General features: G+C 32.5%; 8 protein-coding genes and 1 pseudogene across 16 annotated transcripts in view; 2 read left to right on the plus strand and 7 right to left on the minus strand.

Annotated features, from left to right (window-relative positions):
• Positions 1 to 4,769: 4,769 nt before the first annotated feature.
• AZG2 (Xanthine/uracil permease family protein) lies at positions 4,770 to 6,918 on the plus strand. The gene is made up of 2 exons (XM_068626892.2): positions 4,770 to 5,916; positions 6,063 to 6,918. The coding sequence occupies exons 1-2, from the start codon at positions 4,937 to 4,939 to the stop codon at positions 6,691 to 6,693; spliced, it is 1,611 nt and encodes a 536-aa protein (XP_068482993.1). The 5' UTR covers positions 4,770 to 4,936; the 3' UTR covers positions 6,694 to 6,918.
• A 3,679-nt stretch (positions 6,919 to 10,597) lies between these two features.
• LOC137822018 (B3 domain-containing protein Os01g0905400) lies at positions 10,598 to 14,517 on the minus strand. Its single transcript, XM_068626893.2, has 6 exons — positions 14,268 to 14,517; positions 12,433 to 13,213; positions 12,006 to 12,077; positions 11,777 to 11,836; positions 11,557 to 11,672; positions 10,598 to 11,091 (listed from the first exon to the last, which is right to left on the minus strand). The coding sequence occupies exons 1-6, from the start codon at positions 14,400 to 14,402 to the stop codon at positions 10,825 to 10,827; spliced, it is 1,431 nt and encodes a 476-aa protein (XP_068482994.1). The 5' UTR covers positions 14,403 to 14,517; the 3' UTR covers positions 10,598 to 10,824.
• Positions 14,518 to 30,913: 16,396 nt separating this feature from the next.
• GSL8 (glucan synthase-like 8) lies at positions 30,914 to 90,390 on the plus strand. Of its 2 annotated transcripts, XM_068623927.2 has the most exons (51): positions 30,914 to 31,472; positions 33,255 to 33,352; positions 33,488 to 33,651; positions 34,375 to 34,498; positions 34,822 to 34,932; positions 35,141 to 35,266; positions 38,080 to 38,169; positions 44,344 to 44,441; positions 44,527 to 44,644; positions 45,369 to 45,497; positions 48,183 to 48,259; positions 48,331 to 48,418; positions 48,545 to 48,637; positions 49,799 to 49,901; positions 49,987 to 50,110; positions 52,112 to 52,301; positions 52,401 to 52,453; positions 52,945 to 53,005; positions 53,930 to 54,011; positions 54,523 to 54,572; positions 56,389 to 56,475; positions 57,220 to 57,305; positions 58,044 to 58,071; positions 62,335 to 62,432; positions 62,775 to 62,856; positions 62,961 to 63,127; positions 64,375 to 64,495; positions 65,116 to 65,210; positions 65,752 to 65,842; positions 65,917 to 66,077; positions 66,177 to 66,286; positions 66,689 to 66,823; positions 66,907 to 66,975; positions 67,076 to 67,247; positions 68,876 to 68,990; positions 69,112 to 69,231; positions 69,664 to 69,779; positions 69,881 to 69,964; positions 70,902 to 71,014; positions 71,792 to 71,844; positions 71,936 to 72,112; positions 72,206 to 72,253; positions 73,424 to 73,582; positions 87,506 to 87,619; positions 87,714 to 87,802; positions 87,896 to 88,054; positions 88,498 to 88,600; positions 88,864 to 88,983; positions 89,165 to 89,215; positions 89,353 to 89,535; positions 90,012 to 90,390. In XM_068623927.2, the coding sequence occupies exons 1-51, from the start codon at positions 31,265 to 31,267 to the stop codon at positions 90,246 to 90,248; spliced, it is 5,730 nt and encodes a 1,909-aa protein (XP_068480028.2). In that variant the 5' UTR covers positions 30,914 to 31,264; the 3' UTR covers positions 90,249 to 90,390. The 2 variants fall into 2 exon arrangements, with proteins under 2 accessions (XP_068480028.2, XP_090152041.1); XM_090295915.1 differs by lacking the exons at positions 30,914 to 31,472; positions 33,255 to 33,352; positions 33,488 to 33,651; ... (10 more) ...; positions 49,799 to 49,901; positions 49,987 to 50,110 and adding an exon at positions 51,816 to 52,021.
• Positions 75,523 to 76,200, minus strand: LOC150025232 (secreted RxLR effector protein 161 pseudogene; annotated as a pseudogene).
• Positions 90,391 to 98,352: 7,962 nt separating the features above from the next.
• LOC137820106 (zinc finger CCCH domain-containing protein 67) lies at positions 98,353 to 103,106 on the minus strand. Of its 2 annotated transcripts, XM_068623929.2 has the most exons (7): positions 102,292 to 103,080; positions 101,909 to 101,974; positions 100,307 to 100,429; positions 100,041 to 100,182; positions 99,910 to 99,956; positions 99,093 to 99,362; positions 98,353 to 98,710 (listed from the first exon to the last, which is right to left on the minus strand). In XM_068623929.2, exons 1-7 carry the CDS (start codon positions 102,850 to 102,852, stop codon positions 98,525 to 98,527), a joined length of 1,395 nt encoding a protein of 464 aa, XP_068480030.1. In that variant the 5' UTR covers positions 102,853 to 103,080; the 3' UTR covers positions 98,353 to 98,524. The 2 variants fall into 2 exon arrangements, with proteins under 2 accessions (XP_068480030.1, XP_068480029.1); XM_068623928.2 differs by having other exon boundaries at positions 99,910 to 100,182; positions 102,292 to 103,106.
• A 2,731-nt stretch (positions 103,107 to 105,837) lies between these two features.
• LOC137820107 (lysine-specific demethylase REF6) lies at positions 105,838 to 115,591 on the minus strand. Of its 3 annotated transcripts, none has more exons than XM_090295292.1 (8): positions 114,552 to 115,591; positions 112,975 to 113,053; positions 112,129 to 112,196; positions 111,839 to 111,989; positions 110,675 to 111,348; positions 109,526 to 110,155; positions 109,096 to 109,158; positions 105,838 to 108,429 (listed from the first exon to the last, which is right to left on the minus strand). In XM_090295292.1, exons 1-7 carry the CDS (start codon positions 115,411 to 115,413, stop codon positions 109,130 to 109,132), a joined length of 2,493 nt encoding a protein of 830 aa, XP_090151418.1. In that variant the 5' UTR covers positions 115,414 to 115,591; the 3' UTR covers positions 105,838 to 108,429; positions 109,096 to 109,129. The 3 variants fall into 3 exon arrangements, with proteins under 3 accessions (XP_090151418.1, XP_090151417.1, XP_068480031.1); XM_090295291.1 differs by lacking the exon at positions 109,096 to 109,158 and having other exon boundaries at positions 110,675 to 111,057; positions 111,123 to 111,348; positions 114,552 to 115,579; XM_068623930.1 differs by lacking the exon at positions 109,096 to 109,158 and having other exon boundaries at positions 114,552 to 115,587.
• A 12,158-nt stretch (positions 115,592 to 127,749) lies between these two features.
• On the minus strand, positions 127,750 to 134,454 carry LOC137822546 (DNAse I-like superfamily protein). Its single transcript, XM_068627445.2, has 9 exons — positions 133,961 to 134,454; positions 133,661 to 133,753; positions 131,605 to 131,749; positions 130,909 to 131,110; positions 130,354 to 130,432; positions 129,667 to 129,728; positions 129,169 to 129,255; positions 128,776 to 128,879; positions 127,750 to 128,561 (listed from the first exon to the last, which is right to left on the minus strand). Exons 1-9 carry the CDS (start codon positions 134,177 to 134,179, stop codon positions 128,488 to 128,490), a joined length of 1,065 nt encoding a protein of 354 aa, XP_068483546.1. The 5' UTR covers positions 134,180 to 134,454; the 3' UTR covers positions 127,750 to 128,487.
• A 1,986-nt stretch (positions 134,455 to 136,440) lies between these two features.
• LOC137820108 (Haloacid dehalogenase-like hydrolase (HAD) superfamily protein) lies at positions 136,441 to 141,728 on the minus strand. Of its 2 annotated transcripts, none has more exons than XM_068623932.1 (9): positions 141,298 to 141,728; positions 140,825 to 140,895; positions 140,320 to 140,478; positions 139,798 to 139,864; positions 139,376 to 139,471; positions 138,998 to 139,044; positions 138,712 to 138,792; positions 137,430 to 137,549; positions 136,441 to 136,704 (listed from the first exon to the last, which is right to left on the minus strand). In XM_068623932.1, exons 1-9 carry the CDS (start codon positions 141,640 to 141,642, stop codon positions 136,665 to 136,667), a joined length of 1,026 nt encoding a protein of 341 aa, XP_068480033.1. In that variant the 5' UTR covers positions 141,643 to 141,728; the 3' UTR covers positions 136,441 to 136,664. The 2 variants fall into 2 exon arrangements, with proteins under 2 accessions (XP_068480033.1, XP_068480034.1); XM_068623933.1 differs by having other exon boundaries at positions 136,441 to 136,712; positions 141,298 to 141,725.
• Positions 141,729 to 143,722: 1,994 nt separating this feature from the next.
• LOC137820813 (tetratricopeptide repeat (TPR)-containing protein) overlaps positions 143,723 to 144,179 on the minus strand; it is a 7,084-nt gene continuing 6,627 nt past the window's right edge. For all 4 annotated transcript variants that reach the window (XR_016515535.1, XR_016515536.1, XM_068625071.2 and 1 more), the window contains exon 11: positions 143,723 to 144,179. This exon is cut by the window's right edge and continues 64 nt beyond it. Coding sequence is in view for 2 of the 4 variants with exons in the window: in XM_068625071.2 (XP_068481172.1) it covers positions 143,870 to 144,179 (310 nt within the window). In the remaining 2 variants the exon portion in view is untranslated.

Genomic DNA, 144,179 nt, shown 5'->3' on the forward strand with positions numbered 1-144,179 from the left:
TTTACATCTCAGTGGAATAGTCTACCAATAAGTTTTACAATATTACAAAAACAACAATTTTTTAATATATATTGACATTATTAAATTCAGTTTAATTGATTTTCTTGTTCTAAACAATATCTTTGAACTATTATCAAATATTTATATTTATTAATTAATAATCAAATTTATTAACAAGTATTATAGTAAAATATTCGTAAATTATCAAAAAAAAATTAAGTTAAAAATATTAAATATATTCATTACACTAAACAAAGTACATTACTTGAAAATTAAACAATATAGATTAATAAAACTTAGATTTCAGAAATTTTATAAAATATTTTTCAGTCAAGATTTTATATGTTAATTATAATAATATACTTATTAACTGCTTTTTGGATTAATTATGGAATACTGTTAAATAGTTACTTACAATATTAAGTTCTGTTTAAGTACTTTTTATGTTATAATATTATCATAAAAATAATGTATAAATTTTAAAATACTTATCTTTTATAATTAATTCTTAAATTCATTTTTGTTAATACTAAATATGAAAAAACATTTGTAATTTCAAGATTTATATATATAGACACTATTGTCTTTTTATCATCAAAATAAATATACAATAATGAATAAATTTGACATAATTTAACCGCAGATTAATTTTAATTAATTTATTTTAAAAATATTTTAACAATTTTAGCTTTAAAGGGTTGAAAAGTAAAATTATTAAAAAATGTACTTTCTGTTTAAAGCTCTTATTTTAATTTTTTTTATGCAGGCGAAGTATCTTATCACATGACCATGATAATAATCGTGTGTATCATTATTAAAAGCCTTAGAATATAATAATTAAAAATTTCATCACGAGGCCGTACCTGTAATCTTTGAAAATTTATATATAGTTGCATTAAGAAATATTTGTTTTAAATATTTTAGTTTGAAATTGTAAATAACTTAACCAAGTTTCAATTATCTATTCAAAAAACTTATTTTATTAAATGTTTAAAATAACTTTTATTTTTTATTTTTAATTCATTAATTAATTTATATTTTTTAATCTCTTCTATTTCCCCGGTCAATCCGTTCTTAAAAATGGAATAAACTAGTTGAAGGAAATTTAATATAAAAAAAAGTAAACAAATTGATTAATGAGTTAGAGAAAAAAAAGAAAAAATAATTATCATATTATTTTATTAAGAACAAAAATCAAACAACAAGATATTTAAAGAAAAATAAAAATCATTTAAAACATTTAATAGAAAAATCAATAGAAATCTAATGAAAAATAAAAGTTTAAAATATACATTAGTGGTATTTTATTAGAATTGGTGGTTTTGACGTATCTTTTATTTAATGTTAGATTGATTCTAAATATATTTGAGGTTGATGAGATTTGTCCCACATGTGTGTTGCCAAAATAGTACTTCATTTCTCAAACATTTTTATTCTCCATTTTTAAATCTATCTTCTTGTCTTGCATCTTAATAATTGCAAACAAAATCAAAGTAGAATCAAGTACCCTATTATAACTTCTTTTTCTAATTTCGTGGGACTTCGTGATTTTAAACTCACACTATTTTATATGAGTTAAATATATTTATATGGGTTAAATATATTTTCTATAGAAAATGTGAAAATGATTTTGACTGTATGTTTATAATAGTAAAATTATTAGAATAGGTTGTTTTTTTTCTACTTAAAAAATATAAATTTTTAAACATGCCCTCTATTATAATATTTATAGTAATAAGTGAATATTTAAAATGTTTAAAACTTCGATTAAAAATAAAAAATTAATTTGATATAAAAGTATAAAAGACAAAAAACATATTTAATTTTATATTAGATTCATCGAGATTATATGATCTAAACTTTTGACCTTAAACGACCTACTCTATCATTAGTTCGTCGTCAAAATCCATTTTTTTTATAACACGTACGTTAAATCAATGGCATATCTGCAGTATTTTGCCAAATTGCAATGACCCCAAAATTGTAAAGAAAAAAAATATTTATAGGAGATTTTAATTAATTAAAGTCTTAATTGTAAAACTTTTTGTTGAAATCTTATGATTTGTAAAAATACGATTTATAATAAAAGATTCTATTGAAGATACCTACCCACCCACACTCACAAAGTCAAACGATAAGTTTTAAAAAAAAAGCCAAACTAATTAATGAGAGTCATAAAAATAGTAATCAAATTTATTTAATGCATTTATTAAATCTAGACGTTATCTGTACCCATATATATAAAAGGAAACTTTTCCTTTTACTGTCATTTTCTTTATTCTAATTTTGTTCTTATATTTATATTTTATTTTATTATTTGAAAAATATTTTATTTATTCTAATTTTATCTTTATATTTATATTTTATTTTATGAGAGAAGATATTTGTCATTTTGTTAGCAATTTTAATTTTATATCTCAAAAGGATAATAGAAGATAACACTATTTTTAAATTAAAAAAAAAATCAAAAAATTTAAATTCAAAATTAAACATTGCAAAGTGATGTTTGTTGAGGATCATTTCTCGATTGTATCTTTTTTTTTCTCTCGCTTATCTTCACTTTTATCCTATTAAACACCTTTTTTGTTTTTTATTTTCATATTTAAAATTCAAAATATGAGAAGTCGTAGTTTCCTTTCAGAACTACGAAACCAAGTGTACCAACGAGTAAGTGTTGTGTTTCAATTATAGAGTAGAAGATGGAAATGCAATGTCAAAATTTACTTTTCTTTTTTATTCATTTATGTATGTCTTTGACATTGTATGATGACAATAATGTTATTATTTGTTAAATAACGTCATAAAATTCACAAATACTACAATTTAATCAAATTTATAACAAAACTATTAAAGAAAACAACAACAACAAAAAATAGTAAAATTTTGTTCATTAAATAAAAAATTGAAAAAAAATACCAGATAAAAGTGCACCGGTTGTAAATGATAGGAACAATTTGACGAAGTCTCTCTGCACGTCCAAGGCAAATAAAAGATAAGCATATTTCATTATATTTTCTTCTTTTGTATATAATATATTTTCATGATTAATGTTGATTGAACAATTAAGAATGAATTTTTGGTTTATTTTTTAATGATGTCACATGTATTGTAATGATAAAAATCCCCCTACTATTTATAAAGTAATTGCTTTTTTAAAATTTTCTATTTTTATTTAACTAATATTCTCATACATTGGCTGTATTCCTTTAGAAAAATAAGTGTCCAGTAAAAATAACTTTTAATTAAGTTTTAATTTCTTAATAAAATTAATATTTTCATTTAAGTATCTATTAAAAAAATTTGAGTAATTAAAATTTGTATTTTAAATTGAGTTTATGATCGTTAATTTTGCTATAAATTGTAATAATTAACTCATACTTTACGTTATTATATTTCATTATATTTGATGTGTCTCTCCATGGAAAATAAAAAATATTTAATTAAATTTTAATGTTTTATAAATTTAAATTTAAGTGATTTTAATTGAGAACCTATAAAAATATTTGTTCTAACAAGTGTCCATAATTATTATACACTTTTTAATTGAGTTTCTGCTCTACTGACTATTTAATTATATTACCAAAAAACATCATGTCATATTTTTACATGGTTTATTTGATTTTTATTTTTAATTTATAAAATAAAATAATGTCGTTTGGTAAATATAGTTATGGTTTCAACTTTATTTTTCTTATCATTAAAGTATGTCATATTTTGTTTGAAACTACAATATCAAACTGTCACATTATCCTAATTGATAGTATTGTCTGAATGGAAAAATAATTTTTTTTTGCAACACTCGATAAAACAATTTTTTCATTAAAAATATTTAAATTTATGAGAAATTTAAAATTTATTTATGCTTTTTTTTTTGTTTTTCATATGAAAACACATAAATGATGATGATGTCCGAGTGAGAATTACTTGATTAAAAACATACATCTTAAATGTTTTTTTAATAAAAACTCAATTAAAAATAGTTAAATTTATCCTAAACTTAAAATTTAATTACACATAAATATAATCATTATTAAAATAAGTATACAATAATTAATCACATGTAACAATAAATAACATAGTAAATAAGATGGTAAAATTATCTACCAGATGTCAAACAAAATTATCATTATCAAATATACTTTCAATAACTTCATATCATAGTGGTATTTTCACATACCCAATTCATGTTTCTATTTTGCATTTAATTATAAAGTGATTCTCTCATTTAAAATAATTCATCTTTTTAATATCTCGAATCTCAAAAGTATCACTATATTACTTATATAACAATAAAAGAAAAAGGAAGAATAATAAAAATAATGTTAACTATACAGTGGTATTTTAGGAGATTTTAATAAACATATAATTTATATTATTTCTTCTCAGCCCATTAAATATATATCCTAATAAATATTTATTAAACAACATGTTAATCAATAGTCTTATTTTACTTAAAAACAAATATTAATAACACTTTATATACACCTTATCTTAATTCATTTTTAAAGATAGAATCGTGAGAAAGGAGTGAATAACAAAATAAAAAAATACTTCCGTTTTAACTAGGATACAATTATTCATTTACTCTTTGCCAGTTACAGAACAAAATGATGACATCTCTGCATGTAAGTTAGAGGCTTGTTAAACGTTTCTGTTTTGTTAATTGATAAGAAGAATAGAAAAAAAAAGAAAAAAAAAAAGAGTTGTTATGGTGCACAAATATTTTAAAGCAAAAGAAGGAAGCATATAAATAAGAAGAAGCCAGGTAAGCTAGGCATGATGAAACCAACAACCCTCAAACAAAGCTCCACAATTTCTTCTTCTTCTTCTTCTTCTTTTTCTCCATTTCATTTCCCTATTTCCACACGTTAACATCACTATAATACCCAAACTTCACTCACATTCCTCACCACACTCCAAAACACAAAACCTTCAAATGGGAAGAGATCTCTGTGGAACTGCAAAACTTAGAGGCTTCACAAAATCCTTCTCCCGGATGGAGAAAGCCTTAAACGATGCCGTTTCCAAGAGCTTTCTGGGGAGGTACTTCAAGTTGGAACAGAGGAAAAGTTGCTTCACAAGGGAGCTTCGTGCTGGCATGGCAACTTTTATCACCATGGCTTACATCATCACCGTCAACGCCACCATCATGACTGCCTCCGGCGGCACATGCACCGTTGCCGACTGCTCCTCTCCGGCGGGCCCAGACTGCAAGGTGAAGCCCAACGTCGGGTATGAGAGTTGTCTTGCCAAGACCAAGAGTGACTTGGTGGTGGCCACTGCTGTTTCTGGTCTTGTTGGGTCTGTTGCCATGGGCCTGCTTGCTAACCTTCCTTTGGGTCTGGCTCCGGCCATGGGGCCCAATGCTTACTTCACTTTTAATTTAGTTGGTTATCATGGAAGCGGGCCAATCTCGTATGAAACTGCATTGGCTGTGATTTTGGTTGAGGCCAGTATTTTTCTTTTCATCTCTGCTATTGGGTTGAGGGGGAAGCTTGCCAAGCTCATTCCTCATTCAGTGAGACTTGGATGCGCCGCTGGGATTGGGCTTTTCATCGCCTTTACGGGCCTGCAGTCCGGCCTGGGTATTGGGCTTATTGGGCCTGACCCTTCCAGTCTGGTTACCATCACGGCCTGCAAGATTGTGGACCCAGAAACTGGGGCCTGCTTGGGTGGAAAACTGCAAAGCCCAAAGTTCTGGCTGGGCTTTGTTGGCTTCCTCATTACAAGTTATGGACTGATGAAGAACATCAAAGGGAGCATGATCTATGGCATTCTTTTTGTGACTTTTGTGTCTTGGTTCAGGCACACTGAAGTTACTTATTTTCCTGACACCCCACTTGGAAATGCAAGCTATGACTATTTCAAGCAAGTTGCTGGTTTTCACAAGATTCAATCCACTGCTGGAATGATCAGGTTCATTACTTTCTACACTCTCTTTTTCTTTTACAACCTTATTAATGTACTTAAAAGTTTTAAATTAAGTTCACAATTGCAATTTCAAAGGTAGCATTACTCTTTCTTAAAACCTTTGCATATTCTCTCTCTTTTTTCCTTCTCAGGTTTAGCGAATTTAACCAAAAGGCAGTTTGGGTGGCGTTGGCTACTTTGTTCTATGTTGATGTGCTTGCCATCACTGGCACTATGTACACCATGGCAGAGATTGGTGGGTTTTTGGATGAAAAAGGACATTTTGAAGGTGAGTACGTGGCTTACTTGGTTGATGCAGGTAGCACCATTGTGGGTTCTGCATTGGGTGTGTCAAGCACAGCAACATTTGTGGAATCATCAGCTGGTTTGAGAGAAGGGGGTCGCACTGGACTAACTGCAGTTTTTGTTGGGTTCTTTTTCTTCTTGTCACTGTTTTTCACTCCTCTATTGTCTAGTGTTCCTCCTTGGGCTATAGGACCCTCACTTGTGATGGTTGGAGTGATGATGATGAAGGTGGTGAAGGACATAGATTGGAGCAACACAAAGGATGCAGTGCCTGCTTTTGCCACAATGATCCTCATGCCTCTCACATATTCCATAGCAAATGGGATCATTGGTGGGATTGGACTTTACATTGCTCTCAGCCTCTATGACTATGCCACAACCACCCTAAATTGGCTCAGGAAGATGAGGACAATGGTGGTCAAGGAACAAAACCAAGTTTCTGCTACTGCTGTTGAGTCAACAGTGGAAATAATATGAGATGCTTATTGTTTTGGTTATAGACTTATGCTTAGTTTTAGAGGTTCTTGTTTATAGATTTTAGATAGCATATAGGTTAAGTCACAACAAGAATTGTATTGAGTCTCATCCTACATATATTTTAGGGTAGTAGTAGCCTCATCACTGGGAACTTCTGCCTCAGGTTCTTTATTTTGTGTTTATTTAAGTTCAAGACTAAAATTTAGTTCATCGCCTTTTCACATCCATATTTTTTTCAACAACTATATTATAATTATATAAAATAATATTCTATTTTAATACTTTATTTTTATTATTTAATATATAATAATTTATTATTAAAAATAGTTGTAAAGTAAATATATTTGAAAAAGTGGTTATCAAATCATATTTATCCTAAAATTTATAGATTCCTATTTTTAATTAGAGTATATTTAATTCTTCATTTCTCTTTATATATATATATATATATATTATTTTAAAGTAGATTTCGCCCTTATAATTATTTATTTAAAATCATAGTTCTTTTGTTGGAGGGTTTTTTGCTCATTATTTCTCTGCGTTATATATATGACAATTAGAGTAATTAACTAAACCACCTTTCATATAAGTAAATTTTGCTAGTGAAATTTAAAATTCTTTATATACTAAGTGGTTTTAATTTCTTCAACTAACAACATTTAGATATGAAAACTTGCATTGTTTAGATCTGATGATCGACATAGGATGTGTGAGTTAATGACTTAAATGTTTGGATCAACTGATGTAAAGGAGAGTGTGCGGACGAATGAGCGAATGCGCTTTTTTTTTCTTTCTTCCCTCATATGCTGAGAGTGTGTCTACATATACATTCATTCAAAGTTACTATATACCCTTATTTTTCACATGTGTGTGCATGTTGGAGGTTCTTAGATTTGTTGAAGGTTATGAGGTTGAGGAAGAGGAAGAAGAAAGCATAAGAAAAACATTGTAGGTGAGTGAAATAAATTTGATTTGTCGTTGAACAAAATCGATTATGTAAGCATAACCGTGAAGAGAGAATCAATTTTCATAGTTGTTATAATGAAAGAGATTTGATTCATATTATTGTCAAATGGGAAATCGATTTTCATCATTGTTATAACTAAGGAAGAATCGATTTTCATAGGTGTTATAACGAATAGAGAATCGATTTTGTTATGTGTAAATTGATTTTCAAGGAAATGTTAGTGTGAAGACGATCGATTCTCCACTTGTGGTGGAATCAATTTTCATACGCTCTACGTAGAAGCAAAAATCGATTCTTAATTAATTTTAATTAATGATGATAATTAATTTTAATTAATAATAATAATTATTTTTATTATTATTATTATTATATATACACAACATATTCCATTATATTATATAATAAAAATAAAATAGTTTTCAAAAATATTAAAATAATATAAATAAAATTATTAAATATTACATAATAATAAAATAAAATTATAATATAAAAAACTATATATAATAGAAATGTATAAAATAATTATTATTATTTTCATAAATTATTATAAAATTATTACTATTATTTAAATTTAATGCAAAATTATTTTATATTTTATTTTTTAAAATTAAGAATATTTCAATAATTTATTTCTATGTAACAATTGTTACATATTTTCATTATTTTCCATCTAAAAATTATTACAATTATGAATATTATCATCTTATTTTTTAATTGAAACTGAAATCTAAAAAAAAATACCTCATATTTCATTATTCAAATATCTTAAAACATAAGGATAAATTTGTAAATTTACATTTTTACATCCTTAAATGAAATTAAAATTCTCTCTCAACCATCACATAACTCACAAATTTCAATAAATCATCCTCACAAATTTACTTTAACATACGTGAATTCAAACAACCTCACATATTCTCTCACTCAAATTCCCACAAATCCTCACCTCAATCCAAACACACTCTTAATCTTCTTACATTATTTTTTAATTTGAACATTTTAATATAGATATTACATTATTGTGATTGGCCAGAAAACAAAAAAAAAACATAATAATTTTGAATAACTAATCGCCTTCTTTAATTTTAACCATATTAATACACTATTAATTATTTTAAAATGATAAATTATGTGTGTGAGTGAGTGTATATATATTTGAATAATACTAAATATAAATATTGAAAGGATAATTTAAATAAACTCGTATGACCACTAATTTTAAAAACTAGTTTTATTTATAATTTATTTATTGATGAATATATTTAAATAATTTATGGATATATTTAAACAATGTTGATACAAAATGTAAATATTAAAAATATAATTTAAACAAACTCTTGCAAACCTGAAATTTAAGAAAAATGTTTTATTTGTAAGATTTATTTAAAATTTGTATGATACTGACTCATTTAGAAAATAAATAAATAAATCATAATTAAAATATGTGTGTTTTATATGATAGAAAAAGAGAGTATATTATAAGTGTGGTCTAATGCCAAATAAATTTTACACATTGTAATCATCTTATGCTATCATATACATAGACTATTCTTCCTTAGCTATCATCTTAAATATCTTTTAATTCTTCATATTTTATTCTCATATATTTATAAAATTCAAAAGTAATTTTAAAAAATGATATATATTATGGATTATATAATTTGAAAGCTAATTTTACATTCAGAAATAACTTACAAATTATATAATTTATAACATATTTTAAAAAAATGGTATTCCATATTACATAATCTGAAAATAGTTTTTGGATTACATAATCTGAAAATAGTTTCTCGATTATGTAATCCAGAATATCTTTTTAGAGAAATTGTATTCCAGATTATAAGAAAAGACTTGAGAGTAGCTTCTGCATTATGCAATCCATAATATCTCGCACCCGGTCATTTTAAGAAAAAAAAAGAAGGAGAATGTTTATTTGTGCACCCCATCAAAGTTCTTCCTGCACTCCATCAAAGTTCTTTGTATCAAGTTCTTCCTACACCTCATTAAAGTTCTTCCTGCACCCCATTAAACTTTTTCCTGCACTCTACCAATATTTTAAAAGATGATTTTACCTTTTTTTTAAAAATTATTTATGAATTAACTTTTCTGGAATCTTTCCGGACACCCCTTTCTGAAATTTATAAGTGTATGATAGAGAACGCTTTCCAGAATTTATAAGTGTGTTCTGGAAAACATTTTCTGAAAAATATTTTTAATTTTTTTTTTCCGAAATAAGATTTCCAAAACATATATAATATGTTTCGGAATGTATTTCAGAAAGAATTTTTCAGAATAAGACTGAATTGGATGGAGTTTTTTTGGTCATTTCACTTATTTGATGAGGTGCAAACGGGAAGCGGGAAGAAGCACCAAAAAATCAAAATTACTCTTTAAGGTTTTAAAATTAAAAAATAGGTTTCGGCTTTCCTTCTTCTCCATTAACTCTATTTGCATGCACTATTCTAGTGGTTTAAGTTCTCGTTTTTTTCTTCCCACCTATATTTGTGTTTTCTGGTAGTTTTTGCTATCTATTTTAGAAACATTTTGTCGTTGCATTAAGGTAAGATCAGTATTTTTTTTAACTTAATCAGATTTAGGATTTTGAATTGTGTTACCGAATTATAGTTTCCAGAGTAAACATCAAATTATTTCAGAAAGATCATTGATTTATTTCAGAATTTATAGGTGCGTTTTTTTAATTGTGCAATTTAGAAGTTGAACAATCCAAGATAGTAATTTGAGTTCTAGTCTTGTTAAGATTTATACATTTTAGAAGACCAAATGTAGTCTTCTAAGCAATAAGTTCCACAATGCACAAATGTGAAAGGAAAAATAGATTGGTGTTAAGTTCATCTAAAGTGATTTCAAACACATTTAAGCCCCTAATTGTTGGCACAAGGAAGAGATCAGGAGACAGAATGAGCGAGTAGCGTTTCAAGAAAAACTGAGAGTGAAACAAATACCTCTAATTCGCATCATGATTTGATAGGAACTGCCACTAGTTGGATCATAAACCAGAAAATGTTACTGATTGATTCCATTACATCAAAAACAAAAATTGCAAAATAGATGGCAAGATTTTCATTGAAAGAAGAAGTCATTGTGGCACAGGAGTCTAGGATGTACCCAAAAAACACTGACACAATCTGTAGTACCAGCTAACATCACTTGTTGTGGACTATATGAACTGATAATATATGTTTAGACTTGCACTCAGGATCAACCTCAGCCTCAAAAATACACTCATCTTTCGCTTGAATGTTATTAGCTCTGCAAAAATCTAACCATCCATGTGCCAGTAATTGTAAATGCGGTTTTTCATGGTAAAAGACCGGCCACAATCTCCTCAGTGGATCCCGAAGAAATACTACCATCTTCCTTAGCTGATCTACTTTTACCCTGCGAATCATAGGCAGGCATTTGGGCAGTTTCTGCAGCAAATAATAAGTACAAGTGCTCAAACAAAGATACGAGAATGAGCAAGCACGCATAAAAACAGCGTGCCATAAAAAGTTATAAGCTAAATGAATATAGTCAATTTGGCATTCAAAATTCAAAATACAAAATGGAATGGCTCTAGGCAAGTGTGTAGTGTAGCTATCATGTCATTAAGGAACTGTAACCATAATGATAGAACTTAGAGTTAGTATCATAGGCTTTCAGTGTTGATCTCCAATCAAAATTAGAATTTCATCTGGTTAGTCCACACAATAAAAGTTGGCATAAAAGGTTAGCACAGGCTATCAAGATGAAACTCTAATTTTGATTGAAGAAAGTATAGTTAAGTTTTGTGGTAAATAAACATAATCCCAGTTTGTAACGCAAAATCAATTTACAACATAAACTGTATAACAATAAATGGAGACAGGGTCTATCAGGGACAGTTAATACTGTACAAGGCAAACATTATCATGAGGAACCACACAGGAGAGGTGTGTAGTTTTAGAGTGTCTCGCATTATCTTCATTAAATATGTCAGAGTCCAACAGTCCCTTAATTTCAGTGGGCAACCCTACAATTACACAGAAAAATTGTCCATGAGTCAAATCTGGTACTGCACGTAAGTACAGAGAAGAACATTCACACAAAAAAGTGATTTAGGGGTGGATTCAACACCTGTTGCTTCCAATTCAACGAGAGTTACAAGCTCTTTCTTCAACTGTTTAGACACTTCACCTGTAATCATAATAGAATCGATTAATTCAGGTAAATAAAGGGGTTCTTAGGAGGAAATACATATAAACTTAGAACCTGTCCATGTACATCAATGCAGACAAGTACATGTAAGCATGTGACAAGATTTGAAGTGATGACAAATTTCAACAGCGGTAACAAAAGAAAACACCTGTTAAATTCAATTCATCCATGGAACTGTCCAAGTTGGGAGTCATGTCCTCAGGCAATTTCTTCATTTCACCTGTAATCATAATAACTGATTAATAACCTCGGTAAATTATAGGGCTTGTTTGAGAAAACATTTATAAACTCTGATGCACCATTTTGAATATAAGCATCTATGAGATTTGAGATCCCATTGAACTTCTGTTTTTATGTTCCTTTATAGATATTGCAGAATGATCAGCTCTCCGAAAATAAGGCAATGCAAAGTACACGAATGTAGGAAATCATGGCATGCATTACAAGAGAAAACCTAGAAGCCTGAAGCACTAAAAGTGTGTAAGACAAATAAATTTTAATAGGACAGTATGTATCTGATCCTATAACAAAAGTCTCTAGAAATGAAAATGAAGCTACTCTGTTAACTTTAGTACCTAAGCCCTTGGAAAATTGGCACTCTTGAGCTTCCATGTTGGACAAGATGGCTTTGTTCTCTTCAAATTTCAAATTAGAAGTCTTGCCATATGTACTTGTCTCTGCCTCACCTAGAGAAACACTTCTTCCAGATTTTTCGAGTTCAGATATATCCAAGGCAACTTCCGTACTGAATTTCCCTTCAAACATAGTATCTTTACTGCATGTCATTGCATCCTTTTCAAATATATTGGATTCATAATCAACATTAGAAACATTTAAATCTCCGTTCTCAATTTTCATGGTCCCATCATCACCATGGCTCTGGTCAAATTCTTGTCTTTTTGAATAACATGGGTCTTCACAGTGATCTGATATGTGCATAAGTTGGCCACTCTCTTTAGAGTTTTGTGGTAAATCTAAGTCAACCTCGCTGCACTGCCTTTTCATTTTTGGCGCATTGGGTTCTTGTCTGACCAAGATACCATCTCTAACTGGTGAGACAATTTTGCCCCTACTTCTTTTCTTCTGATCTCTTTTTTTAGAAAAACCAAGCTTTTCACAGGCAGAAGTATCATAGATCTTGACATCAAAGTGCAAATCTTTAATGTAATTGAATACCAAAAGATATCCAACTTTAAGCCCAAGACCCAATGAGAAACTACTCCATCCCTCCCCAAAAACAAAAGAACCATTAACTTCTGATACTTTAACCTTCCACTGCTGCCCACTTGAATCATTGAGATTGATTTTCTTGTTAACCATGTTGGCCACAATACTACTAAAAGCAGGAGGAATACACTGCAGTTTAATAAGATGTTGAGCAATAATATACAAGATCAGAACTCATGGTCAATACAAAGATAAATACACCAAAAAAGAGTAGTATGAAAATAGTTGGATGGACCAAAGATAAATGCAGGCTGTGTTGTGATATCTGCTTCAGGTAACAATATAATATGAATGAATGTTTGTTGTACTAAGCGCCATTAAAGAAAACAATCACTTGTATATTGTTACAGAAGCAGAAAAGATAAGCGCAATAGAAATCAAGATCGGGTATATATTGGGAAGAGTTCAAACCAAAATCTTAGTTGGTCAGAAGGGATCAATATTTTTGTCTAAACTTATTTCCTAAGCTATGATAAGAATGCTCCGGGTCAGAAATTTTGGAACATTTTGAAGAGTCAGTATAAATATAATAGATCAGAAGCAACACTTTATCAAGTAATATATATGTGTGTGTATGCATGTGCTACATGCAATACTTTATTAGGTTAAATATATAGGCGTATGTGTTATAAGTCTAAGGTTGAGTTGAATAAGAAGCTTAATGGTAGCATAAATCATGGGGCTCTCCCACCCAGTGAATAGATTTCTTTGGGTTCAACTCCTCCTCTAGTACTAATGTCATAATAATGCAAGCACCCTAGTGTTTGTCTCAACTCTCAAGTTTTAAAGTTTCAATCAAATCATGTGACACTGAAAAGCCAAATATAAATGAAACTGCACTTTGCACTTTGGTTGCAACGTGCCTCATCCCTGAAAAAAGAAACAGTTTTGAGATTTCAATATATGAAGAGAATCCCCAACTTAGAGAGGGAATCAAGCGAACAAACAATTTATTGGAACTCAAAGCACAATGCAATTTAGAAATATAGCATATAAGAAACAGCAATGAGATCAAAGGCGATTTACCCAAAAAGCAAATATTTTTCCTTTAAATAAGAGAAGGCTGATTAGATTAAACAAGAAAGAAAGCAGCTTGGTGGAGAATGCAAAGATGAGAATAATGATGAATAAGAGATGGTGTGGATGTTTGAAAAGGGAAAGTAAAATGTAGAAGAATACCAACCAAAGTTGTTAAATAATCTTGTCTAGTGATGAACTTGAAGAAAGAGGTTGGTGAAGTTGGTTTGGTTGGGTGGAACAATAGACAGTTGTGGAAGCAGGCAGCACAAACAGAAACTCCTTGTTCCTCGCCACCCATTTTTCTTCTCTTCTAAATCTACTCAATGGTTCAAATTTCTCTCCTTCACAACGCACAAAAACAAAAACCCCAAGTTAAAACTTTTGGTTTTTCCTTTCATTCGCAGGGGAAGCACAAGTGATGCTAGGAGAGTATTATAAGCCATTGAAGTGAGAGAGAGAGCGTGCATGCACTGCAAGCCAATCAGCAGTTGACGTCAGGGATTGCTTTTTGCACCCATGATTTTCTCCTCCACCCCATAAATTTCTAAATTTTCACTTTGCCTTTCTTCTATTAAATGGTAATGAAAGTTCATGTAAACAGAGATGTTGGTGGTTTGTGTTCTTGTCTAGAGATTTCATAGAAGGTTTAAAGAGCTACATCTTGACACAACGTACAGTTCAAGTGAAAATCATTGTATTGTGAAGTTTGAAGTAAATGTTTCACTTCTACATTTTTGTTGTTTTTGGTTTCAAGCAATTCTACTTGTTTAGTGTAGAGTGTTTATGTTCATCATATCTTGTGATTTATAAGTTAAAAGTAACTTCATAAAAAAAATGATAAATTTTGGTGTTCAAAATTATATCTCGAATTTTATAATCGAAATATAATTTTGACTTCCAAAATGTGTATTTTAGAAGTATATATTGAGGTTATATGTGGTATAATGTTGATTGTTCTTTTAAAAAGTAGAATTCAAATTTTAGAGTAAAAAATATCATATATAGTTCATATGTTATCTCACATGGATGAAATGCACCATATTGTGAAATTTGAAACAACAAAAGATGAATTGGTGGAAGAAAAGAGTGTAGGAACTTTGACAAAGAAAGAGGTAAGTAAAATATATTATTATTTATATAACAAATGTGACAAAAGGCATGTATTTTGGTATAATGTATTTGTGTAAGTATTTAGGACACAAGGGTGACTTACTTGAATGAGTTTGTTGGGTAATATTAAAAACTTGGATTTGTAATTGTGATTTGAGATTTGTTAAACTTTTGAAGGAGAATAATGAGAATGATGTAACCATTATAAAACAAATGTAAAATGTCAGTATGCACATAAGAGATTACAAAATAAGAGATTACAAAGAGGATCGAGAATTGAAATGCAACAATTAATGATGTTGTTGGAGCATGACATGTATATCCACTAAAGTAAGTTTAATGAGTCATCACTTATTGTGATCTTGAGGCTAAGTTTTGGTCATCATTATACATTAGTTGGATGCAAGTATTTTCATAGCTATTAGGAGTTAAATGTATATTGTTAGTCTTGAAAATAATTAACATGTATATTGTATATTAGTTAGATTGTGTTAGTGGTTTCACTTTGATGCCATACAATTATACTCAATTGTTAATTTAGTGTACTAACTATGAACAATTGCATTAAGTAATAGAATGATTCTCACATTACTTAAAATAAGTACATAACAAGTTGGGTGAAATGAATACATAATACGTAAAATTGATACACAATAAAGATATGCTAAACGTAACTAAAAAAATATAATGAAATAGTTACTCGACCCATGTCACCTCCCTCGTACAATGTGTGGTTGTCTAATATACATTCCCCTTCTTTCATCGCTTTACGAGCTTGCTAAAGTGCATTATGAGTTTCTTCCCATGCAAGGTTCCATTAAATATATGCACACAATCAATCATCCTTTAACGTGTTTGAGCAATCCATATAAATATATCATATACTCATTCAAAGAAAATCTGGTAATGCATATATTAAAAACAACATTTAAACATACAATAATAACTTAGTGAACAAGCATGCTCCTGTTGTGATGTTCCTTTTGTGTCTCTATGATATGGATTATGACGATAATGATGTGGTACCACATTGGTCAATCTTTCTCCACCATATGAAGTATGTAAGGGTCTAATATAAAACAATATCATTCCATGTAAGTTTCCACACTTTCATATGCATGTGCAAAGGGGAAACAACCCTGTGTCACCTTTAGATGGAGGTAGAGGACAACCATTTGTCAATGTATCATAAACGAGGCTACAAAGGGGAAATAACCCAAAATTTTAAGCAAGGTCTCAATCCTCTTATATGGGATCCCAAATTCAACTTATGATCATGAAATACCAACTCCAAATTCTAATGTTCCTACAAAAGTATAAGTATCTTTTGAAACAAGAAAAAATAATTTCTTACAACAAAATCAATATCACAATTAACAAAACTTTGTTTCTTACCATGCCATAGTCTCTTCACAACATGATCACCATAGCTCGCCATGAGTGATGTATCCCCTGGTCCACATGGAAACTCTTCCCCATAAAACCTGCTTCTTCAAATCCCTTCATTAAATTAGCACCACCAACATTAGAAACTAGAAATGAGTTTCTCCAACAAATAGTATGTCTTTGTCTACCACCACCTTTTGTCCTAAACATATCTATCCAAATTAAACAACATAATAATCCTCATATTTAATTAATTCCTTATTAAGGAAATAATAATTATCAAATTATATGCAATTATTGTATGCAATATTGTATGATATTGTACGATATTGTATCCAATTATATGCAATTAATTTAATAATTATTGAATCTCATGATTAGTATCCCTACCTAATTAGATTGTAATTTGGAGAGAGAAACCCCTATATATTTCCTATACATGAAGTGATGTAACCATACACATAAGAGAATAAGAAACATTTCTTCTTCTTACCATTTTTTATCATTTTCTTATATGGTATCAGAGCACCAATCTTGGTGCCCTGACAGTCTCTCCATTTTTATCCCCTAAATAAAAGAAATCATGTCTAGCAAAGAAGACATCAGTAACGAGTCCGATAGAAACCTCGTACAAGGCTTCAGTGCCGAGCAAATTCAGCAATTGGCAAAGGCTATTTACTCGCTCAACAATAACGGTAAAACTGACACGTTTGTTAGCTTTGCAAGTCTGCTTGCTCATAAATCCTCTTCTAATTCTGCTTTTACGAAACCATGAATTTTGGATAGTGGAGCAACCGATCACATTTCATCTGATTCACAATTTTTCACACACACTTCATCATCATTTATTTCAAATGTTAATCTGCCCACATGCTCAATTGCGCCCGTCTCATCTACAGGCACAATTAAATTCAATGACAAAATCACTCTTAAAGATGTTCTTTGTGTTCCTTCTTTTAATTTAAATCTCATGTCCATTAGTAAGATAACCAGTTCACTAAATTGTTGTGTCGTTTTTACTCCACATGGTTGCATTTTAACAGGACTTGCCTACGGGGAGGATAATTGGCTCGGGTAAACAACACGCAAACTTATACTACATGTCCCCTCTTCCAAACCAAGCCCACGCATCTCAAATATCGACCGACCCTGATTTTTTGCACAAACGCCTTGGACATCCTTCTCAGGCGTGTCTACAACTTGTATCTTCCTTACTACCTATCCCAATCAGTAAAAATCTCATTCTCATTCATAATAATTGTAGTATTTGTCCCAAAGCTACCCTTTCCTTTAAGCACAATAAAATCTCATTCTCCATTTAATCTATTGCATTGTGACATTTGGGGTCCTCATAAAACACCAACTCATTTTGGAAAACGTTCTTTTCTCACTATAGTCGATGACTATACTAGATGTACTTGGCTATTTCTTATGAATCACAAATCTGAAACCCAACATCTCTTAGAGTCATTCATTACATTCGCACAAAATCAATTTCAGACATCTATTAAAACCATCAGCGTTGACAACGGATTGGAATTTATTTCAATGTATGATTTTTTTTCTCAAAAAAGGTATTGAATGTCAACGCACTTGCGTCTACACTCCTCCTCAACAAAATGGAGTAGTAGAACGCAAACATATACACGTTTTAAACACAACACGAGTCCTCCTATTTCAGTCCAATTTACCATTAGAATTTTGGGGAGAATGCGTTTTAACCGCCACATATATCATTAATCGCTTGCTATCACCTTTACTGAAAAATAAATCACCTTTTGAGCTACTATATAATCAACCACCTTCACTTTCTCACCTAAAAACAAACTTTTGGTTGCCTTTGTTACGCAACTGTTGTTTCACCTATGCAAAAATTTGATCCGCGCGCCTGACAATGCATCTTCATTGGTTATCCTCACAGTAAAAAAAAATACAAATTACAAGGTATTTTCCAAGTCGGGATGTCATCTTCCATGAAAGTGTTTTCCCATTTTTCCAACAGTCACAGACACAATCCTCACCTCCATTACAAGGTATTTTTCCCACTATTGACATTGACTTACCCACTTCTGTCCAACATTCACTTGATCAACCTTCTTCTCTTACTCATCACAATGCACCTGAACCTCCATCAAACTAACCTTCTTCTCCTACTCGTCACAATACACCTGAACCTCCATCAAACCAACTCTTTTCTCCTATTCGTCACAATGCACCTGAACCTCCAGTAGACCAACCTTCTTCTCCCATGCCAAGATGTCTAACACCCATTACCAAACCTTCTCCAACCGACCTTCCTGTTCGACGATCCAGTCGCACATCAACCCCACCTTCCTAGCTTCAAGACTACGTAACGGGATCCCAAGCCAATCATTCGACCACTACCCAAGATCGACCGAATGGAACCCGGTATCCTATGCATCATTTTCTTTCTAATTCACGATTTTCTTCTACACATAGTGCATATCTTGCTAACATCACAACCACCAAAGAACCTCACACTTATGCTCAAGCTATCCTTGATCCAAATTGGCAAAAAGCAATGGACGAAGAGTTTTCCGCCTTGCAGCTAAATCAAACGTGGACCTTGACAGATGCAAATGAGTCTATAAAATAAAGTACAATTCAGATGGTAGCGTCGACAGATATAAGACGCGCCTTATCGCAAAGGGGTACACTCAGATTGAAGGTGTCGACTATTCTGAAACTTTTTCACCAACAGCAAAATTAACAACTTTGAGATGTCTCCTCACCATTGCAGCAGCCATAAATTGGTTTACTCACCAGCTAGATGTGCAAAATGCCTTCTTACATGGCACATTGCATGAAATTATTTATATGGACTTGCCACCCGAGCATCATCGACAGGGGAACATTGTATGTCGACTCAACAAATCCCTTTATGGTCTCAAACAAGCATCTCGAACATGGTTTTCAACATTTTCTCATGTGATTAAATTTATAGGATTTCAACAGTCCAAGACAGATTACTCTCTATTCACAAGACAAAATAACTCATCATTTACTGTCCTTTCGATTTATGTGGATGATATTCTTTTGACAGGAAATGATTTGACAGAAATTAAGCGTGTTAAAGATTGTCTATTACAACAATTTCGCATTAAAGATCTTGGAGACCTAAAATATTTTCTAGGGATTGAATTTTCCCGTTCCAAAACTGGTATTTACATGTCCCAAAGAAAATATGCGCTTGATATTTTGCAGGATACGGGACTCACAAGTGCTCGTCCAGACAAATTTCCAATGGAACAATACCTAAAACTCACACCAGACGATGGAGAGTTATTAAAGGATCCAGTCAAATACAGGCGACTCGTGGGACGACTGATATACCTCACGGTTACTCGACCTGACATAGCATTTTCGGTTCGGACCCTAAGTCAATATATACAGGATCCACGGAAACTTGGGATGCCGCAATTCGAGTCATAAAGTACATCAAAGGATCACTAGGACAAGGATTGTTATTGCCATCTGAAAACAATCTAACATTGACAGCTTATTGTGACTCAGAGTGGGAGGTTGTCAGACAACTCGGAGATCAGTATCTGGGTATTGCATTTTTCTTGGTTCTTCTATTATCTCATGGAAGTAAAAAAAACAGACAAACGTATCAAGATCATCAGCGGAAGCAGAATACCGCGCTATGACCAATACTTGTTTGGAGATAGTTTGGTTGCGATATCTGTTGCAGGATTTAAAGGTGCCATGTAACTTGCCAGCTCAACTTTTCTGTGACAATCAAACGGCATTACATATAACAGCAAACTCAGTATTTCATGAACGCACAAAACACATTGAGATAGACTGTCACATTGTGCGAGAAAAATTACAAGCTGGGATAATCAATCCTTCATATGTACCGACACAGTATTAGCTCCTAGATATTTTTACAAAGGCATTAGGCAATGAACGATTTTTGACGCTACGACACAAGTTGGGGGTTCATGATCTTCACCTACCAACTTGAGGGGAGTATTAAGGAAATAATAATTATCAAATTATATGCAATTATTGTATGCAATATTGTATGATATTGTACGATATTGTACCCAATTATATGCAATTAATTTAATAATTATAGAATCTCATGATTAGTATCCCTACCTAATTAGATTGTAATTTAGATTGTAACCATACACATAAGAGAATAAGAAACATTTCTTCTTCTTACCATTTTTTATCATTTTCTTATATTCCTCATATATAACACATTTAACAAGTGTCTTTATAGACTATGCAATTTGAAAGTCATTTCTATGCATAAAAAAAAATACCTTTTTGGATTGCAAGAGTCATAATTACTTCATGCATTCCACAATCCAAGAAATTATTGGAACAATCAATCTAGAGTATATGCATAATAGAGAAAAACAAAACCAAACAACATAAATATCACATCTTCACCATTCACAATAACAACAACGATAATGGTGGTGGTTGCAATCAATGGTGACAACAATGAGGTGACAATGACAAACTAAACCAATAAAAAAGAGATTGTAGGAAAGATAAGAGAACGCGAAGGGGAGAATGTATGGAATTTAAAATATAATTATGTTTTTAATTTTACTTAGGGTCATTTTTATCTTTTACACACGGTGCAAGAGGAAACCATGTCATAAAGAATTGAAGTGACATAGGTTTTTAAGTTTCTTTTATTAGTAGGTAACTTTCAATTAATAACTTTGTTAAGTTTTATCAATATTTTCTTTTAAGTGATAGAGTAATATCTTTTTCCAATTTTTTTTGGCATGTCATTTAAATTAAAAAAAAGTCATTTTTTTATTAAAGTTGGTATTATTTTTTTAAAAGTATTAGTACAAGCATTTAGGTGTTTAAGAAGAAAATACATTGTTATTTAATGTAATAATATTGTCTTACAACACAAAATCAGATAACATATATATGATAAATGTGTATCAAATCCAATTTTAACAAAAAAAAAAAACAAAACTAGAAAGGTAATTGTACAAAACTAACTTAAAGCTTCTACAAATATCTAGCTAATACATTTTAAATTATAGGAGAACTAGTTGAACATCAACCAACTCATATAATTTCCAAATATGCACCAATCTTTGAAGCACTTAAAGGACAAGATATCAATCTATGTTTGTCTATAATGTAAGTCATGCCAATTTCAGGACTAAATCATATGTAATGTGTGACGTCCTTTTTTTTTTTTATCATTATACGCTCTAGGAACAATATCATTAAATGCCTTCCTTTTTCAATTCAAAACTTAAATTTGTTCTTCTTTATAAAATCAAAGATTTTGAACATGTTTTACTACACAAGTATTGTATCGTCTAATCAACTCTTCAGATTTTAATTAGATTTAAATCAAATGACTATACCATTCTAAATAAGGGTTTATAAGTATAATTTATTGTACATACATCTTTATATCATGAGTCCTTTATATTACACTAGGTATATATATATATATATATATTTACAAATTTTGTTTGGATTGGAGAAATAAACTAATTAAAGTATTCATGTGTATTGAAGGCGGTAGGTAAAATAACACCACAATTGAACCTTCCAGTACTAGTGGAACATCCAAATTTTAGGCAAAGGTAATCGTGGAATGTCTCATGCCTTTGAAAGTGACAAAGCTTTTAGGTACATTAGTGGTTCAACTATTTCTTGAGAAATAGGCCAAACTATCTATTGTAAATGAGTGTGGAACTTCCATCTTAATCTATTTTATTTTGAGATTTGTTTTATTCCAAAAGAGAAGATAGAGACGAGTGATATATATCACTACAAGAAAATCATTAAATAGAAACTAATTTTAGAGATAAAAAATAACTAGTTACTATATTGACATAATTAGATACCATTTTAGAGACTAAAAAAATATTGGTATCAAAAGTAGTTTCTATTATTAATAAAATTTATAAACCAATCTCTAAATTGGAATCTAGTTAACTAATTTTCTTATGGTGTATGTTAAGATAAAATGACATCAACACAGTAAATAGTAAGTGAAACAAATTCATCAGACGATTTGAAGTAATCATTTAAAGAGAATTTAGAAGAAAAGATTGAGAATATATCATCAGAAGTAACATAGGAAACAACATTTGAAGTGATCAAAACAATATACATATAAATCCGAATTTTGGTTTTTAGAAAGATTTGGAGAAAACACTCAAGAACAACATTAGGAATAACATCGGGAATTGAAATTGTAGTGTATAGTCAGGATAAATGAGTAATCAAAACATCATCACTCTCTGACCAACAAAATAATAACTTCTACTTAGTTAATCCCCAAGGATTCATTCCTTCATTGACAAGCATTAAAACAAGGTGACTAATGATCATGTGACCTACATATATATATAATAGATTTATTATGACATAAATTAGTTTAAGAAGGTTTTGTATACAATAAATTCAACAAAATCCATCCTAAAAACTAGCAAAATTTGTAGAGAAAACAACAAGAGAAACTAGCCAAAATTTACACTAAAAATAGTAAAATTAGTAAAATATTTAATAAGGGATGATACTTAAGGGTATCTCATTGGAAAAATAAAAATAGATAGTGTATATATATATATATACATATATATATATATATATTTATATCCTCTCCCTTACCTCTATTTACATATATTTGAAACCTACTTTTATTCTTTATTTTCCTCATCTTCTTTTTCTCTCCTTTCTCTTTCTATTTTGGCTCTCTTTCTCCTTTCTTTTTTCAATGTTTTCTTTGTGTCGAGATTGTGACCCATGCCCCATTTTATTGTGAATTTTGTAATCATTACTTATAGTTCTACTTGAATTGTATAATTTGAATATAAATATATTTTGATTGTTAGTTTTTATTATCCAATTCATAAAAGATAATGTCATGTGAGTAAGAAATAAAGTGATGTGATAAAGAACATATATGAATATAATGTGTTGACTCAAGTCAATTTGATCTAATTTGTTAAAAGCAAATGGCAGAATATTCTTACCATGCTGACTCAAGTCTTTCCAAGTCAATTTTGTCTTATCTGCAGTACTAAAAGCTTGTAGATTTTTAGTCTTACCTGACTTATCTCTTCTTTGATGAGACAAACTCTCACTATTTTAACTATGGCATATGTATATGTGTCTAGACGGTCAAAGAGCATTAGACAATCAAGGAGTCTAATATGTTCTTCACATAATTTGAATGTGTATCAATATTGACTTAAGTGATTTAAATAGAAAAACAACAACAATGAATGCTTTTAGGAAGTAAAATATTTTTTAATATATTTTCCAGTTGGTTTAAACCAATTATAACTTAATGTGATATGTTGTAAATATTCTTGAAATAATCACACTGAAATAAAATGCAATTCCAACATACTATATTAGCCCCTATTTATGTGTAGTTATGAAATCTATCTTTCTTTAGCGAATTTGTTCAAATTAAGTTTTGTAAATGACTTTCTAACTTATTGTGAATATCTCTAATTGTTTTTAAACATCTATATTTGAAGAATCTGAAGATCTCATATACATTGTTTTAAATCAGGTTTTAGTAGGAAGAAGGTACTCTGAGCGTTTAGTACTAAAAAGATGAAAGTTTTTTGAAATATTATATATGACAAAAATTAATAGTTTCGAAAAGTATAAAGACCTTATTGTTGGATGATCTTATAAAGACATTAGTGTTAGATGCTTTATTATAGTACATGTGAATATCACAAATTTTAGGACATTACATAAACTCCAAAATATGTTTCATCTTTTCTTAATATGCATGAAACTTATTGTTTTATCTTAATAATTTTGTTTATAACTTGGTATGATTGTATTTACTAACTTTATTTTAGTTGTAAGTTATGAAGGATCAATTGGCTCCAGAAAGGGAGGTTGAATGGAGCCTAGATTAAGACTGATTGTGTGAAGAGGTAAAAATTACTTGGTAACCTGAAGAGGTGTAAGAATACTTATGGACCTGAAGACACTAGTGCAGAAAATACATACTACAACGATATATTAAGTCGGTTAATTGATAACTGGTGTAAATAAAAATACGATGAAATTTTTTGTAAATATTTGGGATATATTACAGTGGTTGTTGTTGAAGCTGGAGGAAGCTTCTTCCCTACCAAGGCTTGATGTGTGTTTGATGAAGAAAATGGCATGAGTGCTTTGAAGATTGTAATAGGTTTTTAGATTCATTTGTAATTAGGCTTGTAAGTGTGTATGATTGCCTTTTGCTGTGTAACCTATCCTAGATGCCTAACCAAGTCTAGATCAAGCACATGATGTGGTTAAATGGTTTTTGAAAAGCCTTTTGAAATGTTTTTAACAGTTTTAAAACAGTACACAAATAAATCTGTTTTATGGAGAAAGAATCTGTTTATTTCTTCTCTGTTAAAAAGGCTTTCGTTTAATGGTTTTTGAAAAGCTTTTTAAAATGGTTTTAACAGTTTTAAAACAGTACACAAATAAATCTGTTTTATGGAGAAAGAATCTGTTTATTTCTTCTCTGTTAAAAGGCTTTTCTAAATTTCTGTTAAGGCACCAAGGGAAAGCTCAGTTTGTTATTTCAGTTAAGCTGAGCTGGCCTGTGTGTGATACTTCAATCTGTTTTACTGTGAAAGAACAGGTTTATTCCTTGGTGAGTTGAAAGGTTTTTCACAAGTTAGTTAGGGCTCCAAAGGTACCACTCAGACAGTTATTTCTGTTAAGCTGAGTTGGCAGTTTTCACAAAATAAATCTGTTATGTTCAAAACTGAATCTATTGTTTTCTTAACTGCTTTTCAACTGTTTTTTGAAAAGAAGTTAGAAACTGTTTTCTATATAAAGAAAAGTCTCTTTCACATGAATAAGTGCTGAGGAATTACGCTTTTGACAGAGATCAAACAAGTTCCATGTGAGAAGAAGGAGTGAAAAGAGTTTTTGAAAGGTTTCCAAAGAGATTTTCAAGTGTGCTTGTTCTAGGAAACCTTGAATCTTGGTGAAGGTGCTGGTGCAGTTTCTGCAGCAAATTGAACTACTGGTTTTGAGTTCTTGTATCTTCTTTTCAGGTGTAATCTTTCCTTTATTCTGTTTTGTAAAGGTGTATGTGTTAGTCACTCCTTGATAGGGTTTCTTGGAGTGCAAGGTGTGCTGAAATAGGGTTTTTCAGCATTGTGTGTGGTGTTCTTGTAGTGTTCAAGAACTGCTGGTTTTGTAAGTGATTGGCACTGTTTTTTAGTGAATTCCACCTTGGGGTAAGGTGAGACTGGATGTAGCTCTGTATGAGTGAACCAGTATAAAAACGTGTGTATCTTGCATTCTCATCTCTGCACTCTTTTCTGTTTTTGCTTAATTCTGTCAAGAACTAAATCTGTTCTTTTTAAATTGAATCTGTTAATTCTGGGTTAAGTGAAAACTGTTCTTCCTGTCTTGTTAAAGTTTTCTGATCATAAACAAGGTTGCTGCATATAATGGCTTAAGTGAATTGTGAACAAACTGACCATTCATTAAAACCTGTGAAAGGATCATTTTTCTTGAAATCTTGTGTTGTGTAATTTTGGTTGATCTCTAAGCATAGCTATATCCTTTATCCTCACAATATTAAGCTGATCTGGTTCTATTCTGATTCTCTGTTGATCACAATTTTACAGTGAACAAAATTCAAATTGTGCCAATACTGCTCTGAAAAAACAATCTGTTTCATATAAAAACAATCTGTTCTTTTTGCCTCTGGAATACTGAAAAATTGTGTGTTCTTGCGAAAATTTTATAAGCTCAATTCACCCCTCCCCTCTTGAACTTAGACACTAATAGACCCAACAGTTGTAAGGACCAACCGGTGTAATATGCTTTTTTCAAAGTTAAAAATAAAGTTTTTAAAAAACTTATTTTGGCGCTAGACTTATTACACCGGTTGGTTAATCCAACCTGTGTAATATGTTTATTTACCCTACTTTTTGCCTCGCTAAGCCTTTTTTTTCTTAGATTTGTGATTTTAGATTTATGTTTGATGGTAACTGCATTTCTTATTTTTTGTTTTCATGTCTAGACTTGTGGTTATTGCGGTGTTTGTCTATGTATCACTAATGGTATGTATGAGGAGCGATAAATGTTGTGTTGTATTTTAATAAATTTATAAAAAAAAACTCTAACATATTACTCTGGTTGTGCCCTTAACCAATGTAATATTCCACATATTACAACGGTTGTTTGTCCCAACCGGTGTAATATGTCCCTTCTGGAGCACATATTTTTGAATGTTTTATTCAGATTTTGGTACATATTACACCGGTTTTACAACCGGTGTTATATGTGATTGACGTTTTACATCGCTTACATCTACATCAGTGAGGGAACCGGTGTTATATGTCTCACAAAATCAGTGTTATATGTCTCACAAAACCGGTGTTATATGTGTTTTCTGCACTAGTGAGGTGTAAGAATACTTTTGTACCCGGAGAGGTGGATAATACTTTTGGACTTGAAGAGGTGTAAGAATGCTTTTGTAGCTTGAAAGGTGAAAAATACTTAGTGAAAGGATCTTGAGCTGGTTGCTTGAGAGGATTGGACGTAGTCCTTATTGTTTGGTGAACTAATACAAATCTTTCTCTACTTCTCTCACTCTACGCTTGTTTAGATGTTACTTTAATTGGATGATACTTCATGAATTGAGTTTAGGCTTAAATGTGTAAAGTGTGCCCCCTTTTAGATCCATAATAAGTGGTGCCTTTTTAGGGAGTTAAGTAGGCTTAATTTGAATTTCAAATCTCCCTCCCTTTCCTAATCACACGACATCTATCACTATAAATAGGTGATCACCCCCTCTTGTATTTCATCTTGGATTTTAGTAAAGTTACTTTACTTGAGTGAGAACCTGAGTGTTCATATTTTCTCTAAGTCTTATTTTGGAATGCTTTCAAATGGCGACTCCTCCATCACTTATCTTGGAACCTTCCTCCAAGTGGCGTGAATCCCTACTTTCTCATCTTCACTGAATCATCTTCATCCATCTAAGTCTTTTCTTCTCTTCTAATTATAGTTTTGTTGATAACAATTGTTATTTGTCTTTATTTATGTCTTCCTTTTGAATTTCGTATCATGTCTTGTTCTAGTGTGTGTTTCTCCTTCCTCTTTGAAGAGAACCTTCACACTTAACCACTTGGTTAAGTTCATGTCTAGTGTGCTGAACTAGATGCTTTGATGTCTCCAAAATCCGTGAGGAAAGCTTGAAGACCGTGTTGTTGGTTGTGTGTGTTGTCTAGTAGTTTTTGACTTGTTAATTCACTCCTTAAGATGATCCAAGTTCATTTGAATTTTTACCTTTTTGAAAAAATGAGTTTTCTAAAAGGGTGTGAAATTTCAACATGTTGAAATGTCGAATCAACCTGTTGTTTGACACTTAGTAGTTTTTAAAATGGTTTGGAAAAGCTTAGTTTTGCTTTGTCTTTGCTGTCAAACAAAATCAACCGGTTGTTTCGATAAATCAACTGGTTGTTTTTATGAAAACCATAATAGAAAATTTATTTCAATCGATTGTTTTGGAAAACAACTGATTGTTTTCATAATAGAATTCTGTTATATGTTTTAAACTATTTTAAATGATTCAAACTACTTTTGGTTTTTGATTTAACTGCTTTGACCACTTGATTGTGGTTATATAAAGGTTGTTTTACGCTCCTTTGTATTAACTAAGAAAGAGAGTTTATCAAAAATGCTTTTCAAGATTTCAAAAGCTTTGGATCTTCTCAAGTGTGTGGAATACGATTGTGGAATACAAGTGGAGAGGGAGAGAAGATCAACAAAGGTGTCTAACCTAAAGAGAGGCAAGACAAATAGAGCTATAAGTTTGCAATTGGGCTGCATAACTCTAATATTATTGATTTGAATTTTGATGAGCCAAACACCTTCTTTTATAGGTAAAGAGGTCGGCCAATGGTTGCAAGAGAAATGATGGGAAATTCAAAAATAAAACATTCAGAGTTGACGCCTAGCTTATGTCACACAACAAGCATGTTGGTGTGTGCACCTTGTGGCCTAATTAGGTTTAATGACCGACTTAGGGTTTAATGTTGACTGTAATAAGCCCAATTATACCCTATGTATGTTATATAAACCTAACCATAACCCTAATATAATCAAGGCCAAAATACAAACCAAAATTCTATTATACTTTTAAGCAAGAAATATAAATCATACTCTAGGTTATGGCTTATTCAAATATGTATAAAAGAATGTCTCTGCTTGGAGTAGCAAAGTCCCATTCCTCTTGGATTCTTCTAGCCATTGCCCTAGTGGTTGGTCCTTTACTGAAGGTTCGCTTATTATCCCCTCCCTCTTGAAGAGGCTTCACCCTCAAATCAAAAGTTTTTGCCTCATCATCTGTGCTACCTGCAAAAGGTGTTAGATCTATAACATTAAAAGTAACATGTACTCCATATTCTTCAGGCAAGTCTAACTGATATGAATTATTATTGTTTCTCTTGAGGGTTTGAAAAGGACCATCTTCTCAAGGACTAAGTTTAAACTTCCTCTTAATAAGGAAACTATCTTTTCTAAGGGGAAGTCAAACCCAGTCTCCCTCATTAAAAACTATCTTTCTTTTCCTCTTATTGTTATTGTTATGTCTAATGTATTTATCAGTTAATAGATTTTTATATAGACTTTTAAATATCACAAATAAATAAAATATTGTATATAAAAGATAAAAAAGAGAGTTATAAATATATAATAATTACCATCTTAATATAAATGGAGGATTAAATGGCAAAGATATATCAATTAACTTTTACTTGATTACTTATCTATACAATTTCTCGAAATACTTGAGAATAGATAGTTAAACATTATTCTAATTTATTATAATGGTAAATATTTACTTTTATTAAATATATCATTTCTTTTTATATTTCCACCCAACTAAACAAATGGATAAAATATATCTTCATCCTTTTTTTTTTTTTTTTTTTTTATTTCATCAATTAAAACAATCCATAACACATGTTTTCACTTTTAAATTCACTTTTATTTATTTATTTTTCTCTATTTTTTTATTTATTTCTCTCTTATTCATTCTTTTTCCAAATGGACTCTAAGACTCTGTTTGCTTCCATGAATGTACTATTCACAAGGAAAGAAGTGAGATGATATCAATGGTTTGGATCCAGGGTTTTGCAGAGAAAAAGAGGAGAAGATATACCTGTGAATAGTAAATATCCTCTCCCCTCAAAATGAAGAGATGTAGAGGGAAAACCACATCAGCATGTGCTATTTCCGAATTTACCCTCATTTATCTGCAAGGGTTTTTAATATTAAAAAAAAGTATATATTTAATATTTTAAAAAATTATTTGAAGTTCTCTTTTTATTTATTTTGTTGTTGCATTTATATTAATATATATATATATATATTTTTTTATAATTATTATGTTTATGAGTTTGTAATTTATTTGATAATAGTTTTTATGAAATTATTTTCTATTGTTTATTGCGTTATATTTTTTTTAATATTTTTTTTATTACTATAGGATTTTTAATAATAACAAATATTATCTTTTATTTATATAAGATCTGATTTATTTTCTGATTTATTTTTAAATTTTATAATGCATGTTTAATATTTTAAGAAATTATTTGAAGTTTTATTTTTATTTAATTTGTTGAATACGTTTTTTTTCTAATTATAAAATTTAAATTATACCTACTTATATTTAATATATATTTATTTTTTAATTTTAATTTTTAAATCTACGAAATATGTGAAAGTTGTTTATTTTTAAACAAAAATAACTTATTTTATTATTAAAAAATTTTAATAGGCAAGGATAAATTTGTAACGTAACATTTAACAATTTAAAAATAAAAATAAAACTCTCTCACAACCATTTTATCACTCACAAACTCCCATAAACTTTTTCTCACATATCCACTCTAACATACCTCAATCCAAACAATTTCACTTTCTTCATACTTTCTTCTCACATCCTCACACATCCACTCCTTCAAATCTTCACACATCCAATCCTCAATCCAAAGACACACTAAAGAAGCAATTTCAGAGTTTAGACTTCAACCAAAGATTACACACATACTAACTAACTACTCAATACCAAAAAAGTTATTTTATTTTACTTTAAAGAGAACTAATTTTCAATTAATTCTTTGAATAAACCTTTAAGACAAATTATTATTTCTCTTACATTAACCATGATCAAATATGTTATTAAATTAATTGTAACAAAAAAACTACTGAAATTTAAATGCGGGATTAAGATATTTGTAAAGAAATCCGTTATGGTTAGAAAAGGAAAAGAATGAATCGTTTTTGGACAGAAGAGACCCCGTTAGAAAAAGGGCAGTATAAAAAATATTCCGCGTTTGAGTATATGCGTGTCCAATCCATCCTCAAAATTTCAAAACAAGAAAACGACAAGCGAAGGGCGAGAGGAAAAAGGAAAAGAAAAAGGAACGGAAAAGCCAACTGCGCACTTGCTACGTTGCCATTGCCCTCGATCCGCGTCTATTCTCAAGCGAACCTTACTAGTTAAGTACTCGTGACAACAAAACCTTGAGCAATAGAATTTCTAAACCCTCGGTTTGTTATCGGAAACGCGCTTGCACACAACACAGTGATATTGGAGTTCGTAGAGTGCAGGCGACGAGAGCGAGCGAAGCCACCGCCATGGTTAGGGCTCGCGAGAACTGGGAGAAGCTGGTTCGAGCGACACTGAAGAGGGAGCATCACAGGAATGCAGGCCAAGGACACGCCAGAGTCCCCAGCGGAATCGCTGGCGCGGTTCCTCCATCCCTAGCGCAGACCACCAACATTGATTTGATCTTGCAGGCCGCCGATGAGATTCAGTCAGAGGATCCTAACGTTGCTAGGATCTGTGAGTGTTTCAACTTGCTCAATCGGATTCTTTTTGCGTGTTTCAATTTCGATACGTGCGTAACGTTGTCTGTGAATATGAGATCTGCTTGTGCATTATAGTGTTTCTTGAAGTTAGTTTGATGTGTAAGGGGAGTGAATGTCTTCTAGAAGTTAAGCTTGTTTAATTAATTAATTTATTTTTAATTTGCGGAACTGGTATTATTAAGGAATGGGTGAAACTTGTTTCTAGCGGGAATTTGAATTTAGTGGTGGCTGAAATGAAATATTTGGTGAAGATAGGATCATTTTCAGACGAGGGTGGGCAATTAGAGGTGGTGATAGTCATGTTTAGTGCGGAGAGGTGAACAGGGTATGATATCGTGTGTGAGATGACTTAAGTGGATATGAAAATGGAAGGGGGCATTTTATGAGCTAAAAGGATGCAAAGAGGAGATAATACTGAGTGCCTGATACGCACGCATGTAGTCAGTGTAGTGGGAATTTGCTGTACTAGAAATGGGAAAGTTGTAGTTGACAGAGTGAGGTGACTGGATCTTAGTTTCGCTACATTTGAGCTTTTTTGATTGGTTAGTGGATATTCAACATCAATTAGGAGCTAGATTGACATCATTGATTAGGCTAGGCTCATTAGGAAAATACAAGGGGTAGGGGTTTGTTTGTCTAATTTATAAACACATTGCAAGATTTTACGTCTTCTTTTATGTTTGTTCTTTGGAGTTGCCTTCATTTTTTCTCTTTATATTAGATGGTGTACCTGTTTATTATGGGCTCATCTTAGCTTGTGTTTCTTTTCTTGTCTTTCACTATTGTCTGATTTGCAAGATGAAGAAAACCTTGAGTTTTATGTATTTGAAATCAGTGAGTATGGTGAATTGTGTGTCTTAGTGGAACCACACTATATTATATTTTTGCCAGTTACTTGTTACGTAGTTGGTACACTTGTGATTACAAGAGTAGTTGCCTGATGTTAATCACCTTAAGAAGACATATTTTTATGTCTAGGTGATGAAGAAGCCATCATTAAGTATTGGCCACGGGGAGAAAAAAACAATTGACACAGTAGTAGCAGCCTGAGAGAAAGTATGATTGGTTTCAAGGCCTAAGATTTGCATTCTTTCAGCCCAGGGAAGAAATATAATTTCACTAGCTCGCACTAAATATAAATATGGTTAATTGCCACAATATAAACCTCTGTGTAGTGTATGTGGCTTAGTTATTCTATTACATTATCTTAGCTCAAGCAATTTTTTTCTTTCAAGTTTCAACTTAAATTGCTGATATTTCTCACATGTATTGGGTAAAAATTTACGTATACCAAATTACTTTTTGAGCTTATCTCCATGTTCATATTGGGAAAAAGCCACATACGATATTGCGTAGTGAATTATGCCTAAATTCACATTCTAAGATAGCATCAATGTCCATCTTAGATCCATTAAATAGGTTACCTACCATATTTTCCACATACCAAACTCAATAGTGCTGGACATGAAAGGGTGGATTGGGAAAACTCAAGTCTCACATTGGTTACAGATAGAGCTTGAAAAGAAAAGAGATATCAGTGGAGACCATCCTCAACTTACAAGTTGGTTTTGCAGGGTTGAGTTATGCCTAAATTCACATTTTAGGAGTTCATGTGTCTATCATGTGAAATACCAAGAAATATATAACAATTTGTTGCATGATAAATATCCAATCTAATATCTGTTCAGCTTGAATCAGCTGATAGTGTTCCTTTTGTGATATGCATCATTATGACCTCTTACTTTTTGATCTTCAGTGTGCGAGCAGGCATACAGTATGGCTCAAAATCTGGATCCCAATAGTGATGGTAGGGGAGTTTTACAATTCAAGACCGGTTTAATGTCTGTAATCAAGGTATAGGTTATGATTGGTGTATTTTTAGTGATACGTTACCTTTTCCTTCAATTGATTTTTTCCTCTTTATTTGCGTGACTTTAAAGGGATTATCAACTCACTTGTTTATGATTTTTATTTTGCTATCTTCTATAGCAAAAACTTGCTAAGAAGGATGGGCTTCGGATTGATCGCAATCGTGACATGGAAAACCTTTGGAAGTTTTATCTGCACTACAAGCAATATCATAGAGTGGATGACATCCAACGAGAAGAACAGAGATTGCAAGAATCTGGAACTTTTAGCTCCTCGTTGGGAGAGTATGTCAAACCCATAACTTTTTTAAATTAAACTTACAAATATTAGTTTATTTCTTCAGTAAAATAGGGTCATTTCCTGTTTATGCTGTGCTGCTAAAGCTTGATACTTATTTGCTATTATGGCAAATTATTTTTCTCGATGGATAAAATTACCAACTTGTTCTTGTTCTGTAGAGTTGCTTGTATCTGTCAATCAGAATTCAAGGCTTGGTTTATTCATTTTGGTTCAAAATTATTTTAAAAGGAAACTAAATATGAAAACCTATGCTTTTTGGTGCTCTTTAATGACTTTTTTTGAAACACTTTTTCCTTGTTGGTTGCTAGCATTGCTTATTTTTCTTTTCTCAGATAGGTAATTAAAAAGCAATAGAAGGTTTTTGTGGCTAAGAAGTCATTGTGTTGAAGGTGGTGAAAAATAATATAATATGTTAATATGCAAGATTAGAAACTAATAGTGATGTTGAACTGCTAAAACAGTAGATAGACTGTAGTTTTCTTTCCTTAAGTCTTATATGTGAGTGATTGTACTTATACATAATTTGTGAGGTACTGAAATTGTTATTGGATGGCTTCTCTCCTCTCCTAACTAAACAATGTATTAAAATATGCGGAAAGGCTTTTTTATTTACTTTTTAGATTTTGTTGATTAAAAACCTAAATATATTTATCTAGATTATGTTTTTGCCTGGTATAATATTTGTGTGAACTGTTTTAATGCTGTAGGTTGAAGCTTAGATCAACAGAAATGAGAAAGATAATTGCTACACTACGGGCTTTAGTAGAGGTCCTTGAGGCGCTTAGCAAGGATGCTGATCCCAGTGGAGTTGGAGGACTCATAATGGAGGAGGTACTCCTTTTGTGATAAGATGTCTATCATAAAGCAAATTAACTTCACTGATTATGCATTGAATGCTTCAATTATTTGAGACTATTCATTTTATTTTGATGATTAATTTGGCAGTTTTCAAATTTATCAGCCACTATTTTTCATTCTTTTTGTATTGCTAGTTGACATCTAATAAAGGAATATAGAAATCTTTTGACTGCCTGTTGTCATTTGTTTCTTTTAAAATTCTATTTGAACATGGCAAAACTTCTTAAATAACTTATTATACTAACTCATTATGATTTGTAATTAACTCATCATATTTGTCTCTCATGTTTTCTTAGTTGAGAAAATTAAAGAAGTCAAGTGTGACATTATCTGGAGAGCTGACACCATACAATATTATTCCTCTGGAAGCACCGTCATTAACCAATCCTATCAGAATTTTCCCTGAAGTAAGTTGAATGCTTTAGAAGACTTCTGGTCCTCTCTCTCTTTCATTCCAAGTGGCTTGTACCTGATCTGTTTACTGTATTGACAATAACTAGGAGTTACTGACATTGACACATCCGTTTATGGTTGCTGCATGATTTCTGTAATACTCTTGAATTCATGTACTCTTTGTGGTAGCTTCTAAAGCTGAGGTTTGGTTCTCAATATCAGGTTAAGGCAGCAATATCTGCTATTAGATATACTGATCAGTTCCCTAGACTTCCTGCTGGATTTAAAGTATCTGGACAAAGGGATGCAGACATGTTTGATCTTCTAGAATTCGTGTTCGGTTTCCAGGTATGTAATGATTGGTGGAAAATTTTAATTTTGTATGTCATTGCTGTGTATCATGTCTAATTGCATGGTAACTAACTGAACTCTTTCAAGGTTCCTGCTGGATTGATCATCTTGTTTTAAATTTTTTATTGCTGATACAAAATAGTGGTTCCCATTCCCAATATTTACCTCAACCAATAACAAAATATGAACATTTACTACCATCAAATAACAAAGGATGGGATTTTGTTACACTAAACCTATGACTTCCACCTGTTCCATTTCCAAATAGTCCTCTTATTGACATTGTTCATCTCTATTGGGTTTTATATTTCTCTTCTCACACTTAAGCTCTGTTTTACTTGCTAATATTATTTTGCATGGTCTACTGGCTGCTTTGTACTTGGAGCATGTTTGTAAAAGCTTTTCCCATCAATTTCAGCTCTTTTGATTGAAAATAAGCTGTTTTTAAAGTAAGCTAGATTTTTTGAGGCACAAATTGAAATTTTTGTAAACTGCTTTTTTTTTTTCCTTCCTGAAAAAAATTGTTTTTTTGAATCTTAAAATTTATTGCTTATAATTATTATTTAACAGTTTTTTCCCGTCCTCAGCTTCACACATACTATTTTTCATGTAAAATCTGGTTTTTTGTTGCATCCAAAACAAAGTTAATTATTTAGAAACAATTCTTAGCGAAACTTATCCATATCAAAAACTGATTCTGATTATAGTTTATTACTAGAAATAAGTTAGTTTGCAGTTATTGCTAACAATAGCTCTTAATGTAAGCGGTGTTTGGTGGCGCCAATAATTACAATTCTCTACTTCTATTATCATGTGTGATGTGATAATAAAACATTTAGTTGATTCTTTAGTTTAGTTTCTGTTGGAGATCCCATGTCGACTAGAGATTGAGAGATTTCATTCTTTATAAGTGGGTGCAAACTCTTATAAGCCAATTTTATGAGGTTCAGTTAGGCTTAAATCCACTTCTTAATATGGTATCAGAGTCATTTCGAGACAATCCTAGCGAGTGTTTGTTGGGCTTACAAAACTATAAATTTCCTTCACTACTCCAGTTCTTGTTTGTGACAATCATAGTGTTGTGTCTATTGCTTACAATCATAATCACACTAAACATATGAAGATTGATGTTTTCTTTGTGCGAGAGAAGGTTATGGCCAAGCTACTTTGCATCTATCATATTCTTACTCTTGATCAATGGGCATATGTGCTTATCAAGCCTCTATCTTTAGCTCGTTTTATGTTTCTTAGAAGGAAACTCAATGTGAATAATTTATTTTCTGAAAAATCTTGTCCGCGAGTTTGAAGGGGGGATGTCAGTAGAAATAAGTTAGTTAGTATGTACAATTGTCAGTATTTTAAAGCTGTCGGGCATTGCCAACAATTGCTCTTGATGTAAATGGTGCCTAGTGGTGCCTATAAATACAATTTTGTACTTCGACTATCACGTGTGATGTGATAATAAAGAATAGAGTTTATTCTTAGGTCAGTTTCTCTAATATACTTGATTATAACAATAGTCTCTTACGCATTTAATCAATTACTGAAATAATCTAATTTCGTAGCTTCCCAAATAGACATTGAATTTTTAGATTTAGTAAAATGAAAAATAATATACTCACACACACACACTTGTGTTGTGTCTATTATAGTATTATTGCAAAGAATAATATTGTCATGTCTTGCATTTGTTCTTCCAAGAGGCGCGTCTGCCCCTGTCTCCTAGTAAATGAGAGAAGGAAAGTACAAAATACTTCCTTGGTATTGAGGTGGCTCAGTCAAATGTCGACATTCTTATCTAACATGGAAAGTATGTTTAGACATTTTGAAGGAAACATGCACCACAAAATATGGGCCTAATTGTAGTTTTATGAACCCAAATCAAAAGTTAATGACAAATCAAGGTGCACCATTTTTAGATCCAAAGAAAAATAGGAGATTAGTTGGGAAACTTATTTATTTTACTCACAATTACAAGGCTTGACATCTCTTTTGTTGTTGAAGTAGTTAGTAATTTGTGCAGTCTCATCATGTTGATCATTGGAGTGCAGTTATTGACGTTCTCATGTATAATAAGGACATTAGGAGAAGGATTGTTGTGTGAAGATAAAGGTGATTCCCAAATATTTGGGTATTGTGATACTAATTGTCCAGGATCTCTTATAGACAAGAACTCTGCTACTGGATACTGTGTATCCATTGCTGGGAATATTATCACAAAAGAGCAAGAAGCAGTGTGTAGTGGCCAGGTCTAGGTAGAAGCTGAATACAAGCAATGGCCTAGGCCACATGTAAGCTTGTAAAGATCAGACAACTACTTCAAGAGTTGAAGTTCTGTGAGTTCCAAGCTATTGAACTGTATTGCAATAATCAAACAACTCTTTGCATTGGCTCTAATCCGGTATTTCATGAGGGAACTAAACATATAGAGATATATTATCATTTTGAATGTGGGAAGTTGTTGTCCAAGGAAATTACTGAATTTGCCAGCTCAAAAGATCAAATTGCATACATATTGACAAAGTATTTAAAGAGGGCCTTCGTTTCAGTTAGGATGGCCTATGTTTGTGAGTATAGCCAATATGCTAGAGCTTAAAGGAAACTGTTTTTGGTGTATCTACCAACCCTATATAGATTAATTGAGATCTACTGAGTGAATTTCTGCAATCAAGGGGGATTCCTGTTCTCAGCTGTAATCTGTGTTATGATTAAGCTACTTCTTATATCATGAATTTTCTCTGATTAGATGTTTTTGCTTTCCTGCAAGTGTTAAGTGCTCTTGGTTATAATCATAATTTTTGCATATGCAGAAAGACAATATAAGGAACCAGCGTGAAAATGTTATTTTGATGATAGCAAATAAGCAGTCTGGACTTGGAATACCTGCTGAAACTGATCCAGTGAGTTCTTTTATGAACCCATTTTGCTGTAGTTTTACTATCTGGAGTATGATTTGATTTTCAGTTTGTAGATATTCTGTTTTTATTTTATTATCTGTCTTAAAAGAAATATAATTGTTTGTAATCAGACATGTTGGATGGAAAATACTTTAGCTTGAAGTTGGTAGTGACAAATAGATGCAAATTAGTTCTTACTTGTTCTGGCAGTGATGTAGTAACAACTTTTTGAAGTTTAGAATTTTGTTCTTTGCTGTTGTACATCTCAAATTAATCTGTAATCGTTATCCATCTTTAAAAACATGCATTTCTTTGACTGTATTGGTATATGGATTTTACTTTGGATGAACAGGTAAGGCTTTGTCTGGTGTTCTTATAGCTCATTTTTTGCTTTAGATAAGGGTAAATTAAGTGAGAGATGACTGTCATAAATTTAAGTGTTTAGGTTTACTGTTTTGATGCTTAATGCATGGCTGTGAGTAGGTTCCTAATAGCAGTGATTTAGCAGAATCCCATCACATAATGTTGGTAGTTTAGTGTAGTGGTTGCAATAGAGAGAATCATGAAAGTAGTGGCTGGCGCAGATGCTGTTGGAGTAGGTTCAAAAATATCTATTTGAACCATGAACATAGTCTAGGTCTGTTGCGGAGAGGGTCAATTTGGGATTTTGTTGCCTTCTCTCTCTGAAATGGATTTGGAACTTTACTTTCTCAGTCATCTCAGCAACATTTTTGAAATCTTCCAGCATTTTATGGCAGGTCGTTACAGTTGGATTTGCTCTCCACAGTTTCCAATTGCCCTTGAGATCTCTGCAGCTATATTTGGAAAATCTGTCACTATTCGCAGCCAACTTTGACTGTTGGCCTTGCTTTTTTGTGGCCCTGTGATATACTGTTCTAATCTCACTAAAACAGTTCTTTCATCTCAATGTCTTATGTTGTTGTCTAAGTTTTTTCCGTTATTAATTTTTTCAAAATTCTAATTATCCTCGAGACTATTGCTGCCATTTTTTGACAAATCTGTTACTGTTCTCAGCTAACTGTGACTGTTTCTGCTTTGCTTTGTTCTTACCCTGTATTTTATATTTTTTAATTTTAATTGGTTAGAATAGTGACAATCCTGGTATCTGCTATAACATTTACAGAGTCTGCCACATTGTGCTGCTATTTGGGATCATTAGATTTGAGTGGGTATTTTTGAGGGTGAACTTTGTATTTCTAATAAAATGCAATAAAAAGTACAAATATACAATATAGCTTCTGCTTACAATGTTATTTATACTGTAGAAGCTTCAGAACCTAATGCGTGGCAGATGTGACTGTTATAATTGACATTAAGTGAATTATGACTGTCCAATAGGTTAACCAAATATTGATAAGATACAGCTGGCAGATACAAAAATTAACTACTCTAAAGTAACGCTGTTTGAGAGGTATTCCCTCACCTCCACAAGCTGAAGGAGACGATTAGCTAAGAGAGGTTCATAAACTAAGCAGAGGACAAAGACTTAGTCATCATATCAGCCCACTGCACTTGGGCTGGGATGTGGTAAACGGTGACTTGTTTTGGAAGTACATCTTTTCATGAACAGAAAAAATCAACAAGACCCCATATGTGTTGTCTTAGATGTAATACCAGATTGCGGGCAAGTTAAAAAAGGAATAGGCGAGTGATTGAGACAGCTAACTCATTGAAGAAAATTTGTACCCAAAACATTTTTGAACTGACTTAGGCTAGACTATGGTATTCTGCTTCAGTGTTGCTTCTAGCCACTGTTTGTTTTGTGGGGCCAAAGAGGAAATCAAGTTGCAATCAAGATGAACAACAACACTAGATGCAGACTGCTTGTCATCTGGGTCAGAGGTCAAGTCAAATTCGCAAAATACTTAATCGGAGGGAGCAGGTTGAAATAAGAGCCACAGTGGCTATCAATTATCTTAATATTTGTTTTAACAACAATCCAGTGAATGCCTGAAGTATAGGGCATGAATTGACAAACTTCAGTAGTTGCATAGCAGATTCTGGCCCTGTAATAATAATAACATAAAAATACAAAGAGGGATCTTGCATGAAGTTAGAGTCTTGTTTGGACAGTTTTTTTGCTGCTAATCATAGGGGTGGTTATATTTTAAGCTTGTCTTAAGAAATGAAATTTAAGCCTAAGTCAACCTTCCAAATCCTGACTTGGAAGATGAGGTTTGCACCCACTTATATAATATGAATTGACCTTATCTCTAGTCGATGTAATATTTCTAATAACTTCCTATCATTTGTAGACGTCTTTGCTTGGAGATCACAAATATATTTACTATGAGTGAGTAAAACAGAATCCTTGGACTGATATTTCACTTGAATTTCCAAAGAATAGTCAAGTGAAGCTGCTTGAGAGCAAAGGTGGAGTTCACCTTTGAGATTAGAAGCTAAACAAAGTGAGTTGAATTCCCATTAATAACAATGTTGTCAAAGTAGACAACATGCCTGTGTCTTTTCTTTTAAATAAATATATACTTAAAAGGGAGGTCATATAAAGCATAATGCAGACCATCACAATTCATTCTTAGCTAGAACAAAATATATTAGAAGCCAATTGAGATAATATAGGTGGCCATGGTATCCCTCATCCTACTCATATAAGCATATGAAGGCGCGATGAGAGTGGGCAGCGACAACATGCAGTTCCATTAACAAGTGTGCGGTTGCAACAAAAAACTTAAGCTAGTGTGCGGTAACGACAATGATGTTCTGTGAGTGAGGAACGCTAACATTTTGAACTAAGCTGACCTAAAATGAGTCGGGCCACATAACCCGACCCAATTGCAAACAATAAGCCATACAACAAGCCACATGACTTACATGGTTTGTGATTCTTAATGTGGTTTGGTTTATGTAAAAGGGTTGGAATACCCCTTTTATATCCCTCTTAATTTAATTTCATTCTTTGCTGATAAAAAAAAACATGGTTTGCGAAAAAAAAAATCTGCAAAAAAAAAGAAGAAAAAAATCTAAGAAGAATTGGGTCATACCATACCTGACTCATATAAAATGCTATAGTGCTAACCTAATAACAACATCCGATTGCTTTGACTAAACCCTAGTAATTGCAGAAAATCCTAAATTAAATTGGGACATGTCATACTTGACTCAATTAAAATATTATAAGTTAGCTTAGTAATATTCTATACACAACACATCAACCTAGTAATATTCTAGACATAATATTATTATTATTTATAATTATCTCATTATTTTTGCATTACAATTATATTTTTGTATTTTTTTTAAATTATCTATTGTATATATTAAATTTCTTTTGACCGCAATGCTTCTACCCTAACCCGTTATGGTTTTCGTTATATCTTTATAAAAGATTTTTAGGGTCCCCGATATTGTCCGTTATCCGATATTAATAACACTGGTTACAAATGTAATAATTCTAGGTCCTCGTAAAGATTTAGTGAAAAGATTTGCTAATTAATCATTTGAATTAACCAATTCGTTCTTGATGTCTCCTGATACAATATTGTTTGAAATCAATCTCAATATGTTTGGTTCTTCCATGAAAAACGGGATTTGAGCTAATATGAAGAGCAACCTGATTATCACATATGAATGTCATTTGAGTGACTTCTCCAAATTGCAATTCTTTAAGTAACTGTTTAAGCCAAATAAGCTCACAAGTAGCGAAGACCATAACTCTATATTCTGCTTCAACACTAGATCTTGCCATAACATTTTGTTTCTTGCTCTATCAAGAAATGAAATTATCACCAATAGAAACACAATATTCAGAAGTGGATCTTCTATCAAACAAAGATCTTGCTCATACAACTCTAGTATGATTATTGTGATCATATAACGCATGACAAGGACCACCTTTTAATGATCAACATAGGTGGAATTAAAGAATTGACTCACACTTTGAAATGAAATATCATGTCAAGTATAAGATAGTTCAATTTTCCAACTAATCTTCTGTACTTCTCAAGATCTGAGAGAGGCTCCCCCTAACCATGTAGGAGTTTGACATTAGGATACATAGGTGTGTCAACAATTTTTGAATTCATTAATCCTGTTTCTTCCAAAATATCCAATGCATACTTCCTTTGAGTGATAATAATACCATTGTTGGATTGTGCTACCTTAGTCTCCAAGAAATATATGAGTTTGCCAAGATCTTTGGTCTGAAAGTGGTGACAAATATGTTGTTTTATTTGAGAGATGCCATGGTCATCACTACTTGTGAGAACAATGTCATCAACATATACTACTAGATCGATACACCTAACACTTGAGTGACGGTAAAACACTGAATGATCTGCCCACTCCGAGTCATACTAAATTGCTCAACAACACTACTAAACTTTCCAAACTGGTCCTAGGAGATTGCTTGTGGCTATATATTTATAAGTGGTAATGAATTTTTAACTTTATTCTAATATAATTCTCACATGTATCTCTATGATAAATTCAAACCCCAACATACTAATTCCTTCAAATAGTTATAAGGCAACAACAATTTACATGAATAAATAAATTTGCATATCGTTTATTAATTGGTGTCAAGATTTTATTGTGTCTACAATGCTTTAAACTTTAAATCTTGTGATATATCAATTATCAAATAGAATCCCAAAATCTATTAAGGGTTCTAACTTAGTTGGCTGAACATTAATTGAATCAAATAAATATAAATTTTTATTACCAATAAACCCACATATCACATATTAAACTTAAATTTAAAAATACTACACTTGAACCCCAAAACCCTAAAGAACATAACTTATAAGAATTTGAGTCTTATATGGTGATCACAATTTAGATCAGTTTAAATCTTAAGAGCAAAGCAATCATAAGCCTGCAATCATATACACCAAAATATTATTGAGGCTTATAGGTTGTTTCTCTAGTCATAATTCTTATAAGCATCCATACATGAGACATTCATCACTTCCCCCTTATCTTGAATGATGATACCACTATAGGATTCCAATCATTGGCGTATGACTGACTCTCTAGACTCCTCATGTGTTGTCTCCCCTAAATTTATCTATAGCGTAAAAAAGTAAAAAGTGTAAAATAAGAAGGGAGAATTCTTAATCCATATTTACATTCTAACAAGTGACTTAGGGTTGAGTTTTTGAACTAAGTCCAATTCACTCCTAACTTTTTCATCGCTTTATGTGCCCACTTCTATTTTGTTCTCTAAATCCAAATATATAATTTTAAAGAATTGTCTTAGAAAACAAGTTTCAAGCCTAGCTCAACCTAACAAAGTTGACTTATAAGTTTAGGTTTACATCCACTTATATACTGTAATTTGATTATATCTCTAGTTTATGTGAGATCTTTGATATAAGTACCCAAACACTTAGTGAACTAAGTCTTATAAAGCTAGCTATTATCGAGGCAAAACCAAACACTTGATGTGGGACTTGGGTACCACGTAATACTCAAGTTCCTACCATAGCACTGCCCTTAATGGCCGATGACTCAATGACTTTCACTTTACTACACTTCCTTGGTCACACTTCAATCAACTCCTTTGTTGGTGAAAACCCTTGACCATATAGAACCTCGCTAGAAGAAGCTTTTTAGAAAATGAATTTTTAGGCTAACTCAATATCTCAAAACTAGCTTGTAAGGTATGATTTGTACTCATTTATATATTATAGTATGATCCTACCTCTCTAAGTGAGATATGCAACTAAAAGCAAAAATGAAATAACATGTAGTTGATGAGCCTTAGCTCTTAAAGGAGATTGTATTAAGTTGTTTCGAAATTCATTTTCGAACTCAACTCTTTCATACCCTTGTTTGTATGTTTTCCTTATTGTTCTTATCCTAACTGATCATATGTAGTGACATGATGGTCCATTATTCATCATTTCTTTATTATGACTTGTGATGGCTTTGTACCTTATGATTGAATATTATAATAGCATTATCAATATATTTTTGATAAGCTCTTACAAGTTTGTAAGTCGAGTCTACTGGTCATGTTTATGGAAGCTTGATGAGGTTACTTAAACTTGTAAGTTTGACATTACAATGTAAATCCTGCATAGTAGGTGTTTAACAACTTCCACGTTGTAGTTATACTTAGTATGGTCCTCTGGTAAATGTACATTTCATTGCTTGTTATAATGCATTTTTTTTGTTGAATTTTGGAATGTGTAGAAACTAGATGAGAAAACAATCAATGAAGTGTTCTTGAAGGTGCTAGATAACTATATCAAGTGGTGCAAATACTTGAGAATACGTCTTGCATGGAATAGGTTATTACTTCAACTTACTCATTATTTGAATGTCTTCCCTCTTCCATATTTTATTTGATTGCATTTCATTTAATGCGTCATGCAGTTTAGAGGCAATTAACCGGGATAGAAAGCTTTTCTTGGTTTCCCTGTATTTTCTTATTTGGGGTGAAGCTGCAAACGTTCGTTTTCTTCCTGAGTGTATTTGCTATATATTCCACCACGTAAGTCTCTAATTGTACTCTTTATATATTCCACTAAGTATTTATGCTAATTGGTAGAATAAATGAGAAAGAAGCTCCACTGTCCTATAGTTTTCCTATGTTGAACAATATTTTTTTTTTCATTAAATTAGTAATACTTTCTCATGAGTTTTAAGGATATTCCTATTGTTCCCTCTTTTTTGTTTAATTATCTCTAGAATGTGGTTTTAAGCCTAACTCTATTGGGCTTGGTGTGTGGATAATATGGTAGGTGTTGGAGATCTCACACCAACTGGGGATATGATTAAATTATGGTATATAAGTGGATACAAATTTCGTAGGAGAAAAAGAAAGTCTACTTTCTATGAGTAGGTGGCCCTAGTTTAATGGATCTAAGGTGGATTTTGATACTGTTTTACAATGTGAACTCTTCAAAATTGATTAATATGGTCAGAGTTGTCTTTCACTTATTCGGGACTTGAATTTTTTTCCTTTATTCGGGAGTTAAACAAGTATAAACACATTTTTGTTATTTTATATTTAGCAATTAGTGTTAAACTTAGAAAAATATAAACCACTGATTGGTAAGTTTATTTGTACCATCTTGAAAGAGAAGGGTTTTTAGGTTTTTACTGAAGTTATACCCATTTTCATAGAATTAAATGTTTTATGTAGACGAAGTTTAATGATAGACATTTCAAATCACTTTTAATGCTAAATATATTAGCCATGTTGTGTTATATAGATGGCCAAAGAGTTGGATGCTGTTTTGGATCATGGAGAAGCTAGACCTGCACACAGCTGCCTAACTGAAGATGGTTCTACAAAATTCCTTGAGAAAATAATTTGTCCTATCTATGACACCCTATCTAAAGTGAGTTGCTTTATTCACTTTCTGACTATAAGGCAATTTTATGTTTCAAATCTTACTATGTGCAATTGTTCAAAATTATACCATATTTATTTGTTAAATTGGTAGCAAATTGCCATTGGGCTGTTGAAAAAACCATCCATGCCGGTATTTACTTTTTGGCCATTCAAAGTAATGTCTGGTAAAATGTCTCACGTCAAGGAATTTTGTTCTAATTGAGGAAGTATTGGAATGTTTGATAAATGGATATAATTGCTGCTAAAATAATAGGTTTAGTAGTCTTGTTATTGTTTGTTTGATCAATTTTGCTTCAAATAGTTGTTTTGTACTAGTACTTGACCCATATTAGTAGTTTAAGTTAGTGTTAGTGCATTGTGTTATAACCCTTTGTATTTTATATCTAGTAAAATTGACTTAAGTTTTAGGCAATAATAACTTCAATAAGTATAATTAATAATTAACGAATCTATAAAATATTAATCTATAGATATGTAGATGAAGATAAGTTGAGTTTAAGAGATATGTATTTACCTATTGAATAAGACAAAATTGAAGGGGTACAAGATTATGTTAGGGTTCTTAGCTTGTTAACCATTGTGGCTATTTCATAATAAGTCGAGGTCATAGAAGGAAAGCTAGTAAAAGAAATTAATATTCTCCTTATTAAAGAATTTGACAATATAGTCAATGATAGGATAAACTAGGTTTATTGAAAAGACACTTAGTTACTCATTCGTGAAACGTGTAATTTTCAAAACTTGTATAGTACAAAATCTGTATTATACACTTAGTTTTGACTTCCTAAATTCAATGTTGACTAAATGCATTTTAAATTTGATGCATGAAATATAGAGTTATTCTAACAGTCCCTCCTCTTAGGCTAGAACATTCATATGTGCCACGCTTACAATTAGATCCAACCTAGGTTCCTTTTAAGGATTTAGTGAAATATATTAGTTGAAAGGAATAGAAAGAAATAGATGGAATGTATTTCTGATGTCTATTACAAATGTGATTACAGTCTCTATTTATAGACTGTTTTACAATCTAATTAAGGAAGGAAATAATAGGTAATAAAAGACAATTATAATGGTTGTCTAAAGCTGTACAAATCAAATAAAATCAAATCACTAACAAATCTATCCTAATAAATATAAAATGGAATCTGCACTTAATTAGAGCATAATTCTCCTGATTATGCAACAATATTATTTAGTAATAATGCTTGAGTGTATTAAGCTTCTTTGCAAATTTTTATATGTAGGTGTCTCTTTATCATAGTAGTAAGTATTGTGTGACATATGATATGAACCATATAATATGATACATATTGATGAAACACTTGTTTTTGCTTTTGATCGCTCTTGTATTGTGCTAATCACTCTCGGAATCACATGAATCGTGATTCTTGTTTGAATCTCGCTGTAGAATATGGTGATATTGCATTCAGGTTTTACCTCACATGACTCAGTTTGATAAAAACCCTAAATTTGCTTTCCTTTTTGGCATGAACTAAGCAAAAAGAGATGTGTAATGGTTCGTCCATGCTTTTCCTGTAAGTCCACATGCAACATGCTACTAAAACGGAGGTCAAGCAACTGATGAATTTGGTATTGAGTGATGGCAAATTGTGGAGATCAATCACATATTGCCTAAAATATGTTTTTCCACTTGTAATGTTTTGTTGCTTCTATCCAACTATGCCATGTATGTATGAAGCAATCAATAGAGCTTAGCAGCTGAATGCTATAAATTTCCAAAAGGAAGAAAGAAGGTATAAAGAAGTGTGGAAAATTTGACGCTAGGTAGAATTTACAACTACGTAAACCTCTCCATGCAAAACCTTTTATCTCATTCCTAGGTAAGCTAATTACATCGTAATTGTCCTACTAAGTAGCACTGTCTTCTTTGTTTTGTTTTGATCCATTCATTTTGTATCGTGTTAGGTAGTAGTATGACAATAATTTCAATCTGTATAGTGAGGTGTTGGTTTTTAAGAAACATTTCAAAGAATTGTTTTGGATGGAAGAACAAGAGTTGCAATTGATCAACAACATGAAAATTTCATGGGAGCTAAGGGGCTTTTTGTAAAGGACATAACAATGAACACAAGTAAAAAAGGAAAGCAACAAGTCTAGGTATGACACAAGAGCCCTAAATCTGGACACTAAACGAGACGATCCATGTGTCGGTTGGTTTGGGATTTTCTTTGAAACTCGTTCACTCGGCCCGTAACTCGCGAGTATGTACCAATTCTACCGAGTTTGACTGAATCTGCTAAAAACTGAGTCTACACACGAGTTAACTCATGACCAATTAGTAGACTATTGAACTTGGATGGCTTTATGGTTAGCCCAAGAGTTTGTTAACCATGTTTATGAAGTTCCCAATTCACAATTCAACTAACATGGTCTATATATACATGGAGATAGGGAGTGAGAGAGGAGAAAGACGCATGATGTTATAGCAGAATTCTTTGCTATTTGATAACACTCTTCTTTTAGTTAATATTATTTTTCATAAAGATTGTTTATTATTTTTTCTCATTTCCTTAGTAGTAAATTCAATATCTATATGTTATATGTATATTATACATGATTCGTTTGTCTTATATACATTTATTATTGCTTTTTGTTTCTTTTTATGTATCCATCACTTCGCACCAACTCCCTGTAAAATCTTATGCAGGAAGCTGATAGAAACAACAATGGCAAAGCTGCACATTCAGCATGGAGGAATTATGATGACTTCAATGAATACTTTTGGTTAGGAGCTTTGATACCACATAATATTTTTCCTTTCAGGTGGACTTATTCTAATTTGCAATAATATGTAGGTCGCCTGCTTGTTTTGAATTAAATTGGCCAATGAGAGAGAATTCTCCGTTCTTGCTGAAACCTACACCTTCAAAAAGGTCAAAAAGGGTTAGTTTTGATGCTTTCTTTAGGAATTTTATAAGTTTTTTTCAACTGTTATTTTTATTGATTTTTCTTCGTAAATATGATGTTAATATTATTTCTTTTCTGGTATGCTCAATGTGTCATTTGCAGACTGGTAAAAGCAGTTTTGTGGAGCATAGGACATTTCTTCACTTGTATCGAAGTTTTCATCGTCTTTGGATCTTCTTGGCATTAATGTTTCAGGTTCCGATTTTGTCATCCATAGTTATTACTCTGAAGTCTGAATTCTGATTATGGATTCAGGAACACCAACACCTTTTTGGATGTGTCTTTATGTCTAAATCTTTTTGGATGTGTCTTTATGTCTAAATCTTTTTGGACGTGTCTCCATGTCTAAATCTTTTCGGATGTGTCTCCATGTCTAAATCTTTTTGGATGTGTCTCCATGTCTAAATCTTTTTGGATGTGTTTTAACACTTTTGGGATGAAATACTTGTTGGATACAGTTATGGCACATGTCCACCACTTCGCAACCATGTTGCAATTAATTTTTTTTTTTGACTTAGACACTTCTTTGTCACATTTTGGACATCTCATGACCCGGCTTGAACAGACTTAATTGACTGAGTCAACAGCTATTCTTGACTAAGGGCTGCTATCGTAAAGAAATTAAATAAAAAAATGATAGAATCAACTTGTATTGTGACTTTTGCATGACACAACATTATTTTTGAGGTTCGTTTGCTATTGGTCTAAAATAAAAGATGGTAGTGCCATCACAATGCTAATTGTTGTGCCAAAGATTTGACACCATTTTTAGCAACAATCAGCATCCCAAATCCATAAAAGAAAGGGAAAACAATACAAAGAGTGGGGGAACTTGGCCAAACTCCACTAAGAAAACCTATAACGTGGAAAATTGAAGCTGCTAGAGACCAGGAAATAAATAAGAGAATTATAGAGTAGTGCAGAAGGAATGGATCCTGCTCCAGAAATATCTCCTACTGAAAGGCTGCAGCACCCATTATACAATGTACAGTATCAGATAATAATTCACTCTCTTCCAATCATTCCCTATATATCTCCCACTCTCCGTTCACCCGAAAAATCATTCTGTTATATTTGTTGCTCCCTCACCATCACTCTTCTTACCTCTTCCTCCTGACATACATCCTTCAAACCTTGGGCGTGCCATCTTTGTCATGGCCCACATTCCCATTTCTATGTTCCAATGCCATAATTTGCATGTTTGTCTGCACAAGAATGGAATTTCTGCAATGCCAAATAAAAGCAATGATACTGTAAATTGCTGCTTGGAAGACTGTTTTAGCTGGAACACTCCAGCCTTTATTTAGCAAACAAAACAGGTTTACTTGGGTCATGTGTAATTCCTGTTCCATGCAGGCTTTGACAATCATTGCTTTCAATCATGGACATATCAATTTGGATACTTTTAAATCAATTCTTAGCATTGGGCCATCATTTGTAATCATGAATTTTGCCAAAAGTAAGTAAGACGTTTCTGTTTCTAAATTTATTACTTTTTCAAATGGCAAGTGTTTCTAAAAATATTATTATATTATGATGAATAGGTTTTTTAGATGTGTTACTTACATTTGGGGCATACACAACTGCAAGGGGGATGGCTGTTTCAAGACTAGTCATAAGATTTTTTTGGGGCGGCTTGACTTCTGTGGCTGTAACATATCTTTACCTGTGAGTTTAGAATTCTCCCTTTACTATTTTGTCATTTAATTAACAGTGTTATCTTGTGGCAACGAATGGGTTGAGAGGCAGTGATTGCATGAATGTATTGATGCTGATATTTAAAGAATCACTATACTTTTTTATACTTTTTGTAGTGTCAAACTACAACCAAAATATAATTTAAATGCAAACTAAGCAGAATACTTCAGTTGTTAAGACTAAAAACTGATTAACATGCTGGAGTTTGCTAAAGAATACTCAGCACAATTGACATATGTATACACACACATAACACAATTTGAGTGTACCAAGCTTGGAACAAATAATCTAATGCTTGGTCCTCTCAATGGCTTTGTCAAGATGTCTTCTAGTAGGTCGTTTGAGCTGATGGATTCAATCATGAAAATACTGGATTAGTACTACCTGAGATACTGGATTAGAGGATATGAATGGCAATTTGCTGGTCATTATATAATATGTTGAATTTCACGAAACTTCAATTCTTTAAGAAGTTGTTTAATCTAAACAAGTTCACCTGAGGAGGCCATGGCTTAATATTTTGCTTTAGTACTGCACAATATTTTATTTTTTGTTTTTCATAGAAACATTTCTTCCAAGGATATATCCTATAGTAGAATGCCTACCAACAAGAGATCTTCTCAATATGCATCACACTACCCTTTAATTTGGGTATTTCCTTTATCAATGAACAACAATGCATGACCAAAGCCTTCTTCTTGGTGCATCAAAGAATGCTAATAACTAGATTCCAATGATCAATATGCGGAGCTTGCATAAACTGACTAACTATTCCCGATTGACAACGAAATGTTAGACCTAGTAATAGTGTGATAAATAAGTTTCCTAACCAATCTTTTATATCTCTCTGGATCTGAGTAAGGCTCACCCAGGTGTAGGAGAGACACAAGGGAAGGGATACATTTCTGTAGTAGACGAGCTGTGATCTTGTGTTCTTGGTGGAGTAATGTACCTCTTTGCTTCAGTTTTAGACAGAGAGAATGTGGTATGATGCATTTGTTGTGGCTGCAAGAGGCCCATGTTGTAATAGGGCCTGTCCTGGTCGTGACTATGCAAGGCTGTGGTTGTGGTGGAGTTGGAGATAGGAAGAGGGAGAATAGAGAAGAGTGACCAAGCAGAGGTGTAGTTCTGATGCACGAGCATGGTGGCATGAGCAAGGACTGGGAGGGCAAGAGAGTGTCTAAGCAATGAACAAAGAAAAAAATAATTGTGGTGGTTAAAACCACCATAAAGTCTACATTTACCAAATTGTGAATATAATTTTTGGGGGTCCTTATACTGATAACTGTATTTTAAATTGTCAAATCATATCTGTTTATTGGACCTAATTATAAAGGTTTATTGGATACATTTTATAAAATAGTCCAAAAAGTTGGCATTTTGAGATGAGCGACTGAAGACAAACTTTGCATTGTTTTAGAGTGGTAGAGATGTTTAACCTTTAATTCTTTATTCATGGAAAGAATACTTCAAAAATGTAATTTAATCCAAATTGGAAATGTGAGTAGCATAATAATGTAGCGTGTAAGTGCTCATCCAATTGATTGCAACTATAATGGCCAAGCTAGACACACATTGGGAGTATTACAGAACAAAGGGAACTTCAGGTTTTGGACTGCAGGTAATGCATGGCAGATGCATTCAGGGCTTAGATTGGGGTATTGTTCTTCATTGCTAGGGTTTTTTAAGTTTTATATCTTTATAGTAGATTGAAATATCACTTTAGATAATTACATATTGACTTCAAAACATTTTAAGTGATGGTAAACTAGTTCACCGAAAATGCATGAACCACATCACCCTGATGTGGCTGCCTTACCAAATTCACGCTCAGACCATCTGGAGCATTGAGGCTGTTTTGTGTCCTGCCTCAGTGCCTAGGTGTGTATATCAGCCGCTGTTAACGAACCTGGTAATTTGAAGTACATCTCAAACTGTGTTAATTTTCTTCGTAATTTTTCTTAATTGCAGGAAGGTTTTGCAGGAGAGGAATAGTCGTAACTCTGATAATTCATTCTATTTCCGGATATACCTTCTTGTTCTTGGTGTTTATGCCGCCATACGACTATTCTTTGCACTGTTGCTAAAATTTCCAGCATGTCACACCCTTTCAGAAATGTCAGATCAGTCGTTCTTTCAGTTTTTTAAGTGGATTTATCAAGTAAGTTATTTTGCTATTTAATTTTGACCTGTTTATTTCAAGTTATTTATGTGTTATGTTATGACTTGGTATTGACACCTTTTTGATGACATAATCCAGGAACGGTATTATGTTGGACGTGGTCTTTATGAGGGAATAAGTGATTACTGTAGGTGTGTTTTCTTGCTGAAAAAGAGATCTTGTTGTGATAAAGAATTACTAATACAATACGAGACACCTATTTAATTGTTTGTTGCTGGGTTTGCAACTTCAATTATGCATGTTCACCATTAGCAGAGTGTTGATGACTTATATTGGTTGTCATTAACATTTTTTTAACATTTCTTAATGCTTGTATTATTGAATATAGTTTTACTCTTTGTAGCTTTTTTGCTTTATGTACATCAGTAGTTCAGTTAGCCATTCCTTTCAGGCATTGTTTGCCACTAGTTGAGTTAGGTTTATTTAGATCTTCACTGCTCTGTCTCTTTACCTATAAATGCCGTGTAGAAGCTACTTGTACAAGCTGAGATCATTTTACAGAATACAAAGTTTTTATTCAGAAATTCTCTCGCAATTCTGATAAGTGTATCATCTTTTATGTTGTCAAAAGTGCTGCTTTGTGATATTGATATTTCAACAAGTCTGTTTTTATGTTCCGCAGGTATGTGGGCTTTTGGTTGGTGGTACTTGCCTGCAAATTCACTTTTGCTTACTTTCTCCAGGTAAGTCATACGTTTCTACTGTTATAATTCAAATTTATTTCCTTCCTACGAATGTACACATGAAAAGTAGTGGACAACTTTAATAATCTTTCCAGTAAGTAAATATTCTATTTAATCACTATATAGGGCAAAAGTACATTTTTTATTTATGAAGATATTGATGTAATTTTGGTAATAAAATAACATTATCAGGAGGAGAGAAAACTGGAAAGGAAATTAGTTCATTTATTTTCTTTTTACTTCACATGATTTTGACTTTCATTTATATTATTAAAATAAATTCAAAAACTTAAAATAAATAAATAAATTACAAAGTACAACTGACAAGAAGGTTAAACCTCTTCTAAAAATAACTTAGTGAAGTGTGTTATTGTGAGTGTAACCATACAAGTTGAGCAGTTGAAATGATAATAAAGTGTTTTTTTTTTCATTTAATTTATTTAAGTGTATAAAATTGATTTTTTTATTATGTATTGTACTGCTTTATTTTATTTTTAAAGTTAAATTTAATATTTTCTATAAATAAACATTTATTTTTCTGAATTTTAATTTTCTGAATTTTAATTTTCTGTAATACATTTTTCATTTAGTGGGGGTATGCTTTTAATTTTTTTATAAATAAAGGAAATGTAATCTTCTACTTTTATTATTTTTCTAAAATGATTTGGACTCTATTTTAAAAAGAGCCTCTGAGATGAGGATATAATTGAAAAATTGAATAAAAGGGAATAGTGTAACTAGGCATTTTGGAGAGCAATGGCCCCATCTGATGTTTCTAGTGAAATGCCCATTTTTTATTTGAGAAAGGGTCAATCTCATTAATATACGTATGCAAATAAAATGTCATTTCTATAGTAAATAGTGTGTGTAAAAGAAAAAATGTCATTACTAATTCTCGTGTATTTCTAATTCCTAATATTACAGATTAGACCTCTTGTTGAACCTACCAATATTATTGTTGATCTTCAATCTTTGACTTACTCATGGCATGATTTGATCTCAAAGAGTAAGTATATGCTGTTATTATTTGATTTTTGGTTTAGTTGTCAATTTTTAAGGCATTGGTGTTTTCTGTACAGCATGTTTTTTTCTTAAATTAAAGATCATATGTTAGACATCACTATGAACCTTGACATCCTAGTGTGTTAAATATTTTGAAATTTATTTTTAGTCGTAATAAACCTGTACATTTTGGTTTGATTCTTTTAGATTATAGATTATTTAGAAGGTTGGTGGGACTGGAATCTTTTTAGGTGTTAAGGTGATAGAGCAATTTTCTGCTATTATAGATGATAACATAGCTGGAATATGAAGATAGTTTTTGTATGTATGGTCCTCTTCTCTCTAAAAGAAGACATCCTTCGTAATGTATGTTGAAGGTGTTTTCTTGCTATTAAGTATTCTTTCATAGTGTCTTTGATGTTAATTTTATCTCGGTTAATTTATTTGCTTGTATTTTAAGTACTGTAAAATTAAGAAATATGTTTGTCACTGATTTGTGACTGCAAAATTTACAGACAATTACAATGCCTTCACGATTCTTAGCTTGTGGGCTCCTGTTGTGGCTGTGAGTATTCTTCAATTTTTTTTCATTTGCATCAATTTGAGCAAACTGTTACTTGATGATGCTATAATTGATTTTCAGATTGTTTATGTTTGTATAAGAAACAAATGTGTCCATTTTTTTGTTCTAATCAAGGTAGTCAAAATCAAGATCTTACTCAAGATCGGGTAGAGAAATATGAATCGTAAATCGGGAGATCGTAATATGGATCGGAAGATCCTACAAATTTTTATATACACATAAAATCATTATATCTAGTTCAAAAATTCACAAATGAACCTCATAATATATAAAAGAGTACATAGCTAGTTTTAAACACTACATCCTAACTGAGTCATATGGTTTGAAAAAAAGTCATATGACTTAAAAAAAGTGAGTCATATTGTTTCAAAAAAATAATAAGTGAGCCATTTAGTTTCAAAAAAATAAACGAGTCATGGTTTAATAAAAAAGTGCTAATGCGTCTTTCCCAAAGAGTCATACTGCCTCCATCCAAACCCAATTAGGCAATTTAATTTTTAGCATTTGACCTATTTCTAATTGGGCCATGCGTTGCCTCCATCGTAGCAACATGAAAGTGATAGAAGAGCGACACTGTGATGCGCTACGGCGCAATACCATCAAAAGCGTCACTCGTCAGACTACTTTCACGAAGCGTGCAAGGACCGCCACTGTGAGGAATGCTGGTGAGCTAAGTCGAGAGAGGTGCCACCGCGAGAAACCGAGACATAAGTCATAAACACGTACGATGCAAATCGCGATGTTGACTACCTTGGTCCTAATTATAATAAGAATGTCTTTGAGATGTAGTAGTTGTTAATTGTCTTTTATACCTATAGTTTATTGTGAACTCCATAAATGAGGCGTATACTCATTCTATATACACGTAGATGTATTTATTAGCTTATAAACAACATAAATCACATTCAATGGTCTAAAGAAAATAATCTCTTTAATTATGTTCAGTGTTATCAAATTTTACCTCTACTTAAATCATTTAATTGATCATGTACCTTTGTAATAAAATTTACATTTCTGACATTATGAATTAAAATGAATTAATTTACTATGTTTATAGAATGAGTTAGTTATTTGTTTCTTTTATAAAGTTCCGGAGGGAGTAGAATTTTAAGAGTACTTACAAATAAAAGCTAGAAAGGGGTTGACACCATTTGTATTCAGTTCAAAGTAAATATATTAATACGTATGTATCAGAGGAGAGGGGAGAAACATTTGGAAAGCTGTTAGGAACCAAGAATTGAAAAAGAAAAGAAATGAAGGAAGGATTTTTGTTGAATAGGATGAAAAGAACAGGAAATAAGACAAATCTCTCCTCCTTGGGTGTCCCCTTCACAAAGGATTTCTCCTTTCTCAATAAAAACAAATCTGCATTTCACATATACTTCTTCCCCATTTTATATCTGACTAAGCTCTCTAACGAACTCACCAACTCATTAATACTCTAACTATATCAATAAACTTCTCCTTATTTCTTAACAGATGTTGACCAAGACAATAGTGTGCTATAAATTCATTTTAGATTTTCTTATGAAGCCCTTGTTATATGGATTCTTATAGTTTGGTGTCCTTTTATCTCACAATGACATGTTGGAAATTGGAATATTTGAGAAGAGAATAGTTTCTTGAATGTTTATTTTTCCAAGTAGCCTATATACCTGGTGCCATGTTGTCTTAATTATCTCCTCACAAGATCATGATCTTAGGATGTAACAGCTGCAGTTTTCCTGTAATTGTTTAGTTTCTGTTTTCATGAATACTTGGCTATGCTTTACTTTGCTAATGCATTCTCATTCTGCAGATTTATCTCATGGATATTCTCATTTTTTACACTGTCATGTCAGCAATTGTTGGTGGTGTGATTGGTGCACGGGCTCGGCTAGGCGAGGTATTTGCATTCCAAATTGGCATCATTTTGACGATTTAGCTTGTTTCTTTCCATTCTTTCAATTTGTGGTTAAGTCTAATAAAAGGTGTTTGGAACAAGAATAAAAAGAATTTGTAGGTTATGCAACAAGAATCTCTTATTGTATAAATACTAACCTTGTACACTTAAATCTTTTGATGTATTGAAATCTGAATTCTTCGTACAAAATCTCTTAAACTAGAGTGTCGTTTTCAATGATGATGATCAAGAAAGGGATGAAATGATTTTATCCTCTTTTCACTTTTTGGATTTTCAATAGATGAATTGGATTCTTTTTTGTTATATTTGATTAACACCTTGTTCGCATAAATCTTATTGTCAATTTCTATAATTCACAATGATATAATATATAAATCCGTGTCCTATATTTTTGGAAATTACACACGTCGAAGTGTCCGTGTTCGTGTAGTGTCTAGAGTTCATGCTAGTATCCGTGCTACATAGATGTATGCTTACTTTTTTTTCTGCTAGAAATACTGAGGAATTGAGACATGTACTCAGTGAAGGGCTGAAAATTTGACACGGAGGTTACCAGTCTTTTCATATTCCTTTTTGAGGATTTGTTACCATCTACATCTTTTTTAAGGAGCTATTTTCTATTCTTTTTATTTTAAGTAGTCAAAATTCGTATTAATATGGAAGTCAGTTTTATTCATGGTTTGTCTCCTCTTGCTGTAAACATTTCTTATAAATGACTTATTGCAGATTCGTTCAATTGAAATGGTGCATAAGCGTTTTGAAAGTTTCCCAGAGGCATTTGTAAAAAATTTGGTCTCACCAAAAATAAAAAGGTGGGTTTTCGAGCAAGTTAGTAGTTACAAATATCTTAGTTCTCTATTTGTTCTTATTTACATACTAATTGGCATGGTGATATAAATCTGGTGGTTGGTATAATTTGGGGTTTAAAGAATTTGATTTCTCTTATTTTAACATTGTTCATGTGCTAAGTATGTTTAGAAGAGCTTGTTTGGGGCTATAGAGTTTTTGTTCAAGGACAATTTGTCATCTCTTTTTGGTGGTCTCCTGCATGGAGAGATTTGAAAGCATAAATAATGGAAAGTGGCACTACTGTGCTAAGTATGTTTAGTACGAGCTTGTTTGGGGCTATAGATTTTTTCTTCAAGGACAACTTGTCACCTCTTTTTGTTGGTCTCCTGCATGGAGAGATTTGAAAGCATAAAGAATAGAAAGTAGCACTGCTATAAATTAGGGCATGTAGCATGCCTGACATGTATATAAATTAAAGAATAAATATGTTTTAGTTTTATAAGAGTATAAAAGAAATTAAACTATTTTCTGTGTATTGTGTAATCAACATAATTCCCAATAACTTTAATTATTACCACTATTTTTGACACAGGATGCCTCATTCCTTGCTTGTGTGCTGTGCTTTTTTCTCTTTTATTATGCAAGTTTTTTTATCTATGCTATTGAATCGTGATCTTATATAATGATTTTTTTTTTTGGTTTAGTTGAAATATACACATGTTTGTTGTGGGTAAATTTGATTTTGTTTGTTCTTTTTTCAGGATTCCCTTGAGTGGACAGTCAACCGAGGTATTTTTGTTTTGTTAGAATTGGCCTTAAATAGTCTTTATTTAAAAGTTGTGTTGTACCTTTCTTTGTTAATATGAATATGAATAAATAAAAGAGGAAAATTACGCTATTTAAATAACGTCTTTTTATTTATTTATCTCAAGTTGGTATCATCAGTGTTGTCAAAAGCGCGAGTAAAATTGCAAACTCGCATGAGTCAACTACTCTGGAACTAGTGAATCAGGATTGGAGCTGATCCTGCCGCACAACTCGGTGCATCGGAAGCGGTCTTCGATCCTGGATCGTGACCTAGTGTGACCATTTTTGGCCAAAAATATTGAACCTGTATATGGCCATTTTTAAGGCCCAGTGTTATAGTTTACTTCCCAAAAGCATATCTGTGTGTAAAGAGTGAAAGAGAGCGTAAACAAGCCCAGATTGAAAAACCCACTGTCGTTGAACTTTTCACCATCGCCGGTGTTGCGCTCACATTCTCCATCGTTGCTATTGCACTCGTGTTCTTTACCACCACTGCCACAATCACATTCTCCACCACTGCCATAAAAAATTTGTTGCACAATAAGGAGAGATGGATGGACTAATGGGAGGAGAAAAACCATACTTAATTTTCTTTTAAATAGTCCAAAGGGGACTGAATTTTTGAAGTCGATTGATGCTTCTGACATATCCAAGACAGCTGACAAATTTTCAAGATGATGGATGATGTTGTTGAGGTTGGGAAAGATAATGTCATTCATATACTAATTGATAATGCAGCAAATTACAAAGCAATGAGAAAAAAAAATTGTATTGGACACCATGCGCGGCATATTGCATTGATTTAATGTTGGAACACTACATTGCATATTCTCTTTGTCTTTTATTACTATACATAAAACTATGAATGCAACACTTGATCATCGTGGGTGACGACAAGCTATATTTGCAAAAATGCAGTCTTTTGATCATAATAGTACGTGAGAGTTTGTTCGCCTTCAATCAACGAGGAGGACGATAGGATGTTGATTTGTTTATGCCATTAAGGTTGATTTTAATGGTGAAATTGGTTGCTAAAGGATACACTCAGATCAATGGTCTTAATCACAGTGGCTAAAATTAGTACTATACGTCTTTTCTTTCCTATTTGTCATTGACTGCTTCATCAATTGGATATTAAAAATGCTTTTCTTTATGAAAATCTATTAAAGGAAGTCTACATGGAGCAACCTCCTCGGTTTGTTGCTAAGTGGTAGTTTGGTTTGGTCTGTAAATTGTGCCGCTTTCTCTATGGTCTTAAGCAATCTCCACGTGCTTGGTTTCCAAAATTTAGCTACGTTGTCCAAACCCTTGGTTTGAAATGCAATGTGTGAGATCATTCGGTTTTTTCTGTTGTAATATCTCTTCTTAAAAATGTGTTTACTTAGTAGTTTATGATATTGCTAGAATATCTCAACTAAATGAACACTTGTGTAATCATTTTCAACACTTGTGCAATGATATTCAGATCAAGGATCTGGGTAGTATAAAAAAATTCTTAGGTATTGAAGTAGCCCAATCAGATATATATCCTAAAATAGATGGGTATGATTCACTAGGTAGCGGATAGTCCTACTGACCTAAATAAGAAATTAATGGCAGAACATGGAATCTATCTCTAACTTGAAAGCTATAGAAGACTAGTTAAAAAACATATTTATCTTAGCAATGTGAGTTGATTTTAAAATTGCACATTTTCTGAATTGCACTTTGTTTATGAGTTTTTGTTTTAAGCAGAATATGGTGAGAAACCCAAAAAAGATTTCCACTGGACACGAAAGTGTGAAGGTTTTCTTTTAGAGGGCAAAGAGAAAACACAGTTATATGGTGAAGATGATGATGAGGTGCGGAATTAAGACAAGGAACAAGATAAAGAAAAGCAATGTAAATGCCAAAATTAAAGAGTAGAGTAAGACATAAAAAATGATGAAGGTTGAGGAAAGCTTATCGAGAAAGGCAATGACTCACACCACTTGGAATGGTGGAAGACTCCAAGATGAGTGGTGAAGAGCTGCCACTTGAAGTGTACAAACATTCAAAATAAGACCAAAAAGGAGAGCACTCAAGTCTCACTAAACGCTCCTACAAAGTTTCTTTTCTATTTCAAAATTTAATGTGAAAAGACATAGGGTAAGGCATACTTTATATTGGAAGGAGTGACTTGGAGAGCAAGATGAGAGAGGAGTAGAAAAGGAATGGGTGAGGGGTGGCCCTAGGGTTGACTATGGTCAATGCCACCCCCTAAAACTAGTTTTTAAAAGCTAGGGTTGCAAGTCCTAAACCTAGCTGCTTAAGAAGAGAAAATGCATATGGCACAAGCCCAAGTTGCTAAGTACACTCCCATTTATGCTTTGTGAAACCTAATCTATTGAAATTAAAAGCAAAGAGATTAGCTGGTGCTCAGCCCCATCATGTTGGCTATGCTCCTGATGATCCTTTGAGGAATGATAGGTTCTGAGGCACTAGTTAATGGATACTCCTGACCTAGCCTTGGGTCTTGTGTCATGCTCTGGGTGATCCTTTTGGAAGGTTGGGCTAGTTCAAGGGATGCTTTATCTCTCAAGGCTTCTTCACTTACTTTTACTAAACCTCATCTATTTTGTGTAGTTGGTGTTGTTAGTCGGTTCAGGCAGGTTCCTTGTATTAATCATTGGAATGACATCATCCGTATCTTAAGATACCTGAAAAAGGATCTTGGACATGGTTTCTTATATGAAGATAAAGGAAGTACCCAAATCTCTAGGTATTGTGATGCTGATTGGACGAGATCTCATATGGACATTGTGCTTCTGTTGGAGGAAAAGGAAGTTGTTCTTGTTGCCTGATTATTTGTTGAAGTTTAATGTAGACAATGATGTCTCACCTATGAACATGTGTGGGTAAAACAATTTCTTAATAGATTCGAGAAATGATGATGTATTGTGATAGCCAAGTTGTTCTCCACATTGCTTCCAATCTAGTGTCCTATGAGTGGACCAAACGCGTAGAAATCGACTGTCATTTTATTGAGAAAAGTTGTTGTCCACGGAAATTGGTATTGGGTTTGTCATATTCAATGATGAACTTGGAGATGTGTTAGCAAAATCCTTGCGAGACCTTGGATTGAGTTTATTTGTTCCAATCTAGGTGCATACAATTTGTATGCTTCAACTTGTGGAGAAGTGTTAGAGTAAGTCTTAAATAGGCTTTATTAAAATTCTGTTTCGTGTTGTACCTTGTACTCTAGATATGACTTTACTTGTTTTTTAATCTTCTCTCTTGTCATTGTTTTTGAGAACAACTATTGTTAATATAAAGATGAGAACTTAAGAGAGAAAGATTGAGCTCTCTAAGTAATATTGTCTCAATGAGAACAACTCGTTTTTAATTTTGTATGGTAAGATTATGCTAGAGTACATTAAAACTTGTATGGATTTATGGCTAGTTATTTTAGTTGGTTCAGATTTGGGATGGCAAAAAAATCTGAATTCACGGATATCCTCTAGTGAAATCCGTAACAAATTTTTAATGGATACATGCGAGCAACTATTTCGGGTATTTTAAACCTTAAACCCTAAACCCTAAATGGGATGGATGCGAGTATCATGGTATCGAACCTGCTGATGTCAGCTACCTGCTATCAGTTGTTAGTGAATTTTTTTTTGGATATTTTAAAAGAAAATCAAGTGATCAAAATAAAGTTATTGGTGAGAGAAATATTATACATTGAAGAATTGTTTAGAATTTTGTTTTATATATTTAAGTTTCTTATTTAGACTTGTGAAATTACAGTTGTTTGTAAAAAGTTAAGTTTTTAAAACTTATACTTTGCTTAGCAACTTATTTAAATTTGTTTTCTGTGACAAACATTTGCACTAATATTTTATTACACAATTTTATTTCGATTATACTTTAAAATCAATATTTTATCTGAGTTTATATTTTAAATAATTATATTTTGGTTTTAATTTTTGTTGTTGATCTAGTTGATAAACATAGATAAAATAACATGTTTTTTATTCTTTCTTGACATTTGATTTAAACTGTTTGTAGAAGCCTTTTGTAATTGTTTGTATATGAATATAGTTTTGCTTTTTAGTTGAAGGAAACTTAACAGCTTTATTAAAAAGGTTCCATTCAGTTGGTGGCAAATTCCTTATATACTTGTTTAAATATTTTACTTAATTTTGTTTTTATTTTCAATGTATATCTATCTCTTGGAATTTTTGACATTCAGTTTGGCTAATGAATGTGATTGATTTGGTGCAGGATTCTCAAGATATGAACAAAGCATATGCTGCTATGTTTGCTCCATTTTGGAATGAGATAATTAAAAGTCTGCGTGAGGAAGATTTTATTAGTAATAGGTCAGTTGAAGGAAACTTGATGCTTGACAATGTGTAATGAAGATAAACTGCATATTAAAGTTAATACAATTAGTTAGTTAGATAAGTAACGATTAATTTTTGTGGAAGGATTTGATTCCTTTGCTCTTCATTCTCTTTTTTTCATGCAATGGAGTAAAAAAGATCATTGTTTTTCTCAATGGCTTTCTGGGCTCGTATCAAATTGTTTCTTTCTATCTCTGATAAAATGCCTTTCATCTGTAAAAAATTGTGATATAAGCATGCTTGCTCTGTCTCTTTGTGTTTCAAAATCTTGTCTAAACAGTTATAGATGGCTTATTTATTTATTTTTTACTATTACAGGGAAATGGACCTGCTTTCCATACCTAGTAATGCAGGAAGTCTGAGATTAGTTCAATGGCCTTTATTTCTTCTTAGCAGTAAGGTGAAACTTCTTATGCAATATAAATTACTTGGAATGGATGTATGAAGACTTATTTAGTTTAGCAGGATCCATATGTTAATCTGAATTAATATCTTAATGTTTAGATCTTGTTGGCGATTGACTTGGCTCTAGACTGCAAAGATACTCAGACAGATTTGTGGAACAGGATAAGTAAGGATGAATATATGGCCTATGCAGTTAAGGAATGCTATTACAGTGTTGAAAAAATATTATATTCAATAGTTGGCAACGACAATGAAGGAAGGCTTTGGTATGAATTCGATTACTAATTCTCAGAAACTTTCACCATTCTAATTGAAATTTTTAAAGCGTTTTGATCGTCAAATGGGGAGGCTTATTCCAACAGGAATATTTGTGTCAATATTTTTGTTGATGAAACATACTGAAATTAGGGTTTAAGTTTCATACTTACAATATTTGGGAGCTTTGTCCTGTTGTGAAAGAGGAGTATTAGATGCAGTCTATGCAACTTTGAGCAGTATCCACTTGAGGAGTATGTTTTGAAATGCTAGGACGGAAAAAGACAGATGGGAAATATACTTGAATTTTCTCATTCCAAAATAATTTAATTTGGATTCTCTTATTGTTTTGGTTCTGCAAAACTTATAATCAAAGTTTTGCTGGGTGAGCTTTTGATTGAAAAGCTATTTGTGAAATTAGGCAAATCAAACATTAGTTAAGTGTGTTCTGAATTTTTAAAGACTACAAGACTTTTGACCATCTTATCTTTCCTGGCAAGCCTTTCTTAAATGTTAATTTCTTGGATTTTTTTGACAAATCTTGTTATATTAGAAAATAATTGTTTTGAAATGACCCTATAATTATTATTAGTGCTCTTTTAGTGTATTTATGTATCTGAAATGTTGAGGGATTACTTTGCTCCAATGTTTTCTATTCATTGTTTTTTGTGCTTTGCTCATCGTTTAGGAGGACTTTTTATCCTCCAAACTGTTGTTATTTCTTCTGTTTAATGAATTTTCCTTTTTTGTCTGTAAAAAGACAAAAGTAAAATATTATTGGATGTTCTATTTTCTTAAAGCAAGTATGCAATATCATCACTATGCTATCTGCAATCCCAAGTAAACTATTAATTATCTGCAGCATACTTAGATATTTTTAAAAGAAAAAATAAACATATACATGATAGTGGGCCGAATCAAACCCATCAACAAAAACTAAACAAACCTATAAAAAGATTGAACTACATATTGAAGTCGGTAACAAAGAGTCTACTAAGATTTAATTACTTTTTCCAACATTTTGTGGCAACAACTGCCAAGTGAACTGTGCAATTCTGACGAAGAACATTAACTTCTTAGACATAAATTCCAGGGTGTTATGGATTTACCTTATTAATATAATTTATCTATCTGATCTAGCACCGTGTTAGATTACCTTAATCTGAGATAGAAGATGGGATCTAATAAAACATTATAGATTTTTTTACTATAGCTACATATATATGTTTGATGAAAGATTACCCCAAACTTTTGACAGGGTGGAAAGAATTTTTCGTGAGATCAATAACAGTATTGTAGAGGGTTCACTTGTTATAACCTTGTCTCTAAAGAAGCTTCCAGTTGTTTTATCAAGACTTACAGCATTGACTGGACTCCTGGTAATTTGCCTGTCTACTGTTTTTATTACTCTTGAATTTGATTTTTTTTGTGTCTGGAATATATTGAATTAGGTTTCTAACTCTCAAGCTTCCCTGAATTTGAATTTGTCAACCATTTTTTCGTTGTTATGTTTGTGTGAGTTTGACTAAATCTCTAATTATTTGTTGTGAAGATTTTAACTGGTTCTAGGCCTAGAAATGTAACTTGAGAGTTTGAAGACAATTTCAACAACCTCATTCATATTGTGTGGAGGCAGAATTAGGCACCTTGTGCTAGTGTGTATTGAATGAAAAAACTAATAGTCAACTGAATATTTACAAACTGAAAAGGAGTTGTAATTCTCTGTTACAGAAACCTACCTATGTATTGATCAGATAATTACAACTGTGAAGAAACAGAAAAGTCAGTTTTATAACTGTCAGTAAACAGAAAAGAGAAATATCTCTAAAAGTGTGAGAAAATCAAATTTAGTGGTATGCGGACTGTTTGTATGCTCTTGAATAAATTATGTTGTATGTTTTTATCATGGTAAAATATTTTATCAACGAAATCATAGAAAACATACTGACTATCCTTTCATGTATTTGATGCGGGTGCATTTTTCATTTATTTATTTCAGATTCGAAATGATCCTGAACTTGCTAAAGGTGCTGCAAAAGCTATACATGACCTGTATGAAGTTGTAACTCATGAACTGGTATCTTCAGATTTAAGGTATATGGTTGCATAAGTATGATTTACAACCTATGCTTAGAGTCATATCTTTTTGGAGTAAAATTAGCAATTTTTGTCTTTAAATGTTTTTTGTTTTGATTTTGCCCTACACTTGCGATTGAATTCAGTGTTCTACCCTATACTTTGTTACGGCATTTATCCTTCTACTATAATAATGTTAGATCTTACTGTTAAGTAGTCAGAAACTTGGTTATCAGAGCAGAAATTTGATTATTCAGCCACCATTGTCCTCTTCTTTTTCTCACTGAAAACTAGGTTAGAGTTAAAGTTTTACCTTACAGTTTTGTGGCTTACTCTTCGAAAATCAGATGTGTCAATATGACCCTGTTTGCTGTTATCAATAACCCAGTTTCCAAGGAGGTTCTTGGGAACTAATGTGAGATTTATCACAAAAATAGAAGGACAAATATAATATGTTAATGTTAGCAGATGAAATTGAAATCAAGCTTTAACTTAGATCATGACAATACTAATTCTGTCTTTTATTTCTGTATTTCTTGTAAACTTCTTAATTTTCCAGGGAGAATCTTGATACATGGAACCTTTTAGCTAGAGCTAGGGACGAGGGACGACTTTTTTCTAGGATAATTTGGCCTAATGATCCTGAAATTGTAAGGTCCTTCAGTTTGTATTCAATTCATCCTTTTTTAATTTAAATACATTAAAGTAATTTTTCTGGTTGTAGAAAGAGCTTGTGAAGCGGTTGCATCTTCTTCTTACTGTAAAGGATTCAGCTGCTAATGTTCCAAAAAATCTTGAAGCCAGGAGAAGATTAGAGTTTTTCACAAATTCATTATTTATGGATATGCCTTCAGCAAAGCCTGTTAGTGAAATGTTGCCATTCAGGTATATACATGTATATCCATATGGTTTGCAGTGAGTTTTCTTTTGCTTCTTTCTTGCCCTCTATATTCACCTTTTCCTTTTGTTTTTTATTTGGTATAGTGTTTTCACTCCATACTATAGTGAAACTGTGCTTTATGGTACTTCTGAATTGCAAAAGGAGAACGAAGATGGAATATCTACTCTTTTCTATCTCCAAAAGATATTTCCAGGTAATGTGTCTTGTCCGTATATACTCCCCTCTCACATGTCAAAGTTTTGAACACTTTTTATGCTCCAGTTATCATTATTAAGGATTCATTATTTCTGCACATGTCAATAGCTCTTAAAAGTTTAATTTGTTGAAAAGATTTTTTTTTTCTTGAATGTTCATTCCTAGTTGGTTTCCATGCAAATTACATCACTTCCATGATTATTTCATTCTGTTTCCTAATTATAGTCATTTCTATAGGGTGAAGAAACTAAAGGAAAGTGAATTTATCTTCTTAATATCTGTCAAGATGCAGTTATACTAAAAGTAGAATCTGTTTAGAGATTGGTGAAGGACTAGAGTTGTTTTTGCTATCTTGAACAATGTCATTTTGGGATTGAGCTTGAACAATTTTGTATTTCAGATGAATGGGAAAACTTTCTTGAAAGAATTGGTCGAGGAGCATCCACTGGGGACGCAGAACTTCAAGAAAGTTCCAGTGATGCCTTGGAACTTCGTTTTTGGGCTTCTTATCGAGGGCAGACTCTTGCTAGGACAGGTCAGAAATCTTTAGGATATCTTATTTGTCTTCCTTTCTGTTTTTGTAAGACAGAAGTTGAGGCATAACTACTGTATTTCCAGTGCGCGGTATGATGTACTATAGGAGAGCTTTAATGCTGCAGAGTTTTCTGGAGAGCAGATCACTAGGAGGTATTTGAATATGAACGTTCTGCTCTGCAGTTTGTTATTCTGATTTTGGTTCTAATAAAGTTTAACATAGATATTTGCTGGCAATCTACTCTCTTAACAGTGGACAATTATTCCCAAAACAACTTCATTACAAGTCAAGATTTTGAATTTTCTCCTGAATCCCGGGCACAGGCAGATTTGAAGTTTACTTATGTTGTATCATGCCAAATTTATGGTCAACAAAAGCAGCGGAAGGCAGCAGAGGCTACAGATATTGCTTTATTGTTACAGAGGTATCAATTTGTGTGCTCATTTTTTCCAAGTGCTATTCAACTAAATACTCTAAGAATATGAATGTATATTATATTCGGGATTCCATATTGTGTACCTCTGCATGTGTTTTGAGGAAGCATTTGGCCACTGAACTTTTTAATTTGTTTGCTTGAGAATTTTATTTTTCATACTGGAAGTTGTTCTAATTAGGAAGGATGTTACTGAAAGGTCATCTTATAGGGTTCATTTTAGATCCAGGTGATATGAACTTTATGCGGAATCACTATAACTGAAACATTGATAGTTTTAGTCTCTGACTCTATAAACATCCCAATGCAGTCTTTGATATGAACATGATTTGGTCACAGAACAATAGGCAATGACTCCTATACATTTTCTTCATCTTGTAAGTATTATAACATTGCGTACTTTAACTGCTCTATAGTAGTCAATAGCCCTTGTAGAGGCCTATATCATGGCAGAGCATTGCAGAGCAAAATTGTAGCGCGACAACAAGTGGATAGTGTTTCATTTTAAAGTCATGTGTGGCGGAGTGGAGTGACACAGCATGATCATGTTTTGTGGAGCATTTGGTCTCGAGATCTAAAACTTGTAGGAAAAATTCAAAAATGTTATTAGTTCTTACTGAGGGTAGTTTTGGGCTTTTATATGTTTTTTGGGTTTTATTATACCTTCTTAAACAGAAGCACTTCCGTGCAAGCCCTAAAGCCACACACAAGAGGAAAAGGGATGAACCTTTTTCGCATAACCTCTCAATGCATTCCTTTTTTATTTCTTCTCAGGCAATTTTTGTTTTTTCGGGGTCCAGCCCACTCCAGCAACCCTTCTTTAGGTTTTTTTTATTTATTTATTCATTTCCTTTCTTATGAATATAAAGTCTAAATCTTTACAGTTTATTTTCCCCTTTCTATTTCCTTTCTTTGTTCTATTTCTCTGGACCACCTCCCTCCAGTGCACCACAATTTATGCTTATCAGTGCTTATAAATATGGTCCCTCAGCTTGGTACCCAGACTTACATGCAACTCATCATGTTACAAATGTCTCAGAACATTCAACAAGTTCCCTTTGGACAACTTGAGCAAGTTGTATTAGGGTGACATGGCCTGAATATCATCACTGCACTTGTGTAACCAAATTCTCATCTCCAATATCTCTCTTATTGTAACTAACCCACTCTACGTTCTATCTATAACAAATGATATCACTGGTGCTACTCATAAACCGCTAGTCAGCATAGCCTCTACTCCTTTCCATGTCTGCCAAAGTTTGAGCCTCAAACAGCCATTTTTTCTTACTTGTGTTGTAACTTGTCCCAGTGTTCTTACAACTTCTGTTACTTTTGCAACTTGGCATGTTCAACTATGGCATCCAAGTGCTGGTCTACAAAAATCTATTCTTAAATAATGTAATCTACCCTCACTTTCACTTTCTGTTTCTAATATAAATAACCTTTGCAAGATTAGGGTCTAAACTGAAAATTTTGTAAAGTGAGGGCAACTGGACCAGTTCTTATTTTATTTGTGTAAAGAATAGAGGGTTTCTTGATTACTATTTCGGTGTTTCATTTTTTAAAAACTTTTTGCTGCTATCTATTATGAAACATTAAGATTTTTTCTTTATTATCAGGAATGAGGCACTTCGAGTTGCTTTTATTCATGCTGATGAAAGTATTTCTGACGCAAACAGTTCGAAAGTGTTCTATTCAAAGCTTGTAAAAGCAGATATAAATGGAAAAGATCAGGTGAATACCATATTCTTGCTTTGTCCATCTATACTAGTTTCATTTTATATATTTTATTTTTTACTGTTTTATCTTGTTTTTCATTTCTCTGACATGTTCTTTATTTTCACCTTGTACATAGGAAATATATTCTATTAAACTTCCTGGAGATCCAAAGCTTGGAGAAGGAAAACCCGAAAACCAAAACCATGCCATAATTTTCACTCGTGGTGAAGCTGTTCAAACTATTGACATGAATCAGGTGAAGACAGGTCTCATGATAATTTTTTTTTCTTGTCCTCGTTGCCATCTTTTATACATTTTTTTTTATTACAACATGTTTTAAATTGTGGTATAAGGACAAATAAAAAGGAATTTAGTTTTATGCTTTGTCATCTGAATTTTCATATTTTGTTGTGCATTTTTAGATAATTGGGTCTCCCACTATAAATTCAAAAGGCTTAATTAGCTACATAAAATATGGTTAAAATTTGCTTGTTTGGTTGCACTGTTGAATTACTGAATATTTAAATCACTTGTATTTTTATTTTAAATTAGTATTTCTGTCACTTAATTCCATGTAAATATATGTTTCTCTTAAAGACTTGAACATATTATGAAGTATGGTACATTCTATGTATTTCCTTATGACTTGGAAAAATTTGTAATTTAGTGTGAAAATTTGTTTTTGAAGGACAATTATCTTGAGGAAGCAATGAAAATGAGGAATCTTCTGGAGGAGTTCCATGCGAGTCATGGCCGTCGCGCTCCAAGCATTCTTGGAGTAAGGGAACATGTTTTTACAGGAAGGTTTGGCATTGACATTTATTAATTTGATAAAGAAGGTGGCACTATATAGCTTTCACTGTATCTATCTTGCTTTTATATTGCTTCCTTGATACCTGCTGCAGTGTTTCATCGTTGGCTTGGTTCATGTCAAATCAAGAAACTAGTTTTGTAACCTTGGCACAGCGAGTTTTAGCGAATCCTCTCAAGTAAGTTTTGTTTGGTGTTGATTGTCAATGCAATTGCTAAGCAAAATTTTCTCATTATTTAAAACTGGCCAATTGATAGCATAATATATCTAGATATTTATAGCCAACAATGCATATGGAATTGTACAGGTTTAATATTTTAATTGTGCCATTTATTCCTGAATTGATTTGGCGAATTTGCAATCCAGTTAGCTAAACTGTATTTATCTTGCATTAAACTGTATTTATATCAGCATTCTCCATGGTAGATGTCAGCTTTTTACCCTACACTTTTCTGAGTTTAGCTTTGATAGTTTGTACTGGACAAGATTAGTGAAAGTAATTGATGAACCAATAAAGTTAATATTTTTGTTTTGTTTAACTTGATCCATTAAAATTTATACTTCTAAGATTTTCTTCTTTCTTACATCTTGTGAATATTCATTCAGTTTATATGGATTTCATTGCCCATGAGACTACTAGCTATTGATATGGTTTTTTATTTTACTTCTGAAGTGAAATTACCATTGAAAGCTATCTCCGTGGTAGGACTTTATTTCTGCTGGCCTCAATTTCTTTTGTTATTTTTGGCTTTTATTCCAGAGTATTAAATTTATGTCTTACTCTAATTTATTAAGAATCTAATGCTGTAGAAATATTATATGCTAATGACTCTCAAATTCCATCTACTCTAACATATCTTAAATTGCAGTTGTCAATCAAAACATTTAGATCTTTAGTTCAGTGATTTCAAAAGGACTTTTATAGCTTTCTAGAAACTGTAACTACCGTCATTTATGGACATATGAACTACATGTGATATGTAATGATTGAAATATTTATAGATGAACAACTAGCCAATATCTTCATTTTCAATTTTATATTCTATAAAACAATGCATTTTTATAGATCTTTTGAATCAATTCATCCTTTATTTGGTTGAATAAAAATCTTGCAGAGTTCGAATGCACTATGGACACCCAGATGTATTTGACAGAATATTTCACATAACTCGAGGAGGGATTAGTAAGGCATCACGTGTTATTAATATTAGTGAAGATATATATGCTGGTAAGAATTATATTAGTGATCTATTTTCATTTTAGGTCACGCTGGATTTTCTATCTTAAGACATGCTATGTTCTTTTAAATCTGATATAATATTAGAATACAATCTTTTGCATAAACAACAGGATATTATGGGGTTATTTAAGTTCATATCTAATTGAGAACTAACCTATTATGCTGATACCTGCCATATTTTCGAAGATCACGTGTTTTCAAAAGAAGACTGTATTTCCCTGTGATCAAGCTATTGTGAAACATAAAGTGCACCTAGTAAGGAAAAGATGAAATAATCTACTTAAGATGGTTTGGTCATGTGAGGAAAAGACCAATAGTGCCCCCAAAGGTAAGTTGATCAAAAGGATGCCAATCCATTAAACAAAAGGTACAGGAAGAACGTGAAAACTCTTGGGAAACCATTATCTACTTAAGATGGTTTGGTCATGTGAGGAAAAGACCAATAGAGTCCCCAAAAGTAAGTTGATCAAAAGGATGCCAATCCATTAGACAAAAGCTACAGGAAGAACATGAAAACTCTTGGGAAACCATTACATAAAAAAACTAGCTTAATGGTGAGATTTGATCTGTGTAGTGGACCTCACATGGTGCAGAATAATAACATAAACTATGGGCTGAGCCCGTTACATACAACAACCTTCTATTAGGCACAACGGTCATGATATTCTACTTTGAACTCTTTTCTCTTCCTAGTGCTTTTTTAGTTTTATGTTGTTCTATTTCTGTGGAATTAATTTGATGGATTCGTATCATGGTATACTGCAGGTTTCAACTCCACATTGCGGCTTGGAAATATCACACACCATGAATACATTCAGGTTGAAAATATACGTAGCAATTGGATGCTTTCTACATTAAGTTTAGTGCAATTCTTCTTTCTCTTATTTTTACTCTTATCTTCTTCTGTAGGTTGGAAAAGGAAGGGATGTTGGGTTAAACCAGATTGCACTCTTTGAGGGAAAAGTGGCAGGTGGTAATGGAGAGCAAGTGCTTAGTAGGGATATTTACAGGCTTGGACAACTTTTTGATTTCTTCAGAATGCTTTCTTTCTTCTTCACAACTGTTGGTTATTATGTCTGCACCATGGTATAGTTCTTAGGCTCCAAAATTTTTGGTTAAAATGAGTAACTTTGACTTAACTTGATTGTCTAATAAATTTTATTCTTTATTCTCTTGCAGATGACTGTCCTTACCGTATATGTATTCTTATATGGAAGAGCGTACCTGGTAATTCAATAAAAAAATTTCAGTTATCTGTCTGTCTTTCACCACCTTTTGGACTCCTTTTGCTATGCATACTTGTATTACCTTACTGTAGAAGGATTTAAATAATATCCTCCTGGCTATTTGATATTTATCTTTCTTTCTATCAAGTTTTCTTTTCTGCACTAAATATTTTTTGTTGGCTTGTTTTTTTGTTCCTGACATGGTTTTTGTTAGATTAAGTAAATGTTTTTTGAACATTAAATATTATCTCCAAAAGGGGTGTATTGTTTAGACGCATTTTTATATATGATGTCAGTTGCATACTATGTTAATTTTTCTGCTCAACTAATAGAACCGTTCCTGTAATTATTCTTTCGTGAAATTATTCACTGCCATTCAGTATAGCTGTTGAGTTATTGGGTTTCAGAACATGGGTGATCATTTGACTAGTGTAATACAATAAGTTAATACAATAACCTTCTTTGATGATGATCAACTAACATATCCTTCATATATGGAGCTACAATTGCGGTAAAAGTCGTTGTGGATTTGCATTGATCAAGACAAATGTCATGAACTTGATCAAGTTAAATTGGAATTTATTTGGATGGAGGCTTTGATAAAATTTGATGCTAGGTTACCAGTTTGTTTGGCTCTCCCTTTATTCTGTAGTACTAAAATCACTCTTGCACTGACTTGTATATAGGCATTTTTGTTGCAGATATTATGACTTTTATCTTTTTTTAATTGAAAGTGGTTGTGCTAATGCATCACAATTCTAATAATTAACACTGTAGCACCCTAATAGCACCTGGAAACCATCAATATGTAGCACCTGGAAACCATCAAAGAAAGGAAAAAAAAATATTAAGAGAGGGGGGACTATGCCAAAACCCACTAAGAAAACCTATAGCATTATCACTGGAAAAGTCAGGGATTACAAAAGGGGTGGTATTTATCTTGCCATGTGTAACAAAGTCCTTATGCGACAATTTCCTAGTTTGATAATTTAATCACCTTTTAATGGTTAGGTAAAGATTTCATTTTCATTTGGTTTGGCATGTTATATCCTCAACTTTGATGCAAATAATTTGCTGAAATTTATCTAAACACTACAATTTGGCTATAAATCTCTATTTTTTGCTTTTCCTTAAAAACTGATTTTCTTCTTGATGGTGCTTCCTCTTTCAGGCATTTTCTGGTCTTGACGAAGCTGTCTCCGATAAGGCAAAATTGGCGGGTAACACAGCACTTGATGCAGCTTTGAATGCTCAATTTTTGGTTCAGATTGGCGTTTTTACTGCAGTACCAATGATAATGGGTTTTATACTTGAATTGGGATTGCTGAAGGTTAGTTTACTTGTTAAGAATGTCAAAACCGACCTGATTATTCCTGATGCATATTAGGAAGTTTTATATGCCTTGCTTTGTATCGTTACAGTATCTTGCTATTAATACTAGGATTGTATATGTAGAAACAATCCCATAATTACAGGGATTTGTCCCTAAGAATAAGTTTTCCCTCTTTCCTAAAATTTTCAGCAAGTTCATTTCAGTGTTAGCAATAAACGGGCGGAAAGCGGTGGTGGATTTTCTGGTCACCGCCACACAATGACCGTGGTGATGCGGGTTTTTCATGGCAGCCGCTTTTTGCATCACGGGATGCTAACGGAGAAAGCGAGAAAGGAGGAAAGAATGAGGCTTGCTGCAGCGATGCAAGGTCCCATGAGAGTTGACAGCGGTGGCGTGTGAGTGAGGAACCCTAACAACAAAGCTGACCTAAAATGAATTGGACCACATAATATCTGGCCCAATTAAAATATTATTAGTTGGCTAATTCTCCCTGAACCAGACCAATTATGACTTACACCCAACACTGCAAAGAAAATGTCTGTTTTACCCTTATTTTTCTAGATATTTATATCCGCAACACAAATAGAACAGTTTCGGATATACAAATTCAGAACTGAAATGTGCCTTCCGGATATGAAAATCCGCAGCATAATAATTTGGGGTTTAAAAATAAATGATGGGTGCAAATCAAAATTGATCTGGTAAAGGGAGAAGTAGCCTTATTAGCTAACCTAATAAAAGCAAGCAATTGTTGTCCTAATAAGTGAAAAAAAACCAAAATTAAATTGGGCCATGTCATACCTGACCCAATTAAAATATTATAAGTTAACCTAATAATATTTTGGTAGTTTCTTCCTACACCCCACAAATATTGTGCAAAGACAAAATTGTTCATATATAATAATTTTACATTTATTTTTTTGCATTATGGATTACAAAATCTGGTAAATTTTCGGATGGTTAAATTTCGGATTGGCATGTCCGATAACCTCCCAGATTGGTGCTTCCGGTAATTAAAAAAACCATTCCAGATTCGTCAATCCATAATTGAAAAAAATCATTCCGGATCCACCAATCCGTAATAGAAATTCCAGATTCAGCAATTGGAAAATCAACAATTTATGCAAACTTTGCTTTTGGAACACTCCTTCATCCGGAAAACAACATGATTCACTTTCGGATTGATGAATCCGTAGCACACTCCTAGATCCCGATTTCAAATAAAAGGTGAAGGTCAGTTTTGGGATTTATAAAATTGTGGGGGTGCAGGAAGAGAAATGTAAAGGTGCAGGAAGAAACTGCCTAATATTTTGTACAAAACACGTGAACCTAATAACTGCAGAAAATTCTAAATTGAATTGGGTCATGTCATAGTTGGCCCAATTAAAATATTAGAAGTTAACCTAATAATATTTTGTACATAACACAATAACCTATTAATATTCTAAACATAATATTATTATTAGAATGCCACCGCCATAACCTGTTATAATTTCCGTTATAACTTTAAAAAGCATTTTTCGGGTCATTTTTAGGGTCTTTGTTATGTTCCGTTATCTGATATTGATAAGACTGGTTCATTTAAATATAAATGTGATGTATCTCATCACATATCTATCACAGATTATTCCTAAACTTGAGATGGTATCTGAGCTCTTGATCTTTTGGAGCCTCTAACCGTGCAACCCAACCCAACCTTATTAACAACCTTCATTGCTGCATGACAACCTAACCCTAAGGTATTGCATCTATTAAAGGAAAAGAAAGAATAGGGTAAATCCCTTGTGTATATTGAACACATAGGGTTATGTTTATATAGGAAAAAGAAACATATGGGCTAAGCCCATTACATAAATATGAGATATCTAACAATATCTATAATATCTCATAATATCAAATAATATCTAATTATATCTAATAATATCTAACACTCCCCCTCAAGCTGGTGCATATAGATCATATGTACCCAGCTTGTTACAAATGTAATCAATCCTAGGTCCTCGTAAGGGTTTAGTAAAAATATCTGCTAATTGATTATTTGAATTAACAAACTCAATATGTTTTGTCCTTTCATGAAAAACTGGATTTGAGCTAATATGAAGAGCAGCCTGATTATCACATATCAGTGTCATTTGAGTAACCTCTACAAATTGCAATTCTTTAAGTAACTGTTTAAGCCAAATAAGCTCACAAGTAGCCGAGGCCATAGCTCTATATTCTGCTTTTGCACTAGATCTTGCCGCAACACTTTGTTTCTTGCTCTTCCAAGAGATCAAGTTATCACCAATGGAGACACAATAACCAGAAGTTGACCTTCTATTAGATTGAGATCCTGCCCAATCAGCATTTGAATAACAAACGACTTTAGTATGGTTATTATGACCATATAACAAACCTTTTCCAGGAGAGCCTTTAATGTACTTCACTATACGAATGACTGCATTCCAATGATCTTCACATGGAGAATTAAGAAATTGACTCACCACACTGACTGCAAAGGAAATATCAGGACGAGTAACAGTGAGATAGTTCAATCTTCCAACTAATCTCCTGTACTTCTCAGGATCTGAAAGAGGCTCCCCCTGATTGGGTAGAAGCTTGACGTTGGGATCCATGGGAGTATCATCAGATTTCAAATTCATCAACCCAATTTCCTCCAAAATATCTAATGCGTATTTTCTTTGAGAGATAACAATACCAGTATTGGATTGTGCTACCTCAATCCCCAAGAAATATCTGAGTTTGCCAAGATCTTTTGGTTTGAAAGTGTTGACAAAGGTGTTGTTTTACTTGTGAGATGCCATGGTGATCACTGCCTGTAAGAACAATGTCATCAACATATACTACAAGATAGATACACCCAGCACTCGAGTGACGATAAAAAACTGAATGATCGCCTTCACTGCGAGTCATACCAAATTGTTGAACAATATTGCTAAATTTTCCAAACCAAGCCCTAGGAGACTGCTTGAGGCCATATAAGGATTTGCGAAGACGACATACCAATCCAGAAGACTCCCCCTGAGCAACAAAACCGGGAGGTTGCTCCATATAAATTTCTTCCTGCAAATCCCCATTAAGAAAAGCATTTTTAACATCCAGTTGATAAAGAGGCCATTGTTGAAGAGCAGCCATAGCTATGAATAAGCGAACAGAGGCCATCTTTGCTACTGGAGAAAAAGTATCACCATAGTCTAAACCAAAAATTTGAGTATAACCCTTAGCCACAAGACGAGCTTTGAGACGATCAATAGTACCATCAGGACCAACTTTGATAGCAAAAATCCACCTGCAACCAACAACAGATATCCTAGATGGTAAAGGAACAAGTTCCCAGGTTCCATTATTCTGAAGCGCATTCATTTCATCAAGCATGGCCTGACGCCAACCAGGATGGGCTAAGGCATCACCTACAGATTTTGGAATGGATACAGAAGAAATAGACGAAAGGAAGGTATAAAAGGGTTGAGATAGTCTATGGTAACTCAAAGCAGTATAATGTGGAGAGGGATTACGAGTAGAACGTATACCTTTACGGATAGTAGTAGGAAGTTCAGGTTCAACAGTCGGAGGTTCAACTATAGGAGCCGGAGGGGGATGAGGTGTTGGCACCAGAATAGAGTCTGCTGATGGACGATGAGACGGTTGACGACGACTATACACCTGAAGAGTTGGCGGCGGTGGTGAATTGTTAGGTGCACTAGGCACAACAAGAGGAATATTAACTTGATTAGATGAAGAAATTGAAGGAGAAGGACAAGACTTAAAGTAAAGGGAAGATTCACTGAAGGTGACATCTGCTGAAATAAAATAACGGTTTAAAGACGGTGAGAAACATTTATATCCTTTTTGTGATCTAGTGAACCCTAAAAAGACACATTTGTGTGACTTAGGAGATAATTTATCAAGACCAGGACTAAAATTATGAACAAAACATGTGGACCCAAAAACTTTGGGAGGTAAAGAGTGGAGAGGGTCATGTGGAAATAAAATAGAATGAGGAATTTTGTTATCTAAAACTGAAGATGGCATGCGATTAATGAGATAACATGCACTAAGAACAGCATCACCCCAAAAACGCTGAGGAACATCACCATGGATTAAAATAGTACGAGTTGTTTCAACAAGATGTCTATTCTTGCGCTCAGCTACCCCATTTTGTTGAGGTGTATAAGCACATGAAGTTTGATGAAGAATACCATGATAAGCCATAAAATTTTTAAAAGAATGAGAAAGATACTCACGTCCATTATCACTGCGCAAAATTCGGATGGAAATTCCAAATTGATTTTTAATTTCATTGTAAAATATTTGAAATATAGAAAACAACTCAGAACGGTTTTTCATTAAAAATACCTAAGTACATCTTGAATAATCATCAATAAAAGTAACAAAATATTGAAATCCTAAATTAGACTTAATACGACTTGGTTCCCAAATGTCAGAGTGAACTAAGACAAAAGGAGATGAAGCACGTTGTGAGACACTACGAGTGAGACGACTAATGGATAATAAGTTAAATGGAGACCCAGGGACATAAAGAACATTATCAATAGATAAAGATGAAAAAAGATTAATAGTACCAACACCATGTGATGGTACCCTATATCCATTGGCCATGGTAACTGAAGGTAAATAACCCGTAGTAGATAGGGAAGAGAAAAAAGATTTATTACCAGTAATGTGATCAGTGGCACCTGAATCTAGAACCCAAGGGCCATGGGAAGTGGAGTGAGTGAGGCCAACAAAAGATGTACCTGAATGTGCAACAGAAGCCGTGGAACTAGGGTTCTGACGATCCTCATACCATTTAAGAAATTCATTGAAAATAGCTGGCTGGCTTGGGGTATCAATTGAAGTATGGTCCATGGTAGAAGGTTGCACAGGGGCAATTTGAGCAACCGCAACAGATCTAGGAGGACGACCATGTAAGGCTTAACATCTGTCAATTTTGTGGCCAAGTTTGCCACAATGGTCACACTTGTGACGCCCTTTGCCCGGCTTGTGAGGGCGAGTACGATCATTATGCTGAGATACTAAAGCAGAAGAGTCATCAACATGAGACGTTATATCAGCGGTGTGTTTACCTAGATATTCTGCCATTGTACCATCAAGACGTTTGGGAGCAACAATTGTGAGAAGATTTTGACACACACCATAAAGACGTTGAGTATCATTGGTGTATAATAATTTTGCTTGTTCCCAAACTTCTGAACATGTTTCATAGGTACGAAAAATTTGTTTTAAAGATGAGTGAATGGTCGATTTGATAACAATGCATAATTGAGCATCAATTTTCGACCAACGAACAACCTCATTTTCAGCAAGAGTAGGATGAGTAAGATGATCAACATAACCTTGACTCTTAAGCCATAATTTAATATCTGATGCCCAAGTGTCATAATTGGTTCCATCCAATTTGTCAATGGAAAGATGAACATTGACGTAATTAGTATAAATAGATGAATCCGGCATAATGACTGAAGAAGAAGTCATAGTGGCAGCGAAAGCAGAAGAAGCCATAAAAGATAAGGACAAATCCAGTCACCGGTTAATTGGCGGGAGCAACAAAGATGAAGGCTCCGACAGCGATTCCGGCGAGATTCCGACGGTGGCTCCGGCGAAGTTCCGGTGAAGGTCCGGAGGCGGGTACGGCGAGACAGTGGGGGTGGTGGCTGGAAAATTCCAGTGAATAGTGGATTCACCAATAAAAATTGAACCCTAAACCCTAAACTCTAACCTTATGCTCTAGATACCATATTAAAGGAAAAGAAAGAATAGGGTAAATCCCTTGTGTATATTGAACACATAGGGTTATGTTTATATAGGAAAAAGAAACATATGGGCTAAGCCCATTACATAAATATGAGATATCTAACAATATCTATAATATCTCATAATATCAAATAATATCTAATTATATCTAATAATATCTAACAGCATCCATTGATTCACCCTACTTTGGAAATTGAGACAAGTTCCAGAATACTGGAAGATTGCAGAATGTTCATTTTACTTATTGGTTGAATGGAAAGAATGGATCTCAAATGCTCTCAATTCATAAGAGCATCCTGAAAGGAAAAGGTAAGGTTAATCACTTAACTGATGATGATCCTTATGAAAACCTCATGATCATGGTGTGGCTATGGAGTTCAATGGTTCTAGAGATCAATTGGGATTTGGGAAGTTGAAAAACTAACCTAAGGTCAAGGATGCTGCTCAAATCTATGATATCAAGGTGAAAATTGTGGCTGCCAAACAAGGAAATAAATCAAAGGTGTGATTTATGCTGTCATAAGCATGATGGTGGGCTAGGTGTGATCAATCTCAGAGAAGAAATCGATATATACATACTCTAGTTGGCTTGGAGTTTTACTTGTGTTAATTTGAATTGTTGTTGGGTTATGAGAGCACGTTTTCTAAATAAGTAGAATCATGGATTACTTTTTATAAATCTTCATCTATTTGACCTGGCATTAATGATTGGCATAATTTTGCTCTCCAAAATTCTAAAGGAATCATTGGTGATGGCCAATTTGTCAATTTTTGGAATGATGCTTTCGTTTTGAATACTTCCATGTCTCAACATAGCATTCCTAAAACCCTCATGTGTGAGCTTGGGTGTAAGATTTGTGATGCCTAGAATGGCATTGGTTGGCACATACCAAGTTCTCTAAGCAATATAGAGGATAGTTGTAACATTAATTTCATAGTTATTACTGATAAGATTGATGAACCTATTTCGATGATGGATGAGTTTGGTTTACTTATTATGAACACTGCTCGTGCCTTTGTTCATACCTGTTTTGTTTCTCATTCTTGGGTGAAGATCATTCCACTAGCTAAATCTTTAGTTCTTTGGAAGTTGTTTCATAATCGTATACCATGTAATAAACATTTTCAGATACGAGGCATTTGCTTATGTTCGAATTGTAGTTTATGCAACTTTCATGAGGAAAGTTTGACTCATCTTTGAAAGTGACTTCTCTTTTGTTTGCAATGCTTTCCTGTAGAGGTTGAAAGCTCATTGCCAAAAGGCTCTTAACATCTGCAAAGATATGTATTTTAAAGTCTCCCACATTTTTTGTGAGGGTAATAAATGTAGTGATGGTTTTGCTAACATTGGTGTAGTGATGGTTTTGCTAACATTGGTGTTGTTAATAGACTACTTTTTCTCGGGTTTAATTCTTTACCTTCCAGTATTCGTTTTGATTTTATTAATGTTTGCAGGCTATTTTTTCTTTGCATGAGTTTCGGTTTGATCCTCTCATGCTCTTTGTTTTCCTTGTTTTTGGAGTTTTCATATTGTGACACGTGATTGATGACATGTGCTAACTAGGTTCTCAAAGTTTCACAATGATGTCTAGCATGATCTTATAAAAAACATGGAAACAAATTGGTTACAGATATGAGAATAAACTTGCCCCAGTGGATGTAGTTGGATCATTACAGGGATATAAAAGCTAAGTTTCCATTAGACTCAATAATTCTTAAGGAGTATACTGAGCTTGATAGGGTATATGATTACATGGTTGGTCTAAATTTTTTAATATGATTAGTTCTAAATCCAAATCCTGGGAAAGGAGAAAATTGCCATAGTTAATGAAGTGGTAGCTATTTTTTTTAGTGAAGAAAGCAAGAGAGAGTTGATGTTGGACACCAAGTTCAACATTTGTGGTTGAAAGAGGAATTTTTCATGTCTGCCGGTTCTCCACCAATTTAGTTTCTTTACAAAAACTCAATCTCTCATGTAATGCTTGAGAATGAATTGGCCTTTACTACATTAAGTATCACAGTTTTGCTACTGAGAGACAACCCCTTTATTTGAGTATCGTGTGAAGGGTGTCACAAAGGAAAAGCTCAATAATTCAATTGTTACTTGAGCCCACTTTGTTTTCTAGAAAAAACTTGATTTTGAGGTGTGAGCTTGCTAAACACAAGTCTCCACTTTTCCTTATTAGCAATAGAATGAGCTCTTATCCATTTTACCTTGTTTATACTAATGAGTGGGCTCTCTTATAAGCCGGTTTTATATTGTGAGGTTTTCACCCACTTATATACTATGAAATGTCTTTATCTCTAGTCGATGTGTGATTTCCAACATTCCTAATATCTTAATTGTTAAACGGAGCAATATTTCATGTGTATGACTAGATGTTATAGCAATATTCTCCACGGTTGCCTTTTGCGGCAGGCCTTCCTTAAAAGAGTAAAGAGAGAGCGAAAGGTTTAGGAAGAAGAAAGAGAGAGATTGAGAGAACTTTAGTATATGATGTCCTCTTTTACATGTAGAGCAGCCTGGGTATTAATAGTACGCAGTGCAGTATGTAATACAAGTAAACAGTTAGGATTGTTATAAACAGTTATTACTGTTATACCTAATATTCCCCCCTAAATTGATGGTTTACGATACACCATTAATTTATGTGAGAAGGCTGAAAAAGGGCCAACACTTAAAGGTTTTGCGATCTGTAAAGTAGCAGGGACATGTAGAAGGTGCACTTGCTTTTGTTGAATAGCATCACGAACAAAATGAAGATCAAACTCAAAGTGCTTGGTCTTGGAGTGCATAATAGGATTGGATGCAAGAAGAACACCGCCAAGGTTATTCGAGCGAATGGTGGGTAGAGTAGGAGGAAGACGAAGTTCAGTGAGCAGATTCTGGATCCATTTGAGTTCAGCAAGCGTAGCAGCAATGCTGCATTATTCTGCTTCAGTAGAGCTGCGAGAAACAACCTTTTGTTTCTTTGAAAGCCAAGCAATAGGATTTTAGCCGAGATAGACAACAAGGGCGGAGGTAGATTTCCTGTCATCAGGGTCAGAACCCCAATCAGCATCAGCAAAGGCATTGAGAGTGAGTTTAGAAGGGCGCCGAAGATGAAGACCATGAGTGGTAGTGCCAGCTAGGTAACGGAGAATACGTTTAACAACATTCCAGTGGTGATGTTGAGGGTTGTTCATGAACTAGCATGCTTTGTTGACGCTATAGGCGAGTTCAGGACGAGTAATGAGTATATATTGAAGCAAGCCTACCACTGAGAGATAGAATGAAGGATCGTCTACAGCAGTGGTAGCGTCTATTGTTAGACGAGTAATGGAGAGCATGGGTGTTGGTTGAGGCTTGGAAGAGAGCATGTTGGTTTGATGAAGGAAATCCTGAATGTATTTAGTTTGAGATAGATGTAAGCCTCCATCCAACATCCAAGTGGCTTCAATCCCGAGAAAGTAATGAAGAGTCCCAAGGTCCTTTAGGGCAAAGTGCTGACTGAGAGAGTGAATTAGATGTTGAATGGCACTGTTAGAGTTCCCTGTGATTAGTATATCATCAACATAGATTAGGACAAAGAGAGTAATGTTGTTGTGGAAGTGAAGGAAAAGAGAGGTGTCACTTTTAGTAAGATGAAAACCAAGAGAAATCAAAGTGGTACTTAGCTTGTGAAACCAGGATTTGGGTGCTTGCTTCAACCCATAGAGAGCTTTGGTAAGTTTGCAAACAGTGTTGGAGTCACCAGTTTCAAAACCAGGAGGTTGACTCATGTAGACAGATTCCTCAAGGTCACCATACAAAAAGGTGTTATTAATATCATTTTGATTGACAAACCAGTTTAATTGAAGAGCTAGAGTAAGGATAATACGGATGGTGACAGGCTTTATCACAGGACTGAATGTTTCAAAATAGTCAAAACCATATTGCTGATGAAAACCTTTGGCGACGAGGCGAGCTTTATTGTGCTGAAAGGAGCCATCAACATTGTATTTTATTTTGAAAATTCATTTGCAGCCAATGGGTTGAACTCCAGGAGGAAGAGTGGAGAGAATCCAGGTGTTGTTTGTGTTTAGAGCAGCAAGTTCTTCTTGCATGGCAGCGAGCCATTGGGGAAGATGTAAGGCCTCTTTGGTGGATTTTGGAAGAGGCAACACATGGGCAGCAGTGAAAGCACTTGGACCAAGTAAGGCAGCCTTCGCACGTGAAAGCATAGGGTGAGTGTTGTGAGGAGCAGAATGTCGTGGAGGTGAAACCGTGGAAGACAAATCAGAGTGAGATGATATGGATGCAGAGGAAGCAGGTTGGTCATGTGAAGAAGCAGGGGCGGTGGGTTGTGAGGCAAGAGGTGCTGGTTGTGAAACAAAGATAGTTGGTTTCTGGAAAACAGTTAAAATAGGTGAAGAATCGGAGGGGCTATTTGTGGGTGGAGAGACAGAAGAAAAAGGGTTAGCAGAAACAGCATAGGGAAAAACAGATTCATTAAAAGTAACATGACGAGTAATATACATACGCCCAGTGGGAGAGAGACACATGTAACCTTTGTGATTGGAGGCATAGCCAAGAAACACACACTAAGATGAACAAAAACTCATTTTATGTTTATTATATGGGCGAAGCAAAGGATAACAAGCACATCCAAAGGTTTTGTAAAAAACATAATCAGGGTGTGTGATGGGCTTTGATTATTTAAAACAGGTGTGGGTAAAACATTGATAATGGATACAGCAGTAGTGAAAACATAGCCCCAAAAATGCATGGGTAATTTAGAACAAGCAAGTAAAGTCAAACCAATATCAACAATATGCCTATGCTTGCGTTCCACATAACCATTCTATTCATGAGTGTGAGGGCAATTTAGACGATGAGATATGCCATTGGATAGCAAGAAAGATTTAAAACAGATAAATTTTTTTGCATTATCAGTCTGAATGCTTAATAAAGGAAAACCAGTCTGTTTTTCAACATATATTTTGAAGGATTTGAAAACAGCGAGAGCTTGTGATTTAGCATGAATTAAATAGAACCAAACATATCTAGTGTAAGCATCCATAAAAGAGATATAATAAGGAGCACCATTAGTGGAAGGGGTAGCAGATGGCCCCCAAATGTCAATGAAAACAAGCTGTAAAGGTTTAGAGTATATAGTTTGAGAAGCTTTAAAAGGAAGCTAATGGGACATGCCAACAACACAGGATTCACAAAATTCATGTTTAGCAGTTAAGGGTATATTACACATCTTCATTATTTGATGAATCACTCTTGGTTGGGCATGACCAAATCGGGAGTGCCACAAATGATAAGCAGAAGAGCCAGTAGTGAGTGCAGTATTGTAAGCAGAATATGGTGCAGTTTGAACTAGATTGGGAAACATATAAAGACCATCTTTAAGCTTGCCTTGGAGTAGGATTTTGTTGGTTCCCTGACGTTTAACAAGACAAACATAAGCATGAAACTCAAAGAAAACTTGATTATCACGGGCGAACCTGGAAACACTTAATAGATTTTTAGAAATAGTAGGAACATGCAGAAGGTGGTGTAAAGAGAAGGTATTATGAGTATTAAGATCTGTAAAGGTTGCAGAACCAATAGAAGTAATAGGAAGCTGGAAACCATTACCTACAGCCACCTTTTCCGAACCTGTGTAAGGAGTTGTTGTGGAAAGATTGGTGCCATGAGCAGTGAGATGATGGGAAGCACCGCTATCAGGGTACCAAAGGGGATCATGAAGATTGTTGGGGGTACCGAGGATCGAAGGTTCATCATCACCAAGAGATGAAGGAAAATGAGCAGTATTAGTAGTAACTTGAGATGGAGTGGAAGAATCAAACCTATGCCAATAGTGAAGGGCAATGTGCCCATATTTTGCACAAATTTGACATTGAACCCGAGAAGAGGAAGCAGTAGAAGATATCTTGGGGAAGTTTTTGGATGATTGAAAGCGGGGTTTAGAGTAGAACCGTTGTTTGACGTGACTAGAGGGGTGGAAAAAGGAGGAAGAATGTGTAGAACTGGAGGAGAGAAGGAGTATGGGACAGATGCAACATTTGCCTGCAGAATGTGATCAACGGATTGTTTGTTTCGTTCAATACGGTTTTCTTGAGCAAGAAGCAATGCTTCAATGTCTGCAACCGTGTAAGGGTCAAGACGGGATGTGACAGAAGTTATAAAGGAGTCGTATTCGTCAGACAGCCCATCAAGAACAGCTTCAATGTGATCTTCGGTAGAGATGGGACAACCCACAGCAGCCAATTGATCTACGATTTTCTTGATATCAAGAAGGTAGGCAGAGATGGAGCGGTCCTTCTTGGGTGTACACAGCTGCTGTTTGTGCTTGTTGATTTGAGCACGGGTTTGGGACACATAATGGGTATGGAGCTTTTCCCAGACTTGGGTTGACGTGTCCATGCCAACCATCTGGGTGAGAACACCTGCAGTCATTGATGCCAGTAACCAGGCCAAGATTGCTTGATCTTGACGATCATACTGCATGTATTTTGAATTCACAATTGGAGAAGCGTCTTCCTCGATAGAAATGAGACGTGGAGGAATGCAAGACCCATCCAGAAAGTAAAGAAGATCTAAACTTCGAAGAGTGGCATTAACTTGCTGCCGCCAGACAAGGAAGTTTTATGAATCTAGTTTCAGAGGAATTGGCGTATGAAAGATATGAGGGGGAAGGGCTTCGGGCTTGGCAGAAAAAGTTTCAGAATTGGGTTCAGTGGTAGATGATGAGGCCATTTTTGGCTCTGATACCATAAAGGAGTAAAGAGAGAGCGAAAGGTTTAGGAAGAAGAAAGAGAGAGATTGAGAGAATTTTAGTATATGATGTCCTCTTTTACATGTAGAGCAGCCTGGGTATTAATAGTACCCAGTGCGGTATGTAATACAAGTAAACAGTTAGGACTGTTATAAACAGTTATTACTGTTATACCTAATACCCTATTCTTTTTTTTTCCTTTAATAATCTTCATGATATTTTGATATAAGAGAGAATCCAGTTTGGTATTAAACACGCCCTGCTTTCAAAGTCATAATAGGCAACAAAATCCTTCTTCAAAGTAAAGGTGTTATTTATGTCATTCCAAATTTCTCTAGCAGAGGAATGCCACATCCAGGTCATGATCAGTGAATTTTCGCTATCCCAAATCTCAAAATTAGGTTCATTTGACCCATGTCCTTCACCATCGATGTATTGACTCCACTGCAAATAATTTTTTGGCCATCAAACCGTTAGGGACCCACCACATCTGGGATATCATTAGGATCCATAGGAGCCAATTTCAAGCCAGAGAGGAAAAAATGGAAACTGTGTAAAAATGAACAGCTTGTCAGGAGAGCAAAGAACTCATATCTACTCAAAACAGAGCAGAACAGGATTGGGATGGACTCAGGGGGTCTTTGCGAGCCCATCTTTGGCGGTGGTTGTGGGTTGGTGTCACTGAATCAGGGCATGTGGGCTATACCCACTCACTCTGTCAGTGGCGAACTGTTTTTGATGTTTACATAACTACTGCCATTGTGATTGTCGGTGTGGGCTGCGCCTTTATGTCCTAATTGGAATGTATAGATTCTGGGATACTTATCCCAATTACTCTCAAGATATTAGGATAATGAGACAAACTAAAGAAGTATATTATTAATTACATTCTCAACTCTCCTGTTTTTAACAATCACATTCTCTTAAAAATAGGAAATAAAATCTGTTGGAATGAATGTATAGATTCTAGGGATACTTTTCCTTCTTACTATCAAGATATTTGGATAATTTTATCCTAATAACTCCCTATTTACATCAAAAGTGGTCCAAACCAAATATGGCTGGTAATGCCCAGTTATGAATTGGTTATTTCTAAAACTTGTCCTGAGGGTTGTAATTGAAATGGTTTGTAATGGTTATTTGTAATGCCAGTTTTGGTTATAGGTTCCTGGTAGAATTTATTGTTTTGGTATGGTTTTGACAACTATGCTTTCTGTTGTTACATTTATCAAATATATTTCAGTTTTATTAATAGAACTCGCTCTTCTCATTTCCTTCTTCCCTAATCTTGAACCTATAATCCTACATGTTTGTTAATGTCTTTATAAAAATGTGATTCTATATATTGTATTTTTATGTGGTCTAAATATGGTTTTTCTTTTGAAAATGTCTGCAGGCTATTTTCAGTTTCATCACAATGCAACTACAGTTGTGTTCTGTCTTCTTCACGTTCTCATTGGGAACTAGAACTCATTATTTTGGACGTACCATTCTCCATGGGGGTGCAAAAGTATGTTTATTTTTATTTCTTGACTCTTTTGGAAAGCTCAAATATTTAGTTATTCTGAGTGACTTAGATTTGTGTTGGATTTTTCTTACCGTAGTATCGGGCTACTGGTAGAGGCTTTGTTGTTCGTCACATAAAGTTTGCTGAAAACTACAGACTATATTCTAGGAGCCACTTTGTCAAAGCGTGAGTAAATTTTTCTTGATTTATAATTTCTTTTTTGGTTGAGGTTGAACGAAAAAATATTGCATTGATTATTAATTGTGTGCAATGCAACAGGCTTGAAGTGGCACTGCTTCTTATAGTGTATATTGCATATGGGTATGCAGAGGGAGGTGCTGTTACGTATATTTTGGTAACTCTTAGCAGTTGGTTCCTTGTCATTTCTTGGCTTTTTGCACCTTACATTTTCAATCCCTCTGGTTTCGAGTGGCAAAAGTAAGTCGCCTGCTATTTAATTACTTCATTGGTTTTAATGCTATACTTTCTTGATAGTAAAGACCTAATTTGGCCCTTCAAAAGAGTATAAGTCCTATTCTGATCTTCTGATTATTAATATATTAAAATGTTCCTTCAATTTTAGTTTTGGATGTCAAACCATTTCTTCTGGTGGACCAATTAGATGTCAAAAGTGGCATTTAATGACTAATCTCATATAAAAGTATTTGACATATGGAAGGTCACTTTTTCATTATGAAAGGAGCAAACTACGGAAATTACGTATTTTTGAGAGGACCAAACTGGATGTTCTTGATTTTTTAATTGAATGCAGCTAGATTTTTAAATGGGTCCTTTCTTTTATGTTTTTGGAAGGTGCTGAAATTATACTATTATTGTGTGAACAATTGTTTATCATTCTAATCTGATTTGCTGGTAAACAGGACTGTGGAAGATTTTGATGATTGGACAAGTTGGCTTCTTTACAAAGGAGGCGTAGGGGTAAAAGGAGAAAATAGTTGGGAGTCCTGGTGGGACGAAGAACAGGTTAACATTTACTTTTTCACTTGATTGTAATAAGTTTGGGGTCTAAATGGAGCAATACTCAAGTTGATTGAGGGGTTAGTTATTATAAATGGAGCAATACTTTTTCACTCGAGCTATATTATTATAAAGGATTTAGTTAAATTTTCAACCATATACACGCATATATAATCTCAGTTATTTTTCATGTACAACATGCTAGAATAACCTTCATGCAGATGCCGGATCTAGTAATTTAATATTCAATGGTGCTTACTTTTATGCAGATGCATATCCAAACTTTGAGGGGTCGCATTTTAGAGACAATTTTGAGTGCAAGGTTCTTCTTGTTTCAATATGGTATTGTGTATAAGCTGCATCTTACTGGAAACGATACATCACTTGCGGTAAAAAAATATCTTCATCTGTGGAATAGATATTTGTCATGTATTTAGTCCTTGTAGAAAACATACTTCTTTGATCGAGTACTAGTTATATATGTTCTACTCATATTTGTGAAAAGGCTTATTATTGCTTCTTGTATTTCATTAGTAAGAGCTTATATATTGTCTATGTTATTTTTTGTAGGTATATGGATTTTCATGGGCTGTCTTGGTTGGAATTGTCTTGATATTTAAGGTTTGGACTTTTCTTAATAATATGATCTTTTTCACAATTTCTGTTTTTTGTGGGCAGCATTTTTATCTTTCTCTTTCTCCTTTATGTATTTTTAAACACATCTTAGTTTAGTATTCTAATATTTCTTTGCTTTGCAGATCTTTACTTATAGCCCGAAAAAGTCTGCCGATTTTCATCTAGTGTTGAGATTTTCACAGGGAGTTGCATCTATAGGCCTTGTTACAGCTGTGTGTCTTGTTGTTGCCTTTACTTCACTGTCAATAGCTGATCTTTTTGCAAGCATCCTTGCATTTATCCCTACTGGATGGGGAATATTGTCAGTAAGTTCTGATTTATTTCTATATGAATTTTCTTTTGATAATGGATGTCTGTATTGGAAAGCTACCTTAATTGCAGCCTATCAGAATTAGTTATTAGTATCTAGAGAAGGCACTTGTTTTGGTGCCCCTGCATCATTATTGTATTCTGCATTAAGATTTGTATTATCGCAAGGGTTTTCCATAAAAATTCTCACCAGGAATACATTATTATATGATCTTGTCGTGGTCTTACTGCCTCAACAATTCGCCGAAGTAGTACTGTAAAACTTGTCGATCACTCTTATTTGGTGCTTGAGATTGTCACTGTCATTCTAAAAATCCTTTTTTTACGAATCACACTACGTTGTCACACATGTTTAAATCATCTAGGAAGAGGCAACGGACCCAGATGACTAGTATTTTTATTTTGGCATCATTTCTTGCATCTGAAGCAAGTTACAGCTACTAACATTTGTAAAATTTTCTACACTTTTCAGTTGGCAATTGCGTGGAGGAAGATAATTTGGAGTCTCGGCTTGTGGGATTCTGTCCGTGAGTTCGCTAGAATGTATGATGCTGGAATGGGTATGATCATCTTTGCACCAATAGCATTTTTATCATGGTTTCCTTTCATTTCCACTTTCCAATCTCGCCTTCTGTTCAATCAAGCCTTCAGCCGTGGTCTTGAAATCTCCATCATCCTTGCTGGTAATAAAGCCAATGTTGAAGCTTAGAACTTTTCATCTTACATTGTATCCATGCGGAGCATGTATATTATAGATGTATATTATTTTGTAGTTCAGTGTTGAGTTGTACATTTAGTCTAAAAAAAAGGAAAAATGTTTTTTAATGGATCTGTTAGATTTGTCTTGTTCATCAGTTTAGTTTCCAATATTATTTATTTTCTTCGGTTGGCTTAGATGCACACCAACGCAACGGGGGAAAACAGATCAAGTATTCACTTAGGATTAAAAATAGTAAAGAATATAGTTTGACTCTCAAATTTATTTATTTTAAATTCTTTATTAGTTTTTTCAAGATTATCATCCTTCAAGTCTCATACAGGTGTCAAATGTTCAATTAAATCTAATAAAATCTTATTAAGTATCTATGTATTCTAATAAAATCTTATTCTATGTATTCAGTATTTTATTGGTTCTAAACATCTACTCGTAAGATGTTTATCTTTTACATCTTCAATTAAGTTAGCAAAGATATTGATTAGAACTAATCAAGAAATCTCATTAGAGAAAAAATTGAATTCTCAAAAGGTGTTCAAAACAATTTGAGCATAAACTCATTTAAAAAAGGCAAAAAAAAATAAAGCATAATTTGCTACAAAAATTTATCGAACAGAACATCATAATTTAATTGAAAATCACAAAAAAATCAACCTAAAAGGTTTCAACATTTCATGCGAAAGTAGAAACAAGAAAAAACAAGAAGGAAATAAAACTAGCTCTAAAGTGTTTTGTGCTATGCGAAAACACAACATTGTTCTTCTTCAAAAGTCACCTTTATAATCTTCTTTTTTTTTTTGCACAAAATCAAAATCAGAATCTATCTCGGAATATTGTTTTACAATTATTGAATGTTTGAATTATCAAATAGATATCTTCTTTCCGATCAATTCCAAATCCCGTTCTCATTTCACTAGCAAACATTTTGTGTTTTAAACTTGATTCTAATTAAACACATTGTTATTGTGAGAGATATTTAAATAAAATTTACTTGAACAAAGAATTGCTCTATTTCTTGTGCGTTTAATAAAAAAAATTTAATTTTAGAAATTTGAGAGATTATTCTTGTAGAAGATTTGTTTCCAATTTTGTTTCTGGGGTATTGCAGATTTAATTATCTAATTCTTTAACTTAGATTTGTTTCTTGTTTTAATTCAACGAAAAAAGTTGGACTTTCGCATGATTAGACTCACTTGCAGTGGTAGACGCTTCATTCAGTCTGTCTAATCAAATGTTTATATCAGACTGTCTAGTTAGATCGATTGTTATGAGAGATTAGACTACCTACTACGACTAAAACTTGAGATTAGAAAAAATAACAGTTACAGCATGTTTGCTTTAGCTGACAAGATTGAAGTACGAATTGGCAAGCGGGTTAGTTAGTTGTTTGGTTCCACTGGTTTGAGGGTGACTGTGAGGATGGGTCAGCGGGTGGGATGCATATTCGTTTCTCTTCTCATATAGAAGGATTATCAGTGATTACACGTAGGACTAATGTTACTTTACATCCATACCCTCCTTAACATTGCCCACTGCATGAGGAGGAGCAAGCTGAAAGACACAAGGTAAAATCGATTTTGCACATAGTGTATAGATCATGAAAATCAATTTTATGTGACTTTTTTTCTCAAGAAAAACGATTTTGATATGCTTTGTACGACAAGGGAATCGACTCTATCTATATGTTTGGTATGGAAATCAATTTTGAGACTTGTGATAAAGATGGCAAAATCGATTTTGACACATAATTGTGCCTAGTAGAACCCAAAATCGATTTTGATTTGTACATGGTTGCAAAAATTGATTTTAAAATTAGTTTGGCTTCTATTACAAAATTTGAATGTGTGTGTTACTAAACTATAGAAGGTGAATCTGTTTATTGATATTTATTTAATAAAATATTTAATTATATTATTAATAATAATATATAATTATAAATAATGAAAATAATAAAAAATTGATAATATGAATAAAACATATATAATTATATAATATATAATAATAAATATTATTTTCATAAATTTTAATATATTTATTTCAATTTAACACAAGATTATTTTTTATTATATTTTTTAAATTTTTATTACAAAATTAAAGTGATTATGAATATTATATATTAGAAAAAATAATTTACTCAAACCTACATAAAAAAAATATACCATTATACCTTTAAAATAATTTCTAAATTCTATCATAACTATCACATCACTCGCAAATTTCAATAAATCATCTTCACAAATTCATTCTATCATCCATTAATCTAAATAATCTCACACATCCTCTCTAATCTTCACAAATTCACTCTCTCCCCTCCCCACAAATCTCCACCTCAATCCAAACACAACATTAAGGACAAAGTAAATCTCATTAGATGAATCTCAATTAAAATAGTAGATCTATTCATAATTATAGTCAAAAAAATCTATGATTAAAATTTTAAAGTGTAAATGAAATTATTTTCATGAACTATATCCACATCATATTTATAGTTCAAAAATTTATGATTCATTTTTCCTTTTTTTTATCGTTTTCAGTACTAAGGAAGTAAACTATGGAAATAAGGTACATCCTCACACTTCTTTAAAAATTTATTCCCAAAACAATTTCAAAATTCCTTTATCTTCTAAGGTAGGGAGAAACATGATTTTTATGTTTTAAGCTTATAATGAAAAAATTAGGAAACTAAAATTTCCAAGAATTATGAAACATATCATTAATTAAATGATCCTAGGAAATTGATTTATTATTTATTTATTTTAACATAAGCAAATAAAAATTTAAACAAAATTAAATAAAAGACACAAAACAAATCAACAAAAGATAAATAATACATTATAACTCACCTCCTGCACTTAAATCACACATTATCCTCAATATAAGAACAATCAACTAAAATGATAATATAAATAATAAAAAAGTGAGAAAGACTTCATCAGAAGCTACAACAAATCAACCATTCCTTTTGCAATAAAGACCAATGTCCTTTTTTCACATAATGTCAGCAAGAATGTTTATCCAAGGCATATAGAACCTTGATGGACTATGAAGAACATCTACTATGATGGAACCTTTAATCATAAGGTGGAGCTAAGGTGGTTCAGCGAGGTGTATGAAGTGGCCAAGTTGATAAAAGGTTAAATTGATAGTGATTAGACGATCTAATGGTATCATTTATTGAGTGTAGTAGGTGACCGCCTATTGGTGGTGATGGTTGCATATATGACATAATGAGGTTGGAGTGAGATGGTTATGCTTAGGTGAAGGTGGAGGTGATGTATGTTGAGTGAAAGGTTTAGGTAATGTGCAGGTAGACGCTCCAACTATGATAATCGATATAACTGGTGTAGATGATGGAATGAGAGTATGGGTGTACCTCAGGAAATGGTGGAGGTTGTGGAGGTCATCTACAAAAATAGTGTCATCCTTTTCTTCACTGCCATAGTCTACATGAATGATTGGCAGTTTCCTCCACTGGCATTAGCTTTTTAATAGAAACCAAATCAGTGTCATAAAGGATTAATGTACACTTTTTTTCAATTGACTCTTTCTTATATTGGCATTAGCTCCATAATAGAAACCAAATCAAAGTCATATGTGATTAATGTACACTCTTTTTTAATTACTTTGGTTGTGTAGTGAGTCATAGTATTTTCGATTACGTGTTCCAGAATGACCAATTCAAAAACATTTTTCTAAACATGTATCAAAAAACATGTTCTAGATTGGGCATTTTTCAAAACACCTTTCTAGAATGACCAATCAGGAACAAATTTTATATGCTACTAGCACCATATGAAGTCAATTCACAAGCACAAGGAAAATCATGAGTTGACCTAAGTGTACAGCCACAACATGTTTTATCAAACCCAACATATTTCACCAAATCATCCTCTTTCGCAATACATTGCAATGCACTTTTTTAACACAATCTTGCCATTTTTTTATATGATGTGATGTTGAGCACACGATCAACCACATGAAAACTCTTCTAAAGTGAAATTGTGATAGTATTATGTTACGAAGTTATCATGTTAACCAAATCTTAACAAAAATGTAAGTTTCTCGTGGAGGTTTGAAGTATCTTTTTTAGGCTCTAATGTGCAAACCCTACATATTAAGATAGTTATGAATACCTATAATGTTTATAATACATGAATCAAATTATACGATGAAAGATAGTCATACATGTTACTTGTTATGTTACCTAAGTGCATGACCTTATCAATCCATGCCTTAACAAACTTTTCTTTATATGGAATTAATCATTCCCCATTCACATATTCAACATATATATATATACCATGAGGAACAAACAACTTCAAATGCCTCAACACGATGTTCTAATTCATCTACATCATTACAATCCATAATGTTTTTCCAAGCATCCATGACTTAATCCTACCCATCTCTCGCACTGACTAGCAACATAAAAGATTCAAAAAAATTGGAAACACATCTTTAATTCGCTCATCAGAGAAACGTCTCTATCATTGACGAAGACCGTAAAAAGGAAATCAACTATAAAAATTAACCATTTAAGTCTTTCAAGAATCCACACAAAGTTCTTTTCACGTTCTGATGCCAATAAAACAAATGCAGCAAAGAAAGTCATTACAGTGGATGTTACACCAACAATCTCAAATAAGGGCATACTATACTTGTTAGTTTTGTAAATACTATCCGTCATGAATATTATTTAAAAGAATTCATTAGTTTCATTAAATTGGGTGTGTCCAAACCATATCTTTCACCACAATTATACTCTCATTCAACCTACACCAATAAATATACATGTCTCACTCAAGTAGCATCACTAGTTGTTGTATTTCAATTCTATAATCTTGTTCCATTCTACAATAGACATATATTACATTATAAACTTGCTTTATGGTTGTCACATTTTTCATTATGATCACTCAATGTGAACCAAATATTTTTAAGCTTGATCAAACTCTTTATCGTATCAACAAATATCGACTTCTCATTATGTATAAATCAACCAACATATGGATGATTTATTATCGTATTTATCAAGTCATAATTATGAGAGGCACAAGCTAATTTTACAATTCATCATTTATCTTCTTCACAAGCTAATTTTATAATCATATTTCTATTATTAATTTCTTCCAAGTCCTTCATGTATTGTTTGTATTTACCATATTTTTCACAACTTGGCAATATGTTGTCTTTCTTGTTGTCAATTTGTTATATATAACCTTAATATTATAATAACAAATTCAAGACTAAAAACAATCTTTCTTGTCCATTCCAACAAGTCAACCTAACCACCAAATACCTACAACAACATAAACATAGTAAAAAATTATTGTATGTAGTAAAAAATTATTGTATGTTAATAAAATTTGTCATATCAAAATAATTATATAGTAGTTACATTTATATGATCTATTGTGAACACGTCCCTATAATCCTGTTGCATACATTCATTATGCATTGCATCAGAAGAGAGAACATAATCTATATCAACATACATAAAAACATTTCAACTTTATTTGATATACCTGTCTGACAAAATCAAAAGTAAAATGTGTAAAAATTAAAAAAACAAAATAAAATATTTATGTTCAGAACATGCATTTTGAAAATCATTAGAGATTCCATAATAGAATATCTGCTTTCCAAAATGTCCTATCCGCTACACAAATTTTTAACTTCTAAAATACGAAAATACGAGTTTTGTAACATAAAAAATTATTCTAGAATACATTTTTCGAGTTTTTCGAGTTATATGTTTACATTCTGTATGATGTTATGGATTAGGTGCTCCAAAATGTTGTACACTGCACTTGTTCCACAAAAGTTGTTCTGGAAGGTTTCCAGAATAATCATATGAGACATTACTTTCAGTATTCCAGAATGTTCTATTAGAAATGAAAATTCATGTTTCGGAAACTCCGAAATGTGTGTTGTGGAAACCTTTATTCCAAAATGTTGAATAGCCATTAAAACAAACAAAACCTCCATTTATCCTACCCATCCATTACCAAAGCTTGCAGGAACAACCATGCATAAACACCATCGAACAAAAACATAAGGAAGGATATCCAACATTCAAATAAAACACCAAGTTATTTGAAATTTTTTGAAAGTGCTGATAGCAATTAAGGGATGCAAGAAGCAAAAGGCCTTACACATCTCTTGTGTAGTTTTATTTTTTATTTTTAGCTTCTATCAACCCAACTCTAAAAAGAGAGAAAAATAGGCAATTTCTTCTTGCTCCTCCGTAATTTCTTTCTACACCTCCATAATTATTGAAATTCCAAAATTACTTTTCTAAATTTGTATAACAAATTTTACAATTAAAGTTATTTTCTGGATTCAAAAATGACTTTCGAATTGAAAAATTCAAATTATTTTTACAATTTGAAAGTCATTTATGAATTGAAAAAATGGTTTTCGAATTGGAGAATTTAAAAGTCAACAACTTTGTATTTCAAATTTTACAATTTAAAAATCATTATAACTTCTTAATTCTAAAAATTTGAAATATAAAATTAGCTTTCAAATTCTATAATTCATAACACTGAATTCCAAATTTTATAATTCTATGACATGAAGTTCACTTCTCAATTCTATATTCATGACACAAAGTTGGTTTTTGAATTGTAAAATTTGAAAGCTAACTTTTTATTCTAAATTCTATAATTTAAAAATTATTATACTTAAAATATAAAGTAGATTCTAAATTTCATAATTCAAAATTTATTTTTAATCTAAAAAATAATTTTTAAATTGTAAAATTGGGAAGTTAACTTTTTATTTCAAATTTTACAATTTAAAAAATGATTTTAAATTATAAATTTTAAAATAATATTTACACTGAAATAAAGAAGATGGTGGAAGATATATGGACTTAGAGTTAATTTTTAATTTCACTAGAGATAAATCTGTTTTTTTTACCAAAAGTATGGAGCTGGAAGAAGAAATTGTCGAAAAAGATGGGGAAAAATATTTATCAACATCAGTTTATATAAAAATATCAGAATCTATCAATTATTGAAGAATTCCAAGAGAGAAAACTGTCACCACGTATGCTAAATTTCAGGAAAACGTGAAAAGTGAAAATTTTACATAAAAAAACAGATGTAACATACCTGAACTTGCTAAATTGTTATTTGATTATATAATTATTTTAAAGGAGATTAAAAAAGCGGCAATAAAAATGGATTGAATATTTTGGAAAAATAAGGCATTCAAAATATCATCGTCTAAAAAATTACGCATTCTAAATATTATAATCTGAAAATATACTTCGAAATTCAAAATTATTTTTAAATTATGGAATATATTTTCAGATTTGAAATATATTGGATTTGAAAATAATTCTGTCTGTGATCAAAACATGTTTTCAAATTTTATAAGAAATATACATTTTTTAAATATTCCCCATAAAAAAAAATTAACTAAATTTTGTCTTCCATAACGAAAGAAAAAAGGAAAATGGGGAAAAAAGTACAATGTTTTTTAAGTTCTGATTATATATATACTCAATCAAATAGAAAAAATATATATAACTAATATTTTTATCTTTGTCTAGTTTAACTTTGAAAGAAAAAAAAATAACATTTAAATGAGATCCACACATTGTGCCTTGCTCCTTTCCTTTATACTCCATGCTCCTCCAAACAAATAATTAAAATATTCCATCTTTTTATTCTATTATCAATCCTTCCTCTACTTTTCCCATCCATTAGCTTAGTCAATGTTATTAAACTTAAGATTCTACCTAAGATATCACAACTCCCATTTTACCTAAAATACAACCATACTTGTCTATAATATTACATATGAATAAAAGAATAAAAAAACAACTCAAATGAAGAAATAATTGAAATATTATAAAAGATTTATTTGCTGATAACGTAGTTCTTGAACAAAATAAACATGGGTTCTCAAACCTCACCAAGGTATATTCTACATATGATCTACAATCATACTACTTCATTCACATTTTAATTATCAAACAGTTATTCTGGCATTACTCGAGTCATAATTAAATTGGCAACTCATACAAAAACATGAAAATTCACATTCATGCACATAATCTAATAATGAAAGAAAAGAAATCCAGAATAAAAAAATCTACATATTACTTGTAATAAAACTTCTATTAAACATACATATTGCTATTCTGCAAAGCTTTTGCCACATTAGGCATAACTAAAGAAATTAAATAAATTTATCATGGTTTTTAAAAAAAAAATTACAACTTATAATTGATATGCATATTCAAAACCAGAAAATGTTTATAGAGACAGTTGGTTCCCATCACTGACACCTCCATTTTCAGCCACATCAACACTAGCAGAATTTGTGTAAGAGGATTGTTGATCAAGTCCACTTATAGTTGAGGGTGGTGGGTGGTCGAACTTACAAGCTGGTCCGAATTTGCAAATTCCATAACGGCTGTAATATGTGCAAACATTCTGGTCCTGAATTTTATAACACATTCAACATAGATCAGGTAAACCAACAAGTCTAACCTTTTGTGTCATGAACAATTAAAGAACACAAGATATTGTCTTTCTGAATCAGAAAAGCAATAATCACTAAATTGCAAACTGTTTCAATTCTTTTTAAAAGAACCTAGATTACCACAATATTTTCTTGTTCAGAACCAACTGCTTTTCATTATGTAAACTAGACAACCTTTTTTTCAAAACCAACATCTTTTTTGTTCTAAATTTCTCATGAATAATCTGTCTTGAAGGTGTAAAGAGAAAACTGAACAGAAACAATGAAAGAAATGTGGCAGGAATCTTGTAATTTTACAGTCTCCATGTCAGGAAAAAACAATAGAATAAATTAACTTACCGGTCTCAAAGGTAGACCCTTGTCACTAAGACTGCATGGAGGTAATCTTGCAATCCGATTTTTTGGATGGTGAAACTTACAATTAGATTTAAACTTGCAATCCCCTGTTTTTAAGAAATAGCTGCATTCAGGTTCACCAGGCCTTTCTGGAAACTCTTCAACCTGCATTTGTTTTTGATGGTGCATATAAACATTTGTTTCCATAGCTGGGTTGTTCATGACATATGTTGAAGGTAGATGCATATTCCTCTCAGGTAGATAGACAGGTGCCTGTAGAAAACCCAAGTTGATCAAATAGCAGGGAAAATAATCAATTATAAGAGTTAACAAGCAGAAGATTTAACTCACGGAAAGGGAAAGGGAAAGGGAAAAGATAAAAAGAACATTAGATTTCTAGCTTTAAATTGAATAGATCAAAGCCATCCCCATAAGAGTAGTAAGGAAGCCAAGGAGTTACTAGAGAACAGTAAGCTAAAAAGATGAGGAAGCAGAGGAAATAGAGAGAAAATTAAAAAGTTTGAAAATAGAACCTAAAGGAAGAAAGCATTCTTTGACTTTTAAGTAATTGATGAGGGCATATAAATCCATGCACTATTCAGTATTTACTGTACATATAACATGCCCAGGAATCATACACAAGTATGTTAACAGCCAACTGATAACTATTCACCATGTACTATATGTTGCAACTTGCAAGAACAGAGAACATCCTTCCTTGTATGATAGAAAATTGGCAGACTAGTTTGCCATCATATACTAATAATATAATAGAATGTCCCTATCAAGATAGTTATTGGCATGAAATCTATTGATTTACCTGATATCCATCCCATTCAGAACTTTGAGGAGAAACCACTGGATTAGCTGAAAGTATCACCGGCACAAAAGGAGTGGATTCATTTAATGGTCTAGAAGAAGACCATGAGGATATAGATGATTGTGACACACCTTGTAATGAAATAGAACTTCCATTACCATATCCAGAAGGAGAATCACCTCCTCCAGCCGTAGGATCGGGATGATTAAACTTGCAGTTTGCTCCAAACTTACAAGAGCCAGTACGCATGTAATAGTGACACTCTTTCTCTCCCTGTCATGAAAAACAACTTCATCAAGTTTCAGGTACAAGTATTTCAGACATTAAAGAGAAACAAAAGATAGTGGACACAATAATTTTCAGCGTAACTTAGCTATGTAAGAAATCAAGGTTATACCACTCGAATAGGCAGGCCAAGGAAGTTAAGCTCTACAATTGAGGATGCTGATGAAGACATTCCCCTTGTGTGATTAAACTTACAAGCCTTTCCAAACTTACACCCCCCAGATCTTAAATAATACTGCCACAACATCAGGAAAAGAAAATTTTGTTATGAACCTGTAATAAATAGTAGGACATTTTAAAACATGACACAACAAAGATATTAAACATATGCATATATACAAGCATGTTTCATCCAAAAATTGTCATAGGGATCCAACATTTTTCAACATAGCAAGGCTAAGCCAACATGATTTACAATGTCAAAAAAATAAGCAAAACAGAGTACGTCATGATGACCAAACATATACTAGTATAGCATCAGAGAAAGAAGTCTGCCAAACTAGCATGTCATGATCCACCATGACAGAATCTTTGTTCATGACTAATGCAAGCCATAAAGGAAAAATATACCAATGCCTAATCAGAAAATATATAAAAAAAGATATCCCTCGACTATCAGCCATCTAACAACTACTGAATTCTTGCATATTGATCACGGAATTCTAACAGAGAATATTATTTCTTATATGATTACATCACTCACCAAATCAAACTCAAGTATATGATTTTTACATTAGCTAGTAAAATAGCCCTTAATGGTGAAGGGATTAAATATATAAAAAAGAATATGAAGGTCACAAAAATTCAAAGCATTGTATGGCATACAAATAATAAAAAATTACCCTATTTTTTAATTTTCATAAACTTGCCATTGCAAAAAAAAAAACATACTTGGTTATTTACCATGAACTCTAAACCAATAACATTACCAAATAAAACCTAAAGGTAATATATGGTTAAACCTCCTCAAGTTAACCTTACACAATCTCCCATAGACAGAACCTACATTTTAATAAATACATCATGTGATTAACCGATACACCCTTGGCCCAAGTATATAAGACAAAAAGACATGGACTGGAAAAGAATGGGCACAACATAAAGGATGGATGACTTGGGGAAAATGGCAAAATGACCAAGTGAAGAAATGACTCAGAAAAGAAGTCTGTTACACAAGAACAGCTAGCATATTCTGATAGTAGAGAAACATAGGGAAATAATTGAGAATCCGCGTGGAAGGGAAAAAAATGTATGGAGTCTTTTAGGGGTAGAATTGTGCGGAGTCTGTTACAGGTAGGCAACTTATGAGAGAATATTGGCAGGTTTGATAGAGGGTGTGTCCTGTAGCAGAGACCCTTTTGGCAAATCTATTTCAGTCTTATTTCTATTTGATTGTATTTACAGAAGACTATCTCTTCCATCTTTGTTGTTAGTGTCTCGTATGAACATATTATTATTGATAACTAAATTTGCTAGATTTTTAGATAAACCTACATGCCTATGTCCAAAATTCAGATAACATAATCTAGATTTGCAAACCAACAAAGGTGGGTCTAGTGGGAGGGAATAATCCACAGATACTGACAAATATGTTCAAATATACTTGAGAGCTTCAAATCATGTCTCAGATAACAATGCTTCTTTTGCAAAATACATGTATAAAATAAATAAAAAATGAGAATAAAAAACAGAAGTTACAGAATTCTGAAAATACCTTGCATTCCGTCTGCCCTGATCTTTCTTCCTGTTCTTCTTTTTCTCCCGCATTATCTTTTTTAGCCTTCATGTAGTGTTAATACATTTAAAATCAAGATGTGTACATGTATAAGATATTTCCAAACATAAAATGTTCAACAAAAATAAACTATTTATAACCCTTTAAATATAATGTTTCCAGTTTTTGTTTTTTTACCATGCAAATCCTTCACAATTTATAGCATGTAATATCTAGCATATAATACTTAACTGATGTTTAACTCCTTAGTTATTTAACACTTAATGCAGCCATACTAATACTTAGATATTGATTCTTAACTTTACTAATTAACCATTCATGTACCAGTACTTAATTAGTAACAGTGTGACAGAGAGAGAGACCTGGTTTTTCCTCTTAAGCGGATGATTGAACTTGCAATTGAATCCAAATTTGCAAGTTCCAGTTTTGAGATAAAACGCACAGTCTTCAGCCTCAGGCCTCAAGGGGTACTGTTGAGCTCTCCCACTGCTCCTTTCATCCCTACAGTCCACTCCCTCCACATCTCCACTCACCTTATCACTTTCACTCTCATTCACATTCTCAATCCAATCACACCCCTCGTCACCCCCATTGCAATCATCATCATCATCATCAACAACAACAACATCACCACCACCATCAACCTTACTCCCTTCTCCCTTACCACCTTCAGGGGCAGCACCTTCATCACTCAAATTTCCACCCCCATCTTCCAAGTTCGAACCTTTATCCTCACTCTCACCCTCATCCTTCAAATCCAACTTGTCCTCAAGCTCCCCACCAAGTGCAGCATCATCTTGGGCAACGTGATTGAGATCTGAGGGTTGAGGATCATGATCGAGTGGGTGAACAGGGGTGGAAGGTTCACCCAATTGCGAGTCCTTGGTGGGGGAAGTAACTGATTCGGATTCAGAGGGCTCCATTGCTGTATCTCCACATTTCAAATGGAAAAACCCTAATAATGGAGAAAATGATTGATAGCTAAAACAAACAAGAGTGTAAGAGAAGGAAGAGAATTTATTTATGTGGGAAAATCATAAAAAAGAGAATGAACAAAGTGTGAAACCAAAGGGGTTACTTTTTTGTTGTTGTGAATGCGCAAATGGGAATGGTGTGTGTTTAGTGCATGCTACTTAGGACACTCTCTTCTTTGTATTCTTCTTTGTATTATTGTATCTATATGTATGGGTGCATGTACCTTCTAATACTACTACGTATTTCAATACAGTTATACAACTGCCATGCCACATTTAGTTGAGATGTCAACTCATACATAATACTATTTATTTTCAACAAAAAAAAAATTACTTGTTATTCATGTTTGTGTTTTTTATAGATGAAAATATTAAAAATACCATTCTTAAAATGTTTAAACTTTTATGTATTATTATTGTTACATAGAAGATTTTATATGATAATTAATAAAAAAATTATGATAAGTATGGTTGTTTACTGATTTAACAGGTAAGATCAAATAGAATATAAAGACAAATAATTAATAATAAAAGAAAATAAGAACATGATAAACTCTTGTATGAAATATTATTTTTAGAAACAATTTAATAAAATAAATTAGGATATTGTGAAATATGTGTTAGATAGAAGCGTTATAAACTCATGCTAGATGCATGCTATATAATAATAGGATATGTGTGTGAGAGAGTTACCAATTTATCACAGTTACTCAATTTCTTACAATTAATTGCTAATATCTATTTAACGTCAAAACATCAGTTAACGAACATTAATCTGAATATCAGTTAATTGTTTTTTAATACTTTAATTATTTATTTTCTTCAATAGTATATTAGGTTAAATATTTACCTAAATAGTATATTATATTAATAATTATTTAAATAACATGATTTATATGTAAGAGTTCAAAACTTGGTTTTATTTTAATTTTTTTTATATAAAACTAAATAAAATAAAATTGATAATTTTAAGTTTTTAAAAATATTTATTTAAAAAAATTAGATTGGAAAATAATTTATTTAATAAATTATTTAAAAATAATTATATAGAATATAATGATTTAAAACATAATTATTTATAAATCATATATATTAAGTAATAATTATTTAAAAAATATGTAAATAAGAAAAAATTGTTAACAAGATTAACATTTATAAATTTTGAAATATTTTATTCTAAAAAAAAATTCAAAATTGACTTAGAATATTTTTTTAATGTAGGATTTACTTTTACATTTACATATACTTAATTTTATTTTATTTATAAATAAATAGTTAAAAATATTATATTTTTTAACTCAATACAAAACTAAATAATTACTTATCTAAATATTTAATTTTCTAACAAATTAAATTTTAACACTTTTAATTTTTCAAGTAATTAGTTCTTAAAATAATAACATTTCTAAATAATTATTTTTAAATTATAATATTTTAAAATAATTATTTATTAATATAATTAGTTTTTAGAAAATTTATTTTTCTAATATATTTATTTTTCTAAAATATTTATTTTTCTAAAATATTTATTTTTCTAAAATATTATTCCTCAATATAATTATCTTTCTAAGCTTGTATTTTTTTAAAATATATATATACTTTTTTACAATTTTATTCAAAATATTTATTTTTTTTAAGTTATTTTCCTTTATTTTTAAATAAAAATTAAATCAATTTCAGAATGGAACCGAAATCACAAATGTTACATTAAACCGTGCTATTTGAATAAATATTTCACAAAATATGTTATTTTGGTAAATATTTTACACATTAAACCGTGTTATTGATTTGACTTGAAACGTCATTATTAAAGCTTCATTGACTCTATATTGTGTTTTCCTATTGTAATTGACAAAGTTTTTTTTTCTAGTTAAAGTAAACCCTAATTAAACTTTTTTTGTCAACACCAATAGTTTTTTTTCAACTTATGTGAAACACATATTTTTATTAATTAAAAATATTATTTTCAGTTAATGTAGATTTTTTTTTTCAACTAATATCAAGTACAATTTTTTATTGACACTCATAAAACTATTTTTTAGTTAATGTAAATTAGAGTGTTGTTTACTCAACGTTGAAATAAATTATTTTTCTAGTTGATATTATTAAAATTATTTATTTTCCAAATTGGTTGATATTTGTAAAACTCTTCTTTATCAACACATTTTTTAATTGATGTAAACTAATATTTTTTAGTTGAAGTTTGTAAGAGTTGTTTTTATTCAATGATTGTAGAATTAAGCTGATAATTTTTGTATATGATGATATTTGAAATATTTTATTCAAATAAAAATAAAAGTAAAATAATTTGAATTATTTTATTAAAGAAACATTAAAAAAAGTTAAATAATTTAAAATAAAAACTTCAATATGTTTAATTTTTTTGAAAATTGGAAATATCTTAATGAATTTATATCCCGCGCTTTAACCGTGCTTAGTAGCTTTGTAAGAGAATTTTGGGTGCATCTACTGACTTGAGTTGTGGTGGTACATGATCATTAGACTTAGATACGATCATTAAAATTAACATTCAACTATAATGTTTATTTTCTCTTTCTTGATATTAGTAAGCTATTTCGTATGCTTTCAAATTTCAAAAATAACTTCCATTGTAATTTGTAGGGTTTAGATAGCATGCAGTAATTTTTTCCATTTTACCAATCTCCTTCCCTTGTATGAGTTACTATGAACTTCCTCTTGAAATAAAAGATTACAGGAATAAATTAATTTATAAAATGATAATTGTCTTTTCTTTCACTTCTCTGGACCAATCATAATAATGTTTATAATTAAAAACAACTGAGGCTGATGATGGTAAGATATGGAAGAATAGGAAGTTAATTGCACGTATGATGGAAAGTCTACCTCCTCGCTTGTAGAACTCCTTCAAGTATGTTCATTTCTTGGTGCATGATTTCCGCACGAATCATCACATGATTTCTAATTGCAATAAATTAACCACGAAGGTTTGAACAACATTTGCATCATGTTTTTAGATCCAAGCAATTGCTTTAATTGTAATGAACAAATGGGTTGAAGACCCAAAAAAGCAAACAGAATTAATAGTTACTACAAATGGCAATTGCAGGGATATCCTACACTGTCACTAAACCCTAGTCCTAGCCGGGTCAATTGAGAAATGGATTCACAAATTCATAAATAGTCATGTTAAATAACAATTAAACATCTATTCCACTTGCTATTGACGACTCTTCTTCGCCGAATGACCAGTCTTTCGCTTATGACGACTGAAATCAGACACAAATCTGAATGTTTGTCCACAACCTTGCTCTGCACATACATAAGGCCGTGCACCAGTGTGGACTCGAATGTGCTCAGTACGAGCCCATGCCCACTTGAAAGTCATCTTGCATCCCTTCCAAGGGCACTTCAAGGGTCGCTCATCCTCATGAACTCGCCGGTGTTGCACCAGATACTTGTGTGAGAAAAACTTCTTCCCACACCCTTTTACAGGGCAGATATTTCTCTTGTGATGCAGCAGCTCCTGTTTTGATCCAAAGCTCATACTGCACCCATCAATATCACATTGATAATCTGCATCCCCATCCTTCCCTTTGGCATGACCAACTGAAACCTTTGCAGTTGTAGCATTCTTCACCTTCTTCCTTTTTGTTTGCTTGTCTTTCAATTTTCCTTCACTCTCCTGAGCTTTTGTGGTTCTCTTCCTAAGGCGGGTACTTGGTCCACCTTCTTCCTCGTCTTCCATCAGTAAACTAAACTCTCGGGAGTTACTGGATTGCTTATTCCTTGGCTTTATTTGCTGAGGAATCTTTGATTTCACAAGCACCCGAGACCCCCTCTTTATGGACCGAGAAGCCTGGCTTTTTGCTTGCAGGGAATTGGCTTGCTTCATCTGTTGAAGTGTTTTTGGTTTAGATTGTTTACTTCTAAGAGTTCTTCTCAGCTGCTGATCATCTTCCATTTCATCATCAGAATTCAAATCATCTTCGTCCATGGATTTATCTTGCTTTCTTTTAGGAGTTCTATGCAGCACGCGAGAATTATTTTCAGCCGAGTCATCCATAACTTCTTTATCAGTGTATTTGTTTTGCCTGCTCTTAGGAGTTCTTCTCTGCTGCTTTGGAAAATGATCCTCCAATTGATCATCAGACATTACATATTTAACTTCTCTATCGATGCCTTTGATTTGCTTTTTCCTAGAGAAACTTGTTTGCAGCTTCTGACAATGATCCTCCAATTGGTCACCTGACATTTCATCTTCCTCTGCTACACATTTGGCCTGCCTGCCTTTAGGATTCCTTCTTTGATACCTACGATAATGGCCCTCCAGTTGGTCATCTGAATCAATATCCTCTTCATTGAGGTATTTGTCTTGCCTGTTTTTAGGATTCCTCCGTTGCTCCTTCTGCATTTTCAGCTCTAGCTGGTCGTCAGATGTTATATTTTTTCCACTCAGATACTTGGCTTGCCTGCTTTTAGGAGTTCTCCTCTGCCGCTTCTGAAAACAACTCTCCATTTGGTCATCAGAAATTATATCTTCTTCACTAGTGCATTTGGCATGCTTGCCTTCAGAAGTCTTCCTTTGCAGCTGAAGAGAACCAACATCTAAAGAATCCTCTGAAATTGCATCTCTCTCCATATCTTCAACGTCCTTACTGCTATGTTCTTCCCTCTGCTGCCAATCAGAATCACAGTCCCCTGTATCATTTGAAACCACATCATTGTCAATGTCAAAATTCCTCCCATGCTGCATGTGATCATCTTCATCATCAACTGAATCATCAGAAACCGCATCACTTTCAGTACAGTTTGTTTGTTTGCTTATAGGTTTTCGATGATGATAGGGAGAACTATCCCCTTTCAAAGCCGCACGATCTCTCTCAACATTCCTGGCTTTCTTACTTCTATGAATCCTCCTTGGCTGTGAGTTGGGTTTATCTTCAGTTGAATTATATGAAACTACATTTTTCTTAGCATAACTTCCTTTCCTGGTTCGTCCATTCTCTGCTGTCATTTTCCTTTTCTTACCTGACTTTCTGCTAGTAGTTTCACTTTTGGGGGTACTTTCTGATCTCTCAATTCTCGCATCAGGTAATATCCAACCAAGTAACATTTTCTCATCCTCGGCATCCTCAGAATCTCTTTTCGCTAAAAGGGGATGGACCTGGTTGGACATCCAAACTTTACCACACCATTTCCCAGCAACAACCTTTTTCTGCCTGTTGACCCTTCTTTGGTAGACCTTTGGCTCTTCGGGTAAGCTAGATGGAGAGCTACAACCAAATGCACAGTATATAACAGAATTGTAAGGCATCTGCTTACTATAAAGAGGAGAGCGACTAAGATATGCGCTATAAAAGAGATTGATCCCTAGTTTTACAGCCCAGTCACCATTCCCAGGAATGGCTTCCTCGCTATCTAGAGCCGACTGGATCCTCTCCCCATCATCCTTGGAAGCATGCCTGTATGCAATACTCTTCCATGTGTAATCAATCCCCAAATCTTCTGCCACCACTTTTGCTTCAGCCTCTATCTTGGGATAATCTACAGAAATGTGAAAATAAACAGTAAGCGGTTTGAAGAAGAAAAATAATAACAGTAATACAATATTTTTCATCATGCGGAAATAGACACCAACTATAATTGATCCATGACAACCATATGAAAAATACTTCTTCAAATCAGAAAGAGTCATCTGTTTTAAAATCTCTGCTTGTGAATGAATATTGGCATAACTCATCATGGATGATGGACAAACGTATCCCGTCAATGACAAATATATAGCTAATCTATGACTTCAAAAATTAGAAATCAATAGAGCAAAAAAATCATATCCACTATTTTTAATATTAAAAAATTTAATTTTGATTCATAAAGAATGTAAAAAAAAATACGTACCAGCAAATAATTGTGTAGTATTGGATAAAACCCAAGTCCTATATAGACTAGAAATAGTATCAAAATACAATATATATATATATATAAGGAGGCAAATCCTCACCTTCCAAATGAGTTTTGTAAGGTTGAGTTAGGCTTGAATCACTTCTGTAAGATGGTATCAAAACTATCCTAAATCCGTTAAAAAGGTCACTCACCATGTTATAAACGTGCCAAGTCCAATAGTATGAGAGGGTGTATTGGGAAAAACCCAAATCCCATGTTGACTAGAAATAGTAATAAATACAGTATATAAAGGAGGACAGTCCTCACCTTACAAAACCGGTTTTGTAAGGTTGAGTTAGGCCTAAATCACTTTGTAAGATGAGGTGCCACCTATCAAAGAAAATAAGCAAAAGCTTTCACTAAAAGTGAAAAGCAATGACTACTTCACTGATTTGCAATCTTCTTATTTGCAGCAAGTGTAAAAAGTTTCATACTGAAATTGAATCAAATTCCAACTCTTACTGAACCTGACCTTCACATTAGGGAAGTAAAAAATGAACTTTCCACCACTAGACTCTTATTTTTCATAACCATAGTCCCCTTGTTTCTTGACCAGTTTAATCAGTCTACCTATTAAGTGTTCATTTTATTCTCAGAACAAGAGCAGTAAATAGAGAAATTTATCAGTATTTGCTAGAACTAGGGCATGAGATAAGAATACTGCATAAATGAATAGTTGCTCAATCAACCCACAAACCTGGATGACATAGGAGAAATATGTGGGCTCCACCTATGGGGCGAAGTTGCTTCTCAGCTTCTGCAGCATGCTCCAGACAGAACACATGCATTCTGGATGAATCTTCATCAGACTGTAACACCATGGAAGAATTTTTATTATCAAAGGGAACCATAGACATTTTAGACAATGACCTTTCAGCATCATGGGCGTCTTGGGAACAATTGGAGGTGGAATTAGGCACCGTCCTCATATTTTCAAATGTTACCCCCGATGTGATATTATACTCCTGTTTCTTTAAAGAGTGGTCTAAAGATTGATGACTCAAATTACACTCAAATCTATGATGCATTAAATCCTCACAACTGGCACTCTTTGAAGGAATATTATCTGCACTATCAAGTGCAGGCATGGGACTAGCATGGGAATCTTGAGTATGAGAAAGTAAACTTTCAGAAGCAGAGTTTAGCACATTTGTTTCATGACCATCAGCTGAAATCTGATCTTCCTCAGAGTCAGAAGAATTTCCATATGCTGAAGCCAATAGTGCAAGAGCTGAATTGCCCTTTTCACTTTCAATATTTAAAGCATCTCGAGAAGATTGAACAGAAACATCTTGCATACCATCTTGGACATTTTTTTTCATCCATCCTGCATGACAGAACAAAAGAATCAGTACTTTTAAGCTTTACCTAAATCCTAGACAAAAAAATTGAAACAACGAAACTATATATGGAAAAATAAGATATAAAAAGATTCAGCTCCTTAAATACCGAAGTTGTGCTTTCAAATGCACCTCATACAAGATTTGTAGGGCACTAGTGTATGTTTCCGCTCTCCTATTATTCCACAACTAAAAGCTTATAACAATGAGGTTTGCTATTACTATATAACTAAAGACAAGTTTATAGCAGTGGTGGCAGTTATAACTTAAAGGCACAAACTTTTTGGGTCTGCCCCATTGTAGGATTATCATGATAGTGTGGTCATTACATACAGAAGGACACTGGCAAAATGGACATGTTTCCTGATGAGCATGAGACAGAGGTCCAGAAAAATACCTAGGATGTGACGTCATTACTGATAACATCTGAAGAAAAATAAACTATTTTTTATGACAATATGAAACAAAGTATGAAATACTAGAAATAGTACTACTTATAAACATGCCTGTATACATATTTGACACAGGAATAGTTGCTTCTTCTGGGGCAGTAGTAAATTTACTGTTAGATACTCCAGAACCAACAACCCAATCATTAAAGAAGCTGCAATCAGCTGACATGAGATATCTAGCAGCGGGATCTCTAGGCTGTACAATAGCAACACAAGAAAAGCTTAATATTCCACAAGTGACACATGAAAACAGTCTCTGATCTGACAATCCATCTTCTTCACTAGTTTCTCCCTCAGTGTCCCTTTGAAGTGGCTTAGAACTTGAAGTGCTTGAGTTACCATTTACATCAAAAGAGGAAATCCTGTTCCTTTCATACATCGTAGTAAACTTGTCTTTCACAGAATAGAAACTTTTTTCTTGCTTGATTCCATGACTCCTGTTGAATACCAGATCATCAGAAACAAAACCTTTTGAGGAATGCATTCCCTCAGAATTGCTTACATTGATGGATTGCTGGGATCCAACACGTAATTTTGAGCAAACAGAAATGTCAACTGAGCTACGAGGAAGAAGTACTACAGCAGATCCTTTCCCCAGTATATGAAGCAGATCATTGTTCTGTAACACATCTTGGACAAATAGTTCTTTAATTACAGTTTCTCCTTCACCCTTCTTCTTATCTTTAAGACGAGAACTACGAGGTCCAGCACTGACGCTCGCAGGAATTCTGTATGGAGAAAACAAAGGATATTTACAGGCAGTATATTTTAGAACAGATAATATGGTCATCAGAATCATTGTCTAGGTGCCATGATCACATTGTACATGAATTATGAATAAGGAAAACCTAAAAAGGAAAAAATATATATCTCGAACCAGAATGATTCATCTACACATTTTAAAATTGGAGAGAAGAGAATACATATGTATATTCAAACTCCATTAAGTCTAGGTGCCATGATCACATTGTACATGAATTATGAATAAGGAAACCTAAAAAGGAAAAAATATATATCTCGAACCAGAATGATTCATCTACACATTTTAAAATTGGAGAGAAGAGAATACATATGTATATTCAAACTCCCTTAAGTCAATCAGGTATTATTAATAAGTGCATCAAACCTACTAACATAAAGAAAACAAAAGATAGTTCTAGTAAGGTTTCGGCAGTCTTGTAGCCAAATTATAAGAAGTTAAAATAGAAAAAGACAAACCTAGAACACAAAGCTAAGGCAAGGTCATAAAGTAACTGGAAATGTGAAACCATGGGAGGATAATTTAATGAAGCCCTCCGAATGGCAGCATCTTTAGCAACCCTCAACCACTCAGGCGTCGCAATGTTTGCTGCCTCTCCACAATTAAAACCTACACAGTATACACTCAGAATCATTAGAAATATTCTACTATTGACCGAAAGAATAACATCTATCACCACCACCTACCCACCCCTAAAAAAGAAAAGCGAAGAAAAGAGCATCTTTGAGCCTGTGACTACCATTCTTACCATGACTGAACCCTGTGTGATAGGCTCTTGGAAATGTCACAACAAATTCCCCAGCATTTTGTACTAACCTGATTCCACAAAAAATAGAAATTTAAAGTCACATATGCACATAAACCACCATACAAGGTCGCTGAAAATGAAAATAATATCTAATAATTGCAATGATGATTACAAGGGAGTGGATATGATATTCTTTTAAGTAGAAAAACAAAAAGTGAGAACCAAGCATGCAGCCAAACTTTCCTGTCTCTGCATAACAGAAATGGGTACTCCCCTGAAACAAACCATTGCAGAGCACCAGAGACGAGGCAAGAAAACAATCTTAAGCCAAAACAATAGAGAAAAGAGAAGCCCTTAAAGATGAGGGCATTTCAGTCCAACCATATACACAGCACAACTTAATAAACTAAATACTGCTGATCCATAGAAGTTTCCATTTTTTCTATCAAAACCTTCAAAACTAACCATCAATAACTGCTTCCAAGCTCCAAATGAAAAAGCAATCAATAGAAAATACACTGATGATTTCAAAATTAAATAGCCACGCAAAAGTGGAGATATAGAAAAAGATTATTCCAAATGGCAGTAAAAAAAACAGAAAAAAAAGTAAGTGTTTTGACAAGGCATACATTTCCTGGAAGTTTGTACTTGAAATTGCTACTTAACTTCAACATCTTTAAAGTTCAAACTGTTTTGTGTGTAGGACAAAATCAAGCAATAATTTAGAGTAAATAACCACTTACCGGACACAGAAAAACTGGAAGTACAAGTAATTAGTGTTTGAGATTAATCTGAGGATAAGATCATCACAAAAATATATAATATGGCATTCATAAGCATAAATACCTGCAGCATGGAACACCTGCACTAATAAATACTTCAGGCGACATCACCGTGGTTTTCTCACCAAGAATAGCAAATGTAACTGTTCAAAGAAAACAAGAACCTTGTAAGTTTGTAATATGTGGATCCATAAATTAACACAATCAAACATCATCCTCTTTACATATAAAAATCAGTGTCATTTCTCCTTTATCCAAGATGAGACCAACCAATATTTTTCATTCCTCATAAATCGAAAAATAAAAACGCAATATATCATAAGTGAAAGGAGTGAAGATGATAAAATAGAAAACAGCAAAGATTCCCCACGCAAAAGAAATCTAAAAGACAACGATTATGTCAAGGCAACATGTTGGCAGACAGCAGGTGAAAAGAAAGAGATAGCTTCCCTACTCAGATTGGGGTAGACTTTTAAATTCAAAACAGGATCGTTGTGTTAAAATGTTGTTCAATCACCAGATGCTTTCATTGTCTCCTAAAGCAATGAATAGGCATCCTAAAACCAACTATGCAACCCTTAATTTGGTTATCTTTCATTATTACAATCAGAATTCCACCCACTTTAAACAGGCTGAGGATTAGAACAGAGGACTATAACTTAAATCATAAACTCCTAAGGTTTCAGTAGCAAACTTGTTTTCAACAATAATGCCTTGAACTAAAGCTAATGATTGTGACAGCAGGACATAATACAAGCATGCATCCTTCAATTTATACGCTAAATGCACATCATGCAGAAAAAAAAAATGAAACAAACTATATGGCAATTTACTAGCTAAAGAGTGAAAGATTACAGGCGCATGTGTTAAAAGTTCCCATGATCAAGAATTCTCGTCTCGCTGGCAACATCAAAAAGCAGCACATTCTGTAACAGAACCAGGACTAAGCGATCTACCAAACAACTTTTCCCTCCAGAATGGATTTCAAACCACACACTTTTACACATTCCCCCAGTCCAGTGTTTGGGCCAATTAAACACACTACTGCAATTTTAGTCCCAGTTTGGGATAAAATTCACGATCAGCACTTACAGGAGAAGAAAGCAAAAGGATAAAAAGAGCAAGCTTATCATATATGTATGTATAAATTAATTTATAGCTCACTGATTTAACTTCCTCAAATGCTAACTTTATCTCATGCAAGCTAATTTTTAAACTTAAAAGAAGTTACGTGTTTAAGCTGTCCGAACAGAGCCTTGGAAAAAGTTAAGTGTTTTTCACAAGTTATCCAAACAGAGCCTTGAAAAAGGTCAAGTATGTTTCAGAATTTTATCCAAACAGAGACCCAGGTCAAAATAATATTTCTCTGTAATCCTCTGTAAAATTTCATAGCAGTTAATCCCACTCGCCCAATAAAAACGGAACCTAAGACAAACTCCACACTGGGGAAGCAGCAGAGAACGTAATCACGCAAGGAACTGACTATCACAAGCAATCAACTAACTTCCCATTCACAAAGTCAACATTTCAGAAATTCAAGGCAAATGCGTGAACTCAGCAGTAAATTCAGCAATGTTGGAAAGAAAAAACAAAGACAACCGCAGAGAAACAGAAAACCAAACAAACACGCAATGTACTCACCCAGCGGATTAATCTCTCCACCGTAGCCGTGAACCCTAACAACCTCCTCAAACGCGACGGCAGCATCACGGGGGACTCCGTACCAGGTCTTGCCGGCGCCCATGTGGAGGTAGTTCAAGCTGTGCAAGTCGTGGTCCTCAACGTGCCACGCGAACCAGCTGAAGAGCATGGCGACGTAGACCATGGGAGAAGTAACGCCCGGAATCTCCTCCTTCATGAAGCGCAAGAGCGAACCCGTGGCCCGCGAAACCGCTCGCATGTTCCACGGAGTGTCCGCGAGGGAGGTGGGATCCCCAGCATGGCGGCATTTGGGGGAGAACGCAGAACCCGGCATGTCGTTCGCGTATTCCACGGAGAAGGGTTTGTCCAAGGTGGCCTTCCAGAAGAGCGTCTCGGTCTCAAGCGGGGTCGGACCCGGGCCTGGGCCCGAGCCCGAGCCCTTTCTGGTGTGGCGTTTGAGGTACGCTTTCTCGAAGGACTTGGCTTTGGACTCGAACTCTGTGAAGGTGTAGTGATCGCCGCTCTGCCATACAGGACGCTGCACGGGACGGGGGCGGCGGGGGCAGAAGCCGATCTGCTGCTGGCGCGTGGTGAATGTGGAACCTGAAACGGCAAGTGAGCGGTTGAGATTGGCGATGGCGGTTTTCTTCGGGGAAGGAGGGAAGGGAGGGATGATTTTGCAGATGCCGTACTTGGACGCTTCCTTCTCGATCTTGAATATGTAGCCGATTGGATCTTGGAACTCCTCCGCAGTCGGCCGGTACACCGGCGCCACCGGCATCGATTTCAGCCACGGCAAAACGTCTGCGTTACCCTCCGAACCCCCTCCCATTATCCCTGATTTCTTCTCTGTGGCTCTCATTGAAGCCTCAACGAGGTCAGACCTCGTGTCTGCGTCTCTTCCCCTGTTTCCAGAGGAAGGGAACCAGAGAACGAAATGAATAAGAAAATTTTGGGGCAGAGGAATGAAGCAAAAGAAAACAGGGGTTAGTAGAATTAAGAAGTAGAGTAAGTAGTAGTAGAGACATGTGAGTGATGTGTGAGTTGGGGAGTTTTATTGTGCCCTCTCTTCAACACAAACACCACTCCTTTTCCCGTTATTTACCACCTCAGCCATTTTCTCTTTCTTCCTAGCTCTACCATGAGCCAGCACTCGTAATTAATCTCTTTTGGCGTTTTTCTGTTTTCGGATAAATCATTTTACGCCATTATAAATTGTTGTGCCCTTCTCTGCCGCTTCCTGTTTTTCCATTATTCTACTTTTGCCCCGCCACAGTTTCATATTTCTGAATTGTGCCCACATGCGTGAAAGACGACCCCACCAACTCACACCACGTCAGAGAGTTGAGTGACACGTGTCATGCTCTAATTCCCCATCCTGTGTATGCATGATGAGAGAGTATGTGTATAATTTTAGTTATGGAGGTGTTTTGATTTGATTGCTACACTTGATTAATTATGGTAACAACACATGATAACAACGTTGTAGCTAATCAGAAGTCAAACATTTAAGTACCTTCTATCTTCTCTCACTTTTCTTCTTCAAACTTGCATGTACTAGGCCATTCTCTTTGCAATATACTTATTTATGTTTCCAATGGATGAATGATATATATATATTTGGTTTTTATTCATGGTTCTTTAGAAGTACTGCTCCACTCATCTCTCACTAATTTCCTGTGTGTACCTTTGCAAGAAATCTATTCTAAATGAAAAAGTAACTTCACCCGTACATTGATGTATATTGGTCCTAAACTTCCTACTCATTCTTTTAGACCTATTTACATTTCACGTACTCTTTCATTTTTTTTTCAAGGTTGAAAAGAGCAAAAATCTCTATTATTTTGCGTGGCTAAAAGGAGTTTAAATAGAATCATGTTCTTTTTTTGTCGGAAGCTTCAACGTAGACCTCTTATCATTTGAAAAGTGCTATATTCTCTACCATTTGCTCCTGCATCATCGCACACAATGGTTTATACGTCAATTATTTTATTTTCTCCTCTCTGTTTTCTATTTTTGGGGTTCAATGCTTTCTCAACAAAACAAAGTCCCAAAAATTATGCTGTCAAAATAATGTTAGGAACAAGTTTTTGTGAACACAGATGGAATTTATTGATGCGTAACCAAATGTTTGTTAGTGGTCCAACATCTATCAGATTAAGTTTAATGGCCTAACCACTATGAATTATTTAAGTAAATTATTTATTTATGCATAATATTCTTATGAATCTAGTCGTGATGCCTTATTTTCTTATGTTTTACAATTTAACAACTTCCAATGATATCTCTGCCATGTCACCAAATAATCGGGTACCTTAAAAAAAGTGTCGCAACATATTTTTAAAATAATTTATTTTTTTCAAAATTTTCTCTACATTTTCTGAACAAATGCCTATTACCATGTCAATCTAAAACTATGCTATTATATTGTCTTTTTTCTTGTGAAAAAATAAATTATGTTTTACAAAGCAATATAAACTTTACTTTTTACTCTCTTTTTTTTTTCATACCCCCAACATCCCCTAACTAAAAACAAAATATTTTCTTCAAATAAAGAATATCAACCTAATTTTGTTAGATAAGCTTTAAAAAAAATAACAAAATACTCTTTACACTAAACAAATATTACTCTCATTGTGTTAACATGCAAATCACCCCCTTAACTATACAAACATATTATAATTTGTTATCCATATTTTTTATTTTTATTATTATTTAAAATAATAACTAGAAATGAGAACATAAATTATATAATATGTGTGCACGCTTGTGTATAATTTTGTACTGATTACTAATATAAGTTTACATTGTTTAATATACATGTATGAGAATAGAATACATTTATTAAATTTGATAATGATATGACATTTAGTAAATATAATATTTGATAATAGTATTAAAATTAATTGCATATTATATGTAACAAATATAATAAGTAATATAGTGAGATAAATCATATTTAATTTAAATGTTTATATAAATATTGTATTAATAGCATCAATTAAATATTTTTATAATAAATTATGTTTGATTTTATTTTATATACACATTACTTTTATTTTTAATTTGATTGTTTCAAAATATGTCATGTGAAAATAGTAATTCAAAAATAAATATTCAATCCTTTTTAACAGAAAAATAAATGAACGATTGAATGTTTCATTAGTCCTTCTAATATTCTCATCTTATCTCCTTAAATATATAACAGTTTATTGATTTTATTTATTATTATTAAATGATGATGTGTCATATCAGGTTCTCAAATAGAAGTGATGTATGTGTCGTATTCTAATTTTTTTTTAACCACAAAACCTAATAAAAAGACTAAAACAAAACGTTAAAATAAATATACTGTAAGAACTATTTATATATTTAATACAAAACTACTTATACAAATTATTATTTAGTATATCTTATATTTCTTAAATAATATATCATTTATATACAATTTTTTAAAATAATACACAATTTTTTTTAATTTATACGTAATTTTATACTTATTAATAATGTTAATATTAAATAAATTTATTTAATATCTTTGATTCGTTAAAATATATTATTATAATTTATAAATTATCTCAAATTATAATCATAGGAAACATTGCATAAATTTAAGTATAAACATATTTTTAAAATAATAATATCAAATAAAATTGAAATAGTTGAAATTTACCAACTGTCTTATTTATATTACTTTTTAAATTATATTTACATTTAGCACCGTTTTAATGACTACGGTTTACAGTCATTTATAAAAAGTAATTTTTATTTTATAAAATACGAGAACATTAAATTTAACTTAAAGACTGATACTAGTAATCAGTGTTAAATTATGTTTAAATTAAAAGAATTTAAGTTTTCAAGTTTTTTTTAAAAAAATCACATAATATTTCAAAAACATCATAAAAATAATAAGTATTTAATTTTTAAAAATATTTTATATTAAATGTATATTATTCTTATAATATATCAATTTTATCATTTTTATTTTTATAAAAAAATTGCTTTTATAACCCTAATATATCATTTTACTATTTAAGTTTTTATCGACATAAGTTTATTATTAAGTGATGATTTATATAACGACATGAAATCACTTAACACTAAAATCTCAGTGGTTAAACCAAAATAGTAAACTGTTATATTAAAGGAAAAGAAAAATAAAATAAAATCAACTACCAAAATGGGAAAATAACTATATTAGAAGGACTGGTAGTATATTTAAGTTTAAATCAACCTCTTTTTTTTTTAATTTTAAGAGATGTTTACTTTGAGATGTATTAATTGTTAATTGCTTTTATATCATTAGGTTGTATTTTTATGTGATTCAAATGAAAAACATTTATTTTAAGAAGATCTTAAAAGAACATGAACTAAAAGGGTAAATGAATATCAAGAGGGAGATATTCTCAACTTCTATAAATAATAATATAGAGTAGTTCATATTATTAAAATTAAATATAATTAGATGTTATAATATTAGTTAATTTTTGTTTCTAATATGTAATAAATTATTTTTTGGTTTAATTACCTTTTTCGTCCCTATATTTATAGCCAATAGTCAATTTGGTACCGTGTTTTTTAAAAAATTCAATCTGGTCCCTAAGTTTTTTAAAATGTATTCAAAATGGTTATTTATGTTAAATATCACCAAACGACGTTAAGTGTTGCTTATGTGGCAGACACGTGTAAGTTACGTGGATTGTGCTTACATTACTTTGGTGAATACTTAATTAGGATTTAGGTTATTCAAATTGGGGATTTCAAATTTCTGATACGAGGATTGCTCCCCTGGTTGGATTTTGTGGTGCGCTTCCCTACTTCGATTCTATTCGGAGGTGTGCTCCCCTCATTCGATTTTGTGGTGCGATTGTGAGTTACGATGGTGAGTTGCGTTCTCATGGTCAATTTGGAGAAGCGATTATGTGGTGCGGTCCAGAGGTGGTGAAGGGGCAGCAATTGTGATCCAGACCGTGGTGTCCTAAATCAGAAATTCGAAATCCCCAATTTGAATAACCTAAACCCTAATTCAGTATTCACGAAAGTAATGTAAGCACCATCCACGTAACTTACACGTGTCTGCCACATAAGCACCACTTAACGTTGTTTAGTGATATTTAACATAAATGACCATTTTGAATACATTTTAAAAAATTTAGGGACCAAATTGAATTTTTTAAAAACAACTGTACCAAATTGACTATTGACTATAAATATAGGGACGAAAAAGGTAATTAAACTTTATTTTTTTAAGATAAAACTAAGCTACCCTAAGACTTTAAATTGTTTGGCTGTGAGAACTCAATATATGTGAACAATCTTTTATTGAATGGATAACTAAAAATCTTTGTGAAAATGTAATTATTTTTTTTTTTGGAGAACTCTTATATCAAATAGAATACTTAAGTGACAAATCTCTTTCACTAACTTATATCCTTTGTAAATGATTAGTTACTTTTTAAACTAAAGATAATTATCAATTCCTAATTATTTTTATTTTCCTTTCTTCATTCTATTTTATTCTTCTTTTGCTTTTCTTGGTTCCTAGAGCTTGAGCCAATAACCAACACCCTTTAACATCTAAGAATATTCTCATTCCAAGAACAACCATTCAACCAAACACAACCAAGTGAAAAACTAAGCCATACCTTACAAGATCAATACAAAATAATTCCTAAACCTTCATAATTTAGAGGTACCAATCCTTCCCCATAACTCCACCATCCTCATCACACCATTACCAAGCTATAGTCAAAGTCTACTCGCCAAGGTTTCACCAAGAACACATCAATAAATCTCCAAGAACTCAACTTAGCTCACTTCCACCCTTACCAAAGCTTCTTCAACATTTCTATCATACCCTACCTTAAAAACCACCCAATAACCCTTCTAATAATACAAGCTCTTAAAGTAAGGAGGTGTGTATTTTGTGTTAAAATTTGAGTGGAAGACTTCTATCATATTTGGATGAAGAATTTCAATTTTTTAAAATAGTTAAAATTTGATTTGATTTGTTTTAAATTTGTTCTCTTTTTAAATGTTTTGTTTGAATAAAATAATTTAAGTTCCTTAAATTCCCAAGTTGTTAGTTAATATAAACAATTTTTTTAAATAGATGTTTAAAACTGAAACTGAAATATTAAATATTAGTACATTGATTTTTTTATAAGCTATTTTCAAATAATTGACACTCTTCAAAAAAAAAGTTGATTTAGACATTACCATTAAATTTATCAACAATTTTTTTTTTATAAAATTATTCCTACTATTTTTCAAATTGATATTTTTGTTCTTTTTCAGTCTAATTTAAATTAATGCTGGTAAAGAGAATATATAATGATTATATAATTTATGACTACCCATGTTGTCCAATACTAATAGTTTAAAGAGAGAGTGAAAAACTTTATCTCATTAGTTTCAATATTTATTGTTATTTTGACTAAAAAGTTGTCAATTAATTAAGGGTACTTCAAGAAAGAGAAATAATTAATGCACCAAACAATTAAAGACTATCTTGTAGCAAACAATTTCCCAAAAAGACTGTCAGATAGGCATGGAGGTAGTGGTAAATTGTTAAATATCTCAACATTTAAAAAGACATAATAATGATTTTTTAATCAGAGAAATATAATAATTAATAACATATGAGAAGAAAGAAAAATAAGAATGAAGAAAAAGGTAAAGGGAGAGAGAAAGGGAAAGAAATAAATAAAATAAAGGAAATAATGAGATTTTAATTGAGAGAGAAGAAAGGAAGATAAGATAGAAGAGAGATGAAGAATTTTAATTTCATATCTTTTAACAAAATTTGATATTATACTATTTAAATTAATTAAAGTTGTTTAATCTATTTTTTCAAATTTATCTTTTTCTCTAAATATTATAGAAACCATATTTTTTCACAAAATATTTTTTTAAGAAATATCATCTTAGAAATAAGAGAAGAAAAAGGTGAAGGGAATAAAAATGAGAAGAAAGAAAGTAAAGGAAATGAGAAAAGACAAGTGATATTTTAAATGACAGGGAAGAGAGAAGAAAAGAAGATAAGATAGAAGAGAGATGAAGAATTTTAATTTCATATTTTTTAATACAAGTTGAAATTATACTATTTAAATTAATTAGAGTCGTTTCATATATTTTTCTAAATTTTATCATTTTTTATAAATATTATAGAAAACATATTTTATCACAAAAATATTTATAACTTTTTTAAAAAAATATCATCTTAAAAATTACTATTCAACATTGGTGAATTGTGAAATATAAACGTCCACAAATTGTTTGTCATTAGATACTATTATTGTTTAAATTATTTAGTTTTATAAATATTTTTGAAATAAAATTTAAATTTTGTAATCTCATTATTGGAAATCTAAGTAACATACCTAGTTTTGATGATTTGGTTGTTTATTATATAAAACACTAAAAGTAGTAATTTATTTAAAATAATAATTAAAAGTATAAATGAAGAAGTAATTTCTTATATAGTTATATATATAGAATAATATAATATAATATAAAATATTTTTAAAAAATTATAAACTATTTTTAACAAAAACGAAAAAGTAAAATTATATATTTAAGGAGAGAGAAAATGATATTAACTTATACAAATTATTACATTAAATATCAATTATTACCTTAAAAGTAACGTTATATAAAAAGTTATTTTTACGAACCCAACTATTTAATTATAAATTTATCTATGGATATTTAAGTCAAATTTTTTAAAATTGAATAATTAAAAATTAAGATTTAATTACCTTATTGTCTTTACATTTGGGGTTAATATTCAATTTAGTACCGTGATTTTTAAAATAATCCATTTGGTCCCTAGATTTTTTTAAGGTCAAGAAAATGTGTTTATGTGGAGAAATGAGATTGAAAGTTATTATTATTATTACTATTATTATTATTATTATTATTATTATTATTATTTTATTATTATTATTATTATTTTTATTTTTATTATTTCTATTGTATTTTAAATCTTAATTTTAAATTTGGGAGATCAAAACAATAATCACACAAATTTGGGTTTTCTTCATTGTATCTTCACGTGAAATTAGTTTTTAATCATTATTCTAAATTTCAACAACATTTTGTCAGTTTTATTTAACGTGCTAAATGAATCTTTTGTGTGAACTAGAATGTTAACATATTCCATGCATACTCATCACTAATGTGAATGTTATAATACAAGTCACACTAGAAATTCCTTTGTTACATAAAAAAATTATTGGTAAAAACTCATTTCAATCATTTTCTTACTACAAGTATTCCAAAGGTCTAAAATTTGAATTAAGTACACAAATCAATATCACATTATAGTACAGAAACGAAAAATATATTTAACTTAACTCCCTAACTAAAAATATAATTAAATATCTTTTTTTTTTATAAAACCTTTTAGGTTAGACATCATTATGCAACTTGACATATCAGTTATACTGACATCTCAAGTAACAACAATCATCTGTCATTACCTAAAAAAAATATTATTATTAAAAAAAACAAAAAGATAGATTATAAATTAAATATCTCTCTTATGAAAAAATATTAGGTAAACTTTTGTGAGAAAAACAAAAATTATGAAAAAAAGACATTTCTTCTAAGAACTTTTTAAATATAAAAATTCCTATTTTATATACTTTTAATTGTCCCAAAGATAGAAGTGTACAATCCAAAAAGCCTTCACACAATTTAAAAAATAAATATAAAAATTCCTGTTTTATCTTTTTAAATTGTCCAAAAAAGTTAAAAGTATGCAATCCAATAAAGTTTTTATTATACAATCTAAAAGGTAAAAAAAATCTTTTACACCATACACATATACTTGACAGAAATTATAATAATATAATAATATTTAAAATTAAAAGTAAATTAAATATAATTAAAATATTATTTTATTAATTTGTGGACTAATTTTTTTATTATTATATGTGGTGTTAACATATCACCACCAATCTAGAAAAGCTTTGGATTGTCCCTGGTCAAAAATAACATTCTAAATCGTCGTATTTAGTGTTTGGAGTTCCTTAATTGGAAGTCACAAGAACCTAAATATTGGTAACAATTTTTCTTTTTAAAAAGGACAACTAAGATGTTGTAAATTTTTTGAATTGTGAAATTTAAAGTCAAAATTTACTTTTAGATCGTATAATTTGAAAATAAAATTAAAAAAAACTTTTAATTACGTAATCTTGAAAGTTACAAATAACTTTCAAATTATGTAATTTAAATTGTTTTTAATTGTTCAATTCGAAAAGATACTTTTGAGTTTTAAATTACATAATACATAATACAATAATACAATAAGGTTAAAGTGAAACTTTTAATAGTTATGATAGGCAGAAGAAATGTATGGAAGTAGAGAAAAAAAGTATCCTAAAAAGATGATATGAAATTTTTTAATATTAAAATTGTGAGAACTAATTTTTTTAACTTTAACATTACTTACTCGGTTTAATTAAAAAAATTAAAAGAAGTATTTTTATCGATTTGTTTACAATTGTGACCTACCCATATTTGAAAATTAATTCATACTTGAAAATTAAGTTGACAAAATCACATTTTAATATAATAAAAAATCCATTTAATGTTGTTTTGAAAATAAAAATACAAAGTAAAAAATAAAATAAAATCATCTAGTGATATTATTGAAAGCAATTTGCTTGACATCTAACGAATCATAACTTTTGCAGCCCCACACATCATATTTTGATTTCAATATGACTGCACGATTGATGAGTTATACTACTTATTTTGTTTTCTTTCCAATGCTAGTGAGGACACTACTTATTTTGTTTTCTTTCTAATGTGAGAGAACATCCTACTTTTTTTTTTTTTCCTAATGCTATAGAGAATTAGGGATAGAGATGGTAATGGGAGCATATGTTAGTTGATTTGCAATCCGCTAAAAAAAACACGGAATGAATTCACTAATCTAATCTAGTCTATTAATTCACTTAGGTCTCTCTTGCATAACTAACAATTTGTGTGGGTTAACAACGGAGCGAGACGGGTTGATCCGTTAACCCACATAAATAAAAAATAATTATTTTATTTTTTTTGAAAAAAAAAATCATATCCCACTCACTTATTGCAGTGTGACATTTATTTTATTTTTAAAGAAAATAAATTTAATGTACTAAAAATAATTTTTTTATTTTAATAATCTAAAGGAGTTAATATTAAGAGTGACAATAGATCTAGTTTTAAGTAAAGTTTTCTATTTAAAATTTGTTAACAAAATAATATAAAAAAGAGATTTCAATAAGATAATCTTTAAAAAATTAGTCATCTTTATTAAAATATTTTGAAACAAAACTTTGATAAGATACTCTGATACATATACATACATATATAGGGAAGATAAATGCAAAACAAAACTTAAATTATTTTTAATCAAGTCTTTTAACAACCTCATAGAATTCATATTTTATCTTAATTGAATGAATTGAAACATGGATAAAAATTTAATTTTTCATTAGGAGAAATAATTTTTTCTTTTATAATTAATGAAATTGTATTTATTTTTTTTTCTTATGCGGGTTGCCTCGCAGGTCTGCGAACTACTTCTTATGCGGAACAAGCCAATGAAATGAACCCACATTTTGTGGACAAAACGTGAGACGAACCTATGCGGGACGAACCAGTCTGCATTGTCATCCCTAATTAGGGATGACAGGGATGACATTGCGGGTTGGTTCGTTCTGCGTGAGGAACACAAATTCATTTCACTAGCCCTAACTCGTGGGTTTATGGGCCAGCCAATGCAAATTATTATTTTTATTAATTATAAAAAAACCTTTGTTTGCTGTTGAAAAATTAAAATTTCATCCATGTTTAAATTCATTCAATTAAGATAAAAAATTGTAAAAGAATTCAATCAAAATGACATGAAACACAACTACACCACCACATCAAATATCAAACATAACCAATTCAAAAACATCAATATTCTTCCATTTCAAAAACATTGGATGCAATCTTAGAAGATTTTTCATCAACTTTTTGATAATTATAATCTTCCTCGTCATCTACTTACATTAAAACAATGACAACGAATGAATTAATTTAAAATAAAAATAATACAATAAAATTATGATAAATTAAAATAATTGAATTACCCTCCGAAAATTCAATCTTATAACTAGAAGTACAAATTATTGCTTCTACATTTTCAGGCAAAAGACAATTCTTATACTTGTTAAGAAGAACTCGAGAACTAATGCCTAATGCTAAATGCAAATTCTAATGCAAATATGGTTATAGGGATGCTCAACAAATCTCTAGCCATTAACACATCCATTTGCTCTAAAAAGTCAAATTCCAAAGTTGTTTCATCCAAACAAGTGTCAAGTTGTGTCCTTTTAACTTTATTACCTACTTGAAGTTTGCGCATTTTTAATTTCTATTATGATGTAACTAGTAACATGCGTAATGGACAATTTAAAAAAAAACTAAAAATGAATTAAAGTAATAAAAAAGACTTGGTTTAGAAATAGACGAGAATGAAGATTGTCCTTACTTATGGTTTTGAACATTTGATGATGTTCTCAAACCTTTGGTAGAATATTCAACAAAAAGTTTGTATAATTTTTCCTTATCTTTTCCAATTTCAGCTCCCAAATAAGTGAATCAATCTTTTCAAAGCAAAAACCCAATGTTTCTAACTTCATCCTTGGGTCTAAAATTGCATCAAATGCAAGTACAACACTATATTCATCCCAATATTTCTCAAATTTTACTATCATAAATTTAGCCATGTTCTTAATTAGTGCATCATCATCTTTCACATTTTCCACCAACAAACATTGAATTTTCCAAACTTGTAAAAACTACAAATTGGAAGTAGGATAACTTGTAGCAGAAATCAAGTTAGTGATATTATAAAAGGTAACAAGAAGCTACAAATTGTTCCAACTCTCTTCCACTTTTCCTTTGAAGGACAATATTTATAAGATTCATCAACCAAGGGCAAGCTTCCAAAAACATTTTAATATTTAAGAGCACTTTTAATCATCAAGTAGAGTTCCATCTTGTAAGGACATCAAGACACAACCCACATGATGCATCAATATTACTAAACCTTTCAAGACATTGTTCAGATTTCACCATTCTACTTACAACCCCTCACATATTTGATGTCATTTCTAATTTGGTCCAAAGCATCACTAAACACCTTTTATCCTTCTTGAACAATTAAATTTAATATGTGTGCACAACAACGAATATCAAAGAATTCACCACCATATATCAAACCATTTTGTAAAAGTTGTCTTTTTAAAGTATTTTGGAGAACATCATTAGCAAAAGCATTATCCAAAGTCATAGAAAACACTTTTTTCTCTAGTCACCAATCTTGTAAAAATTCATTATTTTTCTTAGACAACTCAAAACCTGTGTGAGGGGAGATATACCACAAAAGTTCAATAGCTTGCTATTTAACTTTCAATTCAGGTCAACAAGATATGCAGAGAATGATATGAAACACTCAATATTAATAAATGTCCATAAATCATAAGTTAAGCATATCCTACTAGGAGAAGCAAACAATTCCCTTGAGCATTATTTTTCTTTCATATACATTTTCCTAATATAAGCCTTAATAGTGTTTCTAGAAACCATGATTGCATCAAGACACTAGTTTAAAGTCCTAAGTTCGGGATACTCAACAAATTTGTAAGGCAAATTGTGCCTAATGATTAGATTAGACAACAATTCACGATGTACAACTTGTCCTATCTTTTTTGCCTTCAACTTTCCCTGCATATCTAAAATCATTTGACCCACATCTTCAATTTTCTTTTATCACATTCCACCATGACAATTTAAATGAGAAGTACTATATTTTCTTCCGTCAGTTATGTTGCAACTATTGCACCTTGCCCTTTTTTTTTCATCCTTACGAATCTAAAATACCTCCAACAATCATATGTGTCAACCTTATCCTTTTTTTTTCATGTTCTAATAATTTCACATTGTTTTTTAATATTATCTTCCTCAATTTCATACTTACAAAGGACATGTTAATACATTCCTCATCTATTCTAATTTGCAAATTAAGATTAGTGATTTATAAAAGATTTGTCCATCCATCCTAACTTGTATACATGATCAGTTTGTAAAATAAGATTTGTATACAGAGATATTTATCTTTTTGGTTAATAATAATATATCAAAAAATGAAGAATGATAACACAAACAAAACATGCCATAATTCATACGGTTCCCATAATTAATATGCCAATTTAGAAAGTTCTCCATGTATTTAGACATAGTAATACAATCTCACAATCAATACTTTCTCACAAGGGGCAGAACAAACCTAAAGAAGAATGATGTTAGAGGACGATGGTGGAGGGTGCCGTCGGAGTTGCAGGAAGCTAGAAGGAGTGGAGGACGTGCAGAGCGTGCACAGAGGCAAACCTAATAGGTTTGAATAGGTTTGAATTGGAGTAAATGAGATGTTACGTTGTGTTGGTGCGTTAACTTAAAATTTAATACTTTCTTTTACACGGGTCAGCAAGCCAATCCACCCCATTGTTGGTCCACGCGGGCTACGGGTTATGCAGGACGGGCTTAAGCGAGTCAACAAGTTGGATTAGTAAGCCCACCCCGTGCTTTTCGCTAACGGATTACAAACCGGTTCGCATGACCCACCCCGCATTGTCATCCTACAGATAACACTGTTTGCTAGTTTTGCAGTGGTGGAGACCGTGTTCCAGTTCTTGGAAATATTATCAAGAGATGGGCCATGATCAAGCACCTAATCAATACTATAACATGCAAGAGAAATAGTGAAAATGCCAAAAAATTTCACTCCACATAATAGAGAGAACATAGTGAAAGCATAGCTTCTCATTAAGGAAATATTCAGCATACAAAGTTCAGACAACAGATAAATAAATGACAAAAAAAAAAACACTTCTTATATTGGATCCTCATTGTCAGAACTAGGAGAGAGCTCCAAGGTAACGGGACAATGATCACTTCCATAGAAACCTGCAGAGCAGAGACAAGAACAAGGTCATGCTTGTTATAACATGTAGTTTACAAGTTAGCACCAAATAACACAAACTGCAGTTTGGTTTGGTTTCATATACACTCAAATAAGCTAAATGATGAATCAGCAATAAAATCAAATCCATGTCATGAGTTTCACATTTTTTGCATAAGCAACTGAATAGGAATACCATTTTCATGAGTAGAAACTTACCTTCTAACTCTATCCCATGTCCATGCATTTCACATGCAACAATCCTTTCTTTCAGTTTCTCTGAAACTAAAAAATAGTCTATTCTCATCCGTTTTCCACGATACCTTCAAAGAAAACACTCGTGAGAACTAACAGGCTTATGATGCAGATTAAATTAGATAACCAGAAAGTCTGGCTAAAAAATTTAAAAAAAAAATCTCATTCCTTAAATTTGCCATACATTTTAACGCAAATTAGATATTATAGAGGATGCCTTCACTGTTAATAAAAAAAAAAGGTGAAAAAGAAAAAAATGGTTTAGAGAAAAGACCAAAAATATGTGCGATTTTTCCTCAACACAATAATTAATCAGCATTAACATTGGAAACCAATTCCTACAGTTTAATTTCTTACCTTCCAACTGGGTTTCCAGACCATGAGAAACCTCGCTCCATGTCCTTATCCTTGTGCAGAAATCTGAAAGCATCGACCAGCTTTCCCCTGGTGCATGCTCCATAATATCAGTTAATAAGACTTTAAAAACATAAATAACTAGTAAATAATTAAAAAATAATTGGTAAAAGGAGGTTATAAGGAGTTACTACAAAAAGTAACAAGTCAACTATGGGCAAGGTTATTTTTTATCAATTTAGTTGGCCTTGGCTTGGGTTGGAATCTCAAAAGATACCGACATCATAAAATAATTCAAAAATTCTGGAGAATACTATCTAAAGAACAAATGCAGGGTCCAACATCTCCTAGTCTTCTAATACTTGCAGTAATTAGCCCTTACTGCAACGGATTCCATTCCACTGTTAAAATGGATATGAAGTTTGAAATCTAACATTTTCTCAATGGTTCCTTTTACAATGAAAGTTGACAATCAAATACTATATATAAAAGACCACTCACTCGTTTAAGATGGTACCAAATCGTCTTCTTTCCGCCAAGGTAAACCCAGGTTGGCCACAATCCTGCATAAAGCCCATATCATCAGATCAGATGGACAACTTCTACTCCATTGATGCTAACTGTAGATATAAAACCATTACTGGGCATATCAAAGGAGAGTAACTCCTAGACAAGGTAGCAAAGCCCCTAAGGTTTGAATCCTTGTTTCACTCATACATCATAATTAAATTTAATTCCAGCACAAAGGAAAGTTAGCGTATGAATTTCCTACAATTAAAGCCTATAGAGCACTTGCCTGAGGGGACATGTTAGATCTACAACAACAAAAACACCATCTCATTAAGTGAGGTCAGCTGCATAGATCACACAATCATTCATTTCCATTAAGGACCAAATTTTCGTAATATCTTCATCATATCCCTCTTAACAACTTACTTAAATATCTTTGTCGGTCTGCTTCTTCCCATTCTCACAGGACTAAAACTCATGCAATCTACTCTCCTCATGGATGCTTCTGTCTAGTCACCATTGTACATGCTCAAACCATCTTAATCAATTTCCTTTCATCATTTACTCAATCTAATAGCTTAAGTTTTAAGTTAAATCTATTGAAACTAACTGCGAATGAAATATCACAAAAAGAAAAGAATACATATATTTTAAACTTCAAGAGAAAATTGCTTAGACCTCTTTATTTGGAGGAATATAACCGTTGAGTTTTGCTGTACTGAAAAACTCGGGATGACTTACATCAATCTCTTCATGGCTGCACAGAATGAATATATATGTATTTAAAGCTCCTTCTTAGAGGGTGTGGATGCATAATAGCCACAGTCAAATAGTAGACAACGTAAACATAGACAAAAAATCAGAACAATTCACTAAACATTCAAAACAATTCTAGTGAATGAGATACTTCAATTAAAAAAAATTCAGATTGTTATAAACTAAAGGATCAGAGGCAAGGTGTAGCTTCAACGAATTAGTTTCATATGATGCAAAAAGTTACATCAAAATAAAATAAAAAATAAATCTCAGTCGTCCTCTCAAACTATTGGAATTTTTCTTTTTTCATATCATGGCTGCTAATAAATCTATAGATGAAACCAAGAGCTGACCTTGACACTAAACCAAATCTTTATGACAAAAAAATGGAAGAGATAAAACTATGTTGCTAAACGAAGGGCAAAAAATAATCAATCATATATCCCCAAAGCCTAACAAAAAATGAAGAATAGCCACCTGACATTCAGATCCCCACACCATATTAAAGGCTTGTCTGAATTTTGTGCAACAAATTCAAGAATCCTTTTGTCCCATTTTCTTCTCCTTTGAAACGAGTTTGCCTCCTCTTTCCATCCATTGTTTGGTACATACGTATTCAATAAACGAAGTGTTTCAAATTCAGCTAGGATCACTCGACCATCAGGTTCATGTTTTGAAGCTAACAATAAAAATAAAGATCCATCAGTAGTGAACCAAACATGGAACATAATCCAATATGCAGATTTGTTAAAAACTTATTTTGGCTGACTCTTTATATGAATCATCTTTTTAAGATATATAAATATTCATTTTAAAAATTGGACTGGAATTTCATATAATATAAACTTTTAACACTAAGAAATTTCAAGAACCAATATATAAAAATTATATTTAGGAGGATTCCAGATCCTTCTCCTTCCACTTCTTTTCCAAATAAAAAACAATATGTATTGTAATAGTAACATCATGTAATTCTTTTAAAGTCACAAGGACACAATCAAATCATGGCAGGATTGAGAATTGCCACGTTTATGTTGGACATTTTTCAGAAAAATAATAATAACACCACTGGTAAAGTCAATATCGGACACTTGAGAGCTGAAAATATTTATATAAGCAAAAGAAACATTTAATGCCATAAATACCATAAGAAAAATCTGCAAAGCAGAATACCTAATTTATCAAGGTTGAAAACAACACATTTTGGCTTGAAGCATTTTTTCACAAGTAGTGCTGTCCCTGCATACTTTGAATCTGCAAGAGACCACCAAACATGATAGTTGCAAAAAGGTGGAGCAGAGAGTGCACGCATCAATATCTGCATAGGTTTGAACAAATGTGCCCTAAAATATTAGAAAGTAATGTGAGAATGTAATTAGTCATTAGCTGTCACAGATTTGTTACTCATTAGCTATTACAGATTCTAGAAAATTAGGATTATTGATCCCTGATTATTAGGCAATAATTTACTGTATCTGATTCTGTAAATTGGTATAAATACATACCATTTGGTCTGCATTAGACACACAACATTCAGATAACATTTCTTTATATAATACAATTTGGCATGACTAGGTGTGAGGCTGATCATTCTGTCTTCTTCTTTCATTCTCCTCCTAGTGGGTGCATTTATCTTCTTGTTTATGTTGATGACACTGTAACAAGTGAGCAAGATCAAGCTGATGTGGGCACCCATGGAAATAACGACATGGAAGGAGGAGCAGAATAAGTTAGTGTTAAGGAACACGTGGAGCCTGATCCTAAAAGTGTGGTAACAAGAAGGAGCACACAAATCAGGAGGGAGATAATGTCTTATTGGGAGGAATCAGGAGGGAGAATGTCTTATAGGGAGGAATCAGGAGGGATAATGTCTTATTGTGAGGAATCAGGAGGGAGAATGTTTTATTGAGAGGGTTAGCGAGATAAGAGGGACATTAGTCTAGTACTCTCTCTGATTATTCTTCTTTCCTCTGAGTTTTCTTCTCTCTGTTACTGTTTTTATGCTGATTATCATTGCTAGTAGGTTGTTCTCTGGTCATTACTTCTGCAAGGGCTCAAGCTGGAATCTATAAAGTGATCATTATTGTTTCTGTACAGAAGCCACTGCTACATTTTTTTCATAATTTTGTACGGAAATAAGATTTCATTACTTGTCTTGTTTCTTAATCGAACTCAAATTGTTTAATAAATACATCACTGTTACATGTTATCTACTTCATCTAATTCATCCCCACTTCATCATTTGAAGCTCGACACTAATGATCAATAATGTCATCTATGTAATGCAAGGAAGCAATGAATATCACATACATGGTGTTAAGGCATTACATTTGATTGAGTGAGAAGGAAGATCATGAGGAGTCGACAAACTCAATGTTGAAGTAGCAGAGAGAAAGACAAGAATAGAGCACACATTTTGTGGTTTTCAATTTTCAAGGATTGCAAAGATGAGGGTATCAAATCTACCATTATAGACACAGAATCATAGCTGCTAAACAGAAGGTCAAATCTATTCAAAATATCTCGACAAAGATTTGGCACAAATCTAGAACACAAGAACAGGGAAACGGAGTTAGACAAAGCCAGTGCATATAAATAAAACCAGTTCTTTCATTCACTTTCAATTCTAAGATGGTATCTAGAGCCTTTTGATCCCAATGGCTATCGAAAACCAACCATTCCTCCTCCACCATCATTTTGTGGTAGCTAGAAGGGCTTCTGGTGGGGATGGTTTATGAAAATGTTTTTTCATAAAGCACCTTTGAGATGCTTTCCTATCTCACCCAAGCCCCTAAACCTATGTTTTTAAAGGTTCCAATGTATGATTCATCTTTCCCTACATTCAATTTATAATTACTAGCAAATATGATTGTCATTAACAATCATCTCGCATCAATGTTTGATTTCAAGCAATTATTTTTCATTATTTTACTTGGCGTTCTCAATGGTAACCCTCCTGTGTCTTAAAACAGCATCAACGTTGAGAGAATTCCCAGATAATGCTAGTTTCCTGCACCACGTCTGAAGAAGACGATCAAGCTAATCCCCGCAACCCCTCCAAGATTATGCTAAACCCCAAAGCAGAAAATCTCATTCACCCAAGTCCCAATTTTTTTTATCAATTCACCTCATTTCATTAAGTTACATAAAAGTTGTAATACACATACACAATAGATTGACCCCATCAACTCATGTCATGGCCACAATCAGCAAAAGAACATAAAGATACCTTCTTTTCTTCCCTGGCTGCACTTGTATCATCTTTTATTTCTCCCTGAACTTTAGATGCACCCTTTGCTCCAGCAGCAGGCATCCTCACTTCCTAATGAATATTTCATGCCACACCAAGTTTATTATTTGAACAAAGAAGCAATGCAATATATCCAAAGTTTCGTGCTTAAGGTAGAACACCTTGGCTTCAATTAAAATGATTTACAAAAGTAATAAATTCCATGGTCCTCCAAATAGGTTCCACAACTATGATGAAGTAAAATGGAAAAAATGAAAAGGGGGTTGCATGAAAAGGAACCTGAATGGCAATGACATCAGGATCAAAAGTGGTGATGAGGTTGGTGAAGTTGGGCCAGTTGTTTTTGACCCGAAGAAGAAAACTGTTGGCATTCCATGTCATAAACTTCAACGGTTCCTTCTTCTTGTCCTCTTCGGCCTCGGCATCATTCTCATTCTCTCTTGGCTTCTTCGCAGACCCATCTGAATCTTTCTCCACTACTTTGAAAAACCGTTTCATTCTTCTCCCTTCGTTCTTCACCCTTTGCTATTCACTCACTCTATTTGCCTCCACTGTCAAGTTTTTGCCTTCTGTTTTGATCCTTCCACCAAAACCTCACTTTGTTGCATTCTTTCTCGCACTCACGTCATCATATCATATTAATTAATATATTTCAAAAGGGATAAACTATTAAAAGAATAGGTAAAAATAATGTATTTGAAATTTCGGCAAAATAAAGAAATATTTTCATCACAGACGTTAAAATTAGGGTCAAGCATTTTTTCTGAACTTTCTTATTTGATTAGTTATGATAACAATTTATTCATTTGCTTCATGTATGGTAAGGTAACCATGAGAGTGTTCTTCGTTGAGATATGACATTAATGTTTGGTTAATGAATTTAAGTTAACGGTACTATACTATCGTGATTTACCATTTATATGTACTAAAAAGAAATCAAAAAAGAAAGTTGAGTGGAGTAACGTGATTGAAAAAAATAAAAGAAGACTAATTATATTTAAAGGAAATCATATACCTTTGTAGTTACGGTTACTTTAATAAGATTAATATTATCAGCGGGTCGTGTTAAAAAAGTCAAATAATATTTGTGTTCTCGTATGTGAATATAGTTCCATGTACTTTAGGAGTCAAGGTCAAGGGTTTGTTTATGTATGTCAATATAGTTCTACATAGTTCAAGAGTCGAGACTAATGACAGTTTATATACTTCATCATCCCTTCATTCTTAGAGACGTTTTTTCAGGACAAAACTGTGACGGAACACTGACATCCAAAGCGAACAATACCTCGAGAGGTAAAGATAACTCACTAGGAAAGAGTCGGGTGACACTTGTCCAATCATACCCAATACATGGTTACTAAAATCATAATCTTCTTTGTATAAATATTCATTGAGATACTATATACATTTCTTCATCCTAGAGTTGTCCTCTTTTCTTGGGTGTTCAACCTTATTAATGTCTGAGGTTCATGTTTTTCCTCTAGGATCAAACACAACCTGTACTAAACACTAAATAACATATATATAAAGTTCAAGAAAAGCAATGTTCTCCAAAATATAATTAAGAAAAGTTTGACTTCTAAAATTCATGTGCCTCTTAAAAGCAAAACAAAGGCGCATGACTTTAAAAGAAAATTTCTTTTTTATTTATTTATTTTTCTTTCTTTTGTGGTTGTCGTATTTCTTGAAATTGCTCAACTTCTTTTAGCATATCAACATAAAATTTATTTAAAGAAGAAGAGTTCAATGATTTTTCTTTTCTTTTTCTCCTTAACTCAAAATTTCTTTCTAGATTTTCTTGTCCACCCTATCTTCCTAAGCTCTTGTCCTAGGAGAACTAGACAATTTTCTCTTTCTTTTCTTTTATTTCTTTCTCCATTTTCTGATGTGTTTGTTCTTGGTAAACTACCACTTGAGAAATTGATAAAGAACTAAGTACAAAATTAATTTTCTTTTAAGTGAAAACTATTTTATTAGTACGATCTTCATGAATGGTATTATTATTAAATTGTCAAGGTCGTCCTAACAAACATCACAAGCTTCCATTGGTATTAAATCGCATAATTTTTTTTCCTCAGTACCTTATGGAAAGCTTTACTTTCACTTGGTGGTTGACTACCATATTCTCATATTTTAAAATCGAATGAAGTTTATACGATGTTGGATGAGTAATGGTAGTCAAGTTCACTTTTGAACTAACCTAATACTACAAAAATTGTAGCATGATCCACTATCCACAACGAGATAACAAAGTCAGGTTAGAAATTTGACAATATGCTTGAAAATGAGAGTTATCAATTGAGTCACGAGTGGCTTGAGATAAAATACTTAGTTGAGTCAGAAGTGGCTTGAGAAATGTACTTGGTTGAACTAGGAATCACTTGAAAAAGAATACTCAATACGGTCAACCATGAGTGATTGTGAACTGAAAGAATACTCGTTATGTTTGGAATGACTTATGAAAAAAATACTTAAATGATTAGTTATGAGTGAATGTAGTTTGTTTCGAAAGACAAACCAATATAAAAATTTTGTATGTATTTTCTCTCTTCCCTGTCTCCATTATATTACATGTTATTATCACTTGAACTAATAGAAGAAGGAGATCTACTTTTGAAAATACATGTTCAAGACGCATTAGTCTAGAAAATTAGTTAAATTGTAAAGTTATCTCTATTATACTCTACGAAATGCAAAAGTCTTTGTCTGATCCTTAGACAAACAAAACCATTATTTGAGTACTCATCATCACATGATAATTATGAAAAGAATTTTAAAATTAAATAAAACATAATTCAAGTCTCCCTTATTGTGTCTTTCTTATTTTTCACATATTGCCATAATCTCTATTACAATAACAAATCTTTAAACAAATATTATATAACATCATATGAATAAATAAATAAAATATTTTAAGAAATAGAACTAAATAAGGGACCTTCAATTAGGGATGACAATACTGGCGAACTTGCTCCGTATTGACCTACCTCGCATGCATTGGCCCGTCCCTCACAAGGAATGACCTGCAAACCTCCGTGCTAACCCGCGTAAGAAAATTAAAATTTTATTAAAAATAAAAAAAATATTAATGCAGTTGTAATATATATATATATATATATATATATATATATATATATATATATATATATAAATAAAGCAAAAGCTAGAAGATGTAATTTGCATTTTTTGAGGGGGTACATGAAGAAATATCATTTTTATTATTTTGCTGATTAGCAAACTGACCTGTTCCGTACTTATCTAATGTGGATAGTGAGTTATGCGAAACCTAAGCGAGTAAACCTGTCAAAATAGTAAATCTATTTTTTCTTATTTTATTGTGGGCTGGCATTGCCACCCTTACTTCGATACACATTTATTCACAAAAGAAGTTATTATAGTAGTTTAGTACTATCATATAATTACGTGACATGAAATTAGCGCATTTCTTAAACGGAAACCATGCTGAAATTGAAATTTGGTCTCAAAGTCTAACAACTGCACCCTAAGTAAGTTTTTTTAGTTTACAAGAGATTGAAGCTTTAAACTTCCAGCGTTAATTTAAGGTTTTAAGTGTCCTCCATTCTATTTGTTTGATAGTAAAAGAAGTACACTTGAAAAGAAATGAAGATTCTTTATTGAAGCCATGGTGATATTTTCATCATTGTCTTGGAAGGGTGGGGTTGAACACATAGGTCAAGATGGGCACAGATAGAAATATTAATGAAACAAAATCCTAGAGTTGTGCTACCTCACGTATTGCTTCTCAAGAAGGTTACCACAGAATGCCAAATCAAATCTCTCCTCAGGAGGATCACCAATGCAGTCAAAGACTGCATCTGCATTTAAAAAATCTTCATCTTCTGTATAGCTGCATTTGGATGAAACAATCAGTGTAAACCAACATCATCTTCACAAAACCAACTTCTATTTAAGAATGTTACTGAGAAAGTTTTTGCACAAACATCTTATAGGTAAATCAAAAGACAAAAAAGGAAAAGTATTAAAATACACCAAATTCTCTTTCATCTCTTATTTCTCTTCTTTTCCCATCACATATTGGCACTATCACTTGTAACATGTATCTATCTTTCCATTTTTTTTCTTCTATTTCTCTTTTCCTTTATTCCCATATACCTTAAAATTATGGGTGTATGTTTATCAGGTTCAAAAGTTTATTGGAACTGAATATGGTCAGCACTTAATTACCATGGAAAGCAGGTTCATGTGGAAAAGGGGTTGCATTATATTATACTGCAGATTTCCAACCACAGATAAGTTAACCATAAAATTTAAGAAAAAAAAGAAAATCTGCTAAGAATACCCTCAACCTAATCAGTTAAAAAAATAAATGTCTTCCAGTTATGTTAGGCCAAGATATTAATCACTGTGGAGGAGAAAAGCATGCTGAGACACAACCTGTCCCTTGAATCTTGAGGCATTAAACCCAATCTATTGTTAATGTTTAAGCTATGCATGAAAGCATTTAGCAACGTTGCTAGATATAGCATCATATACTGTGTCAATCAGTTGTTCATTTACTTTGTCAGTTACTTTATCTCTCTTCAATAATGAAGACTGTGTCCACTTTAAACTTTTTGGTGGATAACAAGGCATTAAGAGCTGTAACATCACTGTGCAGCCTTTACATCACAGACAAAAATAGTTCCACAAAGATGCTTATGTGCTGAAGTATTTTACGTTGTTTTCAAATATGATTAGATATTGTAAGGTTGGATAAACATTTTCATGGTATTCCTACAAAAGAATGTCATTTACTAATGGACAAAAAATGTAAGTATTAGGATTGCCTCAGTTACTCTAGCATGTTTAGCCGAAGTTAAATTGTTAGTATACCAACAAAATTGTCTGTTAGTATAGAGTTGCAATGTCTTTATCAGCACTTTAATTCCAATTAGGCAAAGGCTAATACTAATGAAGAGGCTAATCAAACAAGTAGTGTATTCATATTCCCTATCAAGTAGAAATTTAGAAAACACAAAGCTGCATCCATTTAGTAAGTAGAAACATACCCACTCTTTGTTACTATACATGTCATTCCAGCTGCTTTAGCAGCTGCTAGGCCTATGGCACTGTCTTCCACCACAACACATCTATAGAAAACAAATAATGAAATTTCACATTCAAATCTTACATGCCAATGAATAAAAAGTGAATGTAAAAGACTTGAGTTAAGCCATCATAAAATACACCTGCTGAGTCAAACCTAAACATGAAGTGCAGAAATTTAAGGCTTCTTATTTGAATAAAATTTTTAGCACAAGTTATTATCACCTAGGCACTACCATAGTGACATACCTTGAAGATTCAACACCCAGAGTACTGGCTGCTAACAAATAGATGGCCTGTCAGAAAGAACATGATGCAATTAGATGCCTAGATCAAGCCATATTGTGAATTCAATCATTGAGTCATAACTCAGTTTTAACATACTACTAGGTAGCTTAGCTATACCCCAACAGAACTTTTTATAGAAAGAATCACTGAAGATTTCAGAACACTAAACTGGATACTTAACTTCATACTTGAGCATAGAAGTACTTCTAATAATTGAGTTTCGTTTTTTAATTGATTTCTATTGAATGGAATGTTAATATACAGGGTTGTAAAATAGGACTCTGCATACTTTGATTGTGTCCCTGAAAAATCTAACAATTAGAAGGATGGAATTCTTACTGGATCAGGCTTTTTACGGGGAACCACATCTCCTGCAAATATCTTGATTTTTTCTGCTTTCTCAGGTCCCAGCAAGAATGATACTATTGCAGAGACCTAAAATCAACTCACAACTTAGGTCTGAAGATGAAATAACAAATAAATGTGGATCCAATCACCAGTGGAATATGATTCACTCATTGACAATTATTCTAATAAGTAATTACAATTTGAAAGTTGACCTATTAACAGCTCAAATTGCTAGGACTGGATTCATTGAAGATCATACAGCAATGTCAATATATGACCATTAGTCTATAAACTATTGGTCTATTAGGAATTGAATCTATAAAATATTATGAAATAAGGATCAGTGAGCCAATTCTCCCATAACTCAGAACAGATTCATTTAAGGAATTGAATAGCTAATTGATTATGCATACCGCCTTTTCATTGGAAGTGCTGCAAACTGCAACTTGGACTCCTTGAGATAAAGCCTGATCGATAATCCTATATTTTTTATAGAAAACGAAACATGCAATAAGACAAGGCACAAGCTTTATCTTTCTTGATAATCACACATAACATAAAAACCATGAGTGTTAGATAGAAATTGAATGATAGCATAAACAATATTAGATTAAAGTTTAGGGAAGAAACAAGATCAGGAACTCATGATATGGGATGCTTTGCATGTTCTTAATCAACTATTTAATTGGCAAGTGACTACTTCTCTTGAATTTCCAGTTTGAATAAAATTATGCTGAAGCAACCATCCCAAATATCAAGTTGTTCTAAACTTTAATTATGAAGAATGGAGGCAGCAAAAAATTACTTGGTCAAAAAGCTTCCAACATCAAATCATGAAACAAATCAATCCAATGGTAAAACAACTATTAGATGGAGGGTAAGGAATGGTTTTATTTTAAACTTTGCAACTGATAAAAGAACAGATAGTAACCAACTTTGCAACACCTGGACGAAGAGGCAACAGTTTTTTCTCAATAAGAGCCATGAATAGTTCTGTCTTTTGTTTGTGAAGTGAAGCAACGAATTCTTTTCTTTCTTGTTCACCTGCTGGGGCATTCGCAGGCCAACCTGTCTTGTTAAAGTATGCTGTCATCCTGGTAAAACAGAGAAAAAAAGGCACGTCAAGTATAACTTGAAATTCATTCAAAAGATGAATTCAACTATAGCACTCACGTCTTTAGATGGGACCAATCCAAGTCCAATTTTATTAATCTAGAGGTGTTTTTTAAATTGCAGTCAAGATTTAAATGGCGGCTGTTATTACAATAGTTACTTTTTCACAATCCTTTATATTGCACAAACTCTGCAATGAGGCTGATGCAGTCACAAAGTGCTATCCCATCAGACTCAAAAACCTTGTTGTGACTGCAATGCAACTCTTGTAGTGAACTGTTTCTTTTTAAACTTTGGTTTCAAAATGTTTCTAAACAAGAGGCAAACCTTTCTTTTCCGCCTCCAATTTTGAGCAATTCTCCATACAAGTCCACATCCCATGTAACGCCCAGATCTCTCTGCATGATAAAAACAGGGACAAACCAATAACACATTTGTTAAAGAAAAAAGTGAACCAAGAAAGAAAGCATTAAGAACCAGTTCAGCATCCCCAATGGGAGTAATTCATGTGATTCTTAAGTTTAAAACCAATTCTTATGCAGTTCAATTATTGGAGTAGTAGTTCAACTGGAGTAACAAACGTGTTAGTTCTTAAGAGTAGTTATTACGTACAACATTTCTTCAACAGTTTGTAAGAATTGTGAGATAATTGTGCCACTCATAAGAGAAAACTTGCATCATATAGCATTGTAGAGTCTACCAAGAGTGAGTTAAGCAACTCCAACATGGTTACAATCACAGGATTCTTAATGGAAAAAAAGTGTATGCATAACATAACTTAAAAGTGTATGTATGTGTACCTCTTGGAAGGTTTGGTTGAAAGAAATGCGGTGACCATCTTTCTCAGTATCTACAAGGACTCCATCACAGTCAAATAGAAGAGCCGAGGGAAGAGTGGAAGAGGAAGATGCAGAGGCTGAACAACTCAACCTACGAGGAGGAACATTAACCCTTGTGGTTGAAGAGACTCCAAAGGTTGTTGTTGGTCTTGAAATCCTAAGAGAAGAAAGAGTTGTGAAGGAAGATGGTGGAAGATGATCATTGTGCTTTGTGTGTTTGAGGAGGCAATGGGTTTTTGGTTGAGGTGTTGTTGGAGTGAATAGTGAAGAAGAAGAGAAGGAGATGATGCTACTTGAAGCTGCCATTGATCACACACTTCACAGACCTTCTACTCCTTTTTTCCCTTCCATTCATCATTGGATTCATTTTCAACTTATTATCTGTTTCTTTGGTTCCAACTTCCAACGTCCAACACAGGTTTCGATTAGGTTCAGCCTTCTCAACACTCGCCACGTGGAACAATAATTTTTTTCTTAAGGAAAGTGATTTTTTTGTCCACACAAACAAACTGAAAAAGTGGCTTCTCAAACTTTTTATTTCATTCATCATATTCTCTATCTCTTCCATAATTACTATAGACTAATGAATCAATGGACGAGACGTGGCATACAAAATTTGTTGGAGAGAATATATTTTGTCTGTGGCAAAAAAAATGTTCCTATGAGTAAAATTATAAGATGAATAATTACAAAATATGTTTTACCAATAATACCTAGAAACTTAATTCTTTTCCTCTAGTGAGGTTTACATTTATGGTATATATGTGTGTGGTAGTTTTACATTTGCACAAACTGAAAAGTTGTTCATTGGTATCACTATTACTAGAACATGATGGGTTAGATGACAGTGTGGATTTCACCATGCAGGCTGCTAGAGAGCTCACCAGAAAAGGCACCTACTTTAACCCACTGATTCACTTGTTTCAAATAATCCGTAGTGTGAATATATCAATGATGAGGTGGGATGGATTAACCCTCTTAACCTCTAATAAAAAATTCATTAATGTTATTGAAATCTAGCAACGAACTATATTTTTTAATTTTATAATTTTTTTCTATGTTTTTTTATTCACCAAATATTTAACTTTGACATATTTATTTGATGTACATTTAATCTTATATTTATTTAATTTATTTAAATGTCATAAATCTTATATTTATTTAAATTTTATTATCAATGATCTCATGAGGTACAACAAACATGTGAAATATTGAAACAAAATTATTATTGCAATATTTGCATGTAATTTTTTAAAATTTTTGCTTATACAAGTAATTATTATGCAGAATGGATCAAAACAGGCCAGATCAGCACAGCCCGTATTATCATCTTAATGATAAGTCCAGGATTGAATCACAGTTGTCCGTCAATAAACAATTAAATCAATAATTAAATTGTATAAACTAATAACATATATTCAATTTACCTTTTTTTTACTAAAGATATACTCTCTCCATACTTAATTATCAGTAAACATTTTTTTATGAACCTAAATATAAGCCAATTTCAATTTCTTTCATCTTATTTAATGACATTATCTAAAAATACTCTTCTAATAATTGAGATTCTATTTTTGAATAACTTTATTTTACTCTTGAAATTAAGCTCCAGTTAAAAACACATAAAAATATGTTTATGAATATAATTAAATGACATTAACATTTTTAACTAGCGTAAAAAAGTTGATAACTTTTTAATTTGGCGAATGCTTTGAGATGCTTTGCTGCTCCACTTACTGTCAAGGATGTTTTTTTATCCTGAAATTGTGGGTTATATTTTGGCCATTGAAGTTTTTTATAGCAGAGGGTGGATGGGGTGGATGCATTTTTGGTTGGAATGTGATTATTTATCTGTGATTGAAGCATTGTTGATACATCCTTGATTCCTTTTGAGTTAAAGAAACAGACTGAAAAATTGTCTTCAGCTCATCAAACATATATATTTTAGAGTTTCACGCATTTTTATAGTGGGAAAAAGTTATACTGATAAACTTGTGGTACATGGAATTTCTTCAGGAATTAGTTTGGTGGATGATATCCCATCTTTTGTTAAGTAAAATTTTTTGTATGTGGTTTGGTCCTGCCACTTTCTTTTGCTTGCTTTATTTCTTTAATGATATTTTGATGTACTGCAGCAACCGAGTCAACACGAATTCTTATCAGTTCAAATCCAGGTTTATCGATTCTTACTGGTCAACTAAAATACCAACCTGAATGTTTAACCAAATTCGATATGGCTCTGGTTTTTATCCAATCAGTTAGTTCAATCCAATTTTTGATAAGAGTGATTGGTGAACTAAGCACTTTTTACCTGTCACAAGTTTATGGAATTTATTTCTTAGTGGCCCGTATAATCACAATCATATATAGCTTGAAGAAAATGAAGTTGAAATGAAAAAGAAAAATCTATGTACTCAATTGCTATTCTGAAAGCGCTAATGATACAAGTACATTCTCTTTTACCCATTTTAATGAACGAAATTGGAAGATAAAAAAAAAAAAAAAAACTAGCTATCCTTGAGGGAGTATAATATCATTCTTTAAGAGCGCATGAGGAGAGGCCTTTGCATAACTTTGACATGACAACTGCCTTAATCATATTAGACTTAGCTGCATCCAGTAATGGATCTGATTGGAGAGCTTTGTTGAAACAATACTTGGCTTCTTCCAAAAGACCCTCAGCAACAAACACAAGACCCAGATTGTTGAATGCAGGAGCATACCCAGGCTGCAGTTCAAGTGACTTTGTACACATAGCCTTCGCACGTTGATATTGTTTCTGATGGCGATAGATAATTCCCAAGTTGGATAATATAGCATGCGCTTGTTGAGTTGTTGCCAAA

The sequence above is a fragment of the Phaseolus vulgaris genome, chromosome 9 (assembly GCF_051622355.1).
Source record: "Phaseolus vulgaris cultivar YP4 chromosome 9, ASM5162235v1, whole genome shotgun sequence".
Classification (NCBI taxonomy): Eukaryota; Viridiplantae; Streptophyta; class Magnoliopsida; order Fabales; family Fabaceae; genus Phaseolus; species Phaseolus vulgaris.

Bases quoted from the DNA above. Each gene is read 5' to 3' on its own strand.
- LOC137820106 (XM_068623928.2), bottom strand. From the start codon at position 102,852: ATGGAGCCCTCTGAATCCGAATCAGTTACTTCCCCCACCAAGGACTCG. The intron at 101,975-102,291 runs GTCTCTCTCTCT...CACTACATGAAG, and splicing joins CGCTTAAGAGGAAAAACCAG to GCTAAAAAAGATAATGCGGG. The intron at 99,363-99,909 runs GTAAATCAATAG...GGTTTTCTACAG, and splicing joins CTGAATGGGATGGATATCAG to GCACCTGTCTATCTACCTGA.
- AZG2 (XM_068626892.2), top strand. From the start codon at position 4,937: ATGGGAAGAGATCTCTGTGGAACTGCAAAACTTAGAGGCTTCACAAAA. The intron at 5,917-6,062 runs GTTCATTACTTT...TTTCCTTCTCAG, and splicing joins TCCACTGCTGGAATGATCAG to GTTTAGCGAATTTAACCAAA.
- LOC137820107 (XM_068623930.1), bottom strand. From the start codon at position 115,413: ATGAGAGCCACAGAGAAGAAATCAGGGATAATGGGAGGGGGTTCGGAG. The intron at 111,990-112,128 runs GTAAGAATGGTA...TATACTGTGTAG, and splicing joins TCACACAGGGTTCAGTCATG to GTTTTAATTGTGGAGAGGCA. The intron at 108,430-109,525 runs GTTTGTGGGTTG...ACATTTCTGTAG, and splicing joins ATTTCTCCTATGTCATCCAG to ATTATCCCAAGATAGAGGCT.
- LOC137822546 (XM_068627445.2), bottom strand. From the start codon at position 134,179: ATGAAACGGTTTTTCAAAGTAGTGGAGAAAGATTCAGATGGGTCTGCG. The intron at 129,256-129,666 runs GTGAGTGGTCTT...AGCATGCACCAG, and splicing joins TTTGGTACCATCTTAAACGA to GGGAAAGCTGGTCGATGCTT. The intron at 128,562-128,775 runs GTAAGTTTCTAC...TCTGCTCTGCAG, and splicing joins ACATGGGATAGAGTTAGAAG to GTTTCTATGGAAGTGATCAT.
- GSL8 (XM_068623927.2), top strand. From the start codon at position 31,265: ATGGTTAGGGCTCGCGAGAACTGGGAGAAGCTGGTTCGAGCGACACTG. The intron at 53,006-53,929 runs GTAAGTCATACG...CTAATATTACAG, and splicing joins CTTTTGCTTACTTTCTCCAG to ATTAGACCTCTTGTTGAACC. The intron at 66,824-66,906 runs GTCAGAAATCTT...CTGTATTTCCAG, and splicing joins GCAGACTCTTGCTAGGACAG to TGCGCGGTATGATGTACTAT.
- LOC137822018 (XM_068626893.2), bottom strand. From the start codon at position 14,402: ATGGGTGGCGAGGAACAAGGAGTTTCTGTTTGTGCTGCCTGCTTCCAC. The intron at 11,673-11,776 runs GTGTTGAATCCA...GTGTAATTGTAG, and splicing joins CGTTGAATTGGAAGCAACAG to GGTTGCCCACTGAAATTAAG. The intron at 11,092-11,556 runs GTACAGTATTAA...TATTTGCTGCAG, and splicing joins CTCATGATAATGTTTGCCTT to AAACTGCCCAAATGCCTGCC.
- LOC137820108 (XM_068623932.1), bottom strand. From the start codon at position 141,642: ATGGCAGCTTCAAGTAGCATCATCTCCTTCTCTTCTTCTTCACTATTC. The intron at 139,865-140,319 runs GTTGGTTACTAT...TAAAAAATATAG, and splicing joins CTTCGTCCAGGTGTTGCAAA to GATTATCGATCAGGCTTTAT. The intron at 137,550-138,711 runs GTATGTTTCTAC...ATCCAAATGCAG, and splicing joins TGTATAGTAACAAAGAGTGG to CTATACAGAAGATGAAGATT.